Below are 101,517 nucleotides of genomic sequence, written 5' to 3' on the forward strand. Positions count from 1 at the left end.
CCTTTCCTTTGCCTGAGATTCTCTGCTCTTCCTCTCTCTGGTCCCTGGCAGAGCAATTCCATCACAACAGCTTATGCTGCATTCACGGTGTACTGTGCTCACTAATATGACTGTTTCTTTTTCCTTATTTTATTCACTCTTATAAAATTTAGTTTCTTATGTAGTCTTATCCTGTTCTTAACAGCTTGCTTTCTTAGCATCTTTCATTCACCTTTGGTAACAATAAAGAAGGTGAAAATAACAATGGTTTACTTCCCCCAATTTACCTCTCTCATCACTTTTGTGACTCCGTGACACGGGTGTAAATGGCTGAGAAATCAGTGGCTAGTTTTTCAGATGACCAGTGGCTAGTTTTTACACCTTCTGATCGAACACTTGGATTGATATTTATTCTCAGTGAAAACACTAGATATTTGGATTCATACAGAATTAGCCTTGTTTCTTTGCATTTCCCTCAGTTCCTCATTTTTTCACTGTTACTGCCCGATTACTTCCTACTGCCTTTAGGCGTGTTTCTTCCTTACAGTTCTGAATCTTTGGAATGACCCGAGACTTGAGAACAGGGATTCTCATTCAAGGATGTGTTTCTCAATGTCCACTATTAAGTAGTTTTTTTCTATTGTGCAAAAAAAAAAAAAAAAAAAAAAAACCCTCAAAACAAAACAAATAGGATGAAAGCAATACATCTGAGATCTAGGTAGGAGTTAATTCCTTCTTTTTTCAAATCTTCACTGTCTGCAGAACCTGACCTCTGCCACGTGAGATACACTGTTCTTCTCAGTTCTGGAGACCTCATCACACCTTGCACTCAGCTTTTCTTACCTGTGGCCAGTGCTGGCTTGTTAGGGGGCCTGCTAACTAGTGTGAAACTGACTTCTTCCTTGAATGGGAGGAGTACATAGGTTTCTGAATGTTTCATCAATAATTAAATAAATGTAGGACATCAGGGCATAACAGAACCGTAACCAAATATCAATGATCAAATAGTCCTTGTGGAATGCAGCTCGGAAACGTGGAGAATATGACCAAGAGTACACAGAAGAGAAATAACTGAGAAGTCACAAAGTTGAGCCAAATATTAAGTCTACTTTAAATATCTTAGAGCAAAACAGACTGATTACAACTTTTGTCTGAATGAATCCATCTGGTAGAAACTTCTGCTAAGACGCCAGGGAATCTATGTCATCGCTAATCCGTGTGGTCCACGGACCAGCCGCATCGGCACCAGTGTGGACCTTTTCCGAAACAAGACTCTAAAACCTACCGAATCAGAAGTGGCATTATAGCAAGATCTCCAGGTAATTTTCAAGAACATTATAGTGTGACAAACACTGATTTAGATCTTGGTTAGAATGAAGACTACTTTGTTTGAGTTCAGCTGCTTCAAGTTTTGAAAGCCCAGTGCCTTCTTCTCCCCTCCCCCGCTGCCCCTCTCCCACTCCCCGCTCCTGCTCTCCCCCCCACCCCCCGCGTCATCTCTCCTCCCTTCTGCTCTTCCTCCTTTGCCTCTTCTTCCTTCTTTTTCTTCATCTTCATGAAACATTTAGGAGCACATTGTTAAAGAAATTTTCAATTTTTTGAGACAACAGAAAAAAAAGAGCACCACTTAAACTTTTTCCAACTGAGATTCCAAACTGAGATGCTGTGGAAGAGGCAGTGTAAAATACCTCCAGTGTTTCGAGGAGCCATATATGACTTGAACTTTTCTTCTGCATAAGACCTTGTCCCCAAACAAAGCAGTTATACACACAGCCCCACCGCATTTATTTCTTCAATTTACTCTCTGTCCCTTTCAACTGCGAAATGACCTCTTTCTTTTCCCCAGTCTCTTTCTCCCAGGCCTCACTCCGCTCACCCCCACGTTCCAGCTGGTAACAGTTTATGAAGCGTGTTGCAGTGTTAATACCTTGTTAAGGTGGTTTCAGCTGTTGGGTCTTTGAGACGTCAACGTCAGGACTGTTTTACCGTGAACCCTTGACGGGTAGGTGAAGTCTGGGGACGTGCGGAATTTGTACCTCCTCACGCTGCAGGAAGCCTACAGCTATGGGCATCTCTTCCCGTGATGTGGTGTTGCTGGCTGGGTAAGCAATTAGGCGTGCTCAGCTTCTAGTCAAATAATTAGGACAATTTTAAGACTTATTTAAAATTATTAATGGACTAGACATGGCATCATTGGGATCCCCTGCTATTTTAAAATTCAGTGCAGTCAGGTATTGGAGTTAATGATGGGATGAATGTTATAATCTTTATTTCTAACAAGTGACATGTCACATTTTAGAATTTATAACAAAGAAAAAAGGAAAAGAATTTTCTCCTTCAATTTTTTTTCATATAGCATATTGTTTAGAATTGCCTTCAACTTCATTAGGATGTTTCCATCTGGAAGTTGATGTTTTCAATTTTAATAATAATATTTTAATTACTTAAAATTTTTTCTCATGTAGTGTAATTTATGGAAGGCAATTTTTTCCTTTTCCTCCTCTTTTTCTTTTTTCTTTTTTGTTCAAGAAACATACATTACCCAGATCTCCAATTGTGAGAAGAAAGAGGGATAAAAAAAATTCGGTGGTTCAAATCTAATATAAACTGTTTCACAAAGGAAAATTTAGTATGTAAACTGATATTTTTTTTTCACTCTCTTTTTTGGTTAATTTCAACATACAATTTGGTCAATTTTTACTCTTGCTTGCAAGGTTAACTGTAGGCCAGCACTGTTAGTTTCTTTAATATTGAGTTCACTCTGACTGCTGTTGACATTTTTTAAGGTCTATTTCTTTTAATACTATATAATTTAAAGGGAAAAATCAAGACTAATTAGTTGTTAATGAGAAACGCATATAATGAGAAACAAATGTAACATTAACGTCATGTACAATGTATGTCTGTGTGGTTTAAAAGGTAGGAACACAACCATTATTCAAAATTAGGGAATAAAATCATCGTAATAATCACTAGCAGATGTGTTGTAACTTGTGAGTCAAGATTTCCTTGTTCGGACAGTGTGTCGCAGTGTTTGATAGCATTCATATGATTTGATTTTTGAAAGGTTGATAAATTTTTTTCATCAAAGTCTTTAACCCAGCTGCATGGCATCTTTAGAAGATTGTAAAGACTTAAAATGTTTTCTCTTTCTCACAATTTAATTGTATTGGTTTCATCGTATGTTTGCTTGGGTGATTGTAAAAGCTATGTAATAGTGAACTTTGAAATACACAACCTCGATGAGAAGCCCTGTTCTCATGTCTTGGATAGTTTCAAAGATCCACAGTTGTAAGGAAGAAACCCCCCCTAAAGGCACTAGGAAATAATTGGATGAAAGTGGGTCACGTCCTCTCATTAGCACAAAGATACTTGTTGACACATGATGTTGTCACGATGGGTTGCGGCAGCCCATCACTCATGTTTGAGCATCTTGTGTGTCCTGACACAGGAGACTGTTAATTTCCACAGAATGGCTGAAATGTAGTGATCAGATGACCTAATGGATTGCTGGCATACCTGAGGCTCCCCAGCTGCCCGAGTGGTTCTCAGCCTCTATTGCCAGATCCTGTTCTGCTGAGCAGCCTTGGGTTGAAGCAAGAGTCATTCCACTTCAGGGAATTCTAGATGGAGGCAACTCTGAAATATTGTCCTTTCAGAATTAGAAACCAGGAGGACTATATATTTTGGGTAGTGGTGGTAAAAATGTGAGAATGAGGGTGAGGCAGGCAAAGAAGGGAAGATCGTAAAATCATCTGAAACTATCAACAGGTGAGAGGTTTTAATCCTTGAGCTTTTGGATGGTGTAAACCTAAGCAGGTGATAGTAATAACATCAGTTTTCATAGTCTTTCTCATCCATCCATCCAACAAATATTTATCATGTCCTTTATGTGTTGGAAAAAAATTACAGCAATGAATAAAAAGGGAATCTCTGGTCTCATGAGACTTATGTTCTACTGAATAGTAGCTAACGTTATTGAGGCTTACTATATTCCTTTTTTTTTTTTGTCTTTTTTTTTTTTTTTTTTTTTTTTTTTTTTTTTTTTTTTTTGCCATTTCTTGGGCCACTTCAGCGGCATATGGAGGTTCCCAGGCTAGGGGTCCAATCGGATCTGTAGCCTCCGGCCTACACCAGAGCCACAGCAACACAGGATCCGAGCCGCGTCTGCAACCTACACCACAGCTCATGGCAACGCTGGATCCTTAACCCACTGAGCAAGGCCAGGGATTGAACCCGCAACCTCATGGTTCTTAGTCGGATTCGTTAACCACTGAGCCACCACGGGAACTCCGGGGCTTACGATATTCTAAGCACTCTTCTAATTGCATAGATGCCTCATTTAATCCTTTTAACAATTTTCATAGGTTGTTCTAATTGAGAAGGTACTAAGACTTTAAAATATGATGTCACTAATACTAAAAATTAAAGTAACACATCCTCATAGAAATATATACTTGTTAGAAAAAGTATTTTTGATTATTGCAACAAAGTAAACATTCAAGCTACTGGAAGAATTATGTAAATATTAGTATAAGAAAAATATGTAAAATATATAAAGGGAGAAAAACATTTCCAATATAATAAAATTAAATCTAATACTGCACTATATACTTGAAATTTAAGAGGGTTGATCTTAGTATTCTTACTACATTAAAAAAGATAATTCTGAGGTGATAAATATTTCCATTAGTAGGACTATAGTGATCTTTTCCTACTGTGTACATATCAAGACATCATATTGTACACTTTAAATATGCACAAATTTTATAGAAAAATAAAAATAAAAAATAGAGATTCCCCAGCACTGACAAAACAAAAACAAAAACCTCATAAGACAAATTTAAAGGGAAAAAGGCAATCATTGGAATATGTGTGGGGAGGGTGTTTTTTATTTATGTTTGAGCCAGTTACTAACTGGCTTATAATGATTAGCACATACTTTCCTCCAAAAGTTTAGCACTTAAACCACTTGCATCAGACTCACCTGGGATGTTTGCTAAAATTAGCACTTGGGGGGGTTTCTTAGACATATGTATATAAATAGTTGGAGGCAGAGCTTAGGAATCTGCATTTACCACCAAATCCCTATGTGATTCTTATTCACATTAAAGGTTGAGAAGCACTGATGGTGAATGTTATTTTCACAGTCTAATATCTCAGATGGTCTCTCTCTATTTGAAATTCTCAAAGAGTTATGTTGTCAGCTGGTGAACATCTGTCTAGAATTCTAATACAAGCAATAATAGTGTGTAATAACATACACTATCCATTAATGTTGAACAAGAATGTCTGTTCTCTGGCACTATGAAACCTAGAATATTGCTTTTCTTCCTATGAGTGTTATAAACCAGTGGCATAAATCTCAATTTTTGTCTAACTTTATTTCTGATGACTGTTATTTCATTTATAATATCCGATGCTTCAGTTTTTTTCCTTGCTATTTCATTATGTCCCCAATATTCTCTCCAAAACAATTTCTTTCAAATTATTTTGAAAATCATTGTTTTTATAAGGATAAGGACAGCTAATTACTAATTATAATAAGAATCATGAAATTGTTAAATATATATAATTTCTTTTTATTGATCAGAGTAGGAGAGGCCAAGTTATGGTAACAAATAATTTCAAAGTCTCCGTGGCTTACCATGCATGAAATTTATTTCTCAGTCATGCTACTAGTCTAACATGACTGTGGGGGGCTCTGCTTCTCACTGTCTCCCACAAAGGAATGTGGGCTCAAGAAGGCTCTACTTTTGCAGCTGTGCTGCTTGAGACCTCTGTCTCTTGCATGAGGGTTTTGTTGAAGGGTCCCACGTGGATTTATAATTGCTTTGGTCTAGGAGCAAGGTAGGCTTAGAAGTATTAGGTTGGACCTATAAAAATGATCGAATATTGGCAGTTTCATGCAATTTATCCTAATAGGTAAACTTTCTGGAAATTATTAGCAGAACAAAAATATGCATCTTCATCATCCATCATTATCGTGTTAACCATGTTTATTGACCATTCAGTATGTCAGGCATTGTACTAACATTTGGTATGTATTTTCTCATTTAATTCCAGGTTAGTTTCTTATGGTTTCTGCAGACAAATTTCTACAAACTTAGTGGCTTAAAAACTCCACAATATTTTTTATCTTAAAATTTGGGAGGTCAAAAGTCTAAATAGGTTTCACTGGGCTAAAATGAAGTTATTGGCAGGATACTGTTCTTTCTGGAGGCTTCAGGGGAGAATTTGTTCCTTTGCCTTTTTCAAATTCTAGAGGCTCTTCTGCATTCCTTGGCCCATGGCCTCTTCCTCCATCTTTAAAGCCAGTGATCACATCAACTGACCTTTGATGACATTATCACAGCTCTTTCCCTGACTGTAAAGGATGTTGTGATTAGACTGGATCCTCCATGGTAACACAAAGTAGTCTCCCCATCTCAAGGTCCTTAACTTAATTGCATCTGCAAAGTCCCTTTGCCATATGAGGTAACAGTCACACATTCCAGGGGTAAGGAGGTGGACAACTTTGAGAGTGGTTATTATGCCTCCCACACATTCTGAGACAATTCTATGTAGTAGATACAATCATTATCTCTGTTTTACAGATGAGAGAGCTAAGGCTTTGAAGGGTCTGGTGATCTGTCCAAACTCTCACTGGGCAGTGATGAGGCTAGGATGAGAACAAAGGCTTCTTACTTAAGGGATTGTATTCTACCCATTAAACCAAGATAATAAATATGACAGTTCTTGGTGTTTCCTTACACAACCAGTAAAAGAACTCAATCCAGCAAGTCAGAGGCAGCCTTTTCTGGTAGGTCATTCTACCTATGATTATTTTTTCTGGGTCAAATTTTTTTTTCTTCCATGATTTAGAATGTGAAGCTCTGAGGTTTTAAGCTATTAAGGCATTTAAAGGTAATTACACTTTTTTTTTTTTTTTGCTTTTTAGGGCCTCACCCATGGGGCATATGGAGATTCCCAGGCTTGGGGTCCAATCTGAGCTCCAGCTGCCGGCCTACACTACAGCCACAGCAACACAGGATCTGAGCCGCGTCTGTGACCTACACCACAGCTCACACCAATCCTTAACCCACTGAGCAAGGCCAGGGATCAAACCCACAACCTCATGGTTCCTAGTCGGATTCGTTGCCACTGTGCCACCATGGGAACTGCATAATTACACTTTTTCTTTGATTATAGTTTGACTCTTTTTATGGATGCCCTTTAAGCCTACATTTACAAATTTTTTTTCTTTTCTTTTCACAGCTGCACCTGTGCCTTATGGAAGTTCCTGGGCTATCAGTCTAATTGGAGCTGCAGCTGAGGCCTACACCACAGCGACACTGGATCTGACTCTGTGACCTACATCACAGCTTGTGGCAACACTGGATCCTTAACCCACTGAAGCCAGGGATTGAACCCACATCCTCAAGGGGACTGTGTCAGATTAACTTGCTGAGCCACAACGGGAACTCCAACATTTACAAAAATTTTAATGCTTTTCTGCCCAGCTGTGAGCAAGTCAGGCTCATTAATTTTAGAAACAATATCAGCCCTGTTTCTGTCTCCTATACATACAAATGAAGTATGTATTTTATATCAAGTATCTATATGTGTAGTGGTGTATCTCCATCGCACATACTATATATATCACTTATGCATACAAACACACTTAGTTGTTTAAATTAAAACAGAATATCTATCCATTAGGCCTTAATTTGAAAGCCCTTCCTTGAAACGATTGCCAACTCCTGTCAAAAGCATAGGTAAAATGGTTGATATTTTAAAAGACAAGACTGTTCTGTTATATTCTCTATTTCTTTAATCTCTGTTATTGCTTAAAAATTGAATGACAACACACGTAAGAAAGTATTTTTTTCCAATTATTTATTTATTTTTTTGTCTTTTTTTTTGTTTGTTTTTTCTAGGGCCACACTGCCGTCATATGGAGGTTCCCATGCTAGGGGTCTCATCGGAGCTGCAGCTGCTGGCCTACGCCAGAGCCACAACAATGCAGGATCCCAGCCGTCTCCGCAACCTACACCACAGCTCACGGCAACCACAGATCCTTAAACCACTGAGTGAGGCCAGGGATCAAACCAGCAACCTCATGGTTCCTAGTCAGATTCATTAGCCACTGAGCACGATAGGAACTCCTATTTTTTTCATTTAAAGAAATGGTATTATAAAGTCTTTTCTGTATCTTTTGTAGAACTGCTTTTTAAGTACATTCATGTAACTGAACATTATTCACATACATACTTCTGGGAAAATTACTCAAGGTTGGTCAGGGGTAAGTGATAAATCACTTTTCCTTTTATTTCAGCAACTGCCAGGAAACTCAGGGCCTAAATTAGTGCTTGGTTGCAGAACAACTTCTTTTCTCCTGTTGTGTGAATTCATGTTTATTTTTCATTATTAGCCATATATAGGCATGTTTCAAATTATTTAAGAAACATGGTCAGGGTATACATTTTAAGTAAATAATAGCAAAATCATTGCTAAGCTGCCAGATAGCGCTTCTGGTGACTGCTTTTGGATAACAATTTCTAAAAGTTTGAGAAGGGGAGGCTCATTACAACTGTCGTTGCTAAAAACAATATTGTTTAATTCCTCAAAGGCATCTGTGGGCAGAAACTCATGCCATCAGCTGGGTTTCACTTCTTTAGGCAATTGATGGTAGGGCATTATCTAGAACTCCATTGTCTTTCTTGTGATTTGATCTGCCTGAGGCTGAGATAGTGTTTAAAGTCACCCTTTTGAGGAGTCAGCATGTATAATGAGAGGTCTGAATTGCTAAGTGTCCTGACAATTCTCACATCATCTTCCAAGATTGTGAAAAAGCACACAGCTGTTTATATTGAGCACAACCTTCCCGCCTTGTATGTCATGATGTAAACAAGAGTGTGGTTAACCCTGGAATACTAGTCAGTGGAAGTCTTGGCATCAGGGCTCTTGCTTAATGCTGCTGTGCAGCAAAGGCTTCATGGCTATTGTTGAATTACTGAGAATGAATTTTGAATAGTGCACACTTTTGGAAGTGTTTGCTATGTTTCATAGTACAGAAAATAAGATTCAGAATGTGGTTGCTTGTGAACTGATGGTTAATTTATCTGTAAAACTAATGTAATATGAAGGCTTTTGGAGGTGAGATTGGTGACTGAAAGGGAACAGAGTGTCATCTTCCACGGATTCTCAGTAAGGAGAGACTAAGTTATGATGACTGTGGAGGTGATGGAGTGAAGCTTGTTTCCCTGACTGGTTTATGGAGCTGGTTCAGAGCCCCAGGGAGGGAAGTTGAAAGAAGAGCCATGTTACAAAGGTGTGGTGATACTTTGGGCGCAAGCTAGGCTGATTGGGCACCCAGGAAAAAAGGGCCGCATACTTATATAATAACTTTTAAGTTACTCTCTCCTTGACTGAGATGTACAGCATCCATTCGCCCTGGTGCTGTGAGGGTCTGGGCTTCTATGTGTATGAGAACCCTGCTCATTTTTACAGAAGGTGTGGGCTGCAAAAATGGTGGCTCAGAAACAAGTCAACTTGTTCCTGGGCACCTATGAGATATTTTTGGTGATTTTTGAGACATTACTGGGGAAGATTTTGAGTGAAGTCTTTGTGTTCAAGTTTACATTTATTCCCTACTCTTTAATTTTCCTTTGGTGGGCAAGCCTGTGGTTTTCTTCGGCTCCCTGTAACATGTCGAGGGTGTGTGTTTAATTCTAGGTTTAACATTAGGAAGCTCCACAGGTCGGCACATATGAGCCTTTTTCTCCAATAATAATTTTACTAGGAGTGAAAATGGTATTTTGGACTCCCACATTACTTTTATTTATTTTTCAAATGTTTCAGGACATAGGCAGAGATAATACATAATCAGATTAATAAGATATATAAATCATATGCAAATTTCAGTAGCCTTCATATACACCAGCGTTTCTGAACAAAGGGCCATCCCACCCCTTCCCCCATATGACATGTGGCAATGTCTGAAGTCATTTTGTGTGGTCATGACTGGGGATGTTAGTGCAACTGGCATCTAGTGGGTAGTGGTGAGAGATCTGCCGAATATCTTAAAAAATTTGCAAGAAGGCCCCTACAACCAAAACTTATTGGGCCCAAGATATGACTAGTGCACCACAAAGCTTGAGAGACCCTGACATGCACAAGTAGTAATGCTTCTCAGTTTGGGCTTAAATAGTGAGCACAGCATAGCAATTAAGAACCAGAAATTTAGGAAAGAGCTTCAGTTAAGGTCCTAGTTTTTTTTTTTTTTAATTTTTTTTAACTTGTTAACAAGGCTTCCATCTGTTTATCCAGTGAATACACAAAATTATTATTACATTGTAGGGTCATTCTAAAGATAGGAATTAAGTGGAAAAAAAGTTAGTGTTTAGTAAAGTGTATGGCATGTTGTAAAGACCTACTAATTAAAAGCCTTATGGAATATTTAAGATTAATCTGTCACTATGTAATTATATCTTTAAATTAATCTTCTGGTTCTAGTGAGTCTAACTACTGTGAATTCTTTTACTGAACAGTTTTCATCGTTGCTATTCTGGCCAATATCTCTCCATGTCATTCCTTCTTATGTATAAAAAGTTTGCCTAGCAGTTTAGTCCTTTCCTAACTAGATAGAGTGGCCAGCCTTCTATCACAGTTTTAGAATTTTCACTTAAAATGCATTGAAAATGAAATGCACATTGCTGTGGGCTCTGTGGAAGTCAGTACTTTACATGTTTGCTGCTTTTTTGGGAGAGAACCTTAATCATGATTTTTGAAACAATTCATTTTTAATGGATTAATATGGCTTTAATATAAATAATGGCAGTGGGTAGACAATTCACAGAATGGAATGCTAATAAATATTTTCCCCTTCTTTAGTAAAGGTGTCAGGTAAACCTTGAGTTTAAAGTAAAGTCTTCAGCAGCCTCAGGCTCTGCAAATAGCAGCTCTAGCAACAAATCAAAGAATGATGTTTATGTTCTTCTTATAGAAAGATCATTACCAATTGATCTTTTCAGCAAAACCTACACACATGAATAGCTGAAGAATAATTGAAGTAGAATCAGTATATTTTTTGAAAGTGACCAACAGTGTTATGTGATGCTATTAACCCTTTGATAGCATGTTCTCTGAAACACACGAAAATGCTGAACTTTATTTTGGTTATGTATTGGTAAAAATTCCTGTTGGTTTTTCTTTTTTTGTCTTGGAAATTCTCTTATTTTTCATTGTATATTTCATCATGAAATGTGCCAGTAGTTGTCATCCATGATTCACGTAAAAGGCAGTTGACCTTAGAGAGTTTAGAGGACAAGACTTGGACATTATTCATTCAATGAGCACCAATTAAACACTGGTACCTGTGCTCTGTTCTGAGGTTGCAATGAAGGAAGACAGAAATGTACATGGCCCTCGTAGAGTCACAGCTTAGCAGAAAAGATAGACATTATACTTAAAGAGTAATTAATTGCAGTTGTGATAAATGCCATGAAGGAAAAGTATAAAGGGAAAGCAGGGTGACCAGAGCATCGTTGCCTTAATGTTAAGATGCTGCACAATAAAATCCACAGCAATCCTTTCTGAGAGATGATACATGGGAATTTTAGATGTTATGCTTGTAACTGGACAAGCAGAGGGTTAATTGAGCCTTTGCTGTGTGTCATGCACTTTAAATGCATTGTTTAACTCAATTTTAAAAACAGGTCTAAGAAATAATTATTCTTAATTACATATGAGGAAACTGAGATACAGAGAAGTTGTCACTTCTCTCCCAGGACTGAACTCAGACCGTGCTGGTCCCAATGTGCTATTTCAAGATACTTGAGCCCTTCTAGTAGACTCTTCACATGAACCAGTAGCCTTCCTTTGCCTTAGGCCAATGTGCTTCATGGATGTTTTCTGTAAAATGTTACAGAATCCTATCTGAAGAGCCTCTCTTCACTTGAGGCTCTAAAAGCAAATAGAGAATGAGACATGATTGCATATCCTAAGTGACTAGAAAAAAATTAACATTCTTATGATCATTTGAAATAGTTTCCTGTGAAAAAAGTAAGAAAACTTGTGAAAACAGAAGTAATTCAGAAAGTACAGTTTCTTGGGTATTTACCAGGGAAAATGGTCAATTCTTTGAATATTCTTAGTAATGTGCTTTAATGAAATGCAGGGTCTTTAAATTAGGTTTTATAAAGTCTGACTGTTAAGAAAATGTTAAATTAAATGGAAAAATACTTCAAAGTCATGTAAACATATGAGGGTGAACTACTTTATCTACACACAAACTTTTGATTCATGTGATATCCTCTATGAATATAGAGATGATTCACAAGGTAGAAAAGACTGACACAAATACAGGAAAGGAGAAGAAAAACTGCCTTCAGGTGCAGAGTAATGAATGTAAAATTCAATGGTTAAAAAGAATAAATTTATGGCCAGCTTATCAGTTATCATGGCTTCCGGTGGTTAAACGATACAGCTAATTCCATTCTCTTTCATGAGCCACAAACAATATTCATTTGACAGTAGGAGGATTAAACTGACACACTCAGTAAATGGGTCTAGAAACCACCTAATAAAAGTGGAAGTTTGTGAATATTGGCCTATCAGGGTCAGTTTCAAGCTTCACACAAAGCACCAAGCTTGCTTCCCAGAAATCTCAATTCCATTGGTATTCATTTGGTATTGAACATTAGTTATTTACTTATAAAATATGTGCTCATTACAAAGGTCTGTGAGTGCAGTTGCATTAATTATTCATCCTAAGATTCTGAAACATGTTGGAAGTTCCGAAAGGTAATTTCAACTACTGATGGGAAATGTTCCACACGAGAGCCCATCAGCAAGATTTCAGGAAGTGGGTCATGGATTTGGAAGGCAGCAACCAATCAGGCACTTTTATCATCTCCCTTAAAATTCTCTACCATTTAGAAAAATAGAAGAGATAATGAGGAAATGAGATACACCTTTTTCACCTGAAAAATCAATACATTAGAAATATAGTAAAAATACATAAATTTGTATCTTATTTGCCTCCTTCTCCTCTCCAGCCATAGTCTCTTAAGTAGATAAGAATTATAATATCATAAGATTATAGAAATCAGTTTAATTTTGCCGTATTTATTGACATAATGGAATAAGGATGAACCATACTTTGGGTGCAATCTGTACTGTAGAAATCTAGGCATAATGATAGGAACATTAGAAGATTGTTAATTAATTTTTGAGAAATTTTTTTCAATATTCAATATTTTTCATGATATTTGTTTAAATACTATGCTCTCAATGCCATAAAATGATTTATTTTTTTGGAAATTTTAGTTTTACTTACTCTAAAACACTAGTCATTAATGCACACACCACAACCATGTTACACAAATTGTAAATATATCTCATTGTTAATGATCAAACTATAGAGACCTATAGTCAGATGTTGAAACCTTCCTTTATTTTTTTTTTTACCTCCATTCCCCTCCCCAGGAATATTTCATGAGCATCTTTTCTATTCTTTACTATTCATTTGCATACCATTATACACACATATACATACATATGTACATATCTTGTTGGCTTGCAAGAATGGGATAAAGTATTTAAAAAAAATTTTTTTTAAATATTTGCATCCCATGATATATGGAAGTTCCTGGGGCCAGGGATTGAATCCAAGCTGCTCCTATAGCAATGCTGGATTCTTTAACCCACTGAGCTGGGCTGGGGATTGAACCCATGCCTCCACAGTGACTTGAGCCACAGCAGTCTGATTCTTAGCCCACTGCATCTCAGCAGGAACTCTGGGATAAAGTACTTTTAAAAAATTAAATCTGTTAGAAAAATTAGGGTAAACAGTGTTTCACACGTGGATGTACCTAGAGAATATTATACTTAGTGAAATAAGTCAGACAGATAAATACTTTATCACTTATATGTGGACTCTAAAATATAAAACAAATGAACGTGTATAACAAAACAGAAACAGACTCACAGATAAAGAGAAAAAACTATTCGTTACCATTGGGAAGCGGGGGAGGGGAGAGATAGAGGTATGGGGTTAGGAGATGTATGCAGATAACTATGTATAAAATTAAGTAACAGGGATATATTGTACAGCACAGGGAACTATATCCATTATTTTGTAGTAACTTAAATGGAGTATAATCTATAAAAATATTGAATCGCTACATTGTACACAAGAAACTAAAATGATATTGTAAATCAACTATATTTCAATTAAACAATAAAATAAAAAGAGTTTAGTGCTTGTAATACACACAGAATAAATTAAAAATAATTTTACATTTGATTCTTTTCATTGGAAGGTTTATACTTATTAAGTTTTAATCTAGACAAATCTCTCACATGAAATGACTATTTTTATAATCATTATTAACTTACTCTGTTTTCTTTTGGGTTAATTAGTGTAAATTTGTAAAAGTCATTCATTAATGATAAATCTTGTAGTCTTTTTTTCCCATGCAAATGCAAGGTATTTGGAATATATTACTGGTTAAAACTTTTTCTTTGTAATTAACTATGAAGATGTATTTGCATTTTTTGATTAGATAATCTGTGAAGACATAGTCTTAAATTAGGAGCAAGTAAGTAAATATATAGTATTTGATCTTGCAAAGAGAAGAAAGATGTATAACTTCCTTCAAAGACTTAGTGAATTAAAAATGAACTCTGATATTTCAAGAGAGTTAGAGCCCTTTTGTTAAATAAAAAGGTAAGAAGATGCTACTAAACATGTGAGGGGGCGAGTTCCCATCGTGGTTAAGTGAAACAAATCTGACTAGCATCCGTGAGGATGCAGGTTCAATCCCTGGCCTTGCTCATGGGGTTAAGGATCCAGTGTTGCCATAAGCTGTGCTGTAGGTCACAGACATGGCTTGATCCTGCATGACTGTGGCTGTGGTGTAGGCTGGCAGCTACAGCTCTGATTTGATTACTAGCCTGGAAACTTCCATACATCGCGGGTGTGTTCCTAAAAAGACAAAAATAAATAAATAAATAAACAAACATGTAAGGGAAAAATGAGAGAAGCAGTTTTTTAAAAATTTAATATATATATATCCAGAATACATTAAATATTTTATCTTATAGTTAACTTTCTTTTAATTTCAATAAGGAATAATGCACAGGGATAAAACAATTTAAAGAGTACAGAATGGTACCAAATGCAAAGTAAAATCCTCTGACGCTGATCCTATGCCTATTAAAAATCCCACTCCAAAAGGTACTTTTTTAAGGGTTTTTTTAACCCCCTCAAACTCCAATTCTAGAAGCAAATTCTTTTTGTTTTATTGATGCTGAGTTTGATGAAACCAACAGAAAGAAATCCTTTATTCTCTAATAATAGGATCCTGTGATATCACAATGTCTGAACCCTTAGCCATAAGTTAGGGATTTTCCATTGTTAAAATGCTTCTGGTGTTCTGACTGTCATAGCTGTGGATGTGCCTATGGTAACAGATGCATATAACAGAGGGTCACCCACATTTATATGCACTTATGTTTCCGTGGGCACCTCTGTGACTAAGAAGTATGTGGGTGAAATGTTAATAAACATTTACTGAATACCTATTATGTGAAGCCATATGAAGCCATCTTCTAGGTTTTAGGGATATAAATATGAACTAAACAAACTACCTGTCCTCATGGAGCTTACATTTTAATAGGACATTCTGTCAATAAACAAGTACAAATAAATAAACAAGTACAAATACATGTAATACAATGTGAGGTAGTAATATATTTTATAAAAATAATATATTTCTCTTTGTATTTTTGAGGCATATTTAGATAGAGTGTCCGGGAAGTCCTTCCTGAAAGAAATGGATGTAAACAGAAATTTGAAATGAAACTAGGAAGTGATCCACCAGGAGGAAAAATGTGAAAGGAATGTCAAATGCAAACTCCTGCAGCAGGAGCATAGTGTTTTTGGGGAATTTCACAAAGTCCAATATCCTGGTGAGGAGTGAGAAGAAGGGAGGATAGGTAAGATTTCATCTAAGAGGCCCAAAATGGGACCAGGACAAACTAGATGGGGTTGAGCGGCCATGGAAAGAACTTTTTATTTGATACCATGAGAAGGCATTGGGAGGTTTTGAGCAAGAGATTGGTATCATCTATTTTACATTTAAAAAGAATTGGTCTGGCTGCTGTGTCTGTCTGTATGATATGGTTGGGCATCTTGGTATAGAGAGCATCCCATAGAGGGTCACTGCAGACTTTGGAAATATAGACTGTATCAGGTTCACACTGGAGCTGTTCTCTATGAATCTCTCCTTTTAAGTTTCTTCAGGCACAGGATGTTCTTTGCAGTTATTAAAACCAATCAAGAAGTGGGAGGAGTGGAAGCTAAAGGCAGGGTAGGAGAGCAGCTACAGCACATCCTAGAAGCAAACATACTCCTAACACGTGTAGGGCCTGAGGTAAGCATTTATCACGAAGGACCACACAACATTTTAAAATATTTATTTATTTATTTTTATTTTATTTTATTTTTTGGTCTTTTGTCTTTTTTTTTTTTTTTTTTTTTTTTTGTTGCTGCTGTTGTTGCTATTTCTTGGGCCGCTCCCGCGGCATATGGAGGTTCCCAGGCTAGGGGTTGAATCGGAGCTGTAGCCACCGGCCTACGCCAGAGCCACAGCAACGCAGGATCCGAGCCGCGTCTGCAACCTACACCACAGCTCACGGCAACGCCGGATCGTTAACCCACTGAGCAAGGGCAGGGACCGAACCCGCAACCTCATGGTTCCTAGTCGGATTCGTTAACCACTGCGCCACGACGGGAACTCCACATTTTTAAATATTTAAAAGTTATTAATCAAGCTAAAGGTACATTCTGTATTCATTCTTTGATGAACACACCCTCAAAATTACCTAGAAGACAAAGTTTAAGATTTCTTGACTTCTTGGAGTTGCTATATTCAACTGTATTGAATAAAATTATTTTTCCTTATCAAGACATTATAGAGTCAAAAGATAAGCTATAAAAGATAAAATACACCTTTATTTTAAATATTTAAAACATATTTATCTGACAAAGTACTTTTCAAAATATGGGTGTAAAATAAGAAAAATAACCTAACAGCAAAATGGTCAAGACACATGAATAGGTATTTCACAGGGGCAAAAATAGAAATTAACTGAAAATATAAAATAGTTTACAATCTCATTAATTTCAAGGAAATAGAAAGTAAAAAAATGGAATGAGATATGACTTGATAACCGCTAGGTAGGAAACAATTAAAATTGGAAAATGTAAGTTTTGAAGATGATGTAGAGACATAAATATACTTTTTCTAAAAATTAAGGTATAGTTGATATACATTATGTAAGTTTCAAGTGTGCATCATAGTGATTCACAATTTTTAAAGGTTATATTACATTAATAGTTATTGTGAAATATTGGCTATATTCAAGGTGTTGTACAATGTATCCTTATAGCTTATGTATTTTTCACATAGTAGTTCATACCTCTTAATTCTCTACTCCTGTATTGCCCCTCCCCTTCTCTTTCCTCACTAGTAACCAGTAGTTTGTTCTCTATATTTGTGAGTCTGTTTGTTTTTTGTTTTCACTAGTTTGTTTTATTTTTTCATATTCCATGTGTGATATGATACATTATCCTTTTCTGACTTATTTCCCTAGGTATAATACTCTCCAAGTTCATCCATGTTATTGCTAATGAAAAAATTGCAGTCTTTTTTATGGCCAAGTAGTATTCCTTTGTATACCATGTCTTCTTTATTCATTCATCTGTGAACATTTATGTTGCTTCCATATCTTGCAATTGTGAACCGTGCTGCTAAGGACATTGGGGGTACAGAGCCCTAAGTATTCTTATGTACTGCTGAAGTGGGTATAAATTGGTACAATCACTTTGGAAAAGAGCATTATTAGTAAAGGTTTGTGTATACCACCTGTGACACAGCAATTGCACCTCTAGGTATAGACCATAGAGGAGCTCTTAACGCAAGAGCATTAGGAGAAGGAGACAATACTATTCAGAGCACTGTTGTTAGCCATAGAGAAACAGCAGCAGTGGCAACAACCATAACAATGACAACAACAAAACAACTGGACTTTGCCCAAGTTGTATTAACAGTAGAAAGAATATATAAAATGGAGTACATCATACATTGGACAGCTATAAAGTGGTGAAAATTAAATTACCTGCAGCCTGCATGGATCAGGATGAGTGAATTACAAGAATATGCTGATCACATAAAGGAAGTCATAGAAGAATATAAATCATATGATGTGAAAAAAGATAAATCTAAAGAAAAAATTTAAAGTATACATAGATGTGATAAAGCTATAGAGAAAAACAAAGAAGTAATTGACATGAATTCAGGATGGTGAGTATTTCTATAAAGGAAGATTATTGTGATCAGGGAATAGCACACAGAAATAAGGATTTCTCAGTAATGTTATTATTTAATTCTTAAACTGGATGGGAAGTAGATGGATTTATATTTCATTATTATTTATTAATCAGCACATATACCTCATATACATTCTTTTTTAACCTGTATGATTTCACAATTAAAGGAGGCATGTTAGATTTAGGTAATCTATTTTTGGTAGGGTTATTCTGTTGTAGTCAAGAGTATAAATTTCATCTTTATACCCTGCCATTCATAAGGCATGGTTTTTGCTGTCAAGGTCTCTTCCTTAATATAAAGTTTACCAAAGTTCTAAAATATCCACATTCTAGTCAGGGAGAAAGGAAGGAGGGGCAAAAAGGCTCCTTACAGCTGAGTGTACCCCTTTAAAGAGCCTTTTCATAAGCCTCACCTACTGACTTGTATTTATATTCAGTGGCCTTTTGGCTAGGTGTGAGTGTGTCAAATTTTAGCTACAATATTGACATCCTCAATAAAATAAGTTTCCTCTCAATAGGGGAAAAATGGATAGTGGATCAGTATCTTACAAGGTGAAGTTCATTTATTGACTCCTTGCATATCTGAAAAAATTTTATTTTCAGTAGTTCTTTGGTTTTATAAAGGATTTTAGGTTCAAAACAATTTTTTAAAATCAGAATCTCAAAGCACTTTTTTTTCCCATTTAGTCTAGCATTCAGAACTCCAATATTGGTCTTGGTTTAGATAATCTTTTTTCCCCCCACTTTTTCTCTGGAAGTCTGTAAACTTTTGTTTTTTCCCTTAAAGTTCTGGAATTTCTCTAACATGTGCCTGGATCAAGGTTTACATTTTATTTAACTATATATTTATAATTCAGTCTATCAGCCTAAAGACTTCTTTCTTCAGCTCAAATATATCTTCTTGAGCTTATCTTTATTCTCATGATTTTTTTGGCCTTTCTCTCTCTTTGAATTCCTTTATGATGAAGACTGGATTTTATACTTTTATTCTCGGCTTTTCTTTCATAGTTTTTTTTTTTTTTAATTTTTGCTTTTTTGTTCTATATTCAACCAGTTTTTTTGAGCTTTCCTTTCAGATCGTTCATTTGCATTTCAGTGTTATTAACCCTTTTATTCAATCTCTCATTTCATCAGATGTTACTTTTTTCTTTTTTTAAAAAAAAATCAATTACCTTTTTTAATTTACAGGGATTCCTTGTACTGTGATTGACCCTTTGACCATAGCAGCTTTTTCTTGCTCCATGGATACAATAGCCGCTTCAAATCCTCTGATAAAACCAATTACAATTTTTGTTGTGTATCCTCTTTTCCAGAATTATCTCTATTCTACCGGGGGTCATCTGCCCCGTGTATTTGACCTGATCTTTCTCTGTTTTGCTATTGGTGTTCCTGAAATAGCAGATTATTGGGTTGTCCATTTATATTTAAGATTTAAAGATTGGGTAAGTTAATATAAAATCAGATGTGATATAAAAGAAGGGTGAGCATACTGTTACACTTAATTTTTATTGATTTAAATAAGTAGGAAATTACAGATGTTTTGTTCCGTTAAGCATATGTCTGTTTGTAAAACATCATATGTACTTGTTTCTATCTGTAATCAAGAAAGAGAGAATCAACACTGGTGAGTGAGTTACACACTTCTGTGGGAACAAGGTGACTGTAGCAGGAATGTGAGAGTTTAGAGATTAGAATAACCAGATAGACAAGGAGCCAAGTTTATTAACTGCAGATGTCAAATACACATTAATTAGAAAGAGGGTCTAGCATTGTGTTCCAAAAATAATGAAATAGCTAAATTTCCTTTCCCTGTCTTTTCTTTTATTGAGGTATAGTTGACTTACAATATTGTATAATCTTCAGGTGTAGAACATCATCATTCACAAACTTTCAAGGTTATATACTTATATAGTTACAAAATATTGGCTCTATTCCCTGTGCTAAAATAACCACATTTTCTTAAAATGGTAACAACTGTATCTCATCAAATCTAGGCTGTCTTTGAGTGTAATATTTTTTCTTTTTCTTTTTTACATTTTAGAGCCACATCTGGGGTATCTGGAAGTTCCCATGCTAGGGGTCCAATCAAAGCTGCAGACAAGTATGTAAGTATATAAGTATCTGTATAACAACCAAGCAAGCACATGAAGAATCATTGGTAACACTGTGTTGCATCTATTCCTGATGGATGTACACTAGAGATAGATGTCCTTTATTGTAAGATGCACCTGAATGTCAAAGGTGTTAATATGTTAAAAAAAAAAGGAACATCTTAGAAATGATGAAATAAGAACTTGTTCTTTCCCTCTGGAAGACAAGACTTCTAATTTCTATAACTCCTACGAATTATAGTAAAATATAAGAAATACAGTTATTTTTATTAATACCAATGGCCATGTCAGTAGATCATAATTATAGGAAAATTGGTCAGATATAGTTGGTTATTTGACTCTTAAAGAACATTTCATTTCTGAGAAAGGAAAAATGTCTTAAAAACTGAAATTGTATCAATAGTCGGACTTCTTGGAGTTCCCATTGTGGCTCAGTGGAAACAAATCTGACTAGTATCCACGAGGATGCGGGTTCAATCCTGGCATCAGTGGGTTAAGGCCTTGCTGTGAACTGTGGTGTAGGTCACAGAAGCAGCTCGGATCCTGCGTTGCTGGGGCTGTAGTGTAGGATGGCAGTTACAGCTCTGATTTGACCCCTAACCTGGGAACCTCCATAAGCCGTAGATGTGGCCCTAAAAAGCAAACAAACAAACCCCAGAAAATTCGGTCTTCTCATCATATGTGCTCTTTCTCTCCTTACATAGTCGTGTAAAGTTCGGATTTACTGCCATCTGTACTCCACATCATTCTCAGGAGTCTTAGCCCACCGTGGAAGAGCCTTCACTTTCTTTAGAAAGCATTTCTGTTGGTTTAGCCTAAGGCAAGTGCTGCTCCTGGTACTCAGTGAAAACGCAAAGAAAGACTTGAGGGAAGAGCTCACTGACTGCTCCATACACAGTCCTTTCATTTATCTCCTTGATTATAGCTCCACAGTGTTCTGTTGTTCCCTGTCTTGTTCACACCAAACTCGGCACCCCTCTGGGGCTCTGCATTAAAATTGTTTCTACCTCTGCTGTGGTCTTCTACAGCTTTTCAGCCTGTACTATCTTATTGGCCTCTTTGTTTTGCTTTTAAGTTGAGAAAATTCTCTGGTCTACTGATTGGTCCGATTCGAAGTCTCAGTACTATTCAACATCTAGTCCCTTCTATTCATATTTCTATTATTTTAATGTGATTATAGGAGAGAGGGAAAGTGAATGTGTATAGGATTGTAAGAGATGTCAAGAATCAAACTGTACATTCCAAGAAATTAAGATTTTTTTTTTTTGTAATTTAGATTCACCTTCAATTTTAAGTGTAGTTTGAGTCTGTAGCTAGGTATTAGGTTCGGGTTATATTTTCCTGCTATACAGTCATTGTAGGGGTATATATCAGCTTTGTACAAAGGTTGGATTTACTCTATAATTCCAATTTAGTTTGGGATATCCTAGTTGAACATCCCAAATTTAGAAAAATTTCAAGTTCTTAAGGAACAGATTATGTTTTAATTATTGCATTTCAGAGTCACAAAATACTCAGTCATTTTTACCACTAGAATATGTTCCATAAGGAAATAAAATCTAAGCTGAAGTACCGTTCCTTCTGTTGCTAAGAGAAAAATGTTCTTAAAAGGCTTACCTCGTAGAGTTGAATTTACAGACTACTTTTTAAACAGCTCACCTCACAGCCATCATTGACTTCCATAACTTAATATAAAGAAAATCTGTTTCTTCATAGATTATGGTTGTAAGATTTATTAGTGACTAAAGCATATATTTCCCATAAATAAGCCGGGTCTGGGTTAGATCCTTCAAGGCCAAAGGCTCACGTGACATTTTTCATTTGAGTACAGAACAGCCATTTGGGCTTATAGGATCATTGAGCCTACATTTCTAGTAGTTGACACAGATCCATTCAAGGTCTATAAAATGTAGGTGATGCCTCAGATGCCTTTAAAGTTTTAAAATAAATAAATCAGACACCTTATAATTTTTTGCCTGCAGGCTCTCCAAAACTAAGTAAAGGCAAACTCGGTCAGTACTTAAATGGAAAATAGCCAAATAAAGAATGAAACAAGGGATGGCTAAAGTATCAGTAATTCCCCCCCCCATATTTTTATTATTTTCATGGAGAAATTTCTGTTATAGTGTTGATATTGTTTTGCTGTGAGTAGTAGTTTTTCAGGTGGGGTTTTTTAGTTCTTAGGTCAAAGTAATACTACAAAATAAAGCTGCTTGGACATGAACTATTTAATCTTTATAATTAGACTAAAATAACCTGTAGAAATTAATGGAAACATTTCTAAATGTTAGTAACTTTTTTCTAGAAATTGCATTTCAACATTTTTCCATTTTCCTTATTTCTGTTCACAAGTCTCAGATGAGTAAAGAAGTAGATTAATGCATATTCTTAACACCTTTAATAGAAAAGTATAGTAAATTCTGTACCACTTACATGGATATTTGTATATAGGTACAGCTATAGTTCTTGAACAGTTGGCTTAAAATTTTTATTTGTTTCAGAATATAGCATTTGGGATGCCTCAGATTCTTTTTGCAAAATGGTGGGATATAAAATAAATAAATCACAGTATCTGAGATTTTTATTTAGTAGGGAGTCAGTAGAGGAGATCAGCTGTACATATGTGCTACATGATTATAAGGTAGAACAAAGCAACAATTGTTACTCCTTGTCTTGCTCTTTACATTTCCTGCATCTGACCATAGGTGATGGGGAAATGATAGTATTAGATATTCCTTGCTATTGTTTTTCAGTATCATGTATCCAATTATATTTTCTGTGTTTTTTAATCTTATGCATAATGCTCTAGGAATAATATAATCAAATAAATATTTGGTGCCTTGCAATGGATTAGGTATGGTAACACAGGGAGTTCTGTATTCATTCTTACGACTTGAATCATATGTTGAGGGTCCTCAATCCTGTTTCCAAACATGGCATTTATTCTGAGCTCCAGATTGCTAAGTCCATACTCAACTGCACTTGTTTTAGGATTTAGCTAACTGCAAAGGCTTTTGGAAAATGTAGTCCCTGGAGTGTCTGAGCCTAAGGGGAGCGCAAATTTGGTGAGCTATTGTCAGTCTTGGACACAATGCTCCATCTTTCTAACTTTTAAGTTTAGTTAATGGTTTCATTTTTTTTTCCATAGTTTTCAAAGTTAGAAATCTTGGATATACTATCAATTATTTTCCACTCTTTTCACAATTACTTGAGACTGGTCACCAACTTCCACTACCTCTATCTTTTTAATCCAGTTTCTCTCCATTCTGCAGTTATCTCATTATTTCTTTTTTGGCCATTTACCACTTACCTTCTTCCTGTTCACGTTGGTCCTCCTTCCATACTGATGGAGCCATTATATTCCTCAAAGATTAAACAAGAATTAAAGAGATCATTTTGCTTCGTTTCTTTTAAGGCAAGGTCTCATGACTCACTGAAGTATAATATTTTGACAGAAGTGGTTGGGTGTATACACAGCTCCTTGCAGTCTGACATTTATTAGCATCTACAACTCTCCTATTGCCTCAGACTCAAGTAACACTAAATGCTATTTAATAAATATATTATGTACTTTGTGTCTTTATGATTGTTGTTACTTCTGCTAGCTATGCCCTTTTCTCATCTCTCCAAGTGGATAAGTACCTACCCATCCTTATACCTAGTTCTGATGATGGTAAGGATTCTCCTATCTTCCTCTTTAGCCACAATCACATTTTTCATGCCTTTGTAACACTGATCACATTATTTGACAAATGATATTTTTGAGTATATGTATATTGTGTTAATATTTAATTTAGCACAGTACCTGGAACATTATAGATACTTAGTAAATGTTTACAAAATTAATAAATTGCCTTGAATTGGTATTTTCATGAACTCGACATTAGTAGTTACTCAACAGCTATGCCAAGGCTTTTAGACAACTAGAAGATTCATTCTGATATATGAATCAACAGTGACGAGTTGAACTAGGACTCACTTAGAAATCACATGGTCTCCTAGAGGAGAGCAGACAGAATCAAGATAATGGGGTATCTACCCATAACCTGGCCATGCATGATTCATTCCCTATGATTTGAAGCAGTATCAATCAGTGTGTCCAGTCATACCCTAGGTATTAGAAATAGAAGTGTGGTAAAAGGAGATTTAAAAAATTAAAAAAATTATTATAATTATTATTATATATTATCTTGGGGACATGCCACAGCATATGGAAGTTCCTGGCCAGGGATCAAACTCCAGCCACAACAGTGACCTGAGCCACAGTAATGAGAATGCCAGATCCTTAACCCACTAGGCTACCAGGGAACTCCAAGAGGATTTTTTTAATTGGAGGCAGTGAACTCATAATTGTTCACCATTAGGATTGACTTGTTTAGGCCATCTGTTCTCATCTGTTTAAAATTTTCAAAACTGGAGCCCTTTTCCTTTTCTTCCAAAAGGATAAAAAAGCACATTGGGAACCCAACTGAAACCTTTGAATGGAAATATACTGGGATTTGATGAGACTGTGTCTTTATAGACTCAGCACTCAGCAGCAGCTTTAGAAGATTGCAAAGAACATCCTTGTCCTTAGAGCCACAGTTTCCTCTTTTCTATAGTCATCCTTATGAAACCTCAGAATTCCCAGGTTTTGGACCCTGTCTTTCTAATCCTACCTTCCTGACTTTACTGACTTCTTGGAACTTTTATATTGATGTTATCTATGTACTTTCTCTATCCCTGGCTTCTTATGGCCACCCCTGCTATTATGTTAATTTTCAGGATAGCTGTTTAACCTATATATAATTACATGTATATAACTTCCCTCTCCAACTCTCTGTAAGGGACTGTCTTAAAAAGAATTTTTAACCTGATTGGATCTAAATAAAAAAGAAAGGAAAGAAGTGCATAGAATGGGTTTGGAGCCAAGAAACACTCTTGATGATTTTGCCAGCTATACAGGAGTTGCCCTATTTCCATGGGCTTTAGAGCATTGGCCAGAACATAAACACGGTATAGTGTCTATCCCTAGAAAGAGTGCGATTTGTTTAAACTGTAAAATGTTAAAAGTGAATGTATGAAATACTCAGGAATTCATGAAGATACTTTACATGTATTTTTCTGCTCATTTGTCTCTTTGCAGGGATGACCAATCCTTTATTCTTGGTCAGTGCAGCCCAGAGGACAGAACCCACTGTGGCTCTAGGGGAAGGCATGAGATCCAAGTCTTGCCAATTACTATGACACACATTTGGACAGAACAAACATTTCAAGGTTGGGAGTTTACCCATGCTCAACCCCAGTCAGTGTCAGATTTAAACAGAAACTACTGGGAGAGAGACATCTACTCCATTTCCATGTGAGTTACTAACCTGATAGCAAGTCCTCTTGGAGCTACCAGGGCACATCCTCACTGTGTGAAGTAGGCATGTTTGACAGAAACAGACAGAGGAAAATAGAGTTAAGATGGAAAGAGATGGGAACAGTGTTAAAATGTGTGTGATGAAGCAACTGGATCCAGCACAGGACTTATTTATATGAGATAGTAGAGTCCCTTTTTGTTTTAAGCTGGTTTGATTTGGGTTTTTGTCCTCTATAGCTGAAGGAAATTTGGCCAAGTCAGTAATTTGAATATAGTCTTTAGATGAGAAATTTAAGTTTTGTAATTGACAGCCCTTCTTTTCTTGTTGGAAATAATGTAAGGCTTTAAAGCCATTTTTCTTGTTTACAAAATATGAAGTCCCTCTGAGAAGATAACTATCTTGCTAACCAGGCAGTTGATTACATCTTCATAAATTTTTTAAACATAGTAGTTTTTGGACATATTTGAAAACAAATGAATGACCTTGTCTTCTACTTGGGTCTGTGGATCATAAGCACCCATTTCCTAAATGTTACAGAGAAAAGCTTTTTAAAAAATTTATTTCCTGTGATTGTATGTAGGTAGAATGTAGGTAGAATGTAAACAGTGCAAACTTAAATCCATTTAAGATTTCTCTAGGCTTGGAATACTGTATGCTTATATCAGTTAAAGACAAAGCTGAAGGTTAGCAGAAGAATTTTCTACCTTCTGTGTCCTGGGAATTTTTATTTCACTTTTTGACCCATCACTGAACTTGAGATGGCTCAGTAGCCATTCATTAAGTCAGATCTTGTATTTTTCAGATTTCTAAGACTGCCTTGCAAATTTCTTTGTTGTTTTATGAATATATAGGCTTGTCTAGGAGTAGATTTCCAGAATGAAAGGGAGCTTGGAAAACATCTCATTATCACAAAAACACGGTTTCTTATGAGCTCTATTCCATATGTAAATACCCACTCATTTGAGTTTCTTTTCAATGTTTGGCATTTCAGTTTGTATACATCTACATATTTATATATAAATTATTCCACACATTTTAGGAGAAACTATTATGGGGGTGGGAAACATTATGTTAAATAATTATCATTTTTACAATTTGAAAGACTTTTTTCCTTTTCTGTTGGAAAAACACTACCCTTTAGAGTTTATGTAGTAGTGACATTGAAAGTTCTATGGTTCAGGCCCCTGGAATTCAAGCAGCATATTTTATTCTTAAATAATTAAAGTTCATTGTAATTGGAGATTTCTGTAGAGACTATTCAGCATATTTTCATGGTCTCTCTACCTTGTCTGCTCAATTGATGAGTTACTGTTTCCAAACTTCTGGGAGAGAAGTGAACTTAACAGCTTGTGATACAAATTATGCACATACAGGATAGTGCATTTACACACATAGAACAGTATTTGTGGTGGCATTTGTGTATGAAAATGATGCTTCTGACCTCTGCTTACTATCTGATCTCATTACATCACTGCTTAAAATGAGGAAAGGACACACCATGGTGGGAAAGATGAGTTCCCAGCACCTATGCATGCTAACATGCCTTAAGTCTTGCATTCCCTGGTTCCAGTCCCATCATCATGTCCCAGGCTCTCCTGCGGTTTCAGGCTGTGAGCTTTTACACCAGGCTGTTGCCTCAATCTGCGGTGCTTTCTCTGCCTCCTTTCATCCCTGGCAAGTTCAGGTCTCTGTGTAAGTGTGGTATTGTTGATAAGGCCTTTCTTGAGTAATCTTCTCTTGACCCTAGAGTATCTTTTACACACTGTGATCATAGAATTACAGTATTCATGTTTGTTGAGATGTAATATTAGTATGGTAGACTAAGAAATGAGGCAAACTCTGTCTTCCTTTGCTGCCTCTTAAGGCAGAGTGGCTTCAAGTAAGGAGTCATGGTATGTTTTCTCACAACTGGTGGAAATAGCATACTTTGTGCAACAAGTATACTTCCAAACCTAGACCTCTCTTACAGAACTCAATTTAAACAAGTATGGTTTTATAGTTTAGGATTCATGCACCCCTTCATGATGCATTCACATGTACTCCAAGGACCCTTCATCAAAGAGTATTCTACTTTATTCCTTGGTATGGAACTATAGTACAAACAAGCCTTGTTTTATATGTGAGAGAAAAAGCCAAGATGAGATGTTTAGAGGAAGGCTCTAGAGTTGATCTTCTGGGCTCTACCCCAAAATATCTGGTCCTTCCAGAGTAAGTGCAGAGCTAACACTCCTATGATTCCATTTTCAGCTTTACTTATAACCATTTAACATCTGCTCCTAGGAACTATGAGCTGTCCTGGTTGATACAGGCGATGGCTGGCTGTGGGGTATAGGCACTGCTTTGTGTCTTACTGTCTTGTGTGCCCCAAGGTTGCTTCACCCTGTTTGATTCAAGCCACGTGAACATGTGACCTTTCTTTAATACCCAGGACACTTGAAGGCCTCAAGAATGGAAGGTGGGTCTGAGCTACAAGGGTCACAGCCTTCTCAGTATTAGATCATAACAAAGATTGAGGGGGAAGACATCAACTTTTTCCCTCAGTGTTTCTAGATGGATGAAAATGATCACACTATGTCTGTAAAACTGAAAATGACCTGATAGAATCAGACATCTCTCAGGGTGAAGGGCAAAGGGTACAAGCCTCCCTGATTATGTCCCACTCACCCTCTTGGCTTTGCATGAGTGGTGTGTTGAGAGAGTGGTGGAATGGGTAGGAGGAGAATTAGAGAAGCTGTTGCAGTTTAAGAATTGGTCTGAAATGTGGCCTGACTCTAGCACAGAGATGCTAAAAACACCTCTTGAGATCATGGAGGCCAAATGTCTCTATATTTTCAGGAGAAGAATGTCTCTACATTCTCCCATGTCCTTATTTTTGTTATTCTTAGACCCAGGGGCCTGCCTATGGGGGTGAGAGGTGGATAAGTCCTTAGTACCAGTAAAAAATATTCTACTTGCCTGTTACATGTCTTTTAAAGATCTTTTCCCCCTTTCCATATAAACATCTTGCAGCATATACTTGGTCTTTTCATTTCTGTTACTTTAGCATCTAGCATAATACTCAGGTCTCCATTAAATTAATGAACACCGAGTGAATGAATATGTGTTTCACTTTGATGAAAAACATACATTTTGTGGTATTTCTGGTGTACTTATTTGTATAAAACTTAGACTTCCATGAGTATGGCACTCTAAATATCCCTATATGAACGTGCCCATTGCTAACTTTTGTTTCAAGACCCTTTTGAAGTTGTAAGCTAGCAAGATCAATGTAGGATTCTATGAATGCCATTATTTTCATCATTCACTCATTTTAGAAGAAAAGGAAGCTTCTTTTCCTCACCTCCCACAGCCTGAAGAAAGTTTCCTTTTTGAGAACAAAATTACCATTTGTTTCAAGCTTTCTCTTCAATTATAGCAATTTCCACATGTTTTGAACTATTCTCAGCAAAAGGAAAAATCAACATTTGCACTTTTGATACACAGGCTAATCTGGTTGACACAGGTTTAAAGGCAGCATGGCTGCAACATGTAATTCGGAAGATGGTTCTTAATTTGCTCTTGGCTATTGCCAGTGCTCCCTGTGAACTTATAAGCAGGCCAAACCGAACTCTTCCTTGAGTGCTATTAAGTGGGCCACATAAAGTGGACCTTGAAATGTACTGTCAAACAGCTCACCCCCTTATAAGGATAAGACAACATATCTATTTAGCTGAAGTTTCACCTGTATATTTTTTATGTTGCAGAGGCTTCAGTTGGGACGGTAAAAGAGCATCCTTTGCAGACAGCCAGCTGTGGCCTGCCAATTCCAGCTCCTGACAGGTAGCAGGCTGGATTCTTGGCTGCCAAGAATCTCAAACAGTTCCGATATGCTCTAGGGAGGGCAACTGTTTAGCCTAAGCAATTCAAAGAAACATAATTGTGCTTCACACTACACAGAAAGTCACCACATCTGTTTCATATTTTTGGCTTTTAGAACTGAGCTAGAACAGAGAAATAAACATACAGCTTTGAATATAGAGTAAAAACAAGTTCATGGTGCACAGATGAGCATATTGTATGTAACTCAGTGAAAATTTCCTTAATGAGGGTTTCTTTTGGTTAAGTGAGAAATATTTCTGGTGTTAATCAAGGTTTTTTAAAAGAGATTTAATAGAAAATATTATCTATTTAAATGTCAAGGCAGCCTGTCATTCCCCCTTAAATCTATTACAGTCAATTGTTGAGATGCCGCAGCCATGGTCATGTGACCTATTGCAAATATTTGGGGAGTCATCTGCACTGCATTAGCCTTTCTAGTGGTAGTTATTTAAAAAAAAATAATTTAGATGTAGTAGGCTAAAAACATTCAAGGCAATGAATTAGAACTTCATTAACCACTTTCATCTTTTATTTTGGTTCAAATGTAAATGCAGTCATTTGATATCTAAGTGTATATAATATGTGATGACTGTCTTTTAAAAATGTAATCTAGCAGAAAATACATCTTAATTTGAATGTAACGCTGACTTAAATATAATTTTAATATTCTTCAGCATCTGGTGTCTCAAAGAATGAGGTCATTTGAGGTTAAGAAACTTTTTCCTGCAGCAGTAATAATAATAATAATAATAATAATCTTCAGAAAACAGTGAAAAAGGCAAGCACTTATCTAAATGATCATATATCATGGAGAAAAGGGAAGAAAGAGACTAACATGCATGAAGATTTTCCTTTTATTGGGGGCTTTACATTATAATGCTTATATATTTCCTCTTCTATTATATACATAAAATTTTTGAGGTCTTTCAGATGAAGAATCTGACATGAAATAAATAGCTCAAATATCATGAGATCTGCTGTCCACTCATTTTCTTTCAATTACACTTAGGTGTTTCTGTATTTATTTATTTATTTTTGATTTTAAGGGCTGCACCCTTGGTATAAGGAGGTTTCCAGGCTAGGCATCAAATTGGACCTACAGTTGCCGGCCTACACCACAGCCACCACAATGCCAGATCTGAGCCACATCTGGAACCTACACCACAGCTCATGGCAACACCTTATCCTTAACCCACTGAGAAAGGCCAGGGATCAAACCTGCATCCTCATGGATATCAGTCGGGTTCATTACCACTGAGCCACAGTGGAAACTGCCATATTTATTTTTTAATGTCTGTTCCTACAAACCTACAAACTAAGTGAGGCCAAGGACTATGTCTGTCCTTCACTGTGTACTCAGGGATTTGCTCGTACATAAATAGCAACTAATTGATATATATTGACAGTAATAGATGCCAGGCCTTGTTCTAAACTACTCAAATATATTTATGTATTTGAGCCCCCCAACAAAACTTTGAATGGATTAATTATTATTCCCACTTTATAACTGAAAACCTTATAACCTTATCTGGGTACAAGCTTTCAACTACCAGATGAACTCTTGGCAAAGTAAGAAATACTCTGAAGTTCACCAAGATTGACAAAAGCCTCATAGATGAAACTACTCAGGTGTTAGGATAGCTTATCATTACCCTTTGATAATTTATTCATTTAACAGAAAAGCATACTTATGTGCCATTGGGCTAAGTATCTTTTTACCTTCTTAGTTACCTGACTCAAACTTCACAGGAACTGTGTGTGTGTGTGTGTGTGTGTGTGTGTGTATGTGTACCTCATTCTCTTTAATGTATAGATGAGGGGAGTTCCCGTCGTGGCTCAGTGGCTTATGAATCCGACTAGGAAACATGAGGTTGCTGTTCAATCCCTGGCTTTGCTCAGTGGGTTAAGAACCTGGCGTTGCCATGAGCTGTGATGTAGGTTGCAGACACAGCTTGGATCTGGTGTTGCTGTGGCCTTGGCGAAGGCCGGAGGCTACAGCTCCGATAGGACCCCTAGCCTGGGAATCTCCATATGCCACAGGTGTGGCCCTTAGAAAAGGCAAAAAGACCAAAAAAAAAAAAAATGTATGGATGAGGAAACTGAGGCTCAGTACTTGGCTGTTCTTAAACCATTCAGTAATTAGCACATGCTAGGGCTTTCCCAACTCTAAAATCAGTGCATTTTGTCATCAGGTAGTGCTCAAATCTCTTTACCTGTCTGATTATTAATCCAACAGAGGAAGGTGTTACTCACCAGAATATGGTGACATCTAGAAAGATATTAATCTCCTTGATCTTGTTTTAAACTTTTTGTTGTTATTTAATAGTTTGGGCTTTGTGAGTAATGTGGGTCTGTTTTTCCCTTGTCTTGAAGGAAAAGTAAGATGAGGCAGAGGCTCACCTTTGTAACTGATTTAGGCTGACAGGAGTCTAAAGTGTAGCCCTAAAATTATGGACTAAGAGCCTCCATAATTCTTTGCTGAGAGCCAGGAAGAATAAATTATTCTTTTCCTTTCCTCTGTCATTTTAAATCTGTAAAGGAATTGTGTGCTATAAAAACTCAAAACCTGCTCCTCTATTGTTAACATCTAATTTTTTTATGGGCTGTCAGAGATTAGAGAGAGAGGCTGCACAGTTCAAGTGTTATTTTTCAATCAGGTAGCTATCACGCATTCTGTATCAGAAAGCTAGTATTTGTTAATTACAGCGATCATATAATCTTTCAAAAGCAAATAGTCTGACTCAGATTTCAGTTTGTTTGGTACCAAGCAATGATGAAAGAATGGTATAGCCTGAACGTTGTTTTACTCCCATCTGTGTGCACCAGGCAGTCACCACTTACAGATGGTTGTGATTCAGAGACAGGTTGCCACATGCGAAAAAAGTATGTTTCAGTTATTTTAATAAGATTTATTGCAGCAGTCACAGTTAAATGCTTAAACCTTAATGATAATTGCTGGTAATCTTTCAAGAAAATGATTAGAGTTTAATAAACCTCAAGAAGGATGTTTTGCTGTAAACTTCAGCAAAATTACAAAGGTAAATTTTATGTTTACTCCTTGATCTCATAAATAAGAACTCTGCCTACCCTCTTTTCCGTTTTCTGAAACTAGATTTTATACATACATATACACACATTTATGCTATATGTATTGGGGAAAAAAGAAGACACCTAGCTGCTCTAAAAGCATAATTGGTCAGGCGGCAATGAATAATTCTTAACAAATAGTCTTAAACAATTTCTATTAGCCTTCAGCTTTTTGGGTAGTAAAATATATATAACATAATATCATTTTAACCGTTTTTTTTTTTTTTGATCTTTTTAGGGCCACACCTGTGGCCTATGGAAGTTCCCAGGCTAGGGGTCGAAGTGGAGCTGTAACTACTGACCTACGCCACAGCCACATCAGATCTGGCCAGATCTGAGCCGCATCTGCAACCTATGCTACAGCTTGGAGCAACATGGGATCCTTAACCCACTGAGCTAGGCCGGGGATCAAACCCACATCCTTGTGGATACCAGTCAGGTGCTTAACCCATTGAGCCACAACGAGAACTCCCTTTTTTACATTTTTAAGTGTACAACTTAGTGTTATTAAGTACACTTGCAAGATTGTACATCCATTACTACTATCCATTTTCAGAACCTTTTCATCTTCCCCAGTGGAAACCTTGTAGTCATTAAACAGAAACTCTCCATTGCCCCTTGGCACAGCTCCTGGTAACTTCTGCTTTCTCTCTCCATGAATTTGCCTGTTCTAGGAAACTCACGTAAGTAGCAGCATACGATTTTGGTCCTTTTGTCTGGCTTATTTCACTTAGCGTAATGTTTTTCACTTAGCATGATGTTTTTAGGGTTCCTTCATACGTGAGAATTTCATTCCCTTTTATGGCTGAAGACTCTTTTGTTAAGTGTATATACCACATTTTCCCTACATTCATTCGTTGCTGGACATCGGCATGGACATTGGGAACAATGCTGCTGTGAACATAGGTGTCCATGTCAATCTTGAGTCTCTCCTTCCAGTTCCTTTGGGTATAAACCTAAGAGGTGGGTTATTGGATCATATAGTAGTTACATGTTTAACTTTTTGAGGCGCTGACAAACTTTTCCATAGTGACTGCACCATTTTATGTTTCTATCAGTAATGCATGAAGTTTCCAATTTGTCCATGTCCTTGCCAACACATGGGTAAAGGTAGGCATTTCCCCCTTTTTAATAATGACCATCCTAATGGGTAGTAACCTTGCAATTTTTATGTTAAATTAAGTAAATACCTTGAGTAATTGTATATAATTTTTTATGTACTAAGTTTATGCAAATTTTCACAAAGTTGATAATTTAGAATGATTTTAATCATTCCTTTATATTTATTTGTTTGGTTAATTTCCATGACTCTGAATAAGAGAGTTTGCTTACTTAAAAGTGATGCCCCAAAGGCAAATATAAATGATTTTTAACCCTTTATGAAAGCCTAAACAGAAAAATAGTTCTATCTTAATGTATAAAACAAAGATAGCAATAAAATTGTAACTACATGAAAGACAAAACAAAATAATTCAGGGCATTTCTGTTGTTTCGGTAAGAGGTTGTGGGTTTTCTTCCTTTTTTTTTTGAATTTCAGATCTTACTTTAAGTCCATGATAGTGTATTTATATTTTTAATGGCTGTTATGACACAGACTGTCTTTGTTGGATTTTTAGTACCTAAATAGTGTTGAGATGAATAATGAGATATTTAACTCTTTAATTCCTCAGGATCAATATCTAGAGATTGAATAGCTAGGGGCAAAGCCTTTTGATTCATTAACAAAATTTCTTCTGAAGACCAAGTTGTTGCCAACTTATTTCTGGTAGCATTATAATATTCTTTAGCTAATACAGTATAACACAATGACAAAAAACTCTTGACAATTTGAAGGGCAAACATCACCCCATCTTAATTTCCATTTATACTAAGGAATTAATTCTTTTACACTTCATTCTTTTTCTGAAGCAATTATAGTGGGTATTTTTCCTTTTCCACTAATGAGATACTCTAGTTATTTCAGGCATTGCTTCACTTTGGCCCTTTTGCAAGTGTTTTAAACAGCCAGACACATTTAAATGTTCATCTTCATTTGGGTAATAAATAGTGATTATCTAAATAATCTAATTATCTCACACATTTATGCACAAATCTCTGTAATCAGAAGCCCACTACAGAGAAGATCTGGAAAGATTAGTTGAGATTCTGATAGATGTCATCACAACCTGGGATACTCTAGTTGAACTTGGATTTCAGAATTTTTCTTTACTAGGAATGCACTGGTTATTAGGGGCTGGGCTAACAAGTGTAATCTAATAGGCACATTCTAATTATGGGTATTTCCTTTGCAAGCCAGGAACTAAATCTGCCTCTTGATTTGAGAGAAATTAGTGCCTTTTTAAAGATTGTGCCGTGTTAAGTCTATACTTCTGACTGAGGAGACTGGGTGTTGGGGAAAGAGTTCCACATTAGAGAAGCACCTCAGAGGGGAACTGAGCCTTCTGTTTTGGGAAGAAAATCAATGGGTACTGAGTTTTGATTGAAGATGGCTACAAACCATCTGTTAGACACTTTTTAAGGTTTAGTATTTCATTTCTTGTACTAAGCACCAGCATTTTATCACCGTATAATTCTAGGTTTATATGGCTTTGGAGCTTCAACTTTGGGTTCATGTCTGAAATAAAAGTCCTTAAATTATTTATTTGTAGTTTTAAGATGAAATAACTTCGTTGTATATATTTTTTCAGAATCAAGTTCAACCTGTTTTAATAGAACAATTATGTAGAAAAACTCACTTAAGAAGGTAGATACAAGTGAAATAATTCTTTTTTGAGATCTATAATGTTGACAGCATTTTAATTGAAACCATACAATGTTTATTATAATTAAATTAGTTTATCATAACACTTGATAAGATAATAGTGTTAAAACAAATGTTTTGTAGCTCTGGTCATGGCACTTTAAAATATAAATTAAAGGATATATGTTCTTTTCTCAGACAACTTACCTTCCAAACTGCACAGAAGTGCACTGCAATTTAGGTTTAGGTATGCATATTTAAAAGGCAGCCATAAATGAGAGACCACATTGTCAGGAATAGCCCATATTCTCACTGTACTGGAAATGCATGTTAGCCTTGTAGTTGTGGAAGGAAATAAATCATACCCTCTCTTAGAATGAATGAGTCATGGCTGGCTGAATGGAGGTGGGAGTTTCGAGCACTCTTTTTTTGAGCGATAGAAAGAATTTTTCATTGTTTTATATATTATTCAATATTTCTGTCACTATTGCTGTTGAAAAATGATATGAAAAATGATCATTTATCATTTAAAATCAATTGAGATATTTACAACTAACACTTTTCTTCCACGGATCTAAAAGGGCTTTCCAAAAATCAATTAATTTGCACAATATACTACTGTAAGGTTAGTCTTATTATCACCATTTTATGGACAAATTCAAAGCAAGAGAGGTTAATTAACCCATCAGAGAGTCCAAAGGGCCAGAGTGGCAAGGCAAAATGGACTGAGCATCAACCTGAAGGCCAGGAACTCTGCTTTTAGCATGAATTTTAATTGATTTAGATCAGTTTCTCTAGCCTAAAAAGCACAAGCAATAATTCTGAATTATCATGCAGCAATATAGTGTGGATTCAATAATTAATATTCTGAAGCCCTTTATAAATTTGAATTATTATAACTCATTCTAGCCTAGGCCACTAAGTCGGCCAAACTACCTTCCAGCACTGGTGACTAAAGTGTAAATTAATTGACCAAGTGAGAAATTCATCTCACACATTTCCTGCTGAGAGATGAGACTCCTCTGTTCTGTTCGGAAATCTTTATAGACAGGGCTTCATTTTACTTTGCTTCCCTTCATGTAGGTATTTGTGTCCAATTCCCCAGTAAACTGGGCATACATCTTAGAGAGATACATGTTCAAAATACCAGTATAAAATGCTCATGATACTAGAAAAGCATATCTTCCATCTTTTATAGATGCACTTTTAAGAATATTGTCATGTGGCTAGCCGAATTGTAGTTTGCTTTACTATTCTCTCACACACATGTTGGGAAAGAGTACCGAAAATAATATTTTCTCCAAAAATATACTGTCCTGGATTCTTAAGCTTTGTGCTTATGTTTGGTGCTTTTCCTATAAATATACTTAGGGAACATTACAATACTGGAAATCCAAGGGATGCCTTATTGATAGTTTTTTTTTTTCATCTAATCATTTGATTTGTAAATTTACTGTTAGGAAAAAACCCAAAACACTTAATTTAAAGGAAGTGAGGGCTGAGGATTGAAAGGTATATGGACTAAAACTAATTAGTGTTATGCTTTTTCAGAGGGATAATGAAGCCTTTTTAAAGAAGTCTTAACACATTATTGAATAGATGATAAGAATAAATTTCAAGATTTTGTTAAGACAGCACTTTAGTCATTTATTCAACAAATATCTTTTGAGCATCTATTATATGCCAGGTTGTTCTAGATGCCAAGAATAAGAAGCAGGTCTATGGTTCTACTGTCTATTACTTGCAGTAAACAAAAGAATAAAAGTAGCAGAGTTCCCTCTGTGGTACAGTGAGTTAAGAGTCAGGGTGCAGTGGCTCAGGTCACTCTGAAGGTGTGGGTTTGATTGTTGGCTCAGTGTAATGGGTTAAAGTGTCTGGCATTGTCGCAGCTGTGCTGTGTGTGAGTTGCAGCTTTGGCTTGGATTTGACACCTGGCCTGGGAACTTCCATATGCTATGCGTGTGGCCTTAAAAAAAGAATAAATATATATATATGTAGCCTAAACTGATTAGATAAGGGCTAGGATGAAGTGATGAAATGGTAAGAGGGGACAGAGTATAATTGGAATGCTATTTCCAAAGGGATGGACAAGAAAGGAGGATTGACAGTTGAGCAGAAATTTGGATAAAATGAGAATGGGAGGCTTATGCATATTTTTGGGAATAGCATACCACCACACAGAGGCAATTGTCATTTAAGAAGGTATCGCATGGCATGAGCAGGTGTGGTGGTGATTGCGAGAGTCCTCAAATGGCTTAACTATTTGGAGTGTTCTCAGTTCTCAGAAAATAGCTGAGAGAACTTTGGAGGAGGGAATTGTACACATGTATGTGCAGGTAAACAAACTGTAAGGAAGACAAACTGTAAACACTTGAATATTGGTATTGATTATCAGGAGCTAGAAAATGCTTAGTTTATATAAAGCTAGCAGAAGTTTGACATTAATTTCAAGGATATTCAGTGAATAATTCTTAAATTTTCAAAACATATTCAAGAATCTGATTTTGAAGACAGAAGAGTAAATATATAACTGTAGAAATGTATATAATTTGGACAACTGAAGATTGGGTCAAATGACCCATTTGGATAACCCAGGCAAACCAATAGAGTGTTCAGTGATTCATGGATCGATAGGTCATAATTTTTGCTTTCAATTATTTTTCTTAAGATACAATTAACAGGCCATAAATTTACTATTTTTATTATACAATTTTGTGTTTTTTAGTATAGGCACAAAGTTGTGGAAACATTATAATTATCTAATTCCATGAGGTTTTCATGATCCCAAAAGGAAACCATGTATGTTATTGTCAATCCTTTTTTTCCCCTCTCACCAGCCACTTATATTCCTTAATCTCCTCTCTGTTTCTGTGAATTTGCCTATCCTAAACATTTGATACAAATGGGATCATACAATAGGTGGCCTTTTGTGTCTGCCTTCTATCACATAGCATAATTATTTCAAGCATAATGTTTTCATCCATGTTATAGTGTGAATAGGGACTTCACTCTTTTTATGTCTGACTACTATTCCATTGTATGCATATATAACATTTTGTTTACCCGTTCATCTGTTGATGGATGTTTGGGCTGTTATGAATCATGTTGCTATGAATATTCCCATGCAAGTTTTTATGTGGATATATGTTTCCAGCTGTTATGTGTAAATACCTAGGAGTGGAACTGCTGGGTCATATGGGAACTCTATGCTTAGCTCTACATTCAGCTTTTTGAGGAACTGTCAAACTGTCTTCCAACCTTGCTGCACCATTCTACATTACCACCAGCCACGTATGAGGGTTCCACTTTCCCCATAGCCTTTTGCATCCCTTCTGCCTTTTTTTTTTTTTTTTTTTTTGTCTTTTGTCTTTTCTGTTGTTGTTTTTTGTTGTTGTTGTTGTTGTTGTTGTTGCTATTTCTTGGGCCGCTCCCACGGCATATGGAGGTTCCCAGGCTAGGGGTCCAATCGGAGCTGTAGCCACCGGCCTACGCCAGAGCCACAGCAACGCGGGATCCGAGCCGTGTCTGCAACCTACACCACAGCTCACGGCAACGCCGGATCCTTAACCCACTGAGCAAGGGCAGGGACCGAACCCGCAACCTCATGGTTCCTAGTTGGATTCGTTAACCACTGCGCCACGACGGGAACTCCCCTTCTGCCTTTTTGATTACAGCCATTCTAGTGTATAAAGTGATAACTCACCATGGTTTTTATTTTCATGTCCATGATAACTAACAGTATTGAGCATCTTTTCATGGGCATATTAACCATTTGTAACATTTTTGGATAAATTTTTATTGAAATATTTTGCCCACTTTAAAATTGGGCTGCTTTTATTTGTTGTTGAGAGAGTTCCTTCTATATTCTGAATACTAAGTCCAAATATGTGATTTGTATCTGTTTTCTCTCACTCTATGGATTGTTTTGATAGTGTCCTTTGAAGCGTAAATGTTTTTAAATTTGATGAAGTCTAATTTATCTTTTTTTCCTCTACTGGAGCCCTTGGATTTCTATATGAATTTTAGGATCAGCTTGGCAATTTATGCAAAAAAAATCAGCTGTGAATTTGATAGGGATTTACTGAATCTGTAGATCTATCTGGGAAGTGTTGCCATTTGACAATCCATGAGCACAAGATAGAGTTGCACTTATTTTAGGTCTTCTTTAATTTCTTCCCACATTGTTTTGTAGTTTTCAGCCTATATCTCATACTTCTTTTCTTAAATGTATTCCTAAGTATTTTTGATGCTATGATAAATAGAATTGTTTTCATAATTTAATTTTCAGATTGTTTACTTCTAGTATATAGAAATGTAGTTGATTTTGTTGTATTGATCTTGTATCCTAAAACCTTGCTGGAGTAGATTTTTAGTGGATATCTTAGAATTTCCTGTATGTAAGATCATGTAATTTGCAAATATAGTTCAATTTTTCCTTTCTAATCTAAACGCCTTGTATTTATGTTTCTGCCTAATTGCTTTGACCTGAATCTGTACAGTATGTGTGGAGGTGACTTGAGTGTATATGCTTGTTTTTTTGGTGATCTTAAAACTTCAGTTTGTCACTGTATGATGTACCTGTAGTTTTTTTGTAGATGGCAGTTTTTGAGGAATTTATCTTCTAATTCTTGATTCTTGAGTATTTTTTAAATAATGAAAGGGTGTTGGATTTTTCTCAAATGGTTAATTTTTGTCTTTTATCCTATTTCTCTGGTATATTGCATTGATTAATTTTCATATGTTGGATGCATTTTTCCATTCCTTGAATAAATACCACTTGGTCATAAGAAAAACCATTTTCATAAGTAGTTGGATTTGGCTTGCCAGCATTTTGTTGAGGATTTTTGTGCCTATATTTGTGAAGCTCACTGCACTTTAGTTTTATTTTCTTGTAATGTCTTTTTTTCTGTTTTTTTGTTTCATATCAGAGTAATTATCATTTGGATAGTGTTCCCTCCTCTTTTAAAAGAATTTTTTTTTTTTTGCAGAAAACTTATAAAGGATTGGTTATTGCTTATTATTATTATTATTATTTTGCTTTTTAGGGCCTTATCTGCAGCATATGGAAGTTGCCAGCCTAGGGGTTGAATCAGCGCTGCAGCTGCCAGCCTACACCACAGCCATAGCAACATAGGATCTGAGTCATGTCTGTGACCTACACCACAGCTCATGGCAGCACCAGATCCTTAACCCACTGAGTGAGGCCAGAGACTGAACCCACATCCTCATGGATACTAGGTGGGTTCATAACCCACTTTACCAAAATGGGAACTCCCTGGTTATTTATTTTTTTAAACATTTGGTAGAATCACCAGTGAAGATTCTTGTCAGTATTTCCTTAGTGGAATAAATTTTAAATTAGTCTTCCAATATCTTGCTGTAGGTTTATTTATGTTTCCCATTGTTCCTTGAGTAAGTTTTGGTGTTTGTGTCTTTTTAGGTGTTCATCCATTTCAGCTAGGTTATCTCATTTACTGGTATATAATTATTCAGAGCATTCCTTAGTAATTTTTTTCTTTTAGTAAGGTCAGGAATGATATGTAGGCCCATGGATAAAAATTTATAATTATGGCTTTATGCTGTTGTCTTTTAAATCATTGGAGAGACAAAAAGAGTTAAGATAACATACATTTATACTGTCTTTTAAATTTATGTATGTAGTTAGGTTTACCAATGCATTGTTTCTTTGTGTAAACTTGAGTTAGTGTCTAGTGTCAATTCATTTCAGTCTGAAGGACTGACTTCCTTTTTATTTCTTGTAGATCAGGTCTGCTGGCAACAAATTATCTCAAGTTTGTTATCTATAAATGTCCTAAATTCTCCTTCATCTTTGAGTGATAAGTTTACTAGATATATAATTTCTGGTTGATAGTCTTTGTCTTTCAGCACTTTGAATATGTTACCCCCACTCTTTTCCTACCTCCATGATTGATGAGAAATTTACTATTAAGCTTTTTGAGGGTCTCTCCGTAAGAAGATTTACTTCTCTGTTGCTGTTTTCAAGATTCTTTCTTTGATGTGCATTGGTGGTATCGTGGTGAACATATCTGTCTTCCAAAATTGTTTCTTTGTCTTTAATTCTCAATATGTGTATAAGATATGGATATCTTTAAATATACACTACTTGGATTTCATTGAGGTTCTTGGCTGAGATATGTAGATTTGTGTTTTTCATCAATTTGAAAAGTATTTGGAAAATACTTCTTCAAATATTTTTTCTGCCTTGTTCTTCCTCTCCTCTCTTTCTAAGACTTCTATTAAATGTATAGTAGTATGCTGGATCATGTCCCCTTGCCTGAGGTCTGTTTACTTCTTTTCATCCTTTTTAAATTTCTGTTCTTCACTTTGAATAGTATTGATTGCTCTATCATCAGGTTCACTAATCATTTCTTCTGTCTGCTCAAATCTGGTGTTGAGCCCTTCTAGTAAATTTTTAATTTCAGTTATTGTTCTTTTTAACTCCAGAATTTTTATTTGGTTCTTTAGAATAATTTTTTATCTCTTTATTGATATTCTGGATTTGATGAGATATAATTCTCATACTTTCCTTTAGTTTTTTGAATATATTCTTTTAGTTTCTTGAACATATTAAAATAGTAATAGAAAATGTTTGTCTGCTGAGTCCAACGTCTCTGCCTTTTTAGGAACAGTTTCAATTGGTTGCTTTTTTCCCCCTGTGAATGTGTCATATTCTCTTGTTTATTTGCATGTCTCTTAATTTTTTGTTAAAAACTAGAGATTCACTATGATGAAACAACAGTAAAATCAGATTCCTTCCAGTATTTGTTGTAGCTGTTTGTTGTTACTGTTGCCTGTTTTTTTTTTTTTAATAATGTTTCTTAACTAATTCTGTAAGAGTTTGTATTCTTTTTCAAATGTAGTCACTGAGATCTCTATTCAGTAAGTTCAATGGTCAGATAATAATTCAGTAGATATTTCCTTAGAATATCTAGATGAGTAGAACTAGTAAGTTTCTCAGTCTTTTCTGAAGGGCTCTGTGTGTTATGGGGCATGTCATCAACACTTAGCCATGAAATTGACAACTCTGCCTTAGCCTTCATTTCCTGCTTTTGCAGAGTGTCAAAGTCAAACAGAGATGGTAGTTTATGGAATTCTCAGGTCTTGCTTGAGTGTATGTGCAGCTTTGGCCATGTGCATAGCCCTATGCATGCACGACTTTCTAGATTGCCAGGAACATGCTAGAGCTTTTCAAAGTTATCTGTGGATATCTTGTTCCCCATCTTGCATTTCAAGATTTTTGCATAGATTATTATCCTATAAGCCAGCATAATAGTATTACTGAGGTCATTGCTACAAACAATGTAGGCATAGCTGTGCCAGGACCTCCATGGTAGCACATCTTCCCAGAACAGAGGTGAATACACTTACCCATGAGTTTTTGTCCTTCATTGGTTGAGGATTGCCCAAAGGTTCTTAACTCCCTTAAACTTCATGATTCCAAGTTACCATGGAGATAATGTAATATCCAAACATTAGTGGGAGAGGGTAGTACTTGCAGTAGACACTATTGGCACAGAATTAATCAGAGCTCTCAAAGATACTGTCTTCCCTGGCTGAGATTGCAGTCAGAGGTGATAGCTAGAGGTGATAGCAAAAGACTATGTATATTATTCGTGGTTATCCAGAGAAACAGAAAGAGAAAATAGAACAGATAGGGTGTGTGCGTGCATATGCATGCACATATGTGTGGTGTGTATATAATAAAGAATTGGCCCACACAATTAGGGAAGCTGGCAAGTTCCAATATATTGAAGGTTAGTCTGCAAACTGGAGATGAGAGCTCATGATTCTATCTTGTAACCTAGGAAGAGCAGATATTTCAGTCTGAGTCCAAAGGCAGGAAAAATGCCCATGTCTCAGCTTGAAGCCAAACAGGAAGAACTCTCTTTTACTTGAGGAAGAGTCAACCCCTTTGTTTTATTCAAACCTGTAGCTGATTAGATGAGGCCCACCACTTTAAGGAGTGCAATCCACTTTACTAACAGTGTTAATCTCATTCAAAAATATCTTCACAAAACACCAAGAGTAATATTTGATCAATATCTGGCACTCTGTGGCCCACACACAAGTTGACACACATATTATTATGATGCTGAAACAGTTAATAAGCTAGTCTACTTGTCAGGCATAACTGGAACAAGCTAGTTAATAATTGCTTTACATGGAAATGTAATATAGTGCTAAGAAATTCTAAGCCTTAGCTAATTAATGTCCTAGATAAGAATAGAGCTAAAATACTCAGATAAGTTGAATGACATTCCTGAAGTAATATAATGCATTGGAAGAAAAATAAGCATTAAAATACTCTGTTTTGGCTAAGACAACTCCTTAGTAGCTATAACTGTAAAGATAATTTATGAAATTAATGAATACTAATAAAATAAATAAAAATTTTCTGACTATGAATAACATGTATACCATATTTAATGTCTCCATCTTAAGTATCTCAAGTATGTAGAGTGGAATAGATTAAAATTATTATATTACTATTAAGGTGTACTTTATACAAGTTTATATAGTATATCAACATTTTATTCATTTATGCCCAAAGTTTCTCTAAGCAGAGCTATGAGTTATTTTCCAGTGTATTTAATGCCATAATTTTAGGTGCTCTTTTATATTGATGCTGCAATTCATTAAATTTGTCCTTAACAATCTAACATTTTTCTATTTTATTGCTGTGAAACAGAATTAGATTTCTAGCCCTAGGGTATTGAAAGGTGACAGCAAGGTTCTGTTGCATTTTTGCAATTTATTAGATGTGTTTGGAAGAAAGATATGCCAGATGCTTAGGTTAAGATAATATGGACTTTTCCAAGTTCCTTATAGTTCTGGAGAAAAAATGTGTATGTTAGAAGTTTCAACTTTCTAAATGTTTCTGTAATTTCCTTCTTTTTTAATAACTAAAAAATTTATGGAGTTGTGGGAGTTTCTGCTGTGGCACATTAGGTTAAGGATCCAAAATTGTCTCTGCGGTGGCTTGGGTCACTGCTGATGCATGGGTTCTATCCCTGGGCCAGTGCAGTAGTTTAAAGAGCTGTGGCATAGGTTGTAGCTGAGGCTTGAAATTGAACAGATTGCAAACTTTTTGTAGTGATATCTAGATGAGATTTTGAATTTAGAATTAATGTTAGAAACATTTAAGACTTTTGAGGATGTTGAGATGGTAGTGTTCTTTGCACATGGTATAGACATATATTTGGGGGGAGGGCAGAGATTTGATAGTGTCCTTCCAAAATTCATGTTCACTGTGAACCTCAATTGTGATCTTACTTTCAGATGAGATCTTTGCAGATAGAGTTATTTCAGATAAATTCATACTGAATTAGGGTGGATCCTAAAGACAATGCCTGTTGGCTTCATAAGAAGGCCACTGGAAGACAGAAATACACACATGGGCAAGATGGTCTTATGAAAACAGGGGCAGAGATTGGAGGAATGCATCTACAAGTCAAGTAACACCATGGAGGGCTGGAAACCACCAGAAGCTGGAAGACAACAAAGGATTGTTCTCCGGAGTCTTCACAGGGAGTATAGCCTTGTGAACAGCTTAATTTTAGACTTCTAGGCTAAAATTAAGAGAATACATTTCTGTTATCTTAAGACTTCTAATTTGTGGAATTTTGTTGCAGCAGTCTGAGGGAATTAATGAAATTTTGTGCTTAGGCATGACAGGAATGACTAAGTAAACAGAGGTTGGAGTTTTAGTTCACATAGATACAGGACAGTGAAGCATTTTATGTGTCAAATAGCAGCATTGATGACTAAATTCATACCGTGGTATTGTTAGCAAGATGCCAGGTTATATACAAAGACTCCATGCTTTTAACTCTTTAAGGAATTGTCTTATTATCATATACTACTTTTTTTTTTTTGTCTTTTTACTATTTCTTGGGCCACTTCCACGGCATATGGAGGTTCCCAGGCTAGGGGTCCAATTGGAGCTGTAGCCACCAACCCACTCCAGAGCCACAGCAATGCAGGATCCGAGCTGCGTCTGCAACCTACACCACAGCTCACAGCAATGCTGGATCCTTAACCCACTGAGCAAGGCCAGGGATCGAACACGCAACCTCATGGTTCCTAGTCGGATTTGTTAACCACTGCGCCACGGTGGGAACTCCCATATACTACTTTTTTAAGGATCCTGAACCCAATATAAAATAATTTTCCCATGGATCTATACCAAGTATATAGTTATCATGTAACCTCTAAAATATCACGTATCTCCTTGAAGTATGCCCAAATGTGCCTACTCAATTTACCACTGCTAAGTTAATTAGGTACTAATAATTCTTTTGTTTTTACCTAGCCTTTGCATAGCTCATGATCATGTATACTTTATCCATAAAGCAAAAACATTTAACAATGAAGCCTGAAAAAAGAAAAGGGGATAAATATGTATGTGAAAAGGACACATGTCATTGAACATTTCTCATAAGCAGAACTTATGAGAAAGTGGAATAGATTAAAATGTTTAAATTGTTAAGTTTTTAACATTTTTAACAGTACTATGAAGCTAGCTAACCAAAATTAACTTTTAGAGGAGTCATCCTTTTCAGCTTGGTGTTTTATCTCTAATACTATCTCACTTGAAATCTTATCAGAGGCATCATTTCTTCCAGGTTCCTCTCCCCAACTCCACTTCTAGGCAGTCACCCTACAGCTGGTGGCTGGCTCCCCAGTGTTCCTTCAGATCTCTTATTGCTGTGCAATTGTTTTTTCTTTCTGTGAATGGACTCTCCACTTGACTGTCAGCCTCTACGAAGTTCATTGGAATAGACAGGCTGGTTAATTATTTTTTTCTGTCTGAACATTCTTTATTTTTAAAAACAGCTTTAATGCTATGATGGACATAAAATAAAATGCTTATAATTAAAGTGTACAGTTTGATAAATTTTGATGTATGCACTCATTGGACCATCATAGCAACAGGAGAGCAAACATAGCCTTTACCCCTAAGAGTTCCCTCATGTAGATGAGATATATTTAAATGAAGTCTAGAAGAGCAGTTTATAGCAGAGAATTTAAAGAACTGCCCCAAATGTCAATGAGTGGGTAGAAATTTATATAATTTGAACCAAGCCGTCCACTGAGTTAGATTTCTGAGAGTCTGGAGCTCAGTAAGAAGCAATAAAAGCTGAGAGTGTTATTAATTCTTAGTTGTATATTTTGTTCACATTAACTCCTTGAAATGAGGATGCATCTTGCAATCATAATATAGTGTTACAATTTAATTAGCATTTTTATTAGTAGTAGTATATAAATTAATAGTCTTAATATCAGTTTTGCCTTATATAGTGCAAAAATCATCTACTTCTCTACAGTTGAGAGACAGAATGCCCATTATATTTTCTGTAGGTTTCAGTTCCCTTCTCAGCAAGCCTGATTGCATGTTTTTGGCCAGTTTCTTGAGGTTTGGACTGTAGGGTTGTAACCATTGGCGTGCAGTGACACTCAGTTGGAAGGACCCAGAAAAACAATAGAACCATTTGGTGTTAAAATTGCCTGATATGCCAAGGAGATGTTACTCTTTCCAAAAAGAAATTAAACCCTATTTGCAATTCTTCCAAGTCATTGTGTAAAGAAATGCATGTCTCAGGACTCACCAAAAATAGGCAAATATGTGGGACTAGAGTAAAGGACTAATCAAAGGATGGTAAGGAAAACATGAAAAGTGAACCATATTACAAGTTTAATCTGGAGTTAAAGTGGAGGTTGTAGATCAGAAAATTTATGCTTTTGTGGTTATTGAGTGTGTTTGGGGATGCTCCAGTTTGTTGCCTGGCAAGTCCCATAGACTTATTTAGATACAATAATTGCATAATTGGCTAGCTGTCCTTGTGATGTTGAGGTAGGATTTACTGTGTATTAAGCATAGTTCAGGGGCTTTTGAATTTCTCTCTTTAAGATCATAAACTTGGACACTGAGAGTGGATCTATTTCTCAGGATCAGAGTTAGGCTAATCAAGCACCTAAGACCAAATTGGTAATGAACAATGAGACAGATGACTTTCTGATGTACTGACCTATTCATGTTGGCATGACTAACACATTCTTTTATTTTAGGCAGAGCTACCTGGGAAACTAAATGATAATCAGAAGACCCCATGATGAGGACAGAGTGATTACAAGTAGAGTTAATTTTGTGACAAATCAGTGGTACAGGAACCCTTTCCCGACATCATGATTTTTAAAAAATCAACCTCTGGTATTTAAGCTGCTTCCAGTTGTGCTTCAAAGTTGACCATCTCTGTACATTCTATTTCTACTATACTTTTCAGGCTACTGTGCAGTTGGTTGTGTTTCAAAGTGGCGCAGTTGTCATTATATGCCTGTCTTAAATGGTGTGTCTGTGGTACGTGAACTCTGTAGTCATATATCACAGACAGTATCTTGAGTCACTCTTTTGAATAACCACTTCTCTGTGTGTTTGTGACTATGTAGGTTATCAAGTTTGTGTGTATTTAAATATTTGTTATTTTAGTAGTTTATTTTTCAGATCACGATCTAATTCTTGGACAGGGAGACACTTTATCATTGCCTTCACAAAGCATAATAAGTTATTGTACTCCACAGTGCCTCCAGATATTTGAGGTCCTTGGAAATATTTCCCGAATTTGCGTAGGCCATGTGAAAAAAATGATATTAAAGAGAGTCAAAAACATTGGCTTGGCAGTCTTCTTGACGCACGTGTCAGTACTCTAGGGCAGTCAAAGAGCTGGCTTAAAAATGAGGTGGATGCACCAAGTCTTTCTTAAATATCCAGTTTCCTCCATTATAGTCACTCTGACAGATTTATTACTCTCTTTATCTTCCTTTTTTGTTTGACTTTTTTTCTCCTATCAATAATGGAGAATGATTCTCAATTCATGCAAATGAATTTACTATACAGATAAGTTTAGCTGACATTCACTGAATGCTAATTTTATTATTCAGATTTAGCATGTGCATAAATTAAGTTGTGTTGTTCAGGTTTCTTTATACAATTGTTATGAAATGAATACTTCGCTAGCTAAAGTCATTCTCTTACTAACTTTGTTTTTACACTTCTTTATAAATATACCTGTGAAGACAATTTCCCTTTCCTATTTTTCAGAAAGGAAGAATTATAAGGAGAGAGTTAATAATGAGAAGGATATGCATTCATTTGCATAAAATTATTGTTAAGGAGAAAATTACTATATAAGTATTGTAATGTTGAGATTGCATGCAGTACATAATAATTATGTTATTATCCTTTAAATATTCTGTTATTGGTCATAATTGTCAACTCTTAAGGGTAACCTTTGAGGAAAAATAAGTTATGGGAAATGGGTAGAGTAGATCAGTGAGAAATCTTTCTGGAGAGGTAGTAATATGGTAGAAACTGACTATTTATTTACAATATAAGTTTCTCTTATTCTTGACCACACCATTGATCTACATCTCCCCAGTTTACTTTGCACTCGAGCATGAGCCGTCATATATATTTTAGTTTGTAATCATAGTTAGTATTACCTTAATGCATACAAGTAGAAGGGAAGAATTTCTAAGTAATCCTTTCTTAATTTTCAGTATGCTACTAATCCATCAAAAACTGTACATATTTGGCAAAACATATCCTTATCTTTCTTTTGTGAAAGACTTTATTTAACAGTTGTTATTTGTAAGGACTCTATTATTAGTAGGTGGCAACAAAAATCAAATTCTTTACAGGAAAGGGGACTTCAAAATTGTGTAGAAGCAAAAATCATAGGTGTTTATTTTATATACACTAACTTTTTTTTTTTTTAAAAAAAAGAACACCACGAGAAACATGGTGGTTTCTTCATTTTGGTTTTGTGTTTGGATTGTACATGTTATCTTCATATTCAGCAGTATGTGCAAGATTTCTCTTTCTCTCTCCCTCCTTCCCTCTTTCCTTCCTCCCTTCTTTCATTCTTCCTTCCTTAATGCATAAAATATGCCAGGAAAGCACAGGGTGGTTGGGATACAGCCATTTTGAGACAAACACACTTTCTGCCTATAAAGACTAAGTTTATCTTTTAAAAAATGACCCCATAATTGACTAACTGCATATGACATGCACAGGAGAGTAACATAGTACTAAGTGAGCATAGAATGAGTGATTCTACCTGAATAGAGGACTACGGGGCATCAAAGATGTCTTCTAGGAGAAAGTAACATTGAAGCTGAGAACTAAAGAATGACTACGAACTATCAAGGCAAGTAAGTGAGGGAAGTGGGCAGGGGTCAGCCAAGAAATTAGGAAGGCAGAAGGATTGGATAATGGAAATCATGCATTAGCAAAGTATGAGGAGGAGTTTCAGGGGAGATAGGCATTGGATGAAGCAGGGATTTTCTTAAGCATGTTGACGACTTGGGCTTTGTAGTAATAGTAACAGGCTACTGTGTGTTTTCAAGCAGATATATAGCATGATGAAACTGGTATTTTAAAGTGACATGAAGGTTTTAGAGAAGAGAACCAATGACATGTGGAGAAGTTTGGAAGTGACATCAATAGTCAAGGTGAGAGATGATGGTGATTTGGACTAGGGTAATGACAGTGTACATAGAGACCTGAGGACCAATTTGAAAGATATTTAGGAGGAAGAATTCACAAAATTTTGAGATTGATTGGATTTGAAGGTGAGAGGGGAGTCTAGGATAATTTCCTGGTTTCTGGATTGTGTCACTGGGTAGATGACATGACACTTGACCAAGGTAGGGAACACTGACCAAAAAAACAGGAAGAAAGACAAATTTTATTTTTAGATATCTTGAATCTGGACCTCTTTGAAATAGCCAAGTAACTTAAGTATTTATATACTTACCTAATGTGTGTCCATACTTAGACTGTTGAATTAAGGGTCTGAAATTCAGAAAATAGATCTGAGCTGGTGGTAAAGTTGACATTTGGTGGATCCTTAGACATAATTTCATCCTACCCATTATATTACAGATGAGGGAAATTATTCCTGGAACCATATATTTTAATAGTGCTTACTGTTTAAATAATACTTTATATCATCTCATTTATTCTTTACAACTTATCATCTAAGGAATTGTTATCTCTACATTGAGAAGTTCAAGACTTAACAGGAACTTAAAAAAATTAAAGCATAATTTACAATGTTGTGCCAATTTCTGCTGTATAGCACACACACACACACATTCAAAAGTGAATATTTTTAAGACTTCCTAGTACTTTGAGAATAAGTCCTTCAGCAAAGTATTAAAGTGATTTACACACCTAGTGGCAAATAAGGACATTGCAAAAGCAAGGACAGAGATTTGGCTGGTCCTGCATGGTCATTTCCTTCATGGCCTCCTTACCAAGGAGACTAAGTGAAATTGCTGAGTAGAGCAAGGGCAAAATAATGTAATGCATTACCTGTTCTTGAGACCGTGTAACCTCAGCTCTAATTTGTGGGACATGACTAATATGTTGCTTTTCCATTGGTGAAGAGTAAGGGATGTGTCTTAGTCTGTACAGCTGCTTTAACATAACACCATAAATTGCATGGATTATAAACTGCAGAAATTTATTTCTCACAGTTCTGGAGGCTGGGAAGCCCAAGATCAGCATGCCAGCAGATTTGGTGTCTGGTGAGATCTGCTTTCTGGCTCCTAGATGCTGCATTCTTCTTACGTCCTTACATTGGAAAGGGCAAGGACACTCTAGAGTCTCTTTTATAAGGAAACTAATCCTATTCATGAGAGCTCTACTCTCATGACCTAATCACTTCCCAAATGTGCTACCTCCAGATCTTTATCATACTGGATGCTAGGCTACAACATAGGAATTTTGGAACAAATTGGGGCAAGGGAGACGCAGGCACCCTGTCCATAGGATGGAGAGAAGTACAGATGGTTCCTCATTCAAAAGAATGAAAGACTGAACTGACATTCTCTTCTCTGTGATTCAAGGTACATGAGAGAAGGTTCTTCCTTTTTTTTTTTTTTTTTTTTTTTTTTTTTTTTGTCTTTTTGCCTTTTCTAGGGCCGCTTCCCATGGCATATGGAGGTTCCCAGGCTAGGGGTCCTATTGGAGCTGTAGCTGCCGGCCTATACCACAGTCAAAACAACTCCAGATCCGAGCCACATCTGCAACCCACACCACAGCTCACAGCAATGCTGGATCCTTAACCCACTGAGCAAGGCCAGGGATCGAACCCACAACCTCATGGTTCCTAGTCGGATTCATTAACCACTGCACCATGACGGGAACTCCCAAAGTGTTCTTCCTTTTAAAAATGACTGTACCTTGTAGAATTCAGAGCTTGGCTTTTCATATCTAGGAAAATTGAATGCAGAATGCCATGTGTTTAGAAATACATATTGAAGGGAAAGGAATAACTCTTTAAAATTATTACTATAATTGGTAGCTCTTAGCTCTTTCTTCCTGAAGAGCTGGAAAATAGAAAAACCCTCATACCGCCTGAAGTGAGCTAAGGAATGCTTTGAAGATTGCACAATATTGTGTTGTGATTTAAAGTGTAATATAAATACTATAATTGGTTATTATCTTTGCTATTTTGAGTGGCTTTCAGTGGAAAGATTTTTGTACTCTCTAAATAATCTGGAATTGTTTTTTTCTTTTTCGGCCCATGCTCATGGAGTATGGAAATTTCCAGGCTAGGGATCGAATCTGAACTGCAGCTGCAACTTGTGCCACAGCTGTGGCAACATCAAATCCTTAACCCACTATGCAAGGCCAGGGATCGAATCTCGCTGCCACAGGAAAAATGATCATTAACCTACTGCGCCACAGTGGGAGCTCCTATTCTGGAATTTCTAAATTGTTTTACTTTCTTTGAACTTTAGCAACCCTATTTCAGTATTTAAATGTAAAACTCTTGAAATAATCTAGTCAACAACTATTGGCTCTTGAGTATAAACTAAGATCCATTTTACCCAATGCTAGCTCTGAAATTTTTATTCTTAAGGAATCATGTTTAGGTTCAGATATGTGGAAAAAGGAATCCCTCTCAGAAAAAACAGAAGCATCTTTGAAAAAAAAGCATATTAAAAGCATCCTTAAAAGCTCATATCATTTGGCAAGTGCTAGTTTAGTTAAAGAAGCATCTGTAAGCTTCTGAAATTCACTCATACTCAGTGTGATCATGGTATCATCAGAGATTTGTACACAGTTTTGCTAAGGGTCTTTGTTGGAGTTCTTTTGTAGCTCAGAGGTAATGAGTCCAACTGAGGTCCATGAGGATGAGGGTTCAATCCCTGGCCCTGCTCAGTGGGTTAGGATCTGGCATTGCTGTGGCTGTGGTGTAGGCTGGCAGCTGTAGATCTGATTCGAAATCTAGCCTGGAAACTTCCATATGCTACAGGTGTGGCCCTAAAAAAGAAAAAAAAAAGACTCTTTGTTGGAGGCTGCTAGAGACCCCTCTAGCTTGATTATAAGTGTTAAAGTCTAATTGTGATTTACACTTTGAATCTCACCTTCATGTGAGTGACCACAACGTATCATCAAGTTCTTATATCTCTTGAATCATCAAAGAGCTTTTGAAATACAGCTTTTCCTGCCATTCCTCTTTGTTTTTAGGAAGAAAATATAATCTTTACCAATTAGCCCCAGAGAAGTTCTATTACTGGTTCACGGCATATTTCCCCACTGTTTTTAATCCCAATTTTACTAGAAAAGATGGCCCTTAAATAGTAACACTGCCATTATAATATATGTAGATTTAAGACAACCATCAAAATTAACTTGGCTCTATTAGACTGCATAATGAAAGGCAAGGGAAATTTTAGAGAAAATTTAAAACACATCCCAAACTGATATTGGCTGCAGAATGTACTCCGATGAAATACATGATGCTAAGATGCTGAATTTGGGAAAAATGCTAATAGATTTTTCAGGTTATTAAAACTATTAAAAAATGCAACTAATCAGTGTCAGAGCCTGAAACACTGCCAAAATTAGTAATGATACCAGAATAAGCATGCCTCTTCTAAAAAGTCCTTTTGGTAAGAATTGAGAATTAAGGAAGTGAATAGAGGCCTTATATTTTTCCAAGAAGTGTCTTAAGCTTTGGTAGGCAGACTAATTATTGGATGAGTTTATAAAAATTAGAGATTTGAACTCAATTTCTACTTACTCCCAGAGTTAGACCTTCTTGGTGTAGAGTAGGTTTTGAGATCCTGCCTTTTTAAAAGTGAAGCATTCTTGAGTAATCATAGTGGAGGTGGTATGTAAAGCATGGGACTGCTTTAGAATTTCTTAGGAAATTAATTTCCTGGTAGTATAGATAAATCTCAGTATCACAATGTTAATCGGAAGAATCCAGATCCGTATTAGTATTTGCCTTATTATTTCTTTTTATAAGTTCAAAATAAACAGAGTATATTTGTGCCCCATTAGAAGTCAGAATAGCGATTATGTTTCATAGAAGACTGTGGGTATCAAAAGTATGAGGGAAGCTTCTGAGTACTGGTTATACGGGTATTTTTATTTGTGGTTAGTGTGTTTTCTATAGGTATGTTACACTCCAATTAAACACCAGGTAATTTCCTGAATGCCTGCGGTCATATCTTAGAATATATACTTTTTTTTTTTTTTTTTTTTTGTGAGACAAGTCAATATTTTTATTTTTTTTATTTTTTTTTTATTTTATTTTTTTTTTATTTTCCCACTGTACAGCAAGGGGGTCAGGTTATCCTTAGATGTATACATTGCAGTTACAGTTTTTTCCCCCACCCTTTCAACAAGTCAATATTTTTAAATTGCTGTGCCAACTATTGTCTATGATAAATGAAATGTAATAACGAAGTAAACAATAAATTTGAAACTTACATAAATAGCTGATTATAAAACTAAACTTCACTTACAACAATCCAGTATTATAGTGCTACCACTACATAGCCCTAGGATGACTTATGTAAGGTTGAATACATTAAAAACACTGACTTAAAAAACATTCCACAAGTATTGAAAGTGATGCCCTTGTGCCTTGTATGTCATTATTTTATTATATTTCTAGATATTTTTCTTTTTAATATTCCTGGTATTGTGGACATTTTGCTTTGCTGAGTATGCTATTATAATTTCTTAGAATTATTTGATAATTTTTTATTACAAAAGAATTATAAATTTTTATTATCAAATGGATCCCTCTTTATAATCCTTTAATTTGCCCCTTATTTTCCTCTGCACCTTTACAATAAGAAGGGTCTTTCTCATCAAAAATTTGCTGAGGATTCTCATCTCTCTGTTCCGTGACATTATCCTTTTTATTTGTTTACCTATAGACATCAGGCACAGCTTTATTTTCTCCATGTTCATTGGCACACCCTGAAACTCATTCCTGTTCATTCTTCCTTCATTTTAGAGAAGTGCAGGTAAAGATTTCAGACATGTGATGAGGGCCTCGTCTTTAGCAAGGTCACATACAGAGAAGTCGAGAAATGCAAAGTGAGGAGCAAGGGGCAACAGCTATGCCTGAGAAGGCATTTGGACTACCAGGAATCTGAGTGGAAAGGGTTGCATGGAAGTGGAAGCCAGAAGAGGTTGATTAGGATGGAGAGCATCTCTTAAGTGAGAAAGTTGGAGAAAAAAGAAAAGGTTGACCCTGAAGAAGAGAACTTTAATGGGTACATGATAGCTACTTTCACGTATTTTATGAACTTAATGTAGAAGATGTTTTCATTTTTTTTCTGCTTCTAAGAAAATAGTAATTAGAAATATTGGATTGGAGTTCCCGTCGTGGCGCAGTGGTTAACGAATCCGACTAGGAACCATGAGGTTGCGGGTTCGGTCCCTGCCCTTGCTCAGTGGGTTAAGGATCTGGCGTTGCCGTGAGCTGTGGTGTAGGTTGCAGACGCGGCTCGGATCCCGCGTTGCTGTGGCTCTGGTGTAGGCCGGTGGCTACAGCTCTGATTCGACCCCTAGCCTGGGAACCTCCATATGCCGCGGGAGCGGCCCAAGAGATGGCAACGACAACAACAACAACAACAACAACAACAACAAAAAAGACAAAAGACAAAAAAAAAAAAAAAAAAAAAAGAAGAAATATTGGATAAAAGTTTTAGGTGAAATAATTTTGATCTAACACGAGAGAGATTTTTGTTGAAATTAGAAGCATCCAAACATGTGCAGAGTAAACTTAGTGGGGAGGTAAGTACCCTACTCTTAGACGTATTAAGACATTATTTAGATTACTTACAGTAGTCAGTGTTGTGAGGGGAATTAGCATTTAATTAGAGTCTGGACTACATAACATATGATGTCCCTTCCAATTCTTACATTTTGTGATTCCAGGAGGAGCAATAGAGATGTGGTCATACCTTAATGAAAAAACCCAATCTCCCTATTTCCATCTTCCCCTACCCCCGCCCAAAAAAACCACAACTTGTTTACATCTGTTTACAACAGAACTCAGGTTAATCTCTATAATTTAACATAATATCAATAATACTATCCTTGATAAACTGTAAAAAATAGAGAATAAGCAATGGCAAGATATGTATTTTTGATTGACAATTTATTCAACTGTAATGTAAATATAAATATCTATTAAACATTCAATTATTATAAATATAAATCTTCCCTCAAATACATCATGTATTCATGGGAGACTTAAAAGTTATATTATATCAATTAACCAACAGTATTAACACAAATGACTTGGTGCTATTAAAAGATATTATAAGAAACTATATGGAGTAATTTAAGAATCAGATTGACATAAATTTTTCTTTTTGCAAAAATCCATTGGGGAATGGTTTTTTTTACATTACTCTGACCATAAATAAAGCACATATTCATTTTCTATTGTATTCAGAATGTTGTATTTTATGGAGTGGGGGTTTTTGTCTTGAATTTGTTAAACTCAGTATTTACTAAGAGGAGGGCATAAGGTAACTATAATTGTAAAAGCAGTTGGTGGTAAATTGTGGAAGTTTTTCAATTAAGAGGGAGCAATGAAACCTGATAGAATTAGGGTGTATGCATTTCCAAGTAATTTCTTTGCTTTGATTTGACAAAGAATAAGTATTTGTACATAAATCCTACAGAAATCAATTAGGCATATAATTAAGACAATTTTGTCCTTATTCCTTCTCCCATATGATAGCATTTAAATTATTAGAATAAATACCAGGACCCAGGGCTAATCCTAGAAACACTGAGAAAAAGGTCATAATTGTTTCAGTTTTGCCCCCAAGTCCTTCTTTTCTAAGGGATAAGAGCCCAAAGTTCCAGCTACCTAATTGATACATAAACCAGACTTATGCCCTGTCTTTTAATCCACTCCCCAATTAAAGATTACCTGTGGTTTCACTTCCTCAGAAATCTTATCTGAAATTAACCAAGTTGATAAATTAGCTTATGTGAAGATACTAACAGGTTTCCAATTACCAATTCTGGTTCTCTGTTAAACTCTAAACTAGATCTTGCTTTCATTGATTAATATACCTTTAGATTTGTAGAGATCATCATCTAAGTACTAGTTTCATAAATGAGGAAATTAAGGGCAGGGAATTTAAGTAAATAATATTTCTGATTTTCTTCCAAAACTTTGTTGGCTAATTCTCAAGCCAGTTAATAGTCATAGATATCCTAACACCTTTAGCTATAATATTATACTTTATATCCACAATAGAGGGACTTGGTTAACAGTATAGTAAAATCTGTTGTTTACTGGAATGTGAAGGTAGGTATAGTCACCTACAGTCTGAATGGAAATTTATACTGTTATGGATGACATATATTAAAAATAAAAATACACCTTTGACAAGGTAATCTTCGCTAACAGTGGTCTAGCTCACAGAAATGAAAGCTCCAGTACATAAGGATCTATTAGCTGTTTATCGTAGCATTATTTAAATAGAATGTATAATCTATAACAAGTTGGATGCTTTTCATAGGCAGCTGGTTAATTAATCCAACAAATATTAGGCACTTTATATGTGCTAAGAACTGCTTTAGGTACTTGGAATACTGGGATGATAGTCCTGCTTTTCAGAACCACTTCAGTGGTCCTTCCCCAATAGTTCTATCAGACAGGGGTCCCTAGGCCTCTGCGGGATGGTCTTACCCCATGACTTTAGATGGTCCTATCCCTATGGCTTTGAGCAGAGGTCATCTGGCTTGTTGACAGTGAGGTGATGGTAGCCCTGATGAAAATGAGCAGGCAGCCCTGATATCTGAATCTCCTTTGGGGTCCAATTTTTTTTTTTTTTAGGGATGCACTTGTGGCATATGGAATTTCCTGGGCTAGGGATTGAATTGGAGCAGCAGCTGCTGCCCTATGCCACAGCCACAGCAATGCCAGAATTGAGCTGTGTCTGCCACCCACACCACAGCTCACGGCAACACTGGATCCTTAACCCACTGAGCAAGGCCAGGGATCGAACCTGCAACCTCATGGATACTAGTTGGTAGCTAAGCTACAACGGGAACTCCCCAACTTACTAATTTTATTCTTAAAACATAAACTATACCATGAATAATATGGAAGAAGAACAGGAAATGAGCAAACATCCAAAGACAAATCACGAGAGGGGAAGGAGAGTAAATTTTGGGAGGGGGAGCAGGTGGGTAGGGTTTTTGGGGAGCTGATGGAGAGGGCACTTGCAGGGGCAGAGGGGACCTTGGGGAAGGTGGTTTTGGAAACCACCTCACTGGCCCCGACTCTCAAAACCCTTCCTTCTCCCCAGCCAGCTTTGTCCTGGGGTGTGGACATGCCCCACACATCAGGCATCTAACCCCAGGTCAGCCTGTTCTTGCTTGAGGTAGACCCATCCTCTCACAACTCCCCTCTGCATACAATCATCCAGGGAGGGGACACGGGGCTACTGTGTGGGATGGGGAGGACCCTGTGCTGGGTTGGAGCTTCCTTTCCTTGTGTTACCTCTGGGCCCCTGCAGGCAAAGGCCCGTAGGCATCTGCTCTGCGTTCTGATCCATTTCTTCTAGTATCAAAGATATTTTCTCTGCTGCACCCTTTCCTGCGGCCTTGGTCTCAGGAGATCGGGACACAGCAGAGCAAGTCCATCCCTCCTCTGTCCTTTCCTGGAGAACTGGGTGCCTGGCTACCCAGGTTCCAAGTTCTGTTGGGCTCTATTGCTAGGGAAGTGAGGTCACTTCCTGGGGTCCAATTCCCTGGCCTTTCTCCTTCCACTAAGCTCCCAAGGGTACCTCTGGGCTGCTACAGCTCACCCCCTAACCTCATGTTCTAGTTCTACAAAAAATGTTCTTGGTATTTTGATAGGGATTGCATTGAATCTGTAGATTGCCTTGGGTAGTATAGTCATTTTGATAATATTGACTCTTCTAATCCAAGAGCATGGTGTGTCTTTCCATCTGTTTGTGTCATCTTTGATTTCTTTCATCATCATCTTATAGTTTTCAGAGTATGGGTCTTTTGTCTCTTTAGGTAGGTTTATTCCTAAGTATTTTATTCTTTTTAATGCAATGGTAAATTGGATTCCCTAACTTCTCTGATCTTTCTGTGCTAATACATAGATATACAGTTGATTTCTGTGTGTTAATTTTGTATCCTGCGCCTTTGCCAAATTCATTGATGAACTCTAACAGTTTTCTGGTAGCGTCTTTAGGATTCTCTAGGTATAGTATCATGTCATTTACAAATAGTGATTGTTTTACTTCTTTTCCAATTTGGATTCCTTTTATTTCTTTGACTTCTCTGATTGCTGTGGCTAGGACTTCCAAAACTATGTTGAATAGTAGTGGTGAGAGGAGACATACTTGTCTTGTTCCTGATCTAATTGGGAATTCTTTCAGCTTTCACCATTGAGAATGATGTTAGCTGTGAGTTTGTCATATATGGCCTTTATTATGTTGAGGTAGGTTCCCTCCATGCCTACTTTCTGAAGGGTTTTTGTCAGAAATGGGTGCTAGATTTCATCAAAGGCTTTTTCTGCATCTATTGAGAGGATCACATGGTTTTTATTCTTCAGTTTGTTAAAGGGGTCTATCACATGATTGATTTGTGGATATTGAAGAATCCTTGCATCCCTGGGATAAATCCCACTTGATCATGATGTACAATCCTTTTAATATATTGTTGTAGTCAGTTTGCTAGTATTTTGTTGAGGATTTCTGCATCTATGTTCATCAGTGAAACTGGCCTGTAATTTTCTTTTTTTGTGTTATCTTTGTCTGGTTTTGGTATCAGGGTGATGGTGGCCTCACAGCTTGGGAGTGTTCCTTCCCCTGCAAGTTTTTCGAATTGTTTCATAAGGTTTGGTGTTTAGCTCTTCTCTAAATGTTTGATAGAATTCTCCTGTGAAGCCATCTGATCCTGGACTTTTGTTTGTTGGAAGTTTTTAAGTCACAGTTTCAATTTCAGTTCTTGTGATTTTTCCATTCATCTTTTCTATTTCATCTTGGTTTAGTCTTGGAAGATTGTACTTTTCTAAGAATTTGTCCATTTCTTCTAGATTCCATTTTATTGGTGTATAGTTGCATGTAGTAGTCTTTTAAGATCCTTTGTATTTATGTGATGTCTGTTGTAACTTCTCCTTTTTCATTTCTAATTTTATTGATTTGAGTCTTCTCTCTTTTTCTTTATAAGTCTGGCTAAGGGTTTATCAATTTTGTTGATCTTTTCAAAGAACCAGCTTTTTGTTTCATTGATCTTTTCTATGGTTTTCTTCATTTCTATTTCATTGATTTCTGCTCTGATCTTTATGATTTCTTTCCTTGGACTTTTGAAACTAAATGACCACAAAATTATCCATGGAAAGAACCATTTTAAAAATAAAATTTTTTAGGGAGTTCCTGTCATGGCTCAGCCGTAATGAACCCTATTAGTATCCATGAGGATGCAAGTTTGATCCCTGGTCTTGCTCAGTGGGTTGGGGATCCAGAATCGCTGTGAGCTGTGATGTAAGTCACAGACTTGGCTCTAATCTGGCATTGCTGTGGCTGTGGTGTTGGCTGGTGGTTGTAGCTCCATTCCTACCCCAAGCCTGGGAACTTATATATGCCACAGGTGCTGCCCTAAAAAGACAAAAAAAAAAGTTATTAAATCTGCTTATTAAAAAGGTATATTGCCTTACTGTTCTTCTTGAGTTCTAACCAGGAAAAAGACCTGCTCAGGATTTCAAGAACTGTGATTGATATACACATCCAGAACTACAAGAGTTTTTAGAATGCACCATTTATCTAACCTGGTTGGAGCCACCCATTACATGTTTGTACAATGATCAGGATTTTAGAAGTTTCAACTTTAAGTACCTCTAGGGGGCTGCATGGTAACTGAGTCAGAAAGACAGGTTTAAGAAAATAAGAGTTTCAAGTGTCTATCACCCTGCAGTGTACATTCTCCATTCAGATTTATTTTATAACCAGTGAAAGCCAAATAAAACTAGATTGGGCTTAAAATGTTCATTTTTTTAATTTTAATGGGTCCCTGTGGTGGTGTTGACAAAGTGGTATTGACATTTTGGGTGGGCACTTCTTCCTTGTAAAGGGCCATCCTGCACATCGCAAGATAAATAGCCTTGTGTCCTAGCCTTACAACTGATTGCTTATAGCACCCCACATTCACCCCTACCCCCAGCTCTGGATGTCACAACAAAGCACTTTCCTCTACAATTTAGTATGCCTGCTAGGAGGACAGTTCCACCCTGTTTATGAGCCCAGTGCTAGGATTACAGAAAGAATAGTGTTATTTTGTAGTAATGTGTTCTGCTTCACCTAGACCAGATTCAAAATGTTGAACAAGTAATTTAATTTTGTCTTCTCTATTAAAGTCTGTGACATTCAGTGACACTGATTCATCTTTCAATGGGAGATAATGCCTCTTCTGTGGACTAAAGTCTTTCAAAATGTTTGTTACCTTAGCCAATGGTTTATATATTTTTTGTACATACGAAAATGTTCCAACAATCCATTAAAGGTTGATTGGTTTTCTCCTCAATTGGGCACTCGAAAAAAATTACTGATTAATTTTTTAAAAAGCTAATGAATCAAAGAACTGTTTAAGACACAGGAAGTGAACTAAATCTCTGACCTTTCTGACACAGGTTTTACCCCCATCAATAGAACTTCACATTTATGATACTATATAAATAATAAATAACAGTGGGTGACAAACCCAGAGGGAGAAAAAAGCAGGAGGTAAGGCGTTCTGCAGTCTTGTTGTGCATTATCCTCAACACATTTGTTGCATTGTGGTTTTTTGAGGACTAGGCTTCCAGAGTGTTGCTTGCTTGCTAATGGATACTAACTAGAAGGTGAGAAATCTCTCTGTCATTTACTGTGGTCAACGAAGGAAAATGTATTTGTTGAATGGTTATGCACACATCCAGTAGTCAACTGATGGCCTGATGAAGGTTTTATCGGAAGGAGTTGAACCTTCCGCACTGAAAAGAATTTGGTTTTAAGCATGTGTTTGTATTATTCCTAAATCAAAAAGTAGGAGGAAGGAGAAGCTATCCTGGGAATGAGAAAAGGGCATGGAGGGATTTTGGATTTAGCAAAGACCTGGATTTAGATACCAGTTCTCTTATATATATTTACCTTGGGAAAGATAATATTTCCAAGCTAGTTTTTTCTGATATAAGATATACACATCCCCCATCTCGCCCTTATAGAAGTCTTAAGTGAAGCAGTGGAAATAATATCTCCTCTCCTGTTTCCTTCCTTTCTCTTCAGTTTCCTTTCTTCTTTCTTCCCAAATGTTACATGGTAAATTTGACTATAATGCACAGAGGTAATTCTATATACATAATAATAATAGTGGAACTAGAAATGATTTTCCACATCAGATTCTATATATTTTTAGAGATATTAAAATAAAAACACAGTGATGTGACCAGTTGTTAGCAATATCAATGAGTGCTAAATGTTTAGGAGTATCTCATTAGATTGTCTTGATTTCTTAGCACCAGTTTCTTCCTGTTGCACATAGTAATGGAAACAATTTGTGCTATGGTTAACAATTGTTAACAAATATTAATTGAATATATAAAAGTAGAAAATATAAAGTTTTTGAGCCTGATATCTAAATAACCAGCAGGAAAAAATTCTAGTATTTATACTTTGCCATGGGGTCCGTCAGATATCATAGAACTGTAGTTCGGAGTATATTACTGCCATTCTATTTTTATTTCTGGTTTTTGAAGTTTTGGAAATACTTAGCTTTTTTTTTTTTTTAGATCACATTAGATTTTGTCAGGCTCATGCTGTGCTCTCTAAGATGCAAGATTAATATCAAATTATCACTCTAAGAATATCTAAAAGGCCATGAAAATTCTGGTAAAGGAAATTTCAAATCTGCTTCCTTCTATAAAGAAAAGATAGCAAATATGCATGCAAGTGCATATTTTATATACACATTTTTAACCTACGGAATGATGAGTCAGCTTATTTTCAATAATAATTTTTTACAAACTGATCAAGAGCAAGGCAGTGGTGGGGAAAGATTTTAGTGTGAAAGAGAAAGTAGAGAAATGGAAGAGGTCCTAGAAAATGACTAATTTATGAACATAAGTATGTCAGGAAGCTCTTTTTTATTAGAAAAAATTTACTGAATGTAGGAAAAAAAGAGTAACTTGTGTTCTATATCATAATAATATTTAAATATTATGAATATGAAGTTTATTCCATTTTAACTAGGTATCATTATATATAAAAATACTAATCTATTTTTATAACTGCAGAGTGATATTTCACATATAATGTGTGATTTTTTTTGTGTGTGTGTGTGTTAAATAATATCGTGCTTTCTGTCTCTATGTTCTCTCTGTCTGTTTAGCCAGGACTAGCAGGTGAGGTGTTCTGCAGTACTATATTTTAAACTAGGTGTTTATATTATAAATCACAATACTTTCTGAAATTGGATGCCTTTGTTTATTTATTTGGTCATGCCCATTACATGCAGAAGTTCTTGAGCCAGGGATTGGAGGCCTTTTAAAAATAAAAAAAAGTTGATACTTTTCCATGTCCTTTTTTAGCAAACATATTTAATGTTTTTTGTTTGTTTGTTTGTTTTTAGGCCCACACCTGTGGCATATGGAAGTTCCCAGGCTAGGGGTTGAATGCGAGCTGCTAGCCTACACTGCAGCCACAGCAATGCAGGATCTGAGCAGTGTCTTCACCCTACACCTCAGCTCATGGCAATGCTGGATCATTAACCCACTGAGTGCGGCCAGGGTTTTAACCTGTTGTCCTCATGGATACTAGTTAAGCTCATTACTGCTGAGCCACAACAGAAACTCCCTAGTGCATGCAAGTTTTATAGAAAAATAAAGTACCTTTCCTTTTGAGAACATACAACATGAAAAGTGCATGCTCCAACATTAGGTTGTGTCAATATCAGTGTAATAATAGTTTTTTTCAAGCTCATTCTCATGCCATCAAAGTAGCATTCAATTTGTTTTAATATAACAAAAGCTTTATTAAGCTTTTTAATAGAACTATTTCATTTATTTTTTAAAATAGGCTTTATTATTTAGAGTAGTTTAGATTTAAAGCAAAATTGAAAAGGAGGTACAGAGGTTTCCCATGCCTCTGCATGTGGATAGCCTTCCCCTTTATCAACATCCCCCACCAGAGGTGTATATTTATTTCCATTGAGAAACCTACACCGACACATCATAACCCAAACACCACAGTTGACATTAGGATTTACTCCCAAGTTCTTTTTATAAGTCAGTATATATGATAGTCTTTTCTGAGATCTCAATGTGCATATTGCAGGGGTCTGATGTTCCACTGTATATTTGAGTCATTGTGATGGCTTTCTTGTCTGGGTAGGCAAGATGGTGAGTGCAATGGAAACTATAGTTCTTTTTTTTTCCAGAGATAGTCTTACTCATTTTGAACACTTTGTGAAAGGCAAAAAACAAAAGACCAAATGGTAATCCTCTTTAATTAGTTTAACTAGTACTATGAATAAAGAACAATACTCCCTTGAATCCTAAAGGATGATATTCAGGTTACAATCTTTTTTACTTTGAATTAAAAAAACAAGTGTGTTGCCCAGGGGGAAGGGGAGGAAGTGGGATGGATTGGGAACTTGGGGTTAATGGATGCAAACTATTGCTTTTGGAATGGATTAACAATGAGATCTTTCTGCGTAACACTGAAAACTATTGTCTAGATACTTGCAATGGAGCATGACATTGGGAGAAAAAAGTATATATATATGTATATATAACTGGGTCCCCATGCTGTACAGTGGAAAAAAATTGTGTTGGGGAGATAACAAATAAATAAGTAAATGTAAATAATAATTAAAAAAATAAAAAAAACCCAAGTGTATATATTTCTCAAATTGGAGCAACACACATATGATGTTTGACATCCAGAATCTCTCTTTCTTCTTATTTATTTATTTATTTTCACAGTTGCACCTAGAGCATATAGAAGTTCCCAGGCTATGGGTACAATCAGAGCTGCCGGCCTAGGCCACAGCCATAGCAACACCGGACCCCAGCTGCACCTGCGACCTCTACCGCAGCTTACTGCCATGCCAGATCCTTAACTCACTTGAGCAAGGCCAGGGATCGAACCTGCATCCTCATAGATACTAGTCAGATTCTGAACCTACTGAGCCACAATAGGAATTCCCCTTGTCTTTCTAAATTGAATCTTAGATGCAAATTTCTTTTGATACTTTTCTATCCTTTAGACTTAACACTGTCTTCTACCAAGTTTGTTAGTACCCAGATTAATGATGACCAATATTTACGTTTTTTTACATGGTGGACATTCTGCTAAGCATCTTACATATAGTTGCCCAATTTTCTGCCAAAATTTGTGAGTTAAATATTATTTTATTATTAAGCACTCTTAAAAAAATAAACTGAGAAAGAGAGAGAGATCTAACAGCTTTCTTATGATTAAATCTGGGAGTTCCTATTGTGGCTCAGTGGGTTAAGAATCTGACTGGTATCCATGAGGATGTGGGTTCAATCCCTGGCCTTGCTCAGTGGGCTAAGGATCTGGCATTGCCATGAATGGTGCTGTAGGCTGCAGATATGACTTGGATCTGGTGTTGTTGAGACTGTGGTTTAGGCCTGCAGCTGCAGCCCTGACTGGATCCCTAACCTGGAAATTCCAATATGCCGTAGGTACAGCCATTAAAAAAAGAAAAAAGAAGTAAATTTGATTGAAATTTTTCTGAATAAAGAACTCATTTTTTATTATACAGTGATTCTTGGCCTCTGGTGTAAAAGAATTCTTCATTAGCTCTTTGCTGAGTATTGTGGCACAGTGAGGATCTCTGGTCCAGTCTTTAAATGACAGTAGCACTGCCTGCCCCCATCACCATGTACCAATAAATGCCTCCACATTTCCGAATATCCCCTGGCAGAGGTGGGGGTCCTAGTACAGCCTTGAGGGAAGGGATCATTGCTATAGTTCAGTGGTCAAAGTATAAAAAGTTAAAACAGAAAAAAAAAAAAGGTAAGGCAGGATTAGTTTTATATTCATCATGTCTGAATCTGACTAAGCTTGGCTTCCTTAGCAGGATTAGGGATATGGATGGGATCAAAAGGTAGAACTACTTCCAGACTTGAGAGACTCAGCTGCTTTTATAAAAACCTATATAGTTTTACAAGCATTGCTGGCAACTATGGGTATTTTATGATGGTAGTCAGCATCAGGAGAGTGTTAACAGTCCAAAGCCAAGGCTAAACTCTACTCCCTAGAAAAGTTAGCCAGGACTGTAAATGTTGCCAGAGTTAACAGAACTATGTAAAATGTAGAATGCCCTTATTTTCATTACAAGGGCTTCAGTGCAGCTATTTAGATATGGGATATGAGATTCAGAACAATCCCTAGCAGAGAGCGAGCATGACCCACTGCTGAGTAGCAGAGGACATGCAAGGTAAAGTTTTACACATTCATGGTCAGAATTGGTCATGAACTGGGCAAGACTGAATATATTCAAGATGCTAGAAACCAGGTAAGACCTGGTGAATAATGAGTATGAGAAATAAGACATACTGAGGAATTCAGCTACCTCTGAGCTGGGTGGTTTGGAAGCTTGAAGCAGGTTTGAGTGAGATATAAAGAAATTTCAGGGGGTAAGATGAAAGTACACAAAGGGAAAAGAGTTTAACCACATCCTCAGTTCCTGAAGTGCTTAAAGTTCTGCAACAACTAGGGCGAGGGCTATGGGCAAGTTTGATATAGAAACTCTTACTAATAAGAGTGTTCACATTTACCATATGGTCTAAAAACATTTTTGTTTGAAAACTTTTTAAAAAGCTTTGGTAGTTTTGTTTTCACCTTACTATATGAGAATTATAAATGAGTTTGGAGGATATTTCTTTTTAAAATATTTTTATTGGAGTATATTTGACCTCCCAGTGTCTGAAGTCTCCTCCTATATGTGAATGATTCCTTGTAAGAGGTAGATTTTGCATCCTGAAAATGCCAGATAGTCACTTTCTGAGCCTCCCTTCTGTGGGTGCATCACCTAGGTGCTGTCAATCAGATCCCTTTACCAGAGTCTTTGGCAATAAAGTGGTGAAGGGACAAAGGACAGACCTTTGAGAACCTACTCAGGAGATGATTACTACAGTTGTGTCACTACAACCAGTCTGAGAGGCAGATTTCATGGTGTCCCCAGTGGCTGCATCCATAGTCCAGTAATGGTTGTAACAGTGATCCAAGCTGTGAAATCTTGGGTGAAGGAAAAGTTGTAAGCATTGTTCTTGACTGTTGAATTTTGGGCTTGCTCCTGAAGCCCTTGCAAAAATTCTGTGGGTACTTAAAATTGAGGTATAATTTGTGTGTTAAATTGCATACATCTTAAAGTGTTTAATTTGCTCAGTTTTGACAATTTTGTGTGCATGGAGACAACATCCCTCCAAAACACGCAGAATATTTACATCATTCTGTGCTCCCTTTACTTGATACACCCTGATTTTCTCACTAAAGAAAAACAATTTCTCATTTCTTTGAACATAAATTAGTTTTATCTTTTCATGGACCTTGTATAAATGGAATCTTAATGTACAAATTCTTTTGTATCTGGGTTCTTTTGCTTTGAGATCTATCCAGGATGTTCTGTCTATCTGGTAGTTCATTTTTTGTTGTTGCTGAGTAGTAGTTAATTGTACAATTATCCTATAATTCATGTGACTATTCTCTTATGGTGGCTTGTTTCCAGTTTCTGATTAAAACATCATAATCATTTTACAGATATCCTCTGTGAGCATATATTTTCATTTCTCTTGGGTGAATTACTAAGATTAGAATTTCTGGTTAATATCTTCATTCCCAAATTTTGATCTGCTTTATTTTCACTGTGCTTCTGTTAAAAATATTTTCTAATTTTCCTGGAACTTTCTTCTTTAACCTGTGTGTTGTTTAGAAGTGTATTGCTTAATTTCCAAATATTCAAGAATTATTTTAGCTAACTTTTTGTATTGATTTTTAGTTTACTTCTACCAGAGACATTGTATTAGTTTCCTATGGCTTCTCTAACAGGCTACAACAAACAACGCATTTGTGTTGTTCTAAGGCACTATCTTTCAGTTTAGTAGTTCAAGACTCTGAGGTGGCTTTCACTGGGCTAAAATCCAGATGACAGAAGAGCTACATTTCTTTATGGAGGCCCTAAGGGAGAATGCATTTTCTTGCTTTCTTCAGCTTTTTGAGGCTGCCCATAGTTAGATTTTTTACTAAAGTATAGTTGATTTACAATGTTGTGCCAATTTCTGCCATATAGCAAAGTGATCCATTCATATATATACATATATATATACTTTTTTTTTCTTTTTCTCATACTATCTTCCATCATGGTCTATCCTAAGAGACTGGATATAGTTTCTTGTGCTATACAGTAGAATCTCATTGCTTTTACATTCTAAATATAATACTTTGCATTTCTTAACCCCAAACTCCCAGTCCATTCCACTCTTTCCCCATCCTCCATGGCAACCATAAGTCTGTTCTCTATGTTTGCGAATCTGTTTCCATTTGATAGATAGGTTCATTTGTGCCATATTTTAGACCAATTGCATTTAATATAATTATCTGATCATATTTAAATATTTTATCTTGCACTTTTTAAAAATACAGTTTTTTTAGAGCAGTTTTAAGTTCACATTCAGCAGAAACTACAGAGAGAGTTTCCACATACCACTTGTACCCCCCCTAAGTCTCCTCCATTATCAGCATCCTATGCCAATATGTTACGTTTATTACAATTGATGAACCTACATTGACATATCATTATCACCCAAAGTCCATAGTTTATACCAGGGTCATTCCTGATGCTATACATTCAATGGGTTTTGACAAATGTACAATGACATTTATCTACCAATATAGTCAAACAACTGTAGAATTGTTTAACTGCCCTAAAATTCTCTTTTCTCTGCCGTCTGATTCATTCCTTCCTCCCAACCCTTGGTAACCACTTTGATCTCCTTGCCATATCCCTAGTTTTTCCTTTTTCAGAATGTCATATAGTTGGAATCAGATAGTATGTCATCTTTTCAGATAGGCTTCTTTCATTTAGTAAAATGTATATAAGGCCCCTCCATGTTGTTTCATGACTCGGTGGCTCATTTCTTTTTAGACCTTAATAAGATTCAGTTTTCTGGATATTATTCATCTGTTCACCTACTGAAAGACTCTTGGTTCCTTCCAGGTTTTGTCAATTATGAATAAAGCTGCTACAAATACTTATGTGCAGGGTAAATGTGAAGAAGCATGATTATTAGATTGTATGATAAAAGTATGTTTATATTTGTAAGAAACCACTAAACTATTTTCCAATATGGCTGTATTATTTTACATTTTCACCAGTAATGGATGAGGGTTCTTATTGCTCTACATCTTTGCACGCATTTGGTGTTGTATTTGGATTTTGACCATTCTAATAGGTGTGCAGTGGTATCTCATTGTTTTAATTTGTATTTCTCTAATGACATATAACATGGAACATCTTTTCATATGCTTTATCTGCTATCTGTATAGCTTCCTTGGTGAGGTGTCTGTTGAGGTTTTGTGCCCATTTTTTGTTTGTTATTGAGAGCTCTTTTTATATTTTGCATAACAGTCCTTTATCAGATAGGTCTTTTGCAGATATTTTCTCCTAGTCTGTGACGGTCTTCTTTTTCTCTTGACAGGTCTTTTGCAGAGCCGAAGTTTTGACACTTAATAAAGTGATCTTATTTCTTTCATCTGTTGCACTTCTAGTGTTGTATTTAAGAAGTCATTGCCATTCCCAGGGTCATTAGATTTTCTCCTATTATCCTCTAGTAGTTCCTAGTTTTGTGTTTTGCATTTAGGTCTAAGATTAATTTTGAGTTGGTTTTTGTGAAGGGTGTAAGGGCTATTTTTAATTTATTTGTTCTTCCCTATTTTTTCCACTTTCTTTTGAATTTGTTGGACAGTAAAAATTATTTCTTTTTGGAGTTCCTATTGTTGTGCAGCAGAAGTGAATCTATTATCCATGAGGATGCAGGTTCAATTCCTGGCCTCACTCAGTGGGTTGGGGATCCAGCATTGCCATTAGCTGTGGTGTAGGTTGCAGATGTGGCTTGGATCCCATGTGGCTGTGGCTGTGGTGAAGGCTGGAAACTGTACCTCCGATTTGAACCCTAGCCTGGGAACTTCCATATTCTGTGGGTGTGACCTTGAAAACCAAAAAAAAAAAAAAAAAAAAAAAAAAATTTCTTTTTATTTATGCTATTGGATTATAAACTCTACTTCACTGCTTTATTTCAACTTAGTGGGTGTTCTAGGATTTATAATATAAATCTTTAATATATCACAGAGTACTTTCAAATAATATTATACTTGTATAATGAATGATTTTATAACAGGATGCTTTCTTTGTTCTTTTTTGTAATATTGTCATATATTTTGTTCCAACATATTTTACAAACCCTTCAGTATGTTGTTGGTTTTACTTTAAAGAGTAAATTATTTTTTAAAGAGACTAAAAAAAAGAAAAAATAGCTTTTATATCTTGCCCACATATTTACCATTTTTGGTCTTTTCATTCCTTTGTGTTTCCATATATCATTTTTTTGTCTTTCCGAAGAACTTTCTTTAAGAATTTGTAGTGCATGTCTAATGCAATCAATTCTCAAGCTTTGTTTGAAAAAAGCCTTTATTTCACTTTCATTTTTGAAAGATAGTATCCGTGGGTATAGAATTCTAGCTTTATAGTTTCCTTTCAGTATTTTAAAGATGTTACACTCTTTTCTTCTGGCTTGAATAGTTTCTAATGAGAAGTATGCTTTAATTCTTATTTTTGTTTCTCTGTACATAATGTACTTCTCCCCTACCCCAGTACTTTTAATGTCATCTCTTTATCACAGTTTTCAGCAATTCAGTTATGATGTGCATTGCTATATATTTCTTTATGTTTCTGTTGATATTTTTCTCCTGTTTATGGGCTGTATTTTCCAGTATCCATATATAACTGATAATTTTGATTAGGTTCCAGACATTATGAATTTTTTGTTGTTCTTTAGGCTGTAGAATTTTATTACATTCATTATAATAGTCAATTTAAAAAAGTCATGCAATTAACTTTTTGAGGCCAGTTTGATCTCTTCAAGGGTTTGCCTTTATGTTTGTTAGTGAGGATTCAAAGCATCCTTTAGTCTAAGGCTAATTTAGTTCCACTTCTAGAGATACCCTCCCATGTTCATTGCACCATCAATTATGAGATCCTTCTCCTCTGACTGATGGGAACAAAAATATTTCTCAACCTTGTGCAATCTAAAATAAATATTTTTCCACTCATCTAGGAATGGTTGGGGTTTGGGTCCTGTTCTTCTATCATCATCAGGAATGGAAATCCTATAGGATATTTTTGAATTATGAATTCATTTTCTTTAGTGGATATAATGCCATTCAGTTTTTCTATTTGTTTTTTTAGTTTACATAAGTTTTGTTGAAGAATTTGTTCATCTCTGTTATCACACTTATTTACATAAGATTGTTCATGATATCTCATCGATCTTTTCATGTCACTAGGATCTGTAATATTTCCTCTTCATTTCTCATTGTTGTTGAATGCAGGGTCTCAGAGGGCCTAGTTCATTTCTCTCAGTTCTCTTCTGCCTTCCAGCCTTGTGCAGGCCCTGCACACCCCTGCCTTAGGGTGATGGAGTCTTTCTCATCTCCTCTGCTGTTGCCCTAATATTCTTCATGAACCTTTTTTCAGTTTCATTGAGAAATAATTAACATACATTACTGTACAAGTCTGAGGTATACAGCATGATGGTTTGCTTTATATATAGTCTTAAATGATTACCACAATAGGTTCGTCTAAAACATCCACCATCTCATAGGAATCTATTAGAAATAAAGAAGAAAAGAAAAAAATTCTCCTTGTTATGAGAACTCTTAGGATTTACTTTCTTAATTTTCCTGTATATCATGCAGCAGTGTTAACTCTAACCATCATGTTGTGCATCACGTTCCTAGTAGCTGCTTGTCTTATAATCGGAAGTTTGTCTGTTTTGACCACCTTACTCCAATTCCCCTCCTCCAACACTCTGCCTTTAATAATCACCAATCTCTGATCTCTTTTTCTATGAATTTGTTTGTTTTTTAGATTCCACTTATGTGATCTTATACAGTACTTGTCTTTCTCTAACTTACTTTACTTGGCATAATGCTTTCACGGTCCATCCTTGTTATAAATGGTAGAATGTCCCATTTTTATGGCTGAATAATACTCAGTTTTATATATGACAATTTTATCCATTCATCTATTTAAAAATTGTGTTTATTTATTTATTTATAACTGACATTTAGTTAGTTGACAATGTTGTATTTGTTTCTGGTGTAAAACATATTGATTCAATATTTTTATAGATTATTTTCCCTTTAAAGTTACTATGAAGTATTCATTATGTTCCTTGTGTTATACATTACAACCTTGTATCTTATTTATTTTGTACTTAGTAGTTTGTATTTCTTAATCCCCTTCTCCCATCTTGTTTGTTCCCCCACCCGCTTCTTACTGGTAACCACTAGTTTGTTCTCTGAATCTATGAGTCTATTTCTGTTTTGTCATATTCTTTCATTTTCTTTATATTTTAGAATCCCATATAAGTAAAAACAAAATATTTGTCTCACTCTGTCTGAGTTATTTCACTTGGCATAGTGCCTTCAAGTTCCATCCATGTTTTTGCAAATTGTAGGATTTCATCATTTTACTAATAACTAAATAATATTCCACTGTGTATATATATCACAACTTCTTTATAAATTCACCCATTGATGGACATTTAGGTTGTTTTATGTCTTGTCTATCGTTAATAATGCTGTTATGAACATGGGAGGGTATAGATATTTTTTTGAATTAGTCTTTTTATTTCATTTGTATGTATTCCCAGAGATGCCCCTGATCATTTAATGAAGGCTTATGGAAGATGTGCAGACTGTCTTTTTGTTTGGTTTTCCTAGGGATTCTATGTAATTCCCTAATTGGTATTTAAGAGTAAGTTAAAATTTTAGCTGTTTACTTCTTACCTGTGTCTCAGGTGGCTTCCTTCAGCTTCCACTTCTCTAGAAAGATGCAGGAAGCCAAGGAGGGTCAGCACTTTCTGTTTTATAGCTCATTGAGCTTCTCGGCATCCTTGGCACACCAAGAGACATAAAAATATTTATCTTATAGATAATCTGAGTTGTTGTTACTGGATATAGATGATACTCTCTTTCAAGTTTCTACTTTTTTTTTTAACTGCTCATTTTAAAGGTTTCTTCTAACATAGATCAGTGTTGGCACAGAGGATGAGGACGAGTAGGGGTGAATGGAATGTCACTGCACTGTCTATGCTACTTCAACTGTGTTTATGTTTTCCTTCATTTCCTTGCATATTACTGAAAATTAATGCTTGGGTGAGGTGATTACTTCCTTACCGTGTAATTTATAACTAGGAATAATAATTATAGTTACTTAAGATATCCTGATATTTGTACTGTGATAGCTCATATTCAGAATGTTGGAAAGAGGGTTTAGATCACTTTTCAGGTATAGATTCATTCTGCTCTTATGCTACTCAAAATATGTAGAATTTCCTTGTGGGATGCCCAAATATCCCTTGCTTAGCTCTTGCAATTCTGCTAAAATGGACCACTGAAAAATAATTGAAAATATAATTGTTTTCGTATTGTTGCATTTTAGTGAATAAGGAAAAAATAAGCTTGATGAAATCTAGAATTTGTCTTGAATGGTTCATAAAGTTTATTAAGCCTACACATTTCCTTTATTCTTCATCTTTATTAATTGAATTTTCATGTGAGACAGTCACTTAAACCAGTTATTCATGATTTCTACCTTATCCTCCAAATTGAATTGTCATGAAGTCCTATGTTGTGAATATGTCCTTTCCTCTCCATCTCTTCTCCATGCCACCATCCTAGTCCAAGCCTTCACTCCTTCTTATTTTATTTTAATTGACTGCTTTAAAAGGCTGCTACATGATTTCATAAGGTTTTAAAAAGACTCTCCTTACTGATAGTTCTTATGGTTCAGCTTTGTATCACAAAGAAGGCAGTTTTCAAAAGTTAAGTGAAAAGAGCACGTGTGAATTTATCAGCAGCTATTGGTACAAAACCACTTTTAGCTTTAGCTATCATTTACAAAGAGAGTAGCCTGGAGGGATAGACTGTTTTAAGAGGCAACTCAGATTTTTCAGACAACAGTTGATTATGGGCTATTTCTGGGCAAAGGCGAGATTAGAAATGAGATTCCTGTATAAACTCCCTGGGACTGTAGAAACATGGGAGACTGACTGGAACTTGAGAAGAAGTTCTCCATGAGTTTCAACATGCTGATAGAATTCAGTCAATATTAGTAGGAGTAATGTTCTAGATAGTTATCCTTTGCCCTCCCACAAATACTCTCCACTCTTCTCTTCTCTGCTGTGTGTCCTCTAGGTACAAAGAACCTTGATTTCTGCATTAGTGGGTTTTTCTCAGACTTCAGCTTCCTGCTGAGCATGACCAATGAGGTCAAAGGGCAACAGCTCAGTGAGGCCAGGGTATTTATTCACCAAGCTTTGTCTTGTCAGATTGCCTAAGCATGGACTGTCTCATACAGCTCTTCTCTTTTTCTCTTTAGTTTTAGGGGTGGTTGCAGTCCCACAGTTACTGGCCCCAAGATGCTGGACTATACTTGGATGGTCTCTCTTACTCCCACCTACACTTTCTGAATAGTTCTTCTCTTCAGTGACCTCATTTGAGTATATCAGCTGTTTTGTGCTGGAACTTTCGCTAGTACAGGTGATACTCAAGATATTTAATAGCCTGTAATGCATGAATAACAACTAGTTAGAACAGATGCACCTGTAAAGAGTCAAGAAGGAAGCATCAGTCTATACTTGTAAATATCAGTGCTGTTTGTGGAATGTGGAAGAAGTATTTTGTAAGCGATAATAGGTAATTTGTCAAAGTTTATAGTTTTTAAGGAAATAAAGTGGATTCAAGATGCGTCAGCTAGTAGGGCTAGGGTGGGGGCACTGGTGGGGGAGTAAGCAGTGTGTGGTGAGGGTGATGGTGCATCTCCTCTTTTGGGTTGAACTCCAGGTGTGTTTTTGGCCTACAGCATTTTTGTGAGGCCAAGAAGGTAAACATTCCTCCACATCTAGGGTTCTAATTTCACTAGGACCTCTTATGCTAAAATCCATCCTGTTTGTGGTTATATAGAAACTATTCTGAATCATACAAGATCAGGTAATTACAACTCCACATACTCTTCAGCAGAATACATCTACTGTATTTATTACCTAACTTGGTGTATCTTCCTCTCCCGATACAATAGATTTCCATTTGATTAATACTTCCCATCAGGTCTCATTCCATCCTCTGTTGGTGAAATGCTCAGGATGCCCAGCACAGTTATTGCCTTGTCTGAGAACCTTTCCTGGAAACCACCAGGCAGAATTGATCACTGTTCTCTGTGCTTGAAAGCACTTCTCATTCTGTGTTGTGATTAGGAGTGTATGTTTTTGTCACCATTGCTAGATTTTGATCTCCTTGAAAACAGAGATCAAATCTTTTTCATCTTTATAATCTTAAGGATAACAACACTGTGCGTGATGGAACTTGATACATGTCCGTTGTACTGAATTCAGTGAATTTGATTCTTGCCGGTTTGCTGGTGAGCACTTGACAGAGCAGGGATCCACACCCGGTTCTTTTCTCAATCCTGCATCCAAGCTCTTACCCACCATAATATGATGTAGTTTTTAAAGGTTTCATATCTGGTAGATACAAGTTATTTTTTGTTAATGTTTAAGTTTGCCTATAGTTGAGGAAACTGATAATTTCTTATGTGGATTCTACATCTAATTTACATGTGCTTTGATTAATTTTCTGTCTTTGTACAATAAATCCAAATAAGAAGAAGAGTTTCAAAACATGTCACTGAATATATGATTTTTTTTAGAAGCTTTATTTTAGTGTCTTTTCCTTCCTGGTGGGCAGCGAGAGCAAAATGAGAGGCAAAGGTATACAAATTATTCGTATAATACCACAGAGAGCCTGATGTATAGTGATGGGTCCAGGATCATAAACGTCTCTCTTGTCAGACTATTACTGTGTTCTCAGATTCATCTGCATGTGTTCAAGGATCTTCTTTGGTCTGAAAGGTCAGCTGCTTTTAGTTGTGCACTGGTAGAATACTAATACGTCCTTATTCAAATTACCTACTACAGCACTTATTAAATTGATGGCCTTGTGCTCTAATTTAATACTGGTGTCGTTCAGAGGCAGGCTGCGGCAGCACTCTGTGCTGAACTGGGTGACGCTGAGGCAAAGTTCAAGCCGAAACCGTGGTTTGGGGCTGCATTTTCCCACTAAATTAGCAGTCAGATGCAGTGTATAATTAATTAGCACAAACCAGGGAAAGCTTGTCATTTAATAAGCCTTTTTTATTTCTACATTACACAAACAGTGGGAATTGATCCATTAAGTGCCTGGCTATTAATGCTGTTTAATGTATGTCTGGTTGTTAAATTGAGATGTCTAGGTACATACATCCAGAGTTTAAGAGCTCCTCATAGTTTGTTCAGTATTTGCTCAGATTTGAATCATGTTCCACAGAATCAATAATAGCTTCATTACTGAATGTGAACCCAATTCAAACATGCATATGGATTTAAACTGATAGTGTCATCATGGTCTCAGAAATAAGGTTTCATATATATCTTTATATGTCTTAAAGTTCCACTAGTCCCCCTCCTCCAATATTACGTATTGCATTGTGTTTGTAGCAGTCTGTCTTTACTTTCTTTTTTTTGTATATTCTTTGCTTGCACTTGCTTTAGGCAGAGAATAGCTTTGTCTTAGCAGTATTCAGCAAGTATCATGGAATTGTAGAGTTGGAAGGAGCCTTATGAAATATACAGAATGATATTTCAGCTCGGCTGGTAACATATCTGGAAGGGCACACAGTCTTACCTTTCGTCTAAGAATAATCCAAAGCTCTAAACATTTGAAACAGCTCTTAACCAAGTGTTTTTTTTTCCTAAAAATGATTAAGGGTGATTCACATTGTTTTTTGAACTGGCTGTTTGTTAGTTACAAGGTGATTAGCAAATAGGTTCTTTAGAATAAGTGTCATTAAATCTTATCCGCAAATGAAAACATTGATTTTTTTTTTTTTTTAGTAATGCAGATAGGAAAACTAAAAACCTTAATGTGAAATTACTTCAATGATAATTTGTTTGAACAGCTGATAAGGATCATTTGCCACATGGATAAATTATTGTATTACCAATGTCACTCACATTTAGATTAATTAGTCCCTATATAAACAGCTAAATATCAAATAAGTTAAATATGTGTGTTTATACACATACATATATGAAGAGGTATGTTGAGGACTTTTTAAAAGACCAACAAACATAATCATAAAGCTATGTTAACGTCTCATTTTTTCTTATAAATTGAGAAAAATTTCTGCAGGTTTACATAGGGTATGTTAACAGATGCATTTTTTTTTTTTTTTTTTTTTTTTTTTTTTTTGTCTTTTTGCTATTTCTTGGGCCGCTCCCGCGGCATATGGAGGCTCCCAGGCTAGGGGTCCAATTGGAGCTGTAGTCTCCCGCCTACGCCAGAGCCACAGCAACGCGGGATCCGAGCCGCGTCTGCAACCTACACCACAGCTCACGGCAACGCCGGATCCTTAACCCACTGAGCAAGCGCAGGGACCGAACCCGCTTTCTCATGGTTCCTAGTCCGATTCGTTAACCACTGTGCCACGACGGGAACTCCCAGATGCATTTTTTGTTAAAGGATACCATTTGGGATTATTTTTCCTTCTATAATTAGAGGAAATATTTGAGCTGCAGAAATTACTTGAGCTGTGAACATTTATTTTGAAGAATGCTGAAATAAAATGCCTGTGGCACAAAATACTCATGGTTTGGGACCAGTTCAGATCTGTGTAATGGTATTTACCTCATTCTGCTCTATATTATAATCAGATGTTTCTATAATTGTTTCCCATCTAGACTGGGAAGTCCTGTAATCCTGGGACATGTCTAAACATGGCATTATACTTTTTATTTTTTAATTTTTTCTGTAGACTCAATAACAGTATAATACATTTGGGTGGTACTGAGGGGAAAATTGTTAATGGATGGGCAATTATCTTAAAATGAAAGCACATTAAGAAAATATTTTATTTCCCCATGTTTAATCCACATAATGCCAAAAAAGTAATTTATTGAACTAGCAAATACAGAATTTTTAATCTTCTATTACATTTTCTGCTTGGCCAATTTCTCATATAATAATAGAATTACTGTTATGATGTCATTCTCTTTTCTCAGTGAGAATGTTTTGTGATTGTTTACTAACAAACTCATTCATTCATTCACTCATTTGTTCATTCTCCGACCTTTAAGAAGGGGTCTGTATTATGGCAATGACTCAATAATACACAAATACATTGGAAGATTTTTTTTTGTTATTTCTGTATTTTTGGTATAATTGCTTTTTCACAGACATTTATCCAATAAAATGTATTTATATCACCCGCTAAACTTGTTCAAGTTTTGTGAACAAGAATTAAAGCCAATAAACCAATATTTCCAGTTCTTCTCTGCCTCCTTAGAGTCAGGTACATAAAGTGTAGCTTTGGCAAATTGCTTGTGAGAAGTGTGTGATTGTCACATTCTCTTTCTTCTGGCTGTGTGATCATGTCATCTATTTTGAGACAATCTCCATGGGTCTCTACAATGAACAGTAACTTTATCCACCTGTGAGCTAGAAATAAAATTTTGTTATGTTAAGCTACTAATATCTGGGTATTGTTTGTTTTTGATGTGTGATATTGCCTATCCTGGTATGTCTGATCATTATGGATATAAGTTTTCTTCTTGAATGCATTACCTGAAAATTAAGCTAAGATAAAGGAAAAATCTTTGAAACATATATTCAAAAACATTTTAGTTTCGTATAACAAAATTTGGTGGAGTATTCCTGATTTTGTCATGATTTTTAGGTTATATATATATATATATATAAATAATAGCCTGTGTACTAATGTATAAAATATGCTGTGACACTTTGTTTTTAGTTAACCAAAAATTGCTACCTTTAAAGCCTATGACTTTTCCTAAACCCCAACAAGATTGTGATTTACCTAATTGTGTGAACGACATGTCTAATTTGTAGTATAGGGTCCAAAAAATGCCATTTCTTATTTTTCATTAAGTTGATCTATCATAGTCTTTTTCAATATATTTGGATAATTTGGATAATTTTTAATCTAAAAACAAGCAAATAAAACTCATAAGCATTATGTTTGGTTATAAATAAAATTTACTTGACAGTGAATCTTGTCAAATTTATCCTTCGAATACTTTTGGTATATTGTACTTATTACTATCAACAATAGTTCTAAATTAACATTTTCCTAATTAGTAATATGATCTAGAAACTACTATCCTATTGGTTTTTGTACTGATTTTCAAATATCACTTTAATGCAATTATTTTCAAACATGACATCTGTAAAAATGTGGAAAATGTATAATAAATGATGACTAACTGCTGATGTACTAATTTGAGAATATCTGAGTTATTTTTTAATGTCTTTGGAATAAAGAGCAACTTTAATCTACACATATATATGATAAATAATAAAAATATTCAAAATAAATTTATTATTTATTTATTTATCTTTTTCTTGTCTACCCCTAAGGCATATGGAAGTTCCTAGGACCAGGGATTGAACCCCAGCCAAAGCTGAGGCAATGCTGGATCCTTAACCCACTGCACAGGGCCAGTGGTTGAACCAGCACCTCTACAGAGATGGGCCTGATCATTAACTCACTGTGCCACAGCAGGAACTTCAAATTGAATTTTAAATTAATGAATATTGATAAACAAGCAAAAGACAATATATAAATACTTATATTTTTTCATATAATTCCATACTGGATAACCCTTTGGAAAGGAAATTATATCAAACAAACAAACAAAATAACCTTTAACTAGGATTTTTGTTTGTATAGGATTTGGAAATAATGAGTTTTTATGTCAAATTCTCTAACAAGTTGACTTTAGAACTTCAAAATAAGATTTGTGATTTGGTACTTATTTATTTTATTTCTATATATTATACTGAATAATACAACATCTCAGTAATGGACTCAAACTTATCTTTAAAATGGCTACAAAATTAAGAATCCAGGCCATTCTAGAAAGGTATATATTTGTTAAACTGTATTCAACCTTTAAAAGCTGATGAAACTTTCATAATTTCCTATTGTGTGACTGAAGAAGATTATATCATCCAGTATTTCCCATTAAAAATAACTTTTTGAGGAAGTTTCTATTGTGGCTCAGCAGGTTAAGAGCCTGACTAGTATCTATGAGGATGTGGGTTCAATTCCTGGCATTGCTCATTGGGTTAAGGATCTGGTGTTTCCATGAGCTGTAGTATAGGTAGTATAGGTTCCAGATATGGCTTGGATCCTGCTTTGCTTTGAGTGTGGTGTAGGCCTGCAGCTGCAGCTCCATTTGGACCCCTAGCATGGGAACTTCCATATGCCATGGGTATAGTCCTTAAATTTTTTGTTTAATTAAAACTTTTTGAACAAAATAGTGGAAACATTAGTTATTGACTATTAAGAAAAGTATTAGAACATGTAAAACCTACTATGGAGTATTATTATAGTATCTGGGAGATTATGTGGTTAAAATAGCCAAAAAATGTTTCTGTTCTTTATTTGCTTCATGAAGTTAACAATGAAATTTTTCATAATTGAAGAGATTACTCTTCCACTCCATCTGAACTTTTATGACTTTTTGGATCCTTTGAGTCTCTGATTCGTTTTCTAGGGTAATTTTGCTAAATAAATTTAGTTTAAAATAGGTTTATCACAGTTTCATCTGTAGTAGTAGTAAAAGCAAAATGACTTTAATGCTTAAGAGTAGAAAAATGGCTAAATTACTGTGGTAGATCAATAAGGTAAAATTTGATATACTCACTAATATTATACCAAAGAATACAAAAGTATGTGCAAAGGTACTCATAATATATTCCCAGGAGAATAATTTAGTTAAAAAATGATATGTACCACTCTGACCCAATAATGAACACATTGTATGTTAGATATTTAGAGCAAATATATTAGTATAGTATGTATATATCTACATGTTTGTGTGTGTGTGTGTGTGTGTGTGTGTGTATAGACTGGATGTGTGTGGATCAATTCATAAGGTTAAAAGTCTTTTTAATATTATTTTTTGCTTAGTTAAATTTACTTTTAAACATTTGCATATATTTGCCAGCTTTATTAAGATAAAATGTACATATGCTATCATGTAAGTTTAAGGTGTATAAGGTGATGGTTTGATACAGTTACATATTGTTAAATGATTACCACAGTAGCATTTGTTAACACTGTTATCACCTCACATATTTACAATTTCTTTTTTTGTACTGAGAACATACAAAATCTATTATCTTGGCATGTTTGAAATATTTAACACCATATTGTATGCTGTAGTCATCATGATGTACTTGTCTTAATTTTGTAAAATGAGCAAGAATTGTCTTGGTATTGAGTAAATAAATATATATATACACTTTACTATCATTTTGTGACTCATGTGTGAACATTGTTATAGAAAATTTATTTCATTAGAATATCTGGAAACTTCATTACAGTAATAGTTTGAACCTTTGAATAAAGGATTTGTAAATATCTTTGACTAATGATTTTGAAAATATAAAGGAAACTGTGTTTTTTTTTTTTTAAATCTTTTTCCTATCTCGGAATTTTGAAATTGACATATAGAGGGGACTTAGCTACAGACATGTTCCACAACAATTATAAAAAAAAATAGCCCCATTACCTTGATATCCTGACCTAAGTGCTGTTTTTATTGAAAGAAACATAGTTCTTGAGATAATTCCCATTTAAGGCACTAAAATCAGCATTAAAGTGTTTTGAATTGCAGCTGATGAATGTGCAAAGCTGTAAGGAGACTTTAATTTTTTTAAAGTTCTAAACAGTTTAAATTTATGAGATAAGAGCTGCATCAGTAGAGATTCATACATATGTTTCTCTTTTTTTTGTATGTATGAACACATTAAAAAAAAAAGAGTAGAAAAGGCAATGACCACATAGTGGTTTTTTTATACATTGCTAGGATTTGAAGAGATAATTACTATTGAAATAAAAAATGGACTCTTTAAAATGTTTTTTTCTCAGTCATACTGAGACATGGACAACTGTTTATATACTCTGCTTATTGTAACTATAGGCAAAATAACAATGTAGCACATTTTATTCTGGCAATTATATGCATGTTAAATACAATTGTAAATCTCAAAATATGCAAATATTTTATCAGCCATTCAAAATGATTATATTAGTTGTAATTTTTTGGGCAGTATTTGAAATGGAAAATTAGACATGCGCATATTTTCTTTTTAGGGTACTTGTTTTACCCACGTCTAAATTAATTGAATTATATTTCCTAGTAAATATCTTTAGCCTGAAGGACAGTGTGTGGAAAAGTTACCGCATAAAAACACCTTTGGAAGATTCTTTTTTTTTTTTTTTTTTTTTCTGTCTTTTGTCTTTTTTGTCTGTTGTTGTTGTTGTTGCTATTGTTGCTATTTCTTGGGCCGCTCCCGCGGCATATGGAGGTTCCCAGGCTAGGGGTTGAATCGGAGCTGCAGCCACCAGCCTACGCCAGAGCCACAGCAACGCGGGATCCGAGCCGCGTCTGCAACCTACACCACAGCTCACGGCAACGCCGGATCGCCAACCCACTTAGCAAGGGCAGGGACCGAACCCGCAACCTCATGGTTCCCAGTCGGATTCGTTAACCACTGCGCCACGACGGGAACTCCTGGAAGATTCTTGAAACATCTAGTCCTGTCTCTTTACAGTCTTTTCTTTAGGGTGCTTAGGTCACTAGTACTATTTTTGCTAAGAATAAGCCAACATATTTAGTTCGTTGCTTTTTTTTGTCTTATTTTCAAAAGCTTTGTTATTATATTTCTCTTTTTTTCTATTGTAGGTCATTATCTATTATATGGCCTATTAAATCATTATAATTGGAAAAGAATTACAGCAAAGTCGTCATCCTTTGAAGACATATTTGATTAAAAGGTAAATTCCTCTAGACTCATGTCAGTAATTCTACTGCACAATGAAATTGTTGTTCACATCAGAATTACTGATTGTTACCCATTTGATTTATTTTTAAGGCAAAGACTGTTGTTGAGAATTAAAGATAATTATTTTTACATACATTTTAAAATACTTGTTTAAAATAGTTTGAAGTAGAATTCCTGACTTAATTATTGTCTTAAAATAGTTGAGAGTTCTCAAAACCTTATCTCCTATGAAAGGAGGGAGTGGAAGACAAAATTTCTGTTGGAGTGTTTTACAAACTAATTATCTAGAATGGGGTATAATAAACTGTTTCAAATATCCTTGCACTTGTAATGATAAGATGTCTTTAGATAAATTTACAGAATTTATTTTATTTTACTAATTGATTGGTATATATAATTCATCTATGGATATATTAGTGAAAGCTGGATTCTAAATGACTTTCCTATGATAAGCTTTGCAATTAATTCTTCTCACACTGTTTTCCTGGTGACATTTGAACTTCTTTCATTATATAAAACACATCTGGAATGAGGCATTGGCGAGTAATAATCATGGATGCTAACATGTTAAAGATTGGACCCCTGACATTGTCAAATGTGTTCTGGTTTAAAACAGTGACCTCAACTAATGCTGCTTTAAGTGAATCATATTTAGAAAAAATATAAAGGCATTTCTGTTCAGCCTGCCTGTCTTGTGCTAGAATTGGTCAAAAAGGAAGAAATCAAATTGCAAACTATGTCTTCATTGTTTAATAGAGTTGGCTGTCTTAAATCATATTTTTCCTCCCACACAGAAATATTTTTTCTTTTGCTTTTCTGAAACTAAAAATATTGCAATAAGTAAATATTTAAAAAGGATTATATAAAACATATGTTAAATCATGTATTACTTAATTACAACATATATTATTTAATTATGACATTTGTATATTAGGGTTGCTAAATTTCTTCCATGATGCATTTCATAAAAGAAGTGGTGCTGATAAAATCTTTTTTAAACAGCTTGCTAATGCAAAAAGTAGAGCATTTAAAATGGACCTTACATCTTTATAGGATGTTAGAAATGAAGACATTACCTCAAAATGTAGGTAATTATTGCCTCCTCTTTTATCAGTGCTATTTTCTGAGGTATTATCATAAGAGAGCACTTTAGTATTAGGCAGGGCCTTCGAGTGGCAATAAATCAGTCCAACTGAGTCATCTTTGTCTAAAGCATCCGAACTACTGCAATGTTGTGGATCCTACGGAGAGTGTGAAATCACTTGACCCTTGGCATTAACCTTTGCTGAATGAATAGACACTGCTTTCCACATCGAGGAACAAAGCAGAAGACTATTGATTAAACACCACATTCACTTGATATTAAATACTAGCTGAACTCACTTCTTCCTTCCAGTTCCAGAGGGAGAAAGCCAGAGAGTTTCTGAGTCTCACGAGAATGGATGTTTGTAATTCAGAGCAATGTTTTTCCTGCAAAGTACTTTTTTTCTCCTTTGATCAATAACTAGCAGCCATGATCAGCCATGAGTATGTATTGTCAATTCCGACCTGTGTACTTTATCACCTAAGGTGAGAGGTCACAGTGCTGTGACTAATATTTCAGTTCTAAGCATGAATTGTTTCCTTACTTCAATATCTCTTTGGAAAAGCAATTTGTTTTCTTTTATTTCTTGTTTATGAATCATTCTTTTGGCAGTTGATTTGTCTTCATTATTAAAAATATATTATTCTTCTAAAATTATTTGGTTTAATCACTGTTTTTTGCATATGTTGAATTTTCTAGAACTTGACATTATTAGAAGAAATCATAATAAAAGTACATTTTAGGATTTAGAATTAATGTTATTTGGAAATGAGAATCATTATAGTTAAATAAATTTCTCAAGTTAGAAGGAAGCAAAAGCACTGGAAGAGAGTATAGCAATACCTATGAGCATAAAGAGAACAATAAAAGGTGTTTTACCAGAAATCACAAGCTGGTTACCTTCTGATCCATTGCATATCCTGCACTATTGACAACAGTTTGACAGTTTCTTTGTAGACCTATTTTATCCAAAAGGAGAACAAGTGTTATTGACAGATAAATCAATTCAATTCAAGGAACTAGAGTTTTATATTTTAGAATTTTAGCTGTGGGTGAGAAAATCATTTTTATTTTAAGTTTAAATAGCTTCTGTATGCTCATATAACTTAAATTTCTTTATTGCATAAAGCAACACAATAGAAACAAGGTCTTTATTCTCTCTGAAAAGTTTTATATTATTTTGGACCCTTGATATTGCTTTATATGAAATTGTTTTCATTGCTAAATGTTTTGATGGGCTTGTGTTCAACACCAAAAATTCTAGATCAGCTAGTTGCAAATCTGTCATGGTTGAGCAAAGATCATTCTTTGCCTGGATAATAGAAAATATTTCCTTTTAATTACATAATGGTATAATTAAATATACTCACAGTCTCACACAGTTTCCACAATTTTTGAAAAGGAGTTTTAGAAGACTAAGGAAAATTGATGAAATGAATCATGTTGCTAAATTTAATGGTCAATCCTTTTGATTTGATGCTTTCTCTAGGATGTGTAGCTTTTGAAATCTTTCTTTGAAAGTTCTGAAGCTGTGAAAAGTATGAAAAGCATTCTGTCTAAACACCATTTTGGTTATGTATCATATATTCCTTTTATCACTGAGGACATTTGCATGGAAGTCATTTTTACTTCACTGTTGTCTTGAAAGCAGACATGCTATATGTACATAAGAATCTTGGACTTGACTTTGGCACTTGGGAGAACCTGTGTACCATTTATTTGATTGATCTGCAACTTGCTTTGTACATGGCAAATACCATAAAGATAATTGTTTGCAAATACTAATACATTAAGGTTATAGTTAATGAAAACATTTAACTAGAATTTGCTGCTTTGAAATCAAATACATGCTTTTTTTTCGTTCTGTTGTGTATGCTAGGGGAGGAGATATTTTTTGTGATTTTTTTTTTTGTGTGTGATTATTTTAGATGTAATCAGACTGGGTAGAGAAGTGGCTGTATCAGGGTAACACAGCAAGTTTGTGACATGGCTGTATTAGAACCCATAGGGCACATACTGCATACTCTTTGGTGTCCATATGTAACTTCCAAATACAAATTATTGTAAAAAGTTGGAGAGATACAATAACATTATAAATCATTAAAATTTACTGTAATAGAAATATTGGCATATTCCAATTCAGAATTGGAAGAAGGAAGGAAAAGGAGAGAAAGACAAGAAAGAAGGAAAAGAATAAAATACTCTTGGCTTTGCCCTGTAGATTTCAAAAGAAAAGATGAGATAAAATCCTCACTTGAGACATATACAAAAATAATATTTATGCTAAAAGGGGTGAGGGGCTAGTAATTTTTAATGCTCAAAAGAGTTAAGTATGTTCTCATTCTGCTCGATTAACTTCCCCCTCCCCCAGTTTTAAAGATAATCTAGAGATGGTTTAGACCACATTTAGATAAAGCGAAGAGCAAATTTTTCTACTCTATAGAGATGAGGTCCAGGATGGGTTAATCATGAATCTCTTTTGTATATTAAAAGCAAAATTCCTGTGCAGATTTTGGAAAAGCTGAGATAGTAAAATCTCCCAAAGTATTCTGCCACAGACAGATTATTCAGAATTGATCTCTTTTGAGTTTTGACAGGGTTCCCATTTTTTATCTCATGGTTTATGAAAAAATTCTTTCTAAAAGGATTTTTAAAAGTTTTCTCTAACCATTCATATCTAAAAAAGGATGGCTCTCAAGATTTCATAGCTCTGAACATAAAAGTCTCTAACCTCATCAGGAATCTTTTTTAGTGAGAGTTGTTTTGTTTCCTTGAATTAGCAGAAGACTTTGAAATTGACTACATGTTGTTAAATCTTTGCTTGGGATCTAGTAAAGCCTGATATAGTTTATCTGACATAGTAGATTTTATCTTTTTACATTTGTCATTCCTCATAAAAGATATCGACCAGAATTTTTGTGACTTTGACCAGCAGAAAACCTTAGCGGACACACTGGAGGCTGAAATGCAGTCAGCGGAAATGGAAACACTTCAACCCTGCCCCTGTGGCGAGAATGGCTTCCCGTTAGACAATCTGGTCAGATTCTTTATGGACCCAAAGGGAGGTACATGTGCTGGGCATTGCGTTTATGTTTTTCCTGACCTACCTGCTCCTTAGAACTACCGTCCTAAGACTGCTGCTTGTGTAAAACCTTTCAGAACTATTCATCATTGATCCAGCCATAATCACACTGATCTGTTGGCTTTTCACTAAACTTTACTTAAGTGAAAACTAACCCTCTTCTTCCTGTTCAGGATTATGATTGACTGTATGTCTTTTGAATGGTGTGAAGATGCTGGCTGTGAAACTGGAACACTGCTTTAAACGTCTTTAAAAGAAGGAAAGAAAAATAGGCCCCCTCAAATACTATCGAGCAAGATAAAAGAAAATAATAATGGTGCACATTGCATTGTCAATGTTGACCTTTAGATAATCTTTTTAGAACATCTCAACAGCTTGGAAAAACTTTTCTTTCCCCACACCCATTTGTTTATTCCCAAACTATTTTTTAAAACAAGAATTTTACAAGGGTAAATTTTGATTCATTGATGCAATTTTTCAACTATGCTACACTCATATTTATTGAAAGTCCTTTAAATATTTCAGTTTCCTGGATGGCAAACAGATGCCACTCCCTGCCTGCTATGTAGAATTGGGATAGTTGAAGAAAAAGATAAAGAAACCCAAGGCCACAAGGACATGAAAAACTGGGTAGGAAAAATAATATGGCCTATGGGAAGCTAGGGACATGAAATCTAGTAGAGTATATTACCAGTCCTGTTCTCCATCCTGACCCTCCCAAATCACTTAGAATCTTTGATGAAGTCAAGATTTACCAATACATAGGTAACAAGATGTAAAATGCATAATAATAAACTATGTTGTATCTTTTATGTAGACAGTTGATTTCAGATGCTTAGCTTTCACTATATGCATCTATAATTTCATGACACTAGGGTAGTCTAAGCACTTAGTAATATTTAGGATCCTCGGTCATTTCTCCCAGTACACTCTGTGCACATATGTAATTTTTCTACAACTAATAGCTTATTCTTTTATAAAGAACAGTAATGGGAATGGGTAATTATCATCTAGTTGCTTAGGACTGTACTTGTATATACGCAAGGGCAGAACTCATGCTCCACCTTTCAAAACAGTGTTCCTAAACATCACAGCACACCCAGAACTGGTGAGTGGGGGCATGTGTGCTGACCCAGATGATTAGCACATCCATCTAGCCAGCAGCACTATGAAATACTTTCCATTTTTCACTTTGCACATCTTTTATGTGAAAACACACACATACACACACAATGGTAGCTTTAATTAACAACATAGCTCTGTTTAAGGATTAATGTTTAAAATAGTGATTTCATGTTATCCTATGTCTAAAATTAGTACGAATAAAATATGGTGGTTACATAAGCAAATATTTCAAGAAATTTTGGTTCTTTCATATTTTTTGTCTAGATTCTTGTTTTTTTATTGTTTGCAATTTTACTATAAAAGTCTTTGTAAAAAACTTTGTGGTTGGGTCTAAAAGTTGTCTACTTGGGTATAAGTAAAGGCTAATGGATCCATTTACTGTTATCTCCAGATGTGTTTAATAAATGAGTTAGAAAACATGCAGGAACCAAAACAGTGGTTGTAATATATTGGCCCAAAGGAATATTTTTACCAGGAGATTAGTCTGTTACATAACAATCAACTAAGACTCTTGATAAGGGAAACGTTTTCTATCGTTATGCAAGGAATGATATGTGATACCTAGAGAAGAATGAAAACTTGGAGAGAACTTTGAGAACATATTTTAGGGGCTTTGCTGAGAAAAGAACCTGGCAACTGATTTTAGCAAAGAACTCTTACTCTCCCATTCCTGCAGTGTTCAAGCTACTACATTTAATATTGTTTGATTCCATTTGTTTAGTTTGATAAAAAGTTCCTTTGTGATTTTAGAGTGGCCATAATTCTTAAATCAGGTTACCAAATATTATTAAATTAGGCTGTACCATTATCTATTTGGAATTAATGTGAGGTAATATCCTTCCTAATTTATAGTACCTATTCTAGTAGATATTTCTGGGATATATTATGGTCATGAGTATATGTGATCAGGAATATAAAATCATTCCTGGCAAAGAAGTTATCACAAGATATTCAATGCAAAGGAATATTTGATGCTTATCAATACGCTATAAAGAACTTTAAAAAAAATGTCTTCGGATTTTGTGTAAGAGACAGTCTTCAAGATAAGTTTGGGCAGTTCACATTTTGAAAGGAAATTTAAACTTCACTCTCAAGTGACCTCATTCAATTGAGTAGTTATTTTAACCATTGAAGGGGACCCTATAGCAGATGTATAATACATATCTTAGCCCATATTAGACTTGATTATAATTGATTTCCATCTCTCCCACTAGGTTGTGACTCCATGAGAGAAAGAGGGGTAGGTCCATCAGTATAATTGAATTCTGTTTTCCAAAATTGGATGTTTTTATATATGCTTTGCATATTTGAAGGGTTCCTGAAACTTCGAACTAACTAGGCAAAGGGAGCTACAGAACATTAGACTTGTTTTAAACATGCAGACATGACATTGAACTTTCTTTTTAAAATTCTTTCACCATTCTCAGCTACTTTTGTCCCAGAGTCATTGTGAAAATTCTCAGTCAAGTAAGATCTCTTTTTAAAGGCACTCACTGAAGAAATAACACCTTACTACTCACAAAAAATTAAACAAATTAACAATGTTTGTGGCTCAAATCCAATGTATTATCATAAATTACAAATACAGTTTATAAATAAGTTGCATTCCTTAAGGCACTAGAGTTTGTGTCCCAAGTGATTTGATAGTTCATCAGTACTAAGCGGCTCTCACACCAGTTTTGATGATGATCGTAGTGTGGCCCCAGGATCGGGTCTTCTTGCTTGTAAATTAACCAGTTTTGTTTGGCACACAGGATAAGAAATGTGACATTGGCTTTGGAATTGTGATCAATAGCCTTTGATCTCAGAATCGTTTGTCTTCCTTTTTGCAAGTGATAACTGCCACAAGGACCACTTTCTTTTTTTTTTTTTTTTTGTCTTTTTGCTATTTCTTGGGCCGCTCCCGTGGCATATGGAGGTTCCCAGGCTAGGGGTCAAATCGGAGCTGTAGCCACCAGCCTATACCAGAGCCACAGCAACGCAGGATCCGAGCCGTGTCTGCAACCTACACCACAGCTCATGGCAACGCCGGATCCTTAACCCACTGAGCAAGGGCAGGGACCGAACCCGCAACCTCATGGTTCCTAGTCAGATTCGTTAACCACTGCGCCACGACGGGAACTCCAAGGACCACTTTCTATCTTCAAGAAGGAATATAACGGATTTGGAGTTAAAGAGAAGTAGATCTCTGACCAGCTGATTTTACCATGTAGCTAAAGAGTAGGGGAAAAAAAGGAAGCATAACTGTTATAAGATTTATTACTGGGAGAATAGTATAGGCAAGGATCTATATTGTTAAAGCTTTAAAAATGAAACAGTTTCACTTTAATGAGCTTAGTCTTGCATGAACAAGTGTTATGCCATAATTGCCCCCTGAAGTTCCACCTACAAAAATGGATAATTTAGTTGGGGATTAAATTTTCTAGGATGAAATTATAGTATTTGACATATTAGACATCTTTCAAAATGTAGAGGGAAAAACTATGAATGAGAAATTTGATATAGAACCCTAGACTGTGTGTGAATGGTCAAATGGCTTACAAGATATCTCTGTATGGATCTACCTTCAAAAAATGAAGCCTATACTAGTACTTCATTCTGAATTTTGTACTTTAACCATTTTAAGTATTCCTCTATATATTTTACAGATATCAACATTTTATTTTCTTTTTTCTATTCAATTTATAATTTATTGCACTTCATGTTTTAACTTAATATCTTCTTTCTTTAGAACAATTCTTTTTCTTCCCTTGAAAATGTACCCCTGGCTATTAACAGAACATCCTGATTCATTATGGATATTTTAAAACAAGTTTTCATTAATAATCTCATTCAGTGCATAAAGTTTACCTATATGGAAGTGTTTTGATTAGAACCCTAGGAGTTCCTAGTTAACCTTTGTCTTCAGTACAGCAAAGGATATTCATGAATATGGGTATTTGTGTTAGCTGCAGATTGGTTAAACAGAGCTACTGTTTGTTAAGAAAATAATGTATACAGGAAATATGCCAAACATTTGATGGACATTACATCATTACTCTTTACAAAATCTGGAGAGGAAAGTTTTATATCCAATCTGTTCACTCCATTTGCAGAGGAATAAACCGAGGCTCTAGCTCAAAGATGTTAAATAATTGTCCCCAAACCACAAAGTAATAAGTGACAAACCCAAGATATAATTCCAAAATAGTTCCACTTTTAGTCACATTATACTGCCTTCCTGTCACTTTTTATGATAAGATGAATGCTTGTTTCATAAATAGAATTTATGTTTGATGTTTATATTTTCTATTTCTGTGTATAGTAGTGAAATGTTACTGGGAAACAGAAAATTGAAGAGTTTTTCCATTTTTGGTTTGGAGCATGTTTGGTTACTTAGAGCTTTAGTCACAATTGTAGTTTATCTCCTTTTCTTATTTTACTAAAATTTTCTAGTCTGTATCTTATTACAGAGAGTAAATGAATTATCATTAGAAACTTTCTGATAATGTACTTCTATATAATGGGATAAAATTCATTATAGAGTGATAATGTAGCAATTTAAAATTTATTTCTTCTTTAAAAACAGCTAAAAATGAATTTTAAGTATAAAAGGTGCATCAGTGAACTAATTTGGTTTAAGGATAGTGGATATTTTCAAGATAAAGATAGGAAAATAATGGTGTTTCCTTTGTGGTACAGCAGAAATGAATTTGACTAGTTAACCCTGAGGTTGCCGGTTCAATCCTTGGCCTTGCTCAGTGGGTTAAGGCTCTGGCGTTGCCATGAGCTATGGTGTAGATGCTGCTCAGATCCTGTGTTGCTCATTGCTGTGGCTATGGGTGTAGCCTGGCAGTTGTAGCTCCAATTGACCCCTAGCCTTGGAACCTCCATATGCCATGGGTGTGGCCCTAAAAAGCAAAATCAAACAAACAAACAAACAAATGATAAAAAGGAAAATAATGATCTGCAGTGAGTACTAGGGCTTTTATACCTGAGCATACTTGCCCAGACCTGGTATATTTTCTTATCTACCACCATTTGCCCTTTAGGTGAAATTTCAAGGTATTAATTTTTTTTAATTAAAAAAGTATTTTTTTTCTAATTTTACTACTGAAAAAAGCAAATGACATATCACAATCATGATCTATCATTTCCCCACAAGGAAAAGCTTTGCTAATTTTACTTGATTAATCATAGAAAAACTGAGCAGTTACTACTATGTGTAAGGCACTGATGTGGCACTGGGAATATAATAGCCAAATAGACAAAAATTCCTACTCTCAAGGAATTTTTCAATAAACAGGTGTGATAAGTATATAATATGACACACAGTAATGAGTGCCAAGAAAAGTAAGAAAAGGGGTTGAGTGAATATCGGGAATTTTCAGTCTTAGATATGTTGGGTAAGCAGGGCCTAAACAAGATGGTGTTTACTTGGTATTACGTAACTATTATATTGACATTTGTGTTTAAATGTTTTGCTATCGACCCAATTTTAATAGCTTTTAAACTACATTCTATGCGTGTGTGTATTTGTATATATCCCTTAGGATCCCTTGGTGATCTTGTTGTTGTTGTTGTTGTTTTGTTTTGTTTTTTACTGATACCAGAAGAATTTAGAGGCAGCTGATTAAATTTTTGAGAGAAGTAGTATCTTTGCCATTCAATATACTTACATCATTCTGTACCCATACAACTTCTGTTTTTCACTTTCAGCACAGTATTCAATAAATTACATAGGCTTTTCAACACTTAACTATAAAATAGTCTTTGTGTTAGTTGATTTTGCTCAATTGAAAGCTAATGTAAGTTTTCTAAGCACATTTAAGGTACACTAGGCTAAGTTATGGTGTTTGTTGATTTAGATATATTAAATGCATTTTGACTTAATGATATGTACAACTTAACGATAGATTTATCAGAACATAACCCCATCATAAATTGAGGAAGATCCGTATGTGTGTTATGTCATTTAAATATATATCCAATGAGTAACTGGTTGGCATTTGAAGCATTTTACTTGGCAATGCACCCACTAAAACTACAATAAGCCCTTTGGTTATTTTTATCTCACCGTCACCAAAGAATTTATTAATAGTTGACTTTAGAAATGATTACTTATTCCTGAAATAAGTGATGTTTATGATATATGGACTGTCTAGAAGTGTTACACACTCGTCTTTGCCCTTGCATGAACAGAGTCTAAGAATCTAGTGACTTCAGTAGCCTTTCCCATTTGTTTTCCATTTCCCTTGGAATGGCATTCTAGAACTGGGATTTTGTATAGTTCTGTATTTAGATACATATGGAGGGGCTTAGTGACTTAATCCAACTCTAAGTATAGCTGAATCCTGCTGCTAAGCTATTTGCTCATTTGTCTCTGGTTCCTTTTGGTTAGAGAACCTAAAAGGAACAGGAACTGAAATTTCACCGCATTTATAGAAAGAGTTGTATAACTATGCACAAAATAAATTATGCCTTTGGCAGAATTTGATCTCAGTCTTACAAAGTGGGAGGTGAACATTTCATTTGCTCTGGCTGTTGGAGGCCAAAGATACTTACAAAAAAAGAATCTAATAATTGTGAATGACCAGTTTGGTTTTGGTCAGTTCACAGTTACTACCCTGAAAACGTCCCATGTGAAATGGGGAGAAGGGAGCACGTGGAAATCATGCGGGTTCATAGCAATGTTTGCGTTTTATTGGCTATGGCAGTGGGGCTTCCTGCCCTAGCAGCTCCTGGTCCTATTTTCTCTCTGCAAGGAACTTCGTAACCAATACTATGATGGCTGCATCTGATCTGGGTTTTGGAGGGTGAGCCTCCTTGGTAGTTACACATCTTTCCTCCCAAGCCCTGTGGTGCAGATCTGGAAGCCTGGGGATTCCTTTGCTGAGGGTGTGATAACAAGTACTTATTTATTTCATAGTTCCGTTCCCTAAAAGCCTTAGTAGGAATTCAGTCTGTTTCTACCTATGAAGAAACACAGCCAAAGATCTTGTGTAGATGTAGCCTTAAATCCAATAATTTTGGATCTCAGGGATTGGGCTCATGTGCTGACCTTTTCTTCCTTTGTTGAGGAGCCACAACCTTGAAGTCAATTGAAACAATATGACGCTATGGTGAGGCTCTTCCGTAATCTTCGCTGGGCTACACTGTTTCCCATTGCTCAGCAGAGCACACTTTAAGGAGTGTGTCACATGACAACATTTATGGCATAATTTTATCTATTTCCAAGCCTATCATTTTTGAATAACCTTTTTATTTTAGAAGAGTTTTAGATTTATTGAGAAATGATGAAGTTAGTACAGAGAATTCCCATATATCCAGTAACCAGGTTTTCCTATTTTTAACTTCTTACATGAGCATGGAATGTTTGTTTAATTCACAAGCTTGATAATTATTATTAACTAAAGTGCGTACTTTATTAAAATTTCTTTTTTTTTGTTTCAGGATCTCATGCAGGACACTACACTGCATTTAGTCCTCATGGCTCCTTTCGGTTGTGACAGTTTCTCAGACTTTTCTAGTTTTGTGATGACTCTGACAGCTTTTTGACCATTGCTAGTTAGGTATTTTGTAGAATGTTCTTCAACTGAGAATTTTCTGATGTTTTTCTCATAATTATACTGGTGTTAAATGTTTTTGGGAGGCAGATGATTGAGGTAAAGTGCCATTTTTATCACATAATTTCATGTCGAGAATACACACTATCGACATGAGTTATTGTTGAAGTTAATCTCAATCATTTGGATAAGGTGATGATTGTTGGAATTATCCACTGTGAAGAGACTGTTTTTCCCCTGACTATACTCTCTAGAAGGAGTTACAATGCACAGCCCACACTTAAGAAGTAGGGAGTTATGCTTCACTTTTCTGAGGATGAAGTAGCTACATAAATTATTTGGAATTCTTCTGCATTGGAGATATGTCTTTTTCTCTCCTATTAATTTACTTATTAAATCATTTATTTACATCAGCATATTTACTTTATACTTTGTGTTATAATCCAATGTTCATTCATTTATTTTGGTTCTCAGAGTCCTCCAGTTTGGCCACTCAGAACTTATCTTGTATATTTTTTGCCCTAGTCCTAGAAATAGCCATTTCTCCTAGGAGACTTGGTTCCTTTGGTTGAAAGATGTTATTAGAGGGAATTCTGATTGTGGTTCATAGGGTTAAAGATCCAGTGTTGTCTCTGTGAGAATGAATGTTTGATATTTGGCCTTGCTCAGTGAGTTAAGGATCTCTACCTTGCCATAAGCTGTGGCAAAAGTCTCAGATATGGCTCAGATGTGGTATTGCCGTGACTGTGGTGTAGGCCTCATTTGCAGCTCCAATTCGATCCCTATCCTGGGAACTTCCATATGTTGCAGGTATAGCCATAAAAATAAAACAAAGCAAAAAAAAAGATGGTATTAGAAATTATGACCTAAGGCACTAAGTATGCACTTTATTAAATGAGGTCTTCTTGCTCCTATACCCTCTTTGTTGACAGATCAAGGAGATATATGTGTGTACTAACTATATGCATATAAACATATAGAAAAATATTTTATATGTAGCCATCTGTATCTATGTTTAGTTAAATATGAGTTCATTTTGATGTCTGCAACTCTAATTTGTTACAACATGGGTCATTTTAGCCTCTTCCCCTTGTTTATGTGTAATTTCCCACTACTATAATAAAAAGCCTAGCTTCCTCCAGCCACCTTTCATTTACTTAATTATTCAATTTCTGGATACAGGTATTGAGATATCAGAGTAATAAACACATACCACTTTAGGAAAGACGCTTATCAACTACACAACAGTGCTTATGTATACTTTCTTTTGTCTTTAGTCCTACAGACTACTCATTTCCAAACTGAGGTTGTTGTATACCTTTGTAATATAGTTCAATATTTTGTACATTCTGCATTCCATCCCATGACCTCTTAAATAATTTTTTAAAATTGTATACATTAGGGTTTGTTCTTTGTGTTATACATTCTGTAAGTCCAGACAGATGGCTAGTGTCATGTATCTACCATGATACTATCATGCAGAAGAATTTGACTGCTTCCCCAAATCTCCTCCGCTTCACCTATTATCCTTCTCTCCTCAAACCCTGAAATCACTGATCTCTTTAATCTCATTTTCTTAATTTGCAGAGCCCTAATGACAAATGATGTTGAGTGCTTTTTCATATGTTTATTTGTCATCGTTTTTCTTCTCTGGTGAAATGTGTGTCCAGATTTTATGCCCATTTTTTTTTAACAGGGTTTTTGTTTCCTTATTGTTGAGTTTTAAGAGATCTTTTTATATTTTGAATACAAGTCCTTTATCAGATATTTTTTTGAAATTATTCTCTCATAGTTAAGCACTTGTATTTTCTTTCTCTTTACAGTGTCTTTTGTAGAGCAGAAGTTTCAACTCTGAACATCAATTTTTTTTCTTTTATAAATGATGCTTTTATGGCTATATTCTAGAAACTCATTATAAAACCTGAGGTGGCATAGACTTTTTACTCTGTTCTATAAGTTTTCTAATTTGTGTTATAAATTTATCTCCATATTTTGAATTAATTTTTGTGAAAGGTGTAAGATTAATGTCTAGGTTATTTGTATTTGGACATCCAATTGTTTCAGCACCATTTGTTGAAAAGACTATACTTTTTCTGTTAAACAGCATTTTTTTTCTTTGATCAAATATCAGTTGCTATATTTGTATGGATTTATACTTGGGTTTTCTCTTCTGCTTTTTAAACTATGTGCCTATGTCTTGGCAAATACCATGATATCTTAGATTTATAGTTTTAGTAGTTTTTATTATTTTTTATTTATTTTTTTTGTCTTTTTTTTTGTTGTTGTTGTTGTTACTGTTGTTGTTGCTATTTCTTGGGCCGCTCCTGCGGCATATGGAGGCTCCCAGGCTAAGGATTGATTCAGAGCTGTAGCCACCGGCCTATGCCAGAGCCACAGCAACGCGGGATCCGAGCCGCGTCTGCAACCTACACCACAGCTCACGGCAACGCCGGATCCTTAACCCACTGAGCAAGGGCAGGGACCGAACCCGCAACCTCATGGTTCCTAGTCAGATTCGTTAACCACTGCGCCACGACAGGAACTCCTAGTTTTAGTAGTATTTAAATTGAGTAGTGTGGGTCTTTTACCTTTGCTCCTCTTAAGTATTATGTAGGCTAACGTGGTCTTTTGCCTTTCCATATAAACATTAGAATCAGATTTTAGATATTTACAAAATAACTTGCTGGGGTTTTTCTTGGGGTTGTGGTGAGCCTATAGATAAAATTGGAAAGAATTGACATCCTAATAATATTATCTTCCTATCCATGAACATGGACTCTTTCATCTATTGAGATCTTTGGTTTTTTTCCATCAGCATTTTATAGTTTTCCTTCTATAGAAGTTGTCATATTTTGTTAGTTTTATAATACCTGTATATTTTATTTATTTATTTTTGTGGTGGTAATGTAATGGTACTATGTTTTTAATTTAACATTCCAGTTATTCAATTCTGGTATATAGGGAGGTATGGTAATCTATCCTACAGCCTGTCTATAATCATTTATTAATTCCAGGGGTTTTTTCCTTTTGATTTTTTTTTTGATTTTCTACATATGCAATCATGTCACCTGTGAACAAAGAGAGTTTTATTTATTCCTTTCTAATCTGTATACATTTTATTTTTATCTTATTACATTAGCTAAAATTTGTTGTACAGTGATGAATAGGAATGGTTGTGGTGGCATCTTTGCCTCCTTCCTTATCCTAGAGGGAATAAAGCATCTGGTTTCTCACCATTAAGTATGATGTTAGCTGTAGGTTTATTGAAGATGTTCTTCATCAAGTTTATGAAGTTCCTTTCTAATACGAGTTTGCTAAGCTTTTTTTTTTCATAAGGTGTATAGCTTTTCTGTTACTTCTTTAGGTGAGACAGAAAAGGTGGAGGGGGATAGAATGAGAGAAATATCCTTCTCTCCAAGTTGTGATAAGGATCAGGTAAAGATTTTTTTTCCCAAGATAATCTTTGATATGCTGGTGCTTCAGAAATATTTCACAATAATTACTCATCCTCTCCCTCTGCTGCAATCATGAGGGGATTTTTCTTGGATTTTTTACCATGAGAACCTAGTGGCATTCCTAGAAATAATTTGTACAGAACACTGGAGCATCTTAAAAGACTGAGGCCCCCTAGGAGTTTCTCATTTTCTTGCTGGTCCGCACCGGCTCCAGCACTTCATCAAAATTAAGTGTTCCTTCCAGTTTATGTATTGTTATCTTCCATCACAGATAGTCAGATCCTGTGTAACTTTCTGGATTCTTCTGTCTCTCCAGATTTTGGAGTGGTAGTTTTTCTTGCAAATTTAGTTTTGCGATAGGTCCAAGAAAAGTCATTGACTGAAAGTCCAAGCATGAAATTTTTGATTTCTTCTGTTTAGTCTATAGGAACATCTTGTACCTATCCAAAGCAAAGAACATTTAGTATGTTTAGATTTTGCCTTGGGAATTGGGGCTGTATTTCAAATCTTAAAAACCCTTTATGATGGGAATTAGTACAATATATGTTCAAACATCCCAAGTTACAGGAAAATAGGGCTTGGGTTCTGCTGCTCACTGTGGTAACTGTAGGACCTTTGACTTTTCATTTTATTTCTATGATTCTGATTTTCCCTGTTGTCAGTAAGTTATGTTTAGATAAACTTTGTTACTCCTTAAGTACTTTTATGCCTGTTTTTAGGACACCATGTTAGATATTAGAAAAAGAGGAGCCATTAAAAAGTAAGTCAGATAAGAATTTGCCATCAGTCTTGCATTTATAATCAGAGATGAGGTAAATGCTCCAAATTGGAACAAAGTGTCATTGGAAAGGTCATTATTGATGTTTAGGAACTGGGAAGAGAAGTATGAAAGAGTTGTCATTTGAATTCATTCTTGAAGAATAGATGGGATTTGGGCATTCTGTAGGAGAAAGAATGGGTGTGCCAGGCAGAGTTATCTCTGTGAGCAAGAGGTATGTATGTCAGAGACAAGTTTAGCTTAGTAAGAGAATAGGCTGAATGAAATAGGAAAAAAAAAAAAAAAAGAAGAAACTTCTATTGAGCATCTACCATGTGTTAAGAAATACAGTTTTCAAAACCAATTTTATTTAATGGCAAAAAAAAAACCACCCTTCAACTTTGATAGCATTAGCTCCCTTTAAAAGATAAAATAGAAGACTTCATTTTTATTGTGTGCAATTTACCTAAAGTTCATATAGCTAACCAGTGGTGACACAGCTTATTCATCATAATCTCTTCTATAGTACTAGTGGAACACACATGCACACACACATAAAAACAAATAAGTATATTTTACTATATACTCACAATCTATTTAACAGCCTGGAAATCCAAATCAAACCTCTTTTCAATTGCTAAGCAGGTTTTTTTGAGCACTCTGATGTTGAAGGCCTAGGATTACATCACTGAACAAAGTTGAAAAAGTTTCTGTTTTCCTACTTATGTTACTTTTCTATTATACTTTTTCTACTATATCACACCCATAGAGAAAGTAGAAGGGCATGAAAATCATATTGGAAAATGATATTGTGCTCAGAGGTAGGAATGTGGGCAAATTTGAATGATAGGCCAAGGAGTTTAGACATTATTCAATAATTTATTTGCTCCATCTCTTAAAAAATATTTTAGTTGGAGATTTATTCTGCTTCAACATAACATTTTTTGAGCAGTGAGAGTTTGGGGTTGTACTTTAAACAAATTCATTGGGCAAAAATTGGAAGATTAAATCCTGGGATGAAAAGGTAGGATGTAGGGGACTAACTAGGGAGCTATGGAAATAGAAGAGAAAAGAGAGAATAATGGACTGGATAAGGATAGAGATTTGCAGAGTGATAGGGAAGGGAAAGGCACAGCCAAAACTGGAAGGGCTGACTGTCCTAGGTAAGGAAAGAGATGTTTCTGGTGAGTCAGAGTTTTGAGCCTGTTGTTGGAAGGGTATTAATAGCATTCTTACAGCTATGGATACAAGAAGAAAACTAAGCTTGGAAAGAAAATGACTTTTTTTTTCCCTTGACATATCATATTTTCGGAGTAATGGTAGAGCACACAGATTGTCTTGTCCAGGAAAAAGCAGAGAAATTTAAATTAGAGCTTGGGAGAGAGCTTGGTGCTGTGGCTACATATTTGTGAGTCAAATGTGGTGTTTTTTTTTGTTTGCTTTTTTTGTTTTGTTTTGTTTTGTTTTGTCACACAGCGGCATGTAGAAGTTTGTGAGTGGGGATTGAGTCTCAGCTGCAGCTGTGACCTGTGCCATAGCTGCAGCAACACCAGATCCTTTAACCTATTGTGCTGGGCTGGGGTTCGAATCTATACTCTGCAGGACCCAAGCTGTTGCAGTCAGATTCTTAACCCACTACACCACAGTAGAAACTCCCTGTGTGAGAGTTAAGTAAGCCTATGAAATAGCTCAAAGAACAGAATGGTTTTGTGCATGCATGCATGCTTGGATCTGTGTGTGGGGTGATTAGGGAAGGAGGGAGGGAGAGAAAGAGAATGAGTACTAAGTATTGAGAACTACCTCCAATTATACTCTTAAAATTAAGGTTAAATATCAATTAGTTGAAATCTTTAATTGTGGTTTTGTTTTGTCTTGTTTTGTTTTTTTGCTTTATAGTGATGCACCCAAGGCATATGCAAGTTCCCAGGCTAAGGATCAAATTGGAGCTGTAGCTGCCAGCCTAAGACACAGATCTGAGTTGCATCTGTGACCTACACCATAGCTCACAGCAACACAGGATCCTTAACCCACTGATCAAGGCCAGGGATGGAACCAGCTTCCTCATGGATACTAGTTGGGTTTGTTGCTGCTGAGCCACGATAGGAATACCCAGAAAATTTTAAATTATTGATGAAACTTTAAAAACAATAGTTGTTTTGGGTATATTTTAGCTGTAATTTCCATCTTAGCATATTGTCTTTTTTAGCCTAATATGTGCAAATTTAGCTTTATAGGATGAACAATTTATGATTATGTACAAGAGTGGTGTTTGACAACTCAAAAGTCAAAAAATCAAAGGGATTTTTTTATAGTGGAATCCATTAAGTGTGTATAATGTAAAAACTAATTAACTACTTAGGTAAACCAATAACTGTGAAAATTATCGATGCAGCTTC

The 101,517-nt window shown here is 35.6% G+C and overlaps 1 long non-coding RNA gene across 2 annotated transcripts; it reads left to right on the forward strand.

The window, feature by feature from the left end:
• LOC106507121 lies at positions 1,586-89,774 on the forward strand. 2 transcript variants are annotated; one of them, XR_002341819.1, is made up of 3 exons: positions 1,586-2,081; positions 82,974-83,065; positions 87,090-89,774. It is a non-coding gene; the product is annotated as an uncharacterized LOC106507121 (long non-coding RNA). The 2 variants fall into 2 exon arrangements; XR_002341820.1 differs by having other exon boundaries at positions 87,093-89,774.

Source organism: Sus scrofa, chromosome 2 (assembly GCF_000003025.6).
Source record: "Sus scrofa isolate TJ Tabasco breed Duroc chromosome 2, Sscrofa11.1, whole genome shotgun sequence".
In the NCBI taxonomy this organism is placed as follows: Eukaryota; Metazoa; Chordata; class Mammalia; order Artiodactyla; family Suidae; genus Sus; species Sus scrofa.